The sequence below is a fragment of the Engraulis encrasicolus genome, chromosome 13, assembly GCF_034702125.1.
Source record: "Engraulis encrasicolus isolate BLACKSEA-1 chromosome 13, IST_EnEncr_1.0, whole genome shotgun sequence".
NCBI classification, from domain to species: Eukaryota; Metazoa; Chordata; class Actinopteri; order Clupeiformes; family Engraulidae; genus Engraulis; species Engraulis encrasicolus.
Genome location: NC_085869.1, coordinates 13,479,144 through 13,623,322, shown reverse-complemented (window position 1 = coordinate 13,623,322; position 144,179 = coordinate 13,479,144). Strand labels below are relative to the sequence as shown.

General features: G+C 41.7%; 5 protein-coding genes and 1 non-coding gene across 20 annotated transcripts in view; 3 read left to right on the top strand and 3 right to left on the bottom strand.

Annotated features, from left to right (window-relative positions):
• Positions 1-5,960, top strand: part of armc8 (armadillo repeat containing 8) — a 25,480-nt gene extending 19,520 nt beyond the window's left edge. The window contains exons 17-22 of the mRNA XM_063213103.1: positions 2,213-2,362; positions 2,982-3,077; positions 3,891-3,986; positions 4,237-4,309; positions 4,781-4,874; positions 5,359-5,960. Coding sequence (XP_063069173.1) covers positions 2,213-2,362; positions 2,982-3,077; positions 3,891-3,986; positions 4,237-4,309; positions 4,781-4,874; positions 5,359-5,392 — 543 coding nt within the window. The 3' untranslated portion in view covers positions 5,393-5,960. The remainder of the gene's footprint in view (positions 1-2,212; positions 2,363-2,981; positions 3,078-3,890; positions 3,987-4,236; positions 4,310-4,780; positions 4,875-5,358) is intronic.
• A 614-nt stretch (positions 5,961-6,574) lies between these two features.
• On the top strand, positions 6,575-6,646 carry trnam-cau (transfer RNA methionine (anticodon CAU)). The gene has a single exon. It is a non-coding gene; the product is annotated as a tRNA-Met (tRNA).
• Positions 6,647-7,190: 544 nt separating this feature from the next.
• Positions 7,191-23,782, bottom strand: idh1 (isocitrate dehydrogenase (NADP(+)) 1). Its single transcript, XM_063213100.1, has 9 exons — positions 23,579-23,782; positions 23,035-23,164; positions 20,836-21,127; positions 20,047-20,149; positions 12,098-12,275; positions 9,374-9,525; positions 8,783-8,923; positions 8,247-8,409; positions 7,191-8,109 (listed from the first exon to the last, which is right to left on the bottom strand). Exons 2-9 carry the CDS (start codon positions 23,154-23,156, stop codon positions 8,016-8,018), a joined length of 1,245 nt encoding a protein of 414 aa, XP_063069170.1. The 5' UTR covers positions 23,157-23,164; positions 23,579-23,782; the 3' UTR covers positions 7,191-8,015.
• Positions 23,783-28,559: 4,777 nt separating this feature from the next.
• On the top strand, positions 28,560-31,463 carry wu:fc50b12 (uncharacterized protein LOC103911624 homolog). 2 transcript variants are annotated; one of them, XM_063214463.1, is made up of 3 exons: positions 28,560-28,586; positions 29,651-29,814; positions 30,808-31,463. In XM_063214463.1, exons 1-3 carry the CDS (start codon positions 28,566-28,568, stop codon positions 31,040-31,042), a joined length of 420 nt encoding a protein of 139 aa, XP_063070533.1. In that variant the 5' UTR covers positions 28,560-28,565; the 3' UTR covers positions 31,043-31,463. The 2 variants fall into 2 exon arrangements, with proteins under 2 accessions (XP_063070533.1, XP_063070534.1); XM_063214464.1 differs by lacking the exon at positions 28,560-28,586 and adding an exon at positions 29,121-29,184.
• Positions 31,464-31,710: 247 nt separating this feature from the next.
• mycbp2 (MYC binding protein 2) lies at positions 31,711-129,619 on the bottom strand. 14 transcript variants are annotated; one of them, XM_063213084.1, is made up of 84 exons: positions 128,931-129,619; positions 124,555-124,627; positions 123,774-123,989; positions 123,130-123,283; positions 121,147-121,343; positions 120,051-120,293; positions 119,080-119,151; positions 118,602-118,701; positions 117,763-117,836; positions 117,338-117,476; positions 116,505-116,581; positions 115,673-115,877; positions 115,307-115,471; positions 114,756-114,914; positions 114,094-114,298; positions 113,012-113,157; positions 112,159-112,245; positions 111,245-111,364; positions 110,771-110,852; positions 109,917-110,034; positions 109,046-109,250; positions 107,767-107,920; positions 107,155-107,327; positions 106,557-106,682; positions 105,817-105,944; positions 105,337-105,428; positions 104,827-104,961; positions 104,291-104,374; positions 101,958-102,054; positions 101,333-101,525; positions 100,453-100,727; positions 99,473-99,694; positions 98,624-98,815; positions 97,686-97,892; positions 97,034-97,171; positions 96,453-96,631; positions 95,571-95,713; positions 94,781-94,881; positions 93,182-93,400; positions 92,565-92,787; positions 92,124-92,242; positions 91,343-91,430; positions 91,166-91,215; positions 90,179-90,351; positions 89,767-89,911; positions 89,044-89,304; positions 88,577-88,632; positions 88,343-88,458; positions 87,091-87,188; positions 85,695-85,811; positions 83,906-84,046; positions 77,739-77,972; positions 76,608-76,740; positions 75,628-75,753; positions 68,741-68,917; positions 64,194-64,295; positions 58,603-60,216; positions 57,913-58,082; positions 57,218-57,462; positions 56,686-56,853; positions 56,276-56,430; positions 55,585-55,784; positions 55,331-55,480; positions 54,331-54,494; positions 52,854-53,010; positions 52,192-52,416; positions 51,614-51,679; positions 51,090-51,329; positions 49,118-49,207; positions 47,663-47,743; positions 46,620-46,886; positions 46,030-46,313; positions 43,703-43,802; positions 43,309-43,428; positions 42,719-42,820; positions 40,353-40,481; positions 39,350-39,482; positions 38,917-39,017; positions 38,262-38,450; positions 37,166-37,273; positions 35,694-35,903; positions 35,021-35,128; positions 34,121-34,286; positions 31,711-32,980 (listed from the first exon to the last, which is right to left on the bottom strand). In XM_063213084.1, exons 1-84 carry the CDS (start codon positions 129,188-129,190, stop codon positions 32,865-32,867), a joined length of 14,172 nt encoding a protein of 4,723 aa, XP_063069154.1. In that variant the 5' UTR covers positions 129,191-129,619; the 3' UTR covers positions 31,711-32,864. The 14 variants fall into 14 exon arrangements, with proteins under 14 accessions (XP_063069154.1, XP_063069155.1, XP_063069156.1 ...); XM_063213085.1 differs by having other exon boundaries at positions 54,331-54,491; XM_063213086.1 differs by having other exon boundaries at positions 55,585-55,781.
• Positions 129,620-131,156: 1,537 nt separating this feature from the next.
• Positions 131,157-137,863, bottom strand: rfc2 (replication factor C (activator 1) 2). Its single transcript, XM_063213083.1, has 11 exons — positions 137,700-137,863; positions 136,944-137,013; positions 135,474-135,515; positions 134,873-134,979; positions 134,669-134,770; positions 134,279-134,379; positions 134,021-134,178; positions 132,917-132,982; positions 132,342-132,422; positions 131,903-132,016; positions 131,157-131,374 (listed from the first exon to the last, which is right to left on the bottom strand). The coding sequence occupies exons 1-11, from the start codon at positions 137,798-137,800 to the stop codon at positions 131,273-131,275; spliced, it is 1,044 nt and encodes a 347-aa protein (XP_063069153.1). The 5' UTR covers positions 137,801-137,863; the 3' UTR covers positions 131,157-131,272.
• Positions 137,864-144,179: the final 6,316 nt, after the last annotated feature.

The following is a 144,179-nucleotide window of genomic DNA, read 5'->3' as shown; positions in this document are numbered from 1 at the left end:
TTAGGGTCATTGTCTTGCTGAAAGACCCAGTGACGACCCATCTTCAGCTTTTTGGCAGAGGGCAACAGATTTTGATTTAAAATGTCCTGGTATTTCAAAGCATTCATGATGCCATGCACCCTAACAAGCTTCCCAGGGCCTTTGGAAGCGAAACAGCCCCACAGCATCACTGACCCACCCCCATACTTCACAGTGGGTATGAGGTGCTTTTCAGCATGCGCATCTTTCGTGGCACGCCAGACCCACTTAGAGTGTTTGTTGCCAAAAAGCTCAATCTTGGTCTCATCTGACCAAAGCACACGGTCCCAGTTGAAGCCCCAATACCGCTGGGCGAACTCCAGACGTTTACGTTTATGATTGTGGGTGAGGAAAGGTTTTCTCCGTGCATGCCTCCCAAACAGCTTGTTGGCGTGTAGACAGCGCCTGATGGTTGATTTGGAGACTTTGTGACCCCAGGATGCTACCATTTGTTGTAATTCTGTAACAGTGAGCTTTGGAGAGCTTTGGAGCTTTTTGATTTCTCTTACCATCCTCCTCACTGTGCGTGGTGGCAAAATAAACTTGGGTCCTCGTCCAGGCTTGTTTACCACTGTTCCAGTTGTTTTGAACTTCTTAATTATTCCTCTCACAGTAGATATGGGCAGCTGCAGTTGAGTGGCAATCTTCTTGTAGCCTCTGCCTGACCTGTGAAGGTCGACGCACATCTGCCTCACTTGTATGCTGTGTTCCTTTGTCTTTCCCATGTTTAAGAGTGGATAAGAGAAATGGCCTCGGTGTCACGTCATATTTATACCCCAGGGAAACAGGAAGTGATGAATTACTAATTAAATGTTCCTACATACTCTGGTAAACTTTGTAAACTACTGTAGAAATGACAGAAATGCTTCAATTATATTTATTTCCTGGGAATTGTTAAGGGTGCCAATAATTGTGGAACAGGTGATTTAATGAAAAATAATTGTTTTTTAGTCAGGGATTTTTTTTATTTTCCTACAATTCATTTGAGTTGAAGGCTACATTTTCCTAACATTTTCAGTGTGACAGTATTCTTCTGCAATAAACACTGAATTTATTTTAAGGCTTTTAACACATCTCAACCAGGGGTGCCAATAATTATGGAGGGCACTGTATATTTATATTATAAAGTTTAAAATTAATTCATTATGTCGGTTTTTGTCATGATGGGTCTTCTGTTTTTTTTGTTTTTTTTTAGTTTGTGTGTTCATACATAGCCATAAGTACAGTTTTCATGTACATGTCAAATACATTTTGGGTAACACTTGACACCAGCGTCATGCGTATGACATAATGGTGTCGTAACACAGTCATCCAGATGTCATAAACATTGTCAATATACATTTTATGACTGTCATTAAGTGACCTTCGGTTATGGTGAAGAGAGCCCTAACGTTTTATGACATTGACACAATGTTTATGTCCCCCATATGACTGTGTCATGACACTGTTATGACGCTGTTTTGTCAAACGTATGACGCCGGCGTCAAGTAAAGTTTAACCAAATATTGCATAGGAATGCCTAAAATGGGAGACGTGTATGCTGTCCTGTAAAAAATGTGTCTTTCTTTTTCTCCTGTATGCAGCCTATTCTGGAATCTGGAGTCATTGACCTACTGTGTAGTCTGACACACAGTGAAAGTCCAGCTCTAAGGGTTAACGGCATTTGGGCACTCATGGTAGGTACCTCTTCTTACTTTAGTAGGAAAAAGTATTTTGGCACTCATGGTAGGTGCCTTTTCTTACTGTGGTAGCTAAAAGTATTTGGGCACTCATGGTCGGTTCCTTTTCTTACTTTGGTAGCAAAAAGTATTTCCTCCATTGCTGATTTTGTTGGTTTGCCCACAATCAAAGGAACAATCACCCTATACTTTTAATGGTATGTATATTCTGACATGGAGAGAAAGAGTATCAAAAGACCTGATAATTACTTAAAATAATATCATGTATTATTGATTTGTATTGCCCTGGGGGGAAACATATGATCCCCTGACAACCATAAGTAGTTCTGGTTCCAAAGACCAGATAGGCACTTCCAATCAACTTTTCATCTGAATTAAAGACTGCTGTACATTGTCACCTGCATTAAAAAGATACGTGTACGGTAGTAACAGTATTTAACAGGATTTATTTAGCCCCAAAATAGTGGCATACCCCTTAAAATAAAACCTCCCTTTGTATGTTTTCACTCCTGTAGAACATGGCGTTTCAAGGCGATCAGAAAGTGAAGATGGAGATTCTGCAGTCGTTAGGAACGGAGCAGCTGTTCTTCCTCCTTTCTGACACAGATTCAAACGTACTCATGAAGACACTTGGCCTCCTCCGTAACCTGCTGTCAACGCGCCCGGTTAGTCATTACATGTGTATCACAGGCGGTTACATGCTGCTGGAAAAAATAGTCCTTCCTTCAAAATCCTTGATGAAGGATGCCATAACATAGCATAACATGTAGGTTATGTTATGGTATGGTAATACTATTCTATTCTATGCTATGCTATGTACAGTATAATGAGATTGAAAGGTGAACCACAATATAATGGGTGTCATTATAAGCCATTCATTAATTTATTCCCTTCAGTAGTAAAACTTTCCTCATACCTACTCTACAGTCAATTTAAGTGTTAAGTGAAGCTCCGAAAGGTACATGAGGCGTTAAGTTTAAAATATAGAGATACTGCAACAAAAGAATACAAATGTATTGTCTGACTCATCTTGATTGGGCAAACGAGGCCCTGCCGTGGCCGTCCGGTGGGGCACTCAGCTGACCCGGGTTCGATTCCCAGCCCGGGTCCTTTGCCGGCCCCTCCCCGTCTCTCTCCCCATTCGCTTCCTGTCTACCTCTCATACTGTCCTGTCCATAATAAAGTCTAAAAGACCAAAAAATATATTTAAATTTGAAGAAAAAAAAATTTGGGCAAACCAGCATGCACATTCACTAAAATTGTTTTCTTTTCTTTTTCTTTTAGCATATTGATCATATTATGAGCACACATGGAAAACAAATAATGCAGGCTGTGACTCTTATTCTGGAAGGCGATCATAGTATGGAGATCAAGGAACAGGTTGGTCAATCTCATTTTTAAATACCAAGCATTACCAAGGAAGGACCATAATAAATGATGATAAATGTGCTAGGTAAATACACAACTTGGTGAAATTCATTACCATGTTAGTAAGCATATATTTTTGTGAACTAAAAGCAGTATAATTTTCAACCGTACTACATTCCAGCAGGAAATTCTAATGCTTGTGTATGTCATGGTTTGTGGCATATGATGAGCAGAAATTCATTTCTTAGTATCCAGAGTCTCCGCTATTAGTGATCAAGTAATGTTGTCAACGGCGAAAACCCTCAGAAGATAATGCTCATGCACAAATGCCTGAAATGGTGCAGGGTTTGCATTTTCCTTTAGCCTCCTTAGTTGTTTAACCCATTGACGCCTAAGGCACCTGCAAAAAAGGGTGCTGAATGCCTGAGCCCTTTTTAAGAAAAGCTGCCCTCAGCCTATAAAAACTCAAATATCTCAGCTTCTGAAGCACATAAAAATATGAACTAAATTTGCATTTAAATGTCAATACCCTCATCTTTCATTAGAATGTGGTCATTCATCTCAAACAAACATAATTTTAATGAAGCTGTCTCAAATCTCATGAGCCTGAATGTTGCGTAATGCAGCTCCAGGCGCCAGTGGCAATGTTGCGCAACGCAACATCAGGCATCAATGGGTTAATGTTGTTTTAGGCAAATTGCCAAGGTACTCAACTCCTTGCAGTTGAACTGTGGCAATCTCTGCCATAGGCCATACATAAGTGCGTTAAGAGTTTTTGCACACTTTTATGACAGATGTATTTTAACAATAATGTCTCTTTTTTAGACCATATGCATTCTTGCCAACATCGCAGATGGCAATACAGCGAAGGATCTCATCATGACAAATGATGACATGCTACAGAAGATGAAGTACTATATGGTGAGTACATGAGGATGAAATAATCAATGAATCGACTTCAGCCGATTAAAACATTAATCAAAACATTAATTGCAACTAATCACAAACTTTATATAATATACAAATAGAAGGAATACAAAGTAAGGCCTAAACATTGACTGAAATCTGAAAGAATATGACCATTATTCATATTCCTTCTGCAGACAGTCACTGTGAATAAGATCTTTTCTTTCCTCCAAATACATCTTTTTTTCCCCCCTCTCTTTCGCAGGGTCACTCGAATGTGAAGTTGCAGCTGGCTGCTACATACTGCATCTCCAACCTTATTTGGAATGAGGAGGATGGTAAATAAATACTGATGCATCTCAAACTGCAATAGGCACTGACCATGTACAATCCACAATGCTGACATCTTGCTGACATTTTGAGGCTTTCGTTTTTGTGGCCATTCTGTGCATCAAAGTTGTACTGTAGGCTGCACGTCTGCAAATTGGGCAGTATCTTTTTTTTATTGAATCCCTGCCTGTCACTGATCATGATGGTTACTACATCCAAGAGGTTGTGTGTTTTTTTTTCTTCCAAAAGGGTATGTTGGTTGTTTTGTTTAGTTTGTGAGTGTTTAAAGTAATTGGTGTGAATATCATTCTGACATTTTCACAGCATGCTAGAATGCACAATGTCTCAAGCTGATTCTTTTTTTTTTAAGTGTCCCTGGCAGAGGTATAGGCACATATGGGTGCTGCTTTTCTAATTGATGAATTGGCTTTAATGTCCTAAGTGCCCTGTCTTTATTTCAACTGGTGTCAATCCCACAGGTTCCCAAGCCCGGCAGGACAAGCTGAGAGAGATGGGATTTGTGGATGTGCTGCACAAGCTTACGCAGGCAGGAGACCCCAACCTTTGTGACAGGTATGTGCAGCTACCTTTGTGACCGGTATAGTCATATGCAGCTAGGCCCAGAAATATTTGGGCATCAGCACCTTTTTCCTTTTATTTTGGCTCTACACCCCACCAAAATAGACTTGAAATGAACGTGCTGCGTTGAAGGATATGTCCACCCTTTAACCCCTTCTGAGCTGTCTGCAATGCAATACCGTGGTCCTCAACAATTTTTGATATTTGAATGTCAACTTTTCATGAGCATATAACGTTCATGACATTGACAATGTTGACACAGTCATGGCGAGTTATAAACATTGGCAATTTGACATAACGTTTATGACTTGTCCATGACTGTCATGACACTGTTTTGACACTATTATGACACAGTAATGTCATGCGTATCACACCGGCGTCAAGTAACGTGTATCCATTAGTTCTTTACCTCACTCCATCTGTCTCTCTCTCTCTCTCTCTCTCTCTCTCTATCTCTCTCTCTCTCTCTCTCCTCCAGAGCGAAGACAGCGATGCAGCAGTATTTGGCATGACCCCAACCCAGCACTTATGAGAAGCCCATTACTCGGAAGTTTACTGTTTTTGGTCCCTTGAGACGTGTTTTATTTTGAGCCAAGGCTAACTGATGGTTAAAAATACAAGAAGTTTGGGCCCATGAGCATGGTGACCCAAAGCTTTGTGTAGTGTTCATAAATGTACCTTATGAATGTGAAGACGGTTAAGATAAAGATTTTTGTTTTGGCGCATCATGCACCGCAAAGGAATCTGAGGATGTTGAGAGAGAAGCTAAATTATCTTTTTTTTTTTTTTTTTTTTCCCTTTTTTGAGTGATGGTAAATATTGTTAATGTAATAATGTTATTTTAAAAAGCTTTCCCCGGGGGGAATATAAACACATTTTTTTCCTTGTGGATAAATACCTCAAATGTACAAATATATATTTTTTTGATTTTTAATACATCCCCATCCGATAACAGTTCCGTGTACCTTTTTTCAAAGATGAATTAAATGTTATTGGGGTTCGGAAAAAATATATATGTTCAAACTGTAAATACTGGTACTACCACATTGGAAAAAAATAAATAAAGTGGTGGTAAATGGCTTTGTGTTTCCTTACTTTTGGTACTGTTCACATTTGCTTATGTTCAGAGGAGTAGATGTGTGCACATCCCACCCGGTAGGCCAGGCGGAGGACAATAAAAGCAATAATCCAAGTGAAAAGGAATAAAGCCCGTAACACTGCTTGTCTTCTGTGAAAATTTAATAGCAAGTGCGCAACGTTTCGACCTTCAGGTCTTCATCAGGCAAAGGACTTTATTCTTTCTCATTTGCTTAAGGCCACAACCAAAATGTGCAGAAAAAAGTGTGTTCTCAAAGTATTTGAATGAATTCTCAAATAGATAATGGGACTTCTGAACAATCATTTCTACTAATAAAATTTATAAGCAATAAGTTAAAAAAAAAATGGAGCTCACAACTTTTTGCAACGAAACTTCAAGTAGAGTTACTTTTTATTGATCCCAAAGTAAATGTAAAGGTGCACTGTGTAGAATGGTGGCCAGAATAGGTACTGCAACTATGCTGTTCAGTGAAACTACTGCCTGCCCCCCTCCCCCGTTTCACATTGCAAACACGTGCTGGACTGACATGCGCCCCCTCTTGGCTCAAACCACAAATGTCACTTTATTTTCTTCCATTTTCTCCTGTAACCTGAAGAGCAGAGTGGCGCAGCGGAAGCGTGCTGGGCCCATAACCCAGAGGTCGATGGATCGAAACCATCCTCTGCTAGGCTTTGTCTTTATCAGATGGAATTCCGGGCTGCCTACTGCCAAATTTGATTCAAATAGGGATGTTTGTCATAATGGGCATGCAGATGATGACTATAAGACAATTTTGTAAAAACAGTCACTATTCCACAAGAAACTCAAATACTGTGTCCTTCATAAATTTTGCCATGAATTTGTTCATGTCAACTCATTATACTCTGATATTAAGTATTTTACCACCCTCTTTGTAGTGTGTGTGTGTGCACGTGTGCATGCATGCTTCAAAAACACAACAAATCACAGATGGAGTTGTGTGGAATGTTTTTTTTAATATTATATTATGCCCAAAGAAGACTTCTGACTGGATGTACAAAGTGTAAACAGTGACCTTTTGATGATAAACTACATAGAGCAGGAACTCATTACGGTGTAGTATGTCTGTGACTTACTCAGAAATTAATGTCTTTGTTTTGAGTTAGTAACGATATCGCTCATAGTGCAACAAAAACAAATTTCCAGTTACTATGATCTTAAAACAAGTACAGAATGTTAAAACATCCCGAATCTACAGATTAAAACATTTATTTTCCAATATGGTGTATTAAAAGGCACTCAAGTCCATCCACTGGAATGCACGGACCCTCATATGGGCAGTCAATTCTGCCCTACAAAGCAAGAAGGCAGTAACTGTGCAGAGCTGCAAACGGAGTAAAATGGTCCACTTGTCCAGTCTGACCAGGACCCCATGTCTCGAAAGCATTGTTGCTAACCAGTGAATTTGGGAAATTGTATGGCAAGGTTGCAACCAAGCAAGTTGCTACCTTAGTTAGCAACAACGCGGTCGGGGGAAAACACTCTTGTTTTAGGTAGATTGATATGTGGATGTTTTGTTACTTTATATTACTGCATTCTTAGCAACTCAATCATTTCATTTGACTTCATATTTTGATATATAAATCATTAAAATCATAACTTATTTTCTACAACAATGAAGTTACTGCTTTTTTGCCCTCTAGGGCAGAATTGTACACGGACAGTTACAAACATACAGTTCTAAGACTCATAATGCAATAAAAAGGCTAACAAGTGCCTAAGCTGTGGGTCGTCATGTTTCTGTATGCATGTGCGATGTGCATACATATGTTTTCCTTATACTGCTTACAGATAGGGTTGCCAAATGTGAATGGGAAAAATACGGGACACTTCATTGAGGCAGGGGGTGGTCCTCCCCCACAAAATGTTGCATTTCTTGGATCTAATTCCCGGCATTATAACACATTTTAACGCCCCATGTCCCGTTTCAGCTGAATATGGAACCCGTATTTTCATCTCTAAATATAGGCCGATTCCATATTTCAAGGGACGGATGGCAACCCAACTTACAGACGGCTTCATAACTTGGGCTGATTGGCCATCTTGGTCTTGAGGTTCTCGGCCAGTTTGTCGAGGAACTCAAAAGTGTTCAGATAATCTGCGCGTTGGACACTGTAGGGAGAACAGTAAAAAAAAAAGTCATTTGAGACGCTTTTCAACAACAAAACAAAAAATGAAGTGATAAAAACAATGAATGTAATTATAATAATTAGTAATGAAATCATCATGGTGTATTTGTGCTTGCTCACTTGGGTAGGCCCTTGATACAGGCCGCCAGGTCCTTGGTCATGTGTCCAGCCTCAATGGTCTCGATGCAAACAGCTTCCAGGGCCTCTGCAAACACGCGCAGCTCCGCATTCCCGTCCAACTCGGCACGGTGGAGTAGACCTCGACTCCACGCAAAAATGGATGCTGAATGGAGAGCAGGACAGTGTAAACCATGAAAATCTTTACATCTAAAAAACATGTTCAATAGTATAGTAGATATAACAAGCCACTTCACGCTTTACACTTTAATCACATAGGCCATAATATTGTTACTGTTGACTGTGTTTGGCTGCATCCAAAAAATGAAATGAAAGCAATATCACTTTTTGTGCCAATTCTAAATACAGTACCTCTGGATTACACACTAAAAGCTGCACTGAAGATGTCAGAGCAAAGATTGAAATGCACAGAGGCTACTTCATACCATATACTCGATGCAACCATTGTGTGTGTGTGTGTGTGTGTGTGTGTGTGTGTGTGTGTGTGTGTGTGTGTGTTATATTACACCACTGCTCACCAATGGGGTTTGTGGAGGTCTCCTTGCCCTGCTGATGTTGGCGGTAGTGGCGCGTCACGGTTCCATGAGCAGCTTCGGCCTCAACAGTTTTCCCATCCGGACAAATCAGAACACTCGTCATCATGCCCAAGGAGCCGTATCCTACAGTCCGGAACAAATAAGTCAAATGTACATATCAATGATTACACCACATCAGAGGTATATCTCAAATAACTTAAACGTGCACTGTGTAGGATGGTGGTCAGACAAGGCATTGCAACTATGCTGGTCATTTAAACGGTGCTGCCTTTTGTCAAATGTGATCTTTTCATGAATATATAAAAAGGTAATGTTTACTAGAATGACCAAAGCACAGGAAGTTTTTCACTTAAAAATGTCTGTTTCAGGAAATTCAAAATCGTGGACATGGGGAAGGACCGATCCACCTTCTCATGTATGAAAAGTGCAATTGTCCCAGTCATAACGAATATCTAGAATTTGGTGTGGTATTCGTGAAAAGGGTAACATTTGTGAATGGGCAGCATTAATTGTGGAAATAAACTACTAAAAATATTACCCAGTGCACCTTTAAGAAAAGCAATGCCGTCCTACCTTGGGCCACTGAGTCTGACTGGACGTCCCCGTCATAGTTCTTACAGGCCCAGATGAAGCCGCCGTCGGACTTCATGGCTTGGGCCACCATATCATCGATCAGCCGGTGTTCATACCAGATGCCCTTGGCCTCATACTGGCTTTTGTACTCTCTGCAGATACCCAACAAAACAAAACACAAACCAGTTATTAACCCATAATAGGCTCATGAGTTTTGAGATTTTTTAAATTAAATACACACATCCTAATGCAAGATTCTTAGCTTTTCAGTGCATCTTATTTCGTGTCTTTTATGTGCTTCGGAGACTGAGGTGTAGGTTTTTATAGGCTGAGGGCACCTTTCTGGCTTAGGCATTTAGCAGGCATTTTTTGCAGGTGCTTTACGCATAAATGGGTTAAATCAGTTGACAGCTGTTATCTTGACAACTACCAGCAGACATTGCTGATATGCAGGCAATTCAACTGCTGAAATAACAGTTTTCTAATTATTGTTGCTTCACATCTCACCATTCCACTTCCTACTGCACTACATGGCTGAAGTGCCCGTAGGCAAGACACCAAACCCCTTAATGCTCCAGGGACTGTAACCAATACCCTGCAAACAACTGTAAATCGTTTTAGATAACAGCGCCAGCTACGTAAGTGTAATGTAAAATGAGGGTTTAATTCGTTCACCCAAGTGTACCTTCTATATTCCTATTAGCCTACTGGAATACTGTACTGGTTACTGGAATATTTACTTGTTTGTGGTCATATCAAATTCACCTTTTATTTAGAGGGTGGGATAGTAAACAAAAACAGTAATAAGTCACAGCACAAAGATAACTTTCACATATTCAGAGCTATCCAGGGGCACTTTCACACTGAAAGATGATTTCAGATGGCACTCATACGAGTCACTGAATCAACAACAGAAATGCCAAAGGAGTTCAGTCTGAGTGATATGGCTTAGTTCCTGCTTCCTTTTGTCAGCCAGTACATACCGAACAAACATCTAGTAGAGTGAGATCAATCAGACCCCGCCTACCCAATGCAAAGGAATGTGCTCAAGTTAAGTCTCCTAAGGCAGTGTTTCCCAACCAGGGGTACGTGTACCACTAGGGGTACGCGAGCACACTGCAGGGGGTACTTGGAAAAATGAAAAAAATGTATGGAGCATAGTCACATTGGGATATAGAGCATGAGTGAGGGGGTACTCATGGTATGACAAAAAGGCTTAGGGGGTACGCAAGACAAAAAAGGTTGAGAAACACTGTCCTAAGGGGGTGTTGTCCCCTCCTCCTCCTTCTTCTCTTTCTGTGGTGTTTGGTGGCGGCTTGCATGAGATGGGGGTGGGCAATTATTTCGGCCCGAGGGCCTCATCGGGTTTAGAATATTGACCGAAGGGCCGGATGCCACACACAATTTGCCCGTGTCAATAATAAAACAGTGTACCCTGACGTAACTTGGCAGCAATGACATTACTGCACATTGTAATTAAATATATTTAGATGAAGCCTATATCCTTGGTTAATCTTAAATTCATAAGACTCTTGTTTTAGGTAGCAATTTGAGAAAGTTGAGTAACCGTTTGAATTTGGATCTAAAAGTTGTCTTTCTTGTAAAGGCTCTGGGGGCCACATGAAATGGCTCAGGGGGCCGCATGTGGCCCCGGGGACTGAGTTTGCCCACGTTCCATTTGTTCTCAACCTTAAGTATTATAAAGGTGTCCTGACTCCTAAGGTCATCTAAAGAGGCATTCACCTTTCGTCACATGGATTTCGGAAAAGTACTGGCTTGATTTATCTTACTTTACTACAGTGGTTCTCAACCTTTTTTGAATAAACGCCCCCTTGACCTCATCATAAGCCTCCCAACGTCCCCTTGACATCATCATAAACCTGTAGAGCTGTAAAGCCTCCGTTGAGAAACACTACTCTACTAGAGCATGTTTGTACTGGGCATGCCTCAGCCAAAGGTGTGTGGTCTAAGGACACTTGAAATAAAACAGCCCATGTTGCACAGTGTGCAAGGATTGGAACAGGTAGCAGGACTTTGCAAAGACATTCGTAGGATTTTTTTCCAGTGTGAAAGTGCCTTATAACTAACATAGAATATCTGAAATTTGGGAGACTAACATGGAGTACATAACATGTTTCAGAGTTTTTCAAAGCACATTTCTTTTACTATCTACAATCAACAGTATGAACACCCACATATCTACTGATGAACGACTACTGTTAACTACTGACTCACCATGCCACACCGATGAGACTTCAGGACCCTCTGGAGCCGTTATTTACGTATATTGTTATTGTGTGATCACGATAAAGACAACACATACATAGAATTTCGTCTAACTATGTAACTATCTAGCTGCCACAGACTATCTTGTTATTTGAAACATTTCAAGGTAGAAGTGTGTAATATTTTATACATTGCCAACATGTTTGTTGTCCCTTGTACCTTTTCCGGGAATATTTACCACCATCAACATAATGTTTTAACTCCTACTGACTTTAAACGTTCCATTTTGAATTTTACATGAGTAGGGGGTCCAACATCCACATTCATGCTCCATCTTTAACAATCGCACCATACCAAGGGCATGTGCAGTTTGGACATTTTCTATGGGTATAATTTTGTCACTACTCTACCTGAGTCAGTATGTGAAAAGAAATGCTACACCACTGGGCCTTTAATGTAAACACCAATAATGAAAAAAAAAAAAAACAGTTATCTCACTTGTCATAGATTTCCTGGAAAATATCCTTAAATCTTCCATCATACTTCTTGAGAATTGTATTCTTTGTACTGAGATACATCGGCATGTTTTTGGTTAAGCCCATCTTGAAAGAGCTGTGGGCAAAATCCCGTATGGAATTGTCTGTGTTGTACATTCCCATTGCCACTCCACCAGTACCTGTAGAAGCAGAGCAGACAGACAGACAGACAAAAGTATGAAGTCCACACACCACAACAGTTCAAAATATGGGCCATTCTACGAAATCGGTGCCTTTTCTGTCAGTGTATGTCCCCGTGATATTATGCCTTTAAACGCAATGGAAAATAGCTGTAAAATCTCTGTTAAGTACATATTATAATAAATTGAAGCCTTGTGAATACGTATTGAACTAAAAAACCTCAATAAATATTTAAAAACATTTTTAAAATCTGTCAAGTATACCGGAAAACATGCATTTTATGCATGTCCCCACGTTAACACACTACACTTAACATTGAAAAAAAGTGAATAAAATCCATATTAATATGATTTTTTTACCATTTCTGTCTGAGTCCATACCCCACATTTACTTTACATACATTTTAAACATTGGATATATATATTATTTTATTTAAAAATGCATTTTAGTCATGTCCCCTGGTTTTCACTCAGTACTGTTACCTAAACACAAAGCCCCCCTGAAAATATTGGGACCACCCACATTTCATTTTTTCAAGAGGAAGTTACATCATTTCTGGCAATCTGAAGGACATGGGAAGACCAAAAGTAAGTTCTCTGATGCTCTAGTCAATATTCTTGACAAAACTGTAACTAAAGCCATGACTGGTCAATCTAAGCATTCAGTCATGTTACCTTAATTATACCTCTAATGTTTTTGTTATTTTTTCTAAACAATACGTGTGGTAAATCCTTACAATGTGTAGAGTGACCTTGTGCTACTAGCATGACCTACACATTGCTATGTTTTGTGTTTTTGCTAACTTAATGCTAAAACTCATTACAGTTACTTTAATTCCTGTTACTTTAATGAAGACTGAGTGACGGTAACAGTACTGAGTAATAGTAACAGTAATGAGTATGATTCTCTGGTTTATTGTAAAATTGTTTGTTTATCTATCAATCTAATACTATAGACAGGGCTGGACTGAGATAGCCTGGGGCCCCTAGCCTACATGTTGCTGTGGGGGCCCCTGGAAGGCAATTTTTCAATGCCATTTCGAGGCAAGAATTAAGGGTAAAATGTCTACCAACAGTGCTCAACATGAGAGATGAATTTTATAATTTTTATAATGTTCACTTTCAGGGGCCCATGTGTAGGTGGGGGCCCCTGGACTGCAGCCATATCTAGCCACCTTGTTAATGCAGCCCTGACTATAGTTTGTTTTATTATTTGTCTGAATTACAAGTCTGAATGATGCATGTCATCCACACAAGATCATGTACATTATATGAATGCATGTTTTCAGGGAGCCAATCCACCTTTGACTGCTGCTGAAAAGCAGCGGCGCTATCGTGCACGGCGCGATGCTGACCCAGAACGGAGGGCAAAATACTTAAAGCAGGAAAATGAGAGGTATAGGGAGGACCTAGAGTCAGGCAGGAAGAAAACCCATCAAAGACGTCAGTGCCAGAGAGAGACGGAGTCGACGCAAGAAGTGGAGGGAGACGTATCATAGACTCAAAGACAGGAAAGCCCTGAGCGCAGAGCTAGCAGATCCTGAGCTAGCAGATCCTGTGCCAAGTATTTCCAGGTCTAGTTGCAGTTCTGATGTGCTTATAATGTAGCAAAACTCAGACTTTATATACACTACATTAACAAAAATGTTTGCTCACCTGCCTGAACTCACATATGAACTTAAAGGTGCAGTGTGTGTAATATTAGTAGTTTATATCCAGAATCCATATTTTGTGCTGCATCTTATAAAACCCTCTGGGTTATGAATGTAATGAACCTTAATAAGTGAGTCAAGGCAGGTGAGCAAACACTTTTTATATAGGCTATGGCTGAGAAAGGTAGGCGATTCCATTATAATTCAATGCACAATTCAGCAGGATATGCCGCCACCCCCCGCCCCCCAACCACCACCCACACACAAACTGCTCCCTGGCCGCCAACTGGCTGACTGATACACCCCCCCCCCCCCCAAAAAGTACATTACTTCATAGCTCACATTTATAAATGTATTTATTTGCATGTTATGGCTATATGATTGTTAACTTTAAGTTGTTTTGTGTTGCAGGCAACGAGTCCATGGAAAGAAGAGAACGAAGAAAACGATGACCAATCTACGCAAAGAAAACAAAGAATTAAGAGCCAAACTAGCAAAAGAAACCAAAAAGAAAGAATCGTACAAAAAACGACTTCAACGCCTGAAACACCAAGGGGCATCTCCCCAAACAACAGCACGTGAAACATTGGATCAGCACTCAAGTACAGGCACCAAGAAAACCCTTTTGTTTCACAAGGCCCTTGTCGATTCCATCAACAACAACAACAAATATAGCTGCAAGCAGCAATGCGGGGCCAAGCAGTAAACTTGCCAGAGCCGCCACGGCAACAGAAGGAACTGCAGCGCCCCCTTTGGTCCAAATCTCGCCAATGTTGGTGTGCATTCCTTGGACGAGAGTGTGATCACGTAAACCAAGTTTAGTTTGAATCCGTTGAAGAGCTGCCGAGATATGAGCTCACTTCCTGTTACCTACCTGTTGGTGGCGCTAGAGAGCTTGGGGTCTGGATTTTTTTGTGGGAGGTCATGGGATGGACTAGAATGTGTGCAAAAAATCCTAACAGAAATTGACTAACGGTTGCTGAGATATGACCTCACTTCCTGTTTTGCCACCTTTATGACAATTTTGATTGGCTGTCACCGGCAAACGACAAGAGGTGTTCAAAATTCTTTCCTCTCCCCCCTCCCTCTCCCTCCCTCCCTCCATTCTTCCCTCTCTCTCCCTCTCCCTCTCCCCCCTCCCTCTCCCTCTCCCTCTCCCTCTGTCTGTCTGTGTGTGTGTGAGGAGGGGGTGGTGTGCAGGGGCTGGGGCAGTGGGGCTTGACCCCCTGCCGAGAATGGTGTCAGTGAACGTGCGCAAAGGGAGCAGAGGAGACAGAGAGATGAGAAAAAATCCCTCCATTCTTTCCACAATTTTGAATGGCTGCTGTGAGCTGATAGTTTTTTCAATCGTTACGAAAATCCATACCTGGGTGCAACATGGTGTGAAGATAACCTGTGTACCAATATTTTGAAAATTGGGAGTAGGGTTCAAAAGATACAGGCAAAAATGTAGCTAAAATTTTGACCTGCTGGTGGCGCTACAGAGCTTGAGCTGGGGATTCGATTTTTTTTTGTGGTAGGTCATGGGATGGACTACTATGTGTGTACAAAATCCCAGCCTAATTCAACAAACGGTTGCTGAGATATGACTTCACTTCCTGTTTCACCACTTTTACGACAATTTTGATTTGCTCTCACGACTAAACGATAAAAGATATCCAATATTCCTGAAGACCCCATGTGTAGCTCAGTCCAGAGAGATACTATATACCGAGTTTTGGGCGAATTGGTCAAAAATTGCGGGAAAATTAACATTTTTATTGAATTTTACAAAATTCAAAATGGCGGGAAAACTATCCTGGCGGAAAATGACGTCATATGGTGCGTTGGATTCGTCTTGACTCAAGGATTCCAGGGATACCAAGTTTATGAAAATTGGCCCAGCGGTTCAAAAGTTACAAGCAGAAATGTACCTGCAACTTTGACCTGCTGGTGGCGCTAGAGCGTTGGGGCTGGGGTCCTATAAATTGCTGTGGGTAATGCTGAGACTGCCCCGAATGTGTGTGCCAATTTACAGCATTTTCCTGCCTACGGTTCTATGGGCTGCCATAGACTTGCAGAGGGATAGGAATGGTGACTAGAGAATAATAATAATAATAATAATAATGAAGAAAACCTACTAACTCTATAGGGGCCTTCGCCAGCTTCGCTGCTTGGCCCCTAAAAAGGCTAAGGGGGAGAAAGAAAAGCAACTCATTGCAAGAGTAGTAACCGGGAATAGTCTGCTGAAACAGTACAGGGTGCAACACCTGGCACAAGACGCATTGGGCTTTTCAAAAAAAAGGTGGAAAGCTCCCAACCCATCTGGCTTAGCTTATCAAAGGAAGAGGAACAGAAGGATCTCACCTGACCTCGTCAATAGAGTCAGATCATTCTTCAAAAGAGATGATGTCAGTCGTATGACCACTGGAAAAAGGCAGACCATAACGAAGAACAAAAATAAAATGCAGAAACGATTTCTACAGGACAGCATGAAGAATTTGCACTTGAAGTTTTTATCGGAAGAAGAGCATGTCATTTCATACTCATTATTCTGTAGGCTCCGCCCCTTCTGGATTGTTCATCCCACCCTAAGTGATAGGGACACATGCATGTGTAAAACCCATGAAAATCTGGATTTCATGCTGCAAAAACTTCAGCATCTCAAAGTGGTCAACAGTGGCAATGCAGAGGCCCTCGTGAGGGAAATCGCATGCGACACTAACAAAATTGAGTGCATGTATGGAGACTGTACCGTCTGCAAGGACCTCTCCTGTCCAGTTTCAGAAGAGTACAGTGCTGAGAGCAAGGTCACCTTTCTCCAATGGGCAGTGGTGGAGAAGGAGCACAAAAACGACCCACTGTCAAAGTCTAAAGTCACACTGAAGCAAGAGAGCGAAACCACACAGAATGAGCTCCTGGAAAAATTCAATGACCACTTGCAGCGATTCAAACGGCACTTATTTAATATAAGGCATCAGTTCTCTCACTATAGGGCTCTAAAGAGCCAAATGAAAGCACATGAGTGCTTGATTCACATTGATTTTTCGGAGAACTACCTGTGCAAGTACAGTGCAGAGATACAGGCTGTCCATTTTGGAGCATCACATCAACAAGCATGTCTACACACTGGTGTGCTGTACCTGAGCACAACTCCCCAACCCATCTCCTTTTGCACCATCTCTCCATCGAGGCAGAAGGGCCCAGCTGCCATATGGCAGTACATGGCTCCAGTGTTCGACTACATTCAAAAACATCACCCTGACATCACAACTGTGCACTTTTACAGTGACGGTCCATGCACCCAGTACAAACAGCGAGGCAACTTCTTTTTGTTCACAACTGAGCTGTTCAGAAGGGGCTTTTGTGCTGGGACGTGGAATTTTTTTGAGGCAAGTCACGGGAAGGGAGCCCCAGACGGGGTTGGTGGAGCCTTGAAGCGAACCGCTGACAGCTTAGTCAGCAAAGGAGTGGATATACCTGATGCAGCTGTGCTCTTTTCTGAGTTGCAGAAGACAGGATCAAAAGTGCAGTGCTTTTTTGTTGATGAGCAGACAGTAGACCAAGCAATAGCAAAAATGCCACAAGATCTTCCTGCAGTTCCGTCGACCATGAGGCTGCACCAGGTCGTCACCGTGGCCCCCGGCGAGATGATGTACAGGAATGTCAGCTGCATCTGCACGACAATGCAAAACCTGACCTGTGAGTGCTTCAATCCCAAGCCATTCACCTTTAAGAAGCAGAACATGACATCCACCGAACCCTCACTGCTCCCGCAACCTCAGTGGCAAGATCCAGAAGTTGTAGGAAAATGGTGTGTTGTGAGGTATGAGGGAGACCTGTACCCTGGAATTGTCACAGATACCAGTGAGACACATGTTGAGGTCCGGTGCATGCAAAAGATTGGCCAGAACAGATATTTCTGGCCAGCTCGAGAAGACATCCTCTGGTATCTTTTTGAGGATATTGTTTGCTATATACCCCCTCCGAACCAGTGACAGGCCAGTGACAGGCCGTCACATGGAACTATATCCTAAAAACCAAACTAGACAGCCACTAAAACTAGAGCAATAGGCACTGAATTTAAAAAGATGAGAGGACAGACACACTAAAGCTACAAGGCACTCTGAATTTAAAAAGAGTGGTGGCCCACTCCAAGGCACTCTGAATTTAAAGTTTAAAGTTTATAAGTCCTTTTATTTAAATGGGACATCTCTCTCTCTCTCTCTCTCTCTCTCTCTCTCTCTCTCTCTCTCTCTCTCTCTCTCTCTCTCTCTCTCTCTCTCTCTCTCTCTCTCTCTCTCTCTCTCTCTCTCTCCATGTTTGTTTCATGGTGCATACCCAATTATCCTATTCTCTATACGCAATTATCTACTCATTCTCAAATTTGTATTATGTTATGTTTTGTTATGTAATATGAAATGTTCAAAACAATGTCCAATTCTCATTCCAGTTACCGAAAACTCATTCCTGTTACTCATAACTCTTTCCTGTTACTTAATGATTTCTAACAAAAAATAAAGAAAAAAAACACTTTTCCTCTAACTATGTTTGGTCCATGATTAATGTTATTGTTAAATAATATGCATTATATAAACCATATTGTAAATTACAGTTTGGATAATCTGTAATTGTAAAAAAACGTTTTCCGTTTATAGAAAAAAATCCATTTGCTCACATATAATGTTAATTTTGGAGACATATATGCATTTTAGGGACAAAACAACAGTCAATACTTAAAATAACATGTGTTTTCAAGAGGAAAACAAAAGAAATGGTTTATTTTCCATTAAAAAGTCTTTTTAAAATATCATATGTATTTTGGTAACAGGACTGAGAATTACATATTCAGATTAATTCTTTAAGTCTTGTAAAAAAAACATTTAAAAGGCTATAAGATGGCCCACTAACATTTTTAAGTAAGTTAATGTATGTACAAGTACATTTAGTGTTTAAAAATTGAAAAAAGGTAACTTGAATTTTGAAAACTTTTGACATGCAAATGGCACCCATTTCGTAGAATGGCCCATATACACTCTAAACTAGGGATGCACCGCATCCAAGATTCGGTTTTCAGATTTGGTCGGATTCAGCCTTGTTGATGGGGTACGGTTTCGATCTTCAAATCTTAAGGAGTGGATTCAGTATTCGGCAGTACCTTAGTAAAAAATCAGGATTCGGTACATCCCAACTCTAAACAGTTAATTTAATAAAAAAAACAAAAAAAACAATGATTGACGTTTTTTAGAACCATCACATTATGAATCTGTTCCATTTCAATTTAACCAGTTGTTTCACTGTACATTACCACAGTATTTAAACAGGGTCAAGAGACCTACGTTGTGTGCAAACAATCAAAAAAAGCTAAACTTTCCAACCACCGGACCAATGGGCCAACCATAGTGTGCATGCGGCTAAAAACAGAGGGACGATATGCAGAACAGGATCACACCTTACAGGCCACTCTCCTGTCCCACCTTTGAGCCAGGAGCTTGGTCAATGTCGCAGTCATAACGGAGGATGGGGGAGAGCACTGGTTAATTACAGCGCCCATCAACCTAGCAGGTCGAGAGTCAAAACAGCCCTCTGACACCCTCACTGCTTGCCCATGACTGCCCATGACATGTTTCGGGTCATCATATATATCTTCACCGAGTAAAGACTCATCTTCAGCTTTCAGGCAGAGGCCACCACAGTTTGGTGAAAAACTTTTTTGTAATGTGAAACCTGCAAAACGTGTTTTTTGCCCCATTCAAAGTGGACTGAGACGACAACAGATATCAGCAGCTTCATCCAAGTTACACATGGTCACACCCGGTAAAGTAAACAATGCATTTAGTAATGCAGGTCTTTCAATGGTGAGCACTATTGGCTCGCAGTGCAACTGGTGTGGGAGCTGGCACTGACATCATTCTTTTGAGGAGACAAAACCGCAAACACAAAGAATTTTACTCTGTTATACACCTATAATGAGATGTAATAAATGAAATCTTGAATCTCAAATCTTGAAAACAGGGCAGGGACAAAAGGCTCCAATGGTCCAATGGTAGGTACACGTAAGTCCAGTTGTTTACAACTAAACTCTTTCAACAAAGCAGTTTAATACTCAGTGCTGGATGGTTCCTTGTATATTTACCTACCTTTAAACTCATGTACAACGAATGTCACAGGTTCTCCATTTGCAGGTGTGTATGTCATTTCCACTTTTCCAGGCCCAGAAACCACAAAGTCTGTGGCTTTGTACTGTGGAAAATAGAGAACATATTTATAGTCAAGCCACACAGAAATACCAAAAAGATACAACATACGTCACATACAACCGTGTGCACATACTTGCTTCAGGACAAGTGGAGCACTTGGCACAATACAGGAGGTATCATCTAGGGGCAGATAGCCAATCCGGCCATTTCCCACCATTTTTTGACTCTACGGTAAACTCAACATTTCAACTCAACAATTTTGGAAAATCGCCCACACGGTTTTGTCAATATTGCACCATAAGTACACACGCATCTGCGTACCTTGTGTGGGGTGTTCTCCCATGCACAAAATTGACATAAAACTCGCATGGCAACGCGTTTGTGCATGAAATGTGCCCGTACACGTATGTCTTGCAGCAAGCATGTCCCTGGCCTAAGAGATACACAGATATACAGACAGACAGACAGACAAGGACATTGCAATACCTGGCCCAAGGGGCAAGTTATCAGCGTGGGTGTGTGTATGTGAACTGATGTGGGATTTTGTTATACTCATATTTTTGCTATATGTTCACTGTAATGTGCAATAATGTGTATTAGGTCTTTGTGTATGTCTTATATTGTAAGCAGTCAGACACCTTAATTTCCCTCGGTATTAATAAAAGTACTCTACTCTACTGTACTCTACTCTACTCTACTTTGGACGAGACTGGAGTGAATTGCGAGTACCTGATCACCATGGGCGTGTCTGCCGATGATTATTGGTTTGATCCAACCGGGGACTAGTCTTGGAATGTTTTTGCAGATGATGGCCTCGCGGAAGACTGTGCCCCCCAGGATGTTTCGAATCGTACCATTTGGCGATCGCCACATCTGCTTGAGCTTAAACTCCTCCACACGTTTCTCGTCTGGGGTGATGGTAGCGCATTTGATGCCCACGTTGTACTTGCGAACAGCCTCTGCAGCGTCCACCGTCACTTGGTCATTTGTGGCATCACGATGCTCGATGCCCAAATCATAGCTGAAAAAAAAAGAACAGTTTACATACAGTTTGGTAATGGAAGAAAATGGGGGAGAGCACTGGTTAATTATGGTAATCCCCCCTACCAACCTGGCGGTTCGGGAGTTGAACTAACAACCATATACAAGCCCACTGCTTACCCATGGACACCCCCAAACGCCTACCCATGGAGATAAAAAGCCAAGAAAGAAATGAAACAAGTTTGGCCTGTTGGTCCTGTTATGGAAGGAGAGGGCTGAATGTGACAGGTAGGTTGTCTTGTGTAATGATAACCAGCCAGAGGTGTCAGAGGTAAAAGTACATTTATGGTGTAAGTACACTAGCACATGATATTGCATAGCTGTCATACCAGTTAGTCCACTGTGTTGTTACTGAAAAACACTTAAAAAACCTTACAAGAGCCCAGAGTTAGGTGACAAGTCTGGTGCGGGCGCACATGCTTCTGTATCTGTGGTCATGGTAGTAGGGTGAAGTGTGTGTAGCTGGGGTGGTGTGGATCAGATATTATGCGTCGGGCCTTCCTTAAACATGGTTGGTTATTAAGACTATGGATGTTTGGTAGTTCAGTTTTTATTACACGTTGAGCAGATTTGGTTATGTATTAGGCTATGTAATGCCCTGCCACCTGAGATGCGTTCACAGGACTCAAAATGACCCACCTGTTCAAAGTAGCATTTGGACTAATTCATTTTTCTCTCTCTATCTCCCCATGTAACTAAATGCAAAATGTGTTATTATTGTGACAATGAATGACAGCAGCCATTGACATTCATGCATGTTCATGACCAGTGTTATGTCATAGTTATGACGATGTTATGTCAGTCTTGTGAAGTGAGGCGTCAAGTGATACTAAATGGTCTAAATGGCAAAAACTATTAAAAAAATAATGTGACTTGACTTGATTGAAGTACCCAATGACTTGTGAAGGATACATTAGCTTAGAAATGTTGTCGTCTACAGTAGGCTATGTCCCTTTAGTTTGTCCTACTGAAGCAGAACAAACTAATTTAATAGCACTACCACAACCTGACCAAAACTGGTATGAATGAATTAAGTTAAGTTTTGGATCGTGAATAATACTGTTCAAAAGCATTTACTATGATGTAAAATGCCACACAATCCCATAGAATGACATGGCAGTTTGTGGTTAGCTGAACTGTTGAGACTTACCACCACATGACCATTCATCTCTCTCTCTCTCTCTCTCTCTCTCTCTCTCTCTCTCTCTCTCTCTCTCTCTCTCTCTCTCTCTCTCTCTCTCTCTCTCTCTCTCTCTCTCTCTCTCTCTCTCTCTCTCGTATTGAGAGTGTGGAGGAGAGGGCTCCTTCCTTCTCATGCCGAGGGTTGATGTTGTAGGGAAAATATTGTATGTTATGAACTGGTGGTGAAGTCCAAAAAAATGATTTTTTAAAAATCTCTCTCTCGGTAGGCCTACTTCCGCCTTCAGAATTCAAAAGGCCTTTTCAACACTCTCTGGTTCTATTACACATCTATCAGCTGGGTGGCAGCAGGGGACCAGTTACATTGCAGGGGGTGGCCACTGGCTACATTTCCACCCTGTCCATTGTTTAGGCTCCACCCACGGAAGACGACTTGGAGAAAATGTAACAAATGCACATAATAATACTATGATAGCGACAAAACAGGCCTTTAAAAAACAAATACAACACATCGGCATAATCGGCCATTTGAGGAATATGTTCTTGCCATAGGCTATAATCGGACCGTACAACCATGGCAATAACGAAGTGAAGAATGGCATCCTATTATGCAATTTGACCAGTGTTTCCAAGTTTCTGTGCAAAAGGTCACAGACGTACGTGAGTGAACGTCAAGTCCACATAATTCCCAGCAAGCTGTTTAAACCAGAATGTAATAGCCTACCATTTGACAAAGGAATAACTCACCTGTGCAAGTCCATCTCAATGTAGGGAAAGATCAACTTATCCTTTATCAACTCCCAAATTATTCTCGTCATTTCGTCTCCTTGCATTTCTACCACGGAACCGGCCTTGATTTTCTTCGACATCTTCGAACCTGGACAGTGTTTACACAAAGACACACGCTTAACGTCTTAAATTGCAATCAGTGCGATATTTTTTTCAATGAAAGAGTATGCAAAAAACTCTGATCACTGGCTGCAAAAACACGACCAGAGACGTTCTTAATGCATTTAGAATAGAGAATCTTTGACACGACCTAAAAACACAGCGCAGGTTGCTCAGAGTAGGCTAATATTTCTTATGTTGGCAGCTGCAATTAAATAAATGGGGTCTTGTGGTCTCCCTAGATTGATAAAACCAGTATTGGCTTTTTCAAAACCATAACGTATAGCGCTATTGTCCATCTTTTGGATAGGTAGGCTACTGCTTGGCTGAAGTCGGCCTAGTCATTTCAGCAGTTATCCCTGCATTTAAAAACCAACTGAGATATTACAGATTCGGCAAATACCTTGATCAGGATGTGCACATACACAACTGTGTTGTAACGCAGTAATAGAAGGTCTCCTCCACGTCTTTCGGTAAAATACTCCAGCAGCTTTGCCACGACTAGAACTAATCAATGACCGGGCCCACTTCGACGAGTTTCTGTATGCAGGCTGTTCTTCTGACAGCAAAGCAGTGTCACAGAGTTTCTTTGTAGACCCCGGCTGTGAGCGTTCTCCGTGATATGCAAATGAGAGAAGTGTGAAGTCAGCGACAGTACACACAATACATTTCTTAAACGCCACCGCAAACATACTTTCAAAATAAAAGTATTTTTAAATGTAGGTCACATCCATGTTTCATTTGGTGTGCAACATTAAATAATTTCCAAAAGTAGAGAAAAAAGTCAGTTGGCCCAGGTATAACACTGTATTCAATGTTTCCTGTTCTGTCACTCCTGGTAGCCTAATAATCACCCAGTGTTTTAAAAAGTAGAAATAGGCTACCTTTATAGGCTATGTAATTACAACGCTTATGATAGGTTAGTAGGCTATAGCCTAAAGTTGAAACCATGTTAATTACAGTGCTCAGCAATAATGAGTAAACATTTTGAAAAGTAACACAACACAAAAGTTACTTCCAAATGTGCATAGAGTTTTACCACAGCTTACCACAGAAAAGTAGTACAAGTTTAATTACAACTTAAATGACATATTTTTCCCATTTTTTAAATTATGGTGCCGTAAAAGTGAGTCCTACACCCCAGACTGATGTCAAGTTTGTCTCTTGAAAACTCCACGTTTATGTTCAAATAATTTAATCAGGGTCATACTTTATCGCTGAAACACTCTCACCTCTTCAGAAATATGCATTGGCCCTAGGTAGATGTGAAGAAAACACAACCATGAAGCATGGCCAACAACGAAGGTCAATGAGTAATGGTAACATATTCACTATTTGTAGAGCAAAACACATGTAGTCATGATTCCATCAATGAAAACCAGCAGTACACATGCAGCCCCACATAAGAGCTGTATCACTGTTTCACTTTAGGCACCATGTATTGTTCTTTGAATTCTTCATGTCCACCACCAATGTTGATGCTATATCAGATCTGAAATTATTGATATCATGGCTTCAGAGTATAGAGTCCCATTAGCTTAGGGTGACCAGACGTCCCGGTTTGACCGGGACAGTCCCGGTTTGGAGTTGTGTGTCCCAGGTCCCGAGCGAACCCTCTCGGGACACAAATATGTCCCGGTTTTGGCCACCCACTACATTGCGCCATGTCTATCAGGGTAAATATATGGAAAAAATGACATGTTTATCTGCCACAATTAATGGCACCCAGCGCTTGTATGGAAAGTCTGAAGGAGTCAGTTGCGATTTGTCATTCCTCCCTCTAAAATTGATTAGAATGCAGGAAATTGCATCTAAAAAATACAAATTTTCCTGGGGGAGGACCCCCAGACCCGCCCGCTAAATATTGTCCTTCAGTCATGCACGAAGTGTCCCGGTTTCAGACTACAAAAATCTGGTCACCCTACATTAGCTTTCGTTTTTTAATCAGAATTAGGCCTGTCAAACTCTTGGTGACAGGGCTGTAGGTAGGGCAGCCAACAGGGGGAGGACAAAGGGGTCAGTTGTCCTGGGCCCAGCGCCAGAGGGGGGCCATCATTGGGTTCCTATTGCATTGTCTGTATTGCATAGGGGGGCCTTTTATATGACTTTGTCCCAGGCCCGGCCAAAGCTCTCAGCAGCCCTGGCTGTAGGAGAGGCTTCTTTGGTGGATGACACCCAACTTACGCTACTTCTTGCCATGTGCGGCATATTGCGTCATAATCACCCCAGTTTAGACTTCTACTCCTTAGATAACTGTGGGGAACTTGCATAACAACTTTCTATAACCATTCTCATCCAAATATGCTCCTGGTGAGGTCCTTAAGTCTGTGGCTCACCTGGACGTCTCTGTAAGGCGTTTTGGAGTAGATACAGTTTTTGACTGATAAGTAAAGCTTTGATGATCTTCTAACTATTCTTTCATAATGGGGGTTGTAAGCAAGGGGTAATACTATTGCAATAATAAGGAAATAAGGAAAAATACCAGTATTTTTTGTCATATTTAAGCCACATTCCTGGGGTGCGATTCTCAAAGTGCGAAGTAGCTAGTTTGTTAGCAATGTTGCATAGTAAATACTATAAAAGTTGCTAACTCTTGTGTCTCGAACGTTAGCACACAAAGTAACTACTGCTTGGAGTAATGTGCACTCTGAAGTAGTGGTGACTTTGAAAGTGAGGTGCCTCCTATCCGTATCTGGACAGTGAAGTTGAAGTACAGCTGGAGTAGATCCATTGAGTCCAGACATCACCTCAGCCACCCCAAGTAACACACAGCGCTAGTCTACTTCAGAGCGTGACTCCACCCATTAGCTAAACTTGTAGTACATATTTGACCACAAATGTGTCAATATCTTTTAATCCTGTGGTGCAAAAGCGATGAAAATCAATCGACATGCACACAAAGTGATGATACAGCTGTGAGAGTGTTCAGAACACAAATTCACGTCATGTCATTTGTTCGTGAAAAAAAAACGTCATATCCTTGGAATCTGATGAATCCCACACTAATAATATACTTTTAGCTGTATGCCGATTGAATTGCGTCTCATTTCGATGTGTAGTTTGTGAAATATTTAGATAAGAAAGTATTGGTTTCTCCCGGAAATGCGCTGGATTACGTGTCAAGTATTTAAAAAAATTTTGGCGCGAATTTCATTTCATAGCCTAGGGGTATTTACGCTTGCCTATCAATGGTAAGACGCGAGCCACGCGGGTTCGAAACCAGCGTGCAGGATGTTGACAACAACTCGTGAAATCGTGTTTCGGACCACACAGTGTAACTCATTGTCCCTTGGCTGCACGTGTGTGTTGGTAATGCACAACATAAATTATCTATTTCTGCCAGATATTTCCAAAATTGTGGCACTGTAACCATGTGGATTCGAACCGGTGTGGCTTCTGTTTTCCCATTGGGATGCAAGCGTGAATACCACTAGGCTATGGAATGAAATCTGCGCGAAAATTTCTCAGGGATATGACACTTTAACAGACGATTTTCTGGGAGTAACCACAACTTTATTGTCCAAATATTTTACAAATTACACCTCGGAATGAAACGAAATCCAATCGGCATGCAGATAATACTGCATTATTGGTGCGGATGGTGTCAGATTGTAATGCCACGGCCGTGTTTTTTCACAAAGAAATTACAAGGTGTGTTGTGGAGGAAACAGCGGAGTCACGGTGTCGTGACATCCAATCAAATGTGCTGGTGGTGGTTGTACACTATTGCTTTCTACTTCACGCACTGAATTTAGGAGGAAACAGCTGATTCATGACTCAGCAATCATGCCTATCTCTTGTTGCTTCTTTGGTCACGCACTGCAATGCCAAGAAAGTAAGTAGCGGTGTGGACTCAGGAAAGCAGCCGCACTACTTTTGGCTTACTGTGGGAATAGTAAGGTTTCGAGAAATGCACGGATTTCGCCTTGAAGTAAGTAGATAACTACAAAGTACGTCTGTAGTTCAAAGCTAACATTGCGGGAACGCACCCCTGGTTTGTGACGAGACATCCGGGACCTTTGCCATTTCTAGGTGATAACCCTACCCTACCTTGTCCTCCTGCACTTCACACCCTACTCTCCTCCCCTCCATCCCTCCTTCCCTGCATCCAGGGCCGGCCCAAGCTTTTATGGGGCCCTAAGCAACACTTCGTCCGGGGCCTCCATACCACCACCTACTCAGCCTCGAGTGAGTGGTAGATAAGAGCTAAGGACATCAGGCTGCCTGTAGACCGTGCACCCATCATGCACTTCTTAGAACAAAATATCTAAAAAAAATTAAATAAATAAAAAAAGCCATTTATCACAAATAATATTTTAGTTTCATTTCAAAACTTTGCTCTTCTTTATATTCTGCATTTCTTGAAGGCATTTTATAACTAAGTGTTATATGAAAATTGACGCTGTACCCACAGTCACTGTTGAAGTGAATTTTATTACCTGTACTGGCCATGAAATAGCCACAGTTGCATATTTGGCCATAAATGTAAACAAACAAACAACAAACAAACCCACAGTCACTGAGGTGTCCCCTGATATATGGGCCCCTGTTCCCATTGCGGCAGTAAGTGGTACAAGAGAATGGTGGAAAGTGCATAATCTTCCTGGAGCTTTGCTGCTCACGGGTCTGTGGTGGAGTGGGGTCCCTTGGCCATCTCAGAGTTTGTCTATGCCTTGGCCCGGCCCTGCCTACATCATTCTGAAACCATTGTCAGCACGAGTGTTTTGTTATTTGTGAACAAATGAACACTTTTGAACTGCTCCTAGACTTGAACGGTGGGAATCAAACCACAGCTCGTTCGTTTTGAGCATGTGACCTTCACACTTTAAAAAGACACAAGTGTCCGTCAGAGAGTGGCCAAAACAGTCTTAGAAGGAGGACCACACCACACCACAACACTACAACCAAACCAACCCACAAAGCAAACCTACCCAACCCCCACCCCCTGTAGGCCTAATTAGTTTCAACCACTCTCCAAAAACATTCCCCATAGGCCTACACAAAGGATTAATATTTAACAAGACTGTGTTTTGTTAGAAACATCTCTGTGGTAACATTCAACTGTGGGATTGGATTTGTGTCACAAAAAAGTGAGTAGCCTGATTGTCTTTTTGTTGTGGTAGTTATGTATACAAATATGCACGTTTCATTTGCTTATATTCATGAGTGGGAAAATGCCAAAATAAGGCTGAGCTTTATTTTCCAATAACTTGCTTGTTGAGGAGATTTCACTGTGGTAAATGTTCTCAACATACATAAGGAACTAGGAACTGATTAATGTCTGCTATTAGTTATAGGCAGTTTGTGCTTCATCGTTCCAGAGATTAAATCAAATTAATATCTAATTTTTCATATGAATATTGGTTTGATTCCCCGCAGATACAGTGAAAATGCCACAAAAAGCACAAGAGGTAAGACAAAATAGTACAAAATGATCAAGAATGGTTAATAATGACCATATGTTTCTTTATTATTCTCTGAATGTTAGTTGGTTGGATAGTTGATTTCATGTTAAGGTCTTATTTGAAAATAATATCCCAATTTACAAGGACTATGTGATGTGACAAATAGCCAACAAATCCTTGTAATTGACATTATTATTTAAAAAGGTGGGGAATGGGACCTTACATGAAATGCCATAAGACAACTTTTCTTTCTAGAATTTATAACTTGTTCATCATCAGGCAGATAATCCCTCTACTGCACTAGTTCCCAGACTGTATCTGCTGCGACATCATTTTGTGGAGATTACGATTTAAAATAATTTTCACCACTTTCTAGTACACATTCAAAATATTGTCCATCACATTGATATTTGGATACCACAATATTAGGGTCTATATGGAAAAAGCAGCAGTTATTCTTTCCCCATAAAGCTGTGCATGACATCATGTTGGGGACTGGAGTCCCCAATGTGACATCATCGCCACATTCTGTTTAAAAAAGTTAATACATGCACTCTAACACCATGTCAGAGAATTTGTCAATGGTATACATGTCTTGAGTGCCGTAAGTAGAACCTAATCATCAGTGGTGGTTAACCTGCACCACCAAAAGTAGTTAACCTGCAGCACCACCCGTGCAACTGGGTAGCAAAACTTTAACTGCATGGGACCAATGTCACCCACCTTGCCTAACATGAACTTTCTAAATCAGGGATGTCAAACTCAGGCCTGGTAGCCAAATCTGGCCCGTGGAGTCATTTTATTCGGCCCTCAAGATAATTTCAAATGTGTATTACAGTTGGGCCACATACACCATTAAGGTGTAGTGAAACAGGACTTGAACATGACATTTAGTGTGTCACAGGACAACCACCACATATGATGGGAAAGAGTGTGTGTGAAATTTAACTAGGAGTATGAAATGCAAGGTTGAAATTTTAGTGAGTTCGATCCACGACTTCGTTCCAGATTTTGAATTTGGCCCTGAGACAATTTGAGTTTGACACCCCTGTTCTAAATGATCCTTGTAGGATGCTGTTATTAACATGAAGACGATACAGGAGGTCTCCAAGCAGCTGGGGTTTGAATGGATTGCTGTTGCCTATGAGCTGGGCTTTACACGAGAGGAGATCGGGGAGTTTCGTGTCAAGGGGCAGCAGAATGAACACAATGCAGAAACCATGCTGAAGTGTTGGTATGATTACCCCTTTACCAAACATGTTACTTACACACAGAGGTGTCAAAAGTAAAAGTACATTTACGGTGTAAGAACTACAACAGAAGCACACAATATTACATAGCTATTACACCATTTACTCCATTGTAGCCTACCTAATGAGGTAGACTGTGTTGTTACTAAAAAACACTAAAAACCCAACAAGGACCCACCGACTTGATTCAACCAGGGCAGAATCAGCTGTGACAAGTACACACGCCTTCTGGTTACTAAGATGCATTGCCTGTGTTAGAGGCAAATTTTGTTTCTTTTTTTCTTACTTTTACTTTTTACATCTCTGCTTATACAACCCAAATAACACAATGTGTTAATATATCCCTCCTTCAAAGGTGAACCAGGGAAATATCTGATAATATCCCCCTTGTGAGCCTTCCCACCAAATTTCAAGCCAATGTATTATTGTGCGCCATGTTGATGACAGCAAAGTGATTGAAAATAGTCTGTGCCAGTAGAGTATGTGTCTACATTTTGTCGGAGATGGAGAAGTATTAATTCAGCTTAAAGGTGCACAGTGTAATATTTTTAGTATTTTATTTCCAAAATTCATGCTGCCCAAATGTTACCTTTCTCATGAATACTCATCACTACAATCAAATTCTAAAGCATTCATTATTCAAAATTGCACTTTTCATACATGAAAAGGTGGATCTTCTCCATGCCGGCCATTTTGCATTTCCAGAAATAGACATTTTTAGCTGCAAAGCTTATTGTACTTTGGACATCCTAAACATCAATTTGTCATTTAGTAAATATTCATGAAATATCAAATTTGGCAATAGGCTGCACAGTTCCAATGAGCTGCAGTTGCAATATCTACTCTGGCAACTATCCTACATACTGCAACTTCAAGAGTATAATCTGCTTCAAAATATCCATCAATGTGCAAGTAGACTAAATTTCTTTATGTCTAATGTACATCTTCATCTCAATCTGTTGACGTAAACCATGGAGGTACGAGAGATGCTGGGACAAGAGCAACAAGACAAAGCTACTCCAAGACGGACTGGAGCGGGCCGGCCGCCGGGACCTTGCTGAGCATCTGCGCTGCCTTCATTGGGGACACCAAAAACTCAGTCGAAAAGTGGAGCTTCCCTCTGCATTTCCATACATCATCACAGTGCACAAGACCAGGAAGGACAAACGAGCTCTGGGCCGAATTAACGACCTGAAGGGAAATTGCAATTAACTCGAAATGTCAAAATATGCAAGATTTCACATCTTCACTTCTTTCCCCTCTTCAAACATACCAGGGACCAATAAGTGACAATACAATACCTATAGCCAGCAGGACAATGATTGCATTGCACTGATCAAAATTCCAAAAGGAGTGCATGCAAAAGAGCAAGTACAATGTTTTGATGCCTTGAATTGGAGGTGTTTTGGATAGGATGATTTGGATAGAATAGTTCTGGATAGAAGAATTGGCAATAATTCAGTAGTACCACACTGTTGGGACTTGTCTTCTTCTATGGCAAGTATCCATAGGCCATTAGATCAGCAAAAGGTGAGCTCTACCTTCTTTGGGATGCCCTTATTATACACATGCCTATTTTTTATTGTATTTTAATCTACATAAAATTGTTTCTGTTGCACCTATTAAAATGAATTCACAACTTAAACGTTTGTCTTTCCCTTTGGCTTAACATTATGTTGAAAGGAAGTTGCTGCTTTTCAAAATTTACCATGTGTCCCACCTTCAACAAATTTGGCGTTTATACATGCAGAAATAAGCACATGACAGAATACTTTTTCGATACTTAAATAAATTAAAATAAAAAAACAATTTTCCACCCAAACATTTGAACAAAAGTGTGCAGATATACAGCATAAAAAGAAAGGAGAACCACAACAGGATACATGTTGAAACAGAAACCCTCATTTATTATCGTTCAAGCTCATCATCCACCACAGATCAGATTCTACAGAGAGCATATTCAAAATCTTTTTAGTTGAAGAGCAGCAGTTTCATTACGTACACCTTAACCAGATCATCCTGCATTATATCCTGGGCCCCTCTCCAGAAAAAAAAAGGTATACGGTCGTAATTCCTTCAAACACCCCATCGCATTACAGCAATTACACCTTGCTATTAACAGCATATCTGTAGTCATACAGGTTAAAACACAGAAAAGACAACATCATCAAAAACGATCATCAGAATATTTCATTTTTTTTCTCCACATTAACCTGAAAAGGTGTCAAATATCGGGATCATTTTCTTGGTACAGAAGTTCTTGAAGGAGGAGGAGGATGGGCTTTTACTCTTTTGATTACCATATGAAAAAATGACTTCACGGATCATTTTAACTTCACAGACACATGTTACATATGTCTACATATGCTGTGAGAGGGGGGACACCCAGTATTGCACATCATCTTTTAAAAGATCTGGTTTGAAATCATCTCAATGAAACCAAACTTAACAGAAATACATAAGTATACAGAGGAGAGCAACTTTGTAATACACCCATTTTTTTTTTTATAATATTATGTACACGGTATTAACAACAAAACTGAACATTCTCTTTTTTTTATCTGATTACAAGAATGTACCATTTATTTGTTCCTGTCAAACCATGATGCACTAAACAGGTAATAATATTATTATACAGGATTATGAAAAAAAATGTTTACATACAATAATTTGAAGTCATAATACGTTTTCCATATCCCTTTCCCTTAGTCCTTTTTCCTGAAGAAACACATCGACAATCAGTTTCTCAGGGAATGTGCAACGTTTTCTCAGAGCTGTGTCTTGTCAACAGCTTGCATGCACACACACACACATCGAAGGTCATTTCCTAAATCCCATCCATACTACCTCCGGTCTGTCTGCATGGTTGACTATTTGATCCTATAAACAAGCCTACGCCGTTTCCATTTCTTTGCGACGGGCCATTTTTTGAACTGTTTGGTCTCTTCTTACGGTATGCCCGCTTTACAATGTCCAAGCAGTCAGCCGGTCACATCCACCACATCACACCTCATCAGATCAGACATTTTAGACTTTAGAAGGTGTGTGCATTCCTGCATACTCCACAGCCGAGGGCAAACTCCTCCCCAGTGGGCGGGTGGACCACGTGCAGGGGGCACTCACTCCCCTCCAGCTGCTTGCCTTTAGGCCCTGTCATGACAGATTCAAATTGTTTAAAAGAGAAAAACTCGCACATCCGTCTCAAAACGAGAAGATCCACAAGAAAACTGAAAGTAAACAACAAGTGTCGCGGACTTTACTTTCAGATTGAAATTGTTAACCATTATTTTACACCTGTTACACTAAACGGCTTTCAACACACAAATTGTCCAGCATTCGTCAGGCATCATCAAGTGAAATCTCGAGTACATGAACACTAAAACGGTGTAGATATAACATATTTAAATAAGTGGCGTTGGGTGTTAACAACCGCTGCCCCAGCAGTCCATTTCAATCACCACAGCAATGGATAAATTAAAAACAAAGAAGGTTTAAACACTTTAGATCAATTTGCATGTTTGTGTGTCAGATTTGTCTATAATACAGTCTGTTTTTCTTATGTTGTAAATGTGAAAAAACCCCAACTTCATTTGATTGCAGTAATGGTTGAAATTAAAATGAAATAACAATAATAATTTAAAAAAAAACACGGGTAAACCTGGCCAATTGTCACTTAAGATAGATAACTGTAGGATGTACACACCAGCAGATATTACAGATATTCTTATATTACTAGCAAACGGTGCACAACATACAGTCTATTTGCCAAAAACATTGAATCCTAACCTGCTAGCTAAATGGACTATAAAGCACTGAAATGCAGAACTGACAGAATGGGAAACTCATTTGTCCCAAGAGCCATCCAGCTCTAATATTGCGATTTGTTAGTTTCGACTAAGGACAAAGACAAACACTTTGAATTTTCTGCGTAGCTGTCACTCTTATTTCTTTTTTATTCATTTTTATTTCTTTTTTTTTATCCATCTGTATTTACTTTCTTAGTTTTTTTGTAAACACACACTGTGTGAGGAGTGTACGGTGGACAAAAGTAGCCTAAACTTGATGAAAAAAATCGTCGTCGCACACTCAGAACGTCATGCAATTACATTACAAATTTTAATAGACCAACGTTTCGGTTTACGCCTTCATCAGGATCAGTACCCTGATGAAGGCGTAAGCCGAAACAATGGTCTATTAAATCTATCTGTATGTATACAGAGCAAACTGGAACATGAATTTTCCTTGGGGATAGTTTAATCTATCTAGAGTAAATAATGGAGAGATACCAACCAGCAGGGCAGTGAGGCAGCTCCTCTTTGGGGACGCTGGTCATCCTCTGGAAGTCGTCGTGGCAGGCGTTGCAGAAGTGTGTGGTCCCAAAGCAGAAGAACACTGCCACGGAACAGCAGTACCGACACTTGTACTCCAGGAAGTCGGTCCCATGTTTAGAGCACATCTACAACAATAAAATACAATATGAGGATTTCAACCGTATGAAACACAAACTAAAGCAATTAGCATCCTCAGCAAAACCAGCTCTATTTTTTTTTTATTGAACAATGAATAACAAACAAAAAACAAACACAAAGGAAAAAAAACCCAATAAACAAGAGCATACCACACATAATTCGCCCCAAATCATCCTCGACCCTCCCACTCCGCCCACAGCTGTCCAAACCTCCCCATTCGCAATCTACATGCAAAAGTGATCTTTTCCATCAAATAAATGAAAGCCCATTGGGAAACTCCAACTCCCATTGTCATTGTGACACAGCACTCCACAGCACACAAGTGAACACTGCACACTGCACACAACGAAATTGCATTTATGCCTCACCCGTGCAAGGGGGCAGCCCTCAGTGGCGCCCCATGGGGAGCAGTGCGGTGGGACGGTACCATGCTCAGGGTACCTCAGTCATGGAGGAGGATGGGGGAGAGCACTGGTTGATTACTCCCCCCACCAACCTGGCGGGTCGGGAGTCGAACCAGCAACCTCTGGGATGCAAGTCTGACGCCCTAACCGCTCACCCATGACTGTATTGTATCAGTCCCAGCTCTATTTTTTTTACTTGCATAGCGGGGTTCATGATGAAAGTAGAAGGTGGCCAATACACAACATTAAAAAAGAAAGGTAAATTGCAGAGAAGTTTTTGGTTTTAATCGGCTGAATTTTCACTGATGTCCACTGACCTGTGCCCTGGACACGTCTGAGCACGCTCCACAGATGAGTTCGCTGGGGTCGTAATCGTCTCCCTGCCCAGCCTCCGCATCACAACGGGCCTCTCCACCAAAGTAGGCCTGCAAACGGCAACAAGAAGTTAAAGTTGCCCTGTGTAGGCCTGCGGAGGCAACAATACATGGGTTTTCTTTTTTGTTTTCCCCTGGCTGCGCGACCCTGGGTGCGCACAACTCAACCTCTGATTGTTGGAAACCGCTGTCCGCCAAAAAATTCACACACCTCACAACACGATGTTTATAAACAAAAAAAAAAACATGTAAAGGACATTAGGCTTCAAGTTGAAGGTGCACTGTGCAGGCATGCAAAGGCAACAATAAGACATTGAGCTTCAAATTAAAAGTGCACTGTGTAGGCCTGCACACATGGTCCACCTATCTGGAACAAGGGGGCAAAATTTCTGCCATGTTTGCAGGGATGCTTGTAGAATGCTGTCGAAATGGTTTGGCCCAATTTATGAATAGAAAACGTATAGAATTTACTTCTCACTATATTCGTGATAAATGATAGGTAGATTTTGAATGTAATAAAATCGAAATAAATTCTCAATCAAAATCATACAATCAATTTCAAAATTCCTTCATCTAGTCCATCCTCACTGTACACCAGTGTCAACGTAAGCTTTACCTTTTTGCACTTGTAACAGACATAGTAGGCATATCTGTTCATGGCGAAGCTGGCGGGGTCGTCGTAGAAGCGTGCTCCTGGCGTGGTGATGGCCTCACTCTTGTGGAGGCCCTCGTACTCCAACCGCATCAGGGCCTTGCGCCGCACGTCCTCATACAGCTCTTTAATCGGGTCCAGCAGGTCTTTGATCACTAAATGGTTAATTTTGTTCTGAAAATACACAAATGGTAAATAGTAAATTGACTGCGTTTATGTAGCGCTTGCCCACACCTTCGAGCACTCCAAGAGCTTCACATTCTATGCCTCACATTCAGAGATTAGTGGCCGTGGCTTCCACGCAGGGTACCACCCTGCCACCAGGAGCGATTTTGGGGTTATGTATCTTGCTCAAGGACTCATCGAATGGGGGTCAGACAGAGCCGACACAAATTTCTGGTTGCTGAACAGGTGTCTCTACCAACTGAGCCACCACCACCCCACACAAGCATAAATGACTGAATTGAATAGCAAAGTAGAAAGCATCCCATGAACTTGCTTATGCATTTTATATATATATATATATATATATTTATAAAAATATACCGTATATATATTTTTAGGGGCTTTTTTATGCCTTTATTTTATAGGACAGTCCGAGATGGTGACAGGAAGTGAGTGGGACAGAGAGACGGGGTGGGATCGGGAAATGATCCCGGTCGGACTCGAACCGGAGTCCCTGTGGGCATGCAAGCCCAAATGTGGGGGGCTTAGCGCGCTGCGCCACAGCTCCCCCCATATATATATTTTTTTTGTAAACCCATTTAATGCATCATTGTTAATGACTTGACTTGATGTTGATTTTTCTGTTAACCCCTCAACACATGGCCCCAGTTATAAATTAGATGTTATCAGAATGGCAATGGCCAACTCCTAATGTATTACTAAAGGCCCTGTGCACTGTCATAGTGGTGTAGTATTACCTATGGTAGTTACGTTTTTTTTTGTGGTGACTATTACATTCCAGTGGTGGAACAGTGCGTGTTAAGGAGCTATAGGAGATGCCAGTGTTACGTAATGAACATGTCTAGATGCTTAATAGCTTCATACAGAATTAAATGCTGAAATAAAACAGCGTACTTGAGGAGTGATTCAAAATCAGAGAAAAAGAAGGTGCTACCACGTGATTGTGGTAAATATGCCTTTCTAATGGACCTAAATAATAATACAAAAAAATCCAGATCTGTGAAGTTTTTTGTTCGACAATTGTTTTTCTTTTTAATGTACACACACTACATAGAACTAAACGAAGGATATCAAAAAGCATAATAATAATAATAATAATAATAATAATAATAATAATAATAATGTAATGCAATAAAATGTCTTGGTGCATGCTCCGCTGCGAGGGCACACCCCTGTATGGTGGTGAGAATGAATTTCACTTTGGGGACACAATTTTTCCAACATGTGCCGACAGCGTTTGATGACCGTACCTTGCAAATAGGGCAGGACATGAATCCAAAGGTGATCCTAGGGCCCAGCCACCTGTTATCCAACACTCTGCGGGTGCACTGAAGATGGAACACGTGACTGCAGTCCAACTACAGTCAACAAAAAACACACACACACACACACACACACACACACACACACACACACACACACACACACACACACACACACACACACACACACACACACACACACACACACACACACACACACACACACACACACACACACACACACACACAAATGAGGAAGGAAGAACAGGAATGATCACTTATTTTTGACATGTGTAATATTTGTTTCCAACCACTGTCCACTGAGGGGTGAACATATAGTTGAAGTTTGGAATAGGTGCATATGCTTGGATGTTTCACAGCGAACATGAATGATGAGCTTTTTGAACATTTTTATGTTTTATAAATGTTGTTCCATATGGGTTGTGGATATTCCCAAACAATACATTCTGGATAGTAACTAGAGAACCACAGCGTACAGTGTATATAACCTTTGGACACACACATGTCCATAATGACGCAACAAATCCAAAGTTCATTTTTACACTTGGTTTCTCCATTGAAAAAACATTAACAACTTTTTATGTTTGTCCCTAAATGGCATTGTCAAAGGAGTGTGCTCAAGTTCAGTCTGCTAAGGGGGGCGTTGTCCCCTCCTTCTTCTTCTCTCTGGTGGCGGCTTGCAAAAGATGTGCCCTACCGCCATCTACAGTGCTAAGGGAACTCAATTTATTCTCAACCTTAAGTTTCCTAATCTAAGGTCTCAAGGGGCAGTCACCTTACATCACATGGATGCTGGAAAAGTACAGGCTTGATTTATCTTACTCTACTATAGTGTTTCTCAACGGGGGCACTGGGCCCCCCTGGGGGGGGCATTGAGAAGGATACAGCTGAGAGGGGGCTTAGTTGCCATTGGGGGGCATTAGTCCATTTTATTCTTGAATAATAAGGGAGCGTTGGAAGCTCATGATGAGGTCCAGGGGCCTTTGTTCAAAAAGGTTGAGGACCACTACTCAACTAGAAGATGTTTGGTGTTAAAAAGTCCTTCTTGATGGTGAATGATTACCTGAACGGCCGGGGCGGCAGACAAGGCCTCGGTGAAGCAGATCATGCACATGTCGTCTGCATCCTGCTTCAGGCAGCCGGTGCCCTTGTCACAGCCGTGCAGGCAGGGCAGGCACAACTCCTCGTTCTTCACCCCGCCACACAGGTGGCCACAGGGATGCGTCTTGCTGCAGGCCAGCTTAGCATACTCCTAACACATTGAGGATCGCACACAGGACACAGGTGCAGATTAATTAATTTCAGTCATTTCCTTAATTCCCCGTGGATCAATAAAATTACTCTACTACTATTACTACAGATTTAGTTGAGTGATTAATTGAGCCTATGATTTTTCCAATAACAATTTATTATTTTTAGCCAATGTTTGGTAACACTTTACTTGACGCCGGAATCATATGGATGACATGACCGATTCATAACAGTGTCATAACCCATCCATGGACGTGTTATAAACATTATGTCCATGCCACAGACATGTTTTCATTAAGTGACATTCGGTTATGCCAATTTTTCTCAACTTTTCATGACCACAAAACGTTTATGACATTGACAATGTGTATGACTCGTCCATGATTATGTCATAACATGGCTTTGACACTTTTATGACTCATGGCGTCAAGTTAAGTGTAACCCAATGTTTCAAATGGGCCTTGTACCTGGCAGTCAGCATCCGAGCACACGCTGCCGACTGAAGAAAGCTCTGTACCATTCCTCGTCCCACAGAAGCGGCAGGCATCAGAACTAGACGTAGGTTTTCCTACAAAAAACAACAACAAGGGGTTACAGGCACAACCAACCTCAGTAGCCCCATTATACACTTCTGCAATGGATGGGATTATATCTTATGAATTAAAAAGTATTATTTTGGCAGTTGATTTGAAGTAGGACCATTCTGAAGAATAAGGTCCCATTTGAAAATGGTATACAAAAGACTTAAAAAGGTCTAACTTTCTACAAAGGTGGTTTTTAAACGCGTTTTGACTTGAATACATCGTGTTGACTTGAATACATCCTTTCAGAATGAATATTAATCTGTTTAAAGTATTAAAATGTGTTCTATTATGTGTAAAAGGTAGGAAGAGGAATAACCTGTATGTTCTCGGAATTCCACCATGGCCTTCATGGTCTTTGAGTCCGCTAGGGCCATCAGCCAGAAGAGTTTAGTCCTCCCACAGCCTTCATGAAGATCCACTTTAATGGCCTCTTCCTCCTCTTTAAACACCTTTATTACGCAGAAGAGTAGAGTAGAGTAGAGTATCATTTATTGATCCCGAGGGAAATTAGGGTGTCAAGTAGCATACACACATACATAAATACAGAAGAGGACAAGGACATTACACACAGCATTGCACATATATTCATTAATATTCACCATACATATATTCACAGGGTCAGATCTCGCAGGAAGAAATGACAAACACTGGTCTATGAAGGAGACCCTTTACCTGAGATATATATCTAGTATTAAAAACCGTCAAATCTGTCAAGTCTTTGGTTACAATATTATCACGGTTCCATCACATTAATTAGATCATTGAGGACAACATCATCAACACAGCAGTCAAATGTTTCTCCATCTTCCGGTCACTGTTAAAATAACCCATTGATGCCTGATGGTGCGTTGCGCGACATTGGCCCTGGCGCCTGGAGCTGCATTACGCAACATTCAGGCTCATGAGATTTGAGACAACTTAATTAAAAATCTCTGTTTGTTTGAGATGAATGAACACATTCTAATGACAGATGAGGATCTTAGCGTTTTAAATGCAACTTAGTGCATATTTTTATGTGCTTCAGAAGCTGATATATTTAGGTTTTTATAGGCTGAGGGCAGCTTTTCTTAAAAAGGGCTCAGGCATTCAGCACCCTTTTTTGCAGGTGCCTTAGGCGTCAATGGGATAAGAGTCCTGTTTCTGGGGGGGGGCGTCGTGTCACGCTGCATTAATATGGTGTTGCTCAGGGAGCACGCAGGTTAAATTCCAGCCCAGCTAATTTACTAATACTACCCCCGTTTCTCTCTACCAACCATTTTGTGTCTTCTCACTCTACAGTCCTCTGAAATGTTAAAGGCACACAAAAGCCTATTACTCACTTGTCTCTGGTGAGATCTTGTTCGCCGGTGCAGGTGGAGGAAGCGGTCACAGTCAGTGCACAAGTTTCCGCAGACGTTACACAGGATGATGGCCGCCGTCTCACCGTCGTCATGGTTATCACACATGGGCTGAAAGAGAATTGAGGAAATACTTTCAAAATGTTTTATTGTTCTGCTTAGTGTTTGGGAAGAGGAATAGAAGAGAATACAACACAATATGTATTTACATAGCACAATGTCACAACTATGAAAGTTGGCTCAAACGGTTTTCAAACACGCGCGCACGCACGCACGGAAGCACACACACACTCAAAAGCTCTGAAGGCTGCTGTACGGCGCCAATTGTCCAACATTCATGAGATTAAGTGCACACACACACACACACACACACACACACACACACACACACACACACACACACACACACACACACACACACACACACACACACACACACACACACACACACACACACACACACACACACACACATAATAGTCCTTGAAAAAGATTAGTCTGAATGTGATGGTAATATATACAGGCATGAAAACGGGTCAGGGGTGAAAAAGGTGAGAAAGGTGCGGCGTGGCGCAGTGGCACGGGGCACGGGGGTGTGCTGCAGTGGTGCGCGCGCATGTGTGGTGTGCAGTTGCGTTTTTGGGGGATAGTGTTGTATAAGAGTCATACTAGGGGGGTCTGGGGGTCTTTAAATGATGAATTTTGAGCATATTGTAGCGACCCAGGGACAGTGAACATAAGAACTGCCAACCATCTTCGTTACTTCATGATTGTCATGCTGTCATGTCTGATGAGGGGGGCAGATAGATAGATAGATAGATAGATAGATAGATAGATAGATAGATAGATAGATAGATAGATAGATAGATAGATAGATAGATAGATAGATAGATAGATAGATAGATAGATAGATAGATAGATAGATAGATAGATAGATAGATAGATAGATAGATAGATAGAATGGGTTTTGGTTCTCAGCCTTTAAAAAAAATAAATTCCCCCTTGACCTCATCATAAGCTTCCCATCACCCCATTGACCTCATCAAAACCCTGCCAATGCCCCCCTTAAAAATAAAATAGACTAATGTCCCCCAATGGCAACTAAGCACCCCCTCCTCTCAACACTATCCAATGTCCCCTCAACGCTTGCCTGGTTGTGATCTCGTTTGAACAGTTAATCATCATATTTCAGACAACTTGTAGGCCTAATACAAAAAATCTTTGTCACAGTTTGGATAAACTACTGAAATTTTATCCAAACTACTCAAATTTTAGTCCATTCACCTAGTATATCTGTTTCCCTATGAAAAAAATAATAGGAAAGCTCCAACTTTGACCGTGAAAAAAAAACAGTTTGACCGTGTTCCACTAAATATAAATCGGTAGATTTTTAATGTCATTTAGATGTAGGCTACCAAGGGATTACAAAAAAACGTGGCATGATTCCAATAACAATTTGTCCCGTGTCAAACGATTGACTAAGTTAGGCTTTGCTCTTTCTCCCTCTCCCTCTCTCGTGCGAGCTTTATGAAGCCGCAGCATATGATTCAAAGCATGATGTTGGATGCCTCGCGTAGCCTACGCGCTTCTTCTCCGTAGTGCCTACTAGATACTTTCGCCATTTCGTAGCGCACAGATCCGTTAAAATAGCCGTCAGGAAAACGTGCCGTAGGCCTACCCAAGCTTTCATTAACGGAGCTCTATTGAGAATAAATACTTTTTCACGTGGGCAGGGCAAATGCGTTTTCAAATTATTAGGAAAAACAGCTTACCCACTGTGGCTAACTACATCCACTCACTTCTCATCGAAATGCTTGCGTCTTGATCTCATAAAAAGTATCATGATCTCAAATAGAAACGTGTATACTAAACGTGTATACTATCTGTGACAGATCGTTTGGACATTTGCTTATAATCAGAGATGTTCTAGAACTATAAAGAAAGATATTTGATACAAGCCAGCCCCGCAGACCAGCACCTGTTTAAAACTGGGCTTTCAAAGAGAAGTATGAAGGGCGGGACTTAGATTGTGCTCGTTCACGTTATTGGCTGTGCCGACAGCAACAAATGCTGTGATTGGTCAAACGTCATTGTCAGTTGTGGAATCTCTTCTGAAACTGTATGAAGTTTTCTGCGGTAGAGCGCTACTTAATGATACAGTAAGTTGGCGCTACAGTTTTCTCCTCGCTTGACCCCCCCCCCCCCCCTATTTTTTTTCTCCTCGGATCTACACGATTCACAGAAATGACCCATTTTGATTTCAAAACGGCGAATTTCGCCGAAAGGTGAGGGATTTTCATGCCTGTATATAGAATTCAACACTGATGTGCATTAAGTTTAACAGTTACCATCTGCTTCTGCTGTCCATCCTTGCCCATCCAGCGGCCGGAGGACAAGCGATCCACATGGTCCTGATCCAGCACACACAAGGAGGCCAGAGCCAGCCACAGCTTGGGGACACAGAGAGATGAATAAATATATTATTATCAGAGGCCAGAACCAGCCACAGCTTGGGGACACAGACAGAGGAATATATCATTATAAGAGGCCAGATCCAGCCACAGTTTGGGGACACACAGAGAGAAATCAATATATCATTATGACACGTGCCAATTTTAGTCATACAGTAGGGGACTAATGGCTCGTTCTTTTGAAACTTTTGAAACTCGAGTTAGTTCTCCCAACATCCACCGTAAATGCATTCTATTGCAACGGTTGGGGACAATACAAATGTCTGTGAGCACTAATGTTTAAAGAACTCGGACCACACCAAACTGCTCCGAGTTTGTGTTTCGGAACCCCGATTTGATGATCCGTTCCATTGCACTTTCCGGAGGCGGAGGTCAGGATTTGCTGAGTACCAACCACAAAAGAACGAGCCAATGTAATTGCATCATGATTTACTAGAAGAGTTAATGTATTATGCTTCAGTCCGTACTCGGGTTGTGGCGATACAGCGCACTGGGGAGCGATGATCCTCCTCCATCTTAGTCAGCGCGATGATGGCCTCAGCAATGGCATTCTTAGTCACCCTCGACCAGGCATCAGAGACATGACCCTGTACAAAAAACATACAAGTGAAACACACAATATAATATAACATAACCTGACTGCATTTAAGTAAGGAAAAAAATAAAAACACAATCATGTTCACAATCCTTTTTTATCTTCCCATGTGAATTTTCAACAAACAGTTGAAACCAGAAGGTTACATAACACTATAATGTATGTAAGGACACACAAGAAGTACTGAAATATTTGAGCAGTGCAGCTCACACACAAGATTGTTGACAATAGCAATAGTATACAAAAAATACTCAGTTTATACTGACAGCAGCCATATCCTTCACAAGCTTGATGATGATCTCCGCGATCTGGGGAGGCGTGGAGCCCTTCATCCACCAGTGACTCTCTCCTTTGCGATACGTATAGCTGTGGAATTAGAAAGGGACATACATAGAGATACATTTTTTTCATTTGGATTACAGTGCCCTCCATAATTATTGGCACCCCTGGTTGAGATGTGTTAAAAGCCTTAAAATAAATTCAGTGTTTATTGCAGAAGAATGCTGTCACACTGAAAATTTTAGGAAAATGTAGCCTTCAACTCAAATGAATTGTAGGAAAATAAAAAAAATCCCTGACTAAAAAATAATTATTTTTCATTAAATCACCTGTTCCACAATTATTGGCACCCTTAACAATTCCCAGGAAATAAATATAATTGAAGCATTTCTGTCATTTCTACAGTAGTTTACAAAGTTTACCAGAGTATGTAGGAACATTTAATTAGTAATTCATCACTTCCTGTTTCCCTGGGGTATAAATATGACGTGACACCGAGGCCATTTCTCTTATCCACTCTTAAACATGGGAAAGACAAAGGAACACAGCATACAAGTGAGGCAGATGTGCGTCGACCTTCACAGGTCAGGCAGAGGCTACAAGAAGATTACCACTCAACTGCAGCTGCCCATATCCACTGTGAGAGGAATAATTAAGAAGTTCAAAACAACTGGAACAGTGGTAAACAAGCCTGGACGAGGACCCAAGTTTATTTTGCCACCACGCACAGTGAGGAGGATGGTAAGAGAAATCAAAATATCTCCAAAGCTCACTGTTACAGAATTACAACAAATGGTAGCATCCTGGGGTCACAAAGTCTCCAAATCAACCATCAGGCGCTGTCTACACGCCAACAAGCTGTTTGGGAGGCATGCACGGAGAAAACCTTTCCTCACTCACAATCATAAACGCAAGTGTCTGGAGTTCGCCAAGCGGTATTGGGGCTTCAACTGGGACCGTGTGCTTTGGTCAGATGAGACCAAGATTGAGCTTTTTGGCAACAAACACTCTAAGTGGGTCTGGCGTACCACGAAAGATGCGCATGCTGAAAAGCACCTCATACCCACTGTGAAGTATGGGGGTGGGTCAGTGATGCTGTGGGGCTGTTTCGCTTCCAAAGGCCCTGGGAACCTTGTTAGGGTGCATGGCATCATGAATGCTTTCAAATACCAGGACATTTTAAATCAAAATCTGTTGCCCTCTGCCCGAAAGCTGAAGCTGGGTCGTCACTGGGTCTTTCAGCAAGACAATGACCCTAAACATATGGCCAAATCTACACAGAAATGGTTCACCAGACACAAAATCAAGCTCCTCCCATGGCCATCTCAGTCCCCTGACCTCAACCCCATTGAGAACCTGTGGGGTGAGCTGAAGAGGAGAGTACAGAGGAGAGGACCCAGGTCTCTGGATGATTTAGAGAGATTCTGCAAAGAGGAATGGCTGAAGATCCCTCTTTCTGTCTTTTCCCATCTTGTGAAACATTATAGGAGAAGATTAGGTGCTGTTTTGTTGGCAAAAGGGGGTTGTACAAAATATTAACACCAGGGGTGCTAATAATTGTGACACACATTATTTGATGTCAAATAATTATTTCTTTATGTGGGATTTTTTCCCCACTGAATAAATGCACTTGTATTGAAGGTTAGATTTTTCTCTTTTTTTCCATTAGGGTCCCATATTATTTAGAAAGAAAATAAAATAATTGGAAGCTAAAAAACACATCTCAACCAGGGGTGCCAATAATTATGGAGGGCACTGTATATCATATACTGTACTGCATGATGCACAATACTGCATATTGCTTCCAATGCATTAGGTAAACACAAGCTACTGTGCAGAATTAGCACATTGATGCCTAAGGCACCTGCAAAAACACCTGCTAAATGCCTGAGCTCTTTTTGGGAAAAGGTGCGCTCAGCCTATAAAAACTGGAAGCCCTCATCTTGCATTTGAATGCGTTCATTCGGCTCTCACATACTAACATTTAATTGAAAAATTGCTGCATCCATGAATTCAATGTTGAGCTACTCAGCATCCAACATCAATGGGTTAAATTAGTGTTTCCCAACAGGGGCTCTGCAGTCCTCAGGGGGACCTTGAGGAGGACAAAGCTGAGATGGGCGGGACTTAGTTGGAAATGGGGCGCAATAGTCAATGTAATTTTTATGATAGTAAGGGGGGCATTGGTAGGCTTATGATGCGATCAAAGGGGTGTTGGGGGGGCTTATGATGTGGTCAAGGGGGCATTTATGTTCAAAAAAACCTGGCGAGAAACAGTGGTAAAACAGTGAAACAGTGCATTGGCTATTCAAACCTGGAGTTGAAGATCATGGGTAGGGTGACAGTGGTGATGCCCTTTCCTGCAGTAGTTCCGGCCATAGCCACAACGGCGCTGCCCTTGGCTTTCAGCTGTACGGTGAGCGCTTTGGCAATGCACCCAAGAAACATGTCCAGGATGCCAAACTTGTTCCAGTCGCCCTTCTCCGTGGAGTGGATGATGTCGCTAATGTCGGCTGGGGGCAGGGCCTTGACTCCGATGATGCTCGCCAGGCGAATAGGCGTCACTTCTGGCAGAACGCGCCTAAGTAGTGACGTCACCTTCGGAGACGCATGAGAAAGGAGAAAGTATTATTTGAAGAGGTAAATAGAATGATTGGACTGATTTTTTAACTACTAAAATTACTAAACATGCTCATTTGACAAAGCCACCACACATAGGCACACAAACAGAGTTGTATAAAGTAGAATTACTCTTACATATGTAATTATAACACTAGTGATATATTACATGCTTTCAACTTTGTAATATCATACCACTAGTGTTGTAATTACATCTGTAAGAGTGCTTCTACTTCTACAACTCTGCACACCAACACAAACGCAAACAAGCACCCACATACGTACCTGTCTCTGCACGCGAGGTGAGGCGGTGTGCAGAAGAGAGAACAGGTCCTGCAGCAGAGTCAGCTGCTGGGCGAGGTACTGACGCCCGACATTCGAACCGCTCAACGCCAAGACCATGGACAACAGCTCAAAGCAATAGGCGTCGGAGGACACGTCGTCGTCGCTCGGCTGAGAGTTGGCGTTTTCTTTGCTGGAGATGGCGTGCTCCCACTCCTCTCGCACTCGCGTGGCCTCCATTCGTATCGCCTGCACAATGTGTGCGCAAACCTGAGGGACATTGAAACAGTTCATTAAAGGGACACTGTGCAGGAAATGGTCAAAAAAGGTACTATGCTGCTCATTGAAATTGGGCTGCCTATTGCCAAATTTGATATTTACATGAAAGTTTACTAAGTAATACATATACATATATTTTCTAGTATGGTCCAAGTAGAGTCATTTTTGCAGCTAAAAATGGCTATTTTTGGAAATTCAAAATGGCGGACCATGGAGAAGAGTATGAAAAGTGCAATTTTTTCAGTCATAATGAATACTTAGAATTTGATGGTGGTGGTAAGTATTCATGAAAAAGGTAACATTAGTGAATGGGCAGCATGAATTCTGGAAATAAACAACTGAAAATATCACACAGTGTCCCTTTAACACATTGACTCCCATGAGACGTACCAAGTACCTGTATGTATTTACTCCTCCCCATGTGTTGACTCCCAACTTATAAAAATATGTTTTTACACATCCCCCCCATTTTGAATCTAGACACTTTAATGCAAGCCCTGCAATGTGTCTGTACCAGTAGGTCAAACACAAAAAAGTCTGTGGCTGTTCAATAAATGTCGAAAATTCATGAAATTGGCTGGCATTCAACCAATAAAATTCCAAACAAAGGCAGACACTCAATGTGTTGAACTTACTGGACAATACAAAAATCACAAAAAGTGATCTTTTGGATAATATGGTCCCTTTGCTGCTAGGCTGACATGGCGGAAATACAGGTAAGTTGTTGCTATGGTATTTTGTTTGCTAAGGAATCGCAATCTCCATACCTGTTTCTGTAGGTTGGTCAGCTTACTCCGACTGAAAATAATTCCCACCATGTGTTCCTTCAAATCTGCATCTGACGGGGCCTGTAAAAAAGCATTAAACATTTCAGGTTTTTTTTAATCTTCTATCTGATGTTGACAACACCATGTTCAATACCGACAGCTCAGTGAAATAATGTAACTGATGGGAAGTCAAACTCAAATTCACAGGGGTCCAAAATTAAAATGTGGAATGAAGTCTCGGGCTCAATGCAATATGTTTTTATGCATTATGCATGCACAGACTTAATGCCAATTTCACAAATATACAGATATGGCTGCTAAATGGGCCTGAACATATTCTGTTGTAAGAGCAGATGTTGTTATGCTGGCCTCTACCCACTTATATTCCTATACATTACACTTAGAGGGGTGATAGTGAAANAAAATCCTGAGCCTGAACTTTTTCCCCTGCTCTAATGACGGCGACGAGATACTGCACAGTGACGTAACGTAGGCCTATTTTGACACATTATTCAAACATTTAATAGCCTGTGTATGACCATTATTCAAGTCTGATAGTAGAAGAAAAACCTGAACCTGTAACACTTTCTGAGATAAGAACAACCTAATGGCTAATTATCAATGTTTTTATTTTTGCAAACTCTGTCAAGCCTGAAATCAGGCATGGAGCCTGAATACTATCAGCCCTGCACTTAGCAGACACTTTTTTTTAAATCCAAAGTGACATAGTTATTTAGATACAGGGTATTGGTTACAGTCCCTGGAGCAATGTGGAGTAATGTGCCTTGCTCAAAGGCACTTCAGCCATGGATGGAGGTGTAGGGAGTAAGGGTGGGGTAAGGGTGAACCTACAACTCTCTGATTTTAAGTTCACCTCCCTAACCACTATGCCACGGCTGCTCCTATGATGCATGAAAAGAAAGAAGGTCCGCACACTGTTGCTGCTCCCGGTTTATTAACACAACGTTTCGACCAGTCTGGTGTCACCTGACGAAGACCAGACTGGTCGAAACGTTGTGTTAATAAACCGGGAGCAGCAACAGTGTGCGGACCTTCCTTCTTTTCATGTTTAATCGTGTTTAAGTCCGGCACCTGTTTAATCTGGATGTGCGCGCTCTCCAAAACGCTAGTCATGTTACTATTAATGGTGTGTGTGGGCCAACTTTAAAACACATTTGAAATAATCTCGGCCAAATTAAATGACCCTGCGGCCGTGGGCCAGATTTTGACAGTCTGAAGTTTAACTTTACTATTATTGGTCCATCACTGTTACTTGTCCCGTCTTACACTTTGATGCCAGTCTGTAAATGTAAGTCCTGTGTATGTCTATGTCCTTTCATGGTATATAGAGAGAAAGGCAATTTCAATTTCCTTGTATGACCTGTGCATGTGAAGAAACTGACAATAAAAGCTGACTTGACTTGACTTGACATCCCTGATGTAAGTGCTACTGACCTTATCCTCTCCCTCGGGTGATGACAGGAGGTTCTTCTCCTCCTGCTCCGGAGTGGGCTCCGACTCGCCACATATTAGCTTTCCAAACACCTGGAAAACACATTAATTGCAAAGTAAGTGGTGAACACACATTTTATTTACACTAACAACAGCTGTATGATGCGTTCATGAGAAAAAACGAAGCAGCATTTTGTATTGGGCTGCCAGCTCAAACCTGCATCCTCCTTTCAAGGGTGAGGCATAAAATCCGATTTAGTTTTTTTGTGTGCAGTGAGCACTGTGCGCTGTGAAGTGCTGTGTCACAATGACAATGGGAGTTTCCAAGGTGGGCTTTCATTTCAGTTTAACGAAGTTTATCAAAGACTACCCCAGCACCTGATCAGAAGTCATATCTCTGCAGTTGTCTCTGACAGATTAATCAAATGTTGGACCATGAGACCATTGAAAGGTGCACTGTGTAGGCTGGTGGTCAGAGTAGGTATTGCAACTACAGCTCCAGGCCACTTTATTAGAATAGCATGAAAAAGTTGATTTATTTCCATAATTCCATCAATAATGTTAAACTGTCATGGATTGTAGATGCATGGCCCAGTTGTTTAACTATTCCAATCATTCAAGTTTTTCTTTTTACATAATTTGGCCTTCCAGCTCAAAAAACCCATGAATTGGGAAATTCGCATTATTAGAATATTGTAATAAAATCACAATTTTCTTCATCAAAATTCGTTTCACATCAGTGCACATCAAATCAGTTGAAATTTGGTACTTTCTACATAACATGCAATGTTCAATACTTGGTTAGGACTCTCTCTGTCTTAATAACGGCCATGATGCGTTTAACATTGAAGTCAATGGCAGAAACAGTGCATGGGAGTAATGAAGGCCAGATATCCTTGATGCTTTGCCGTCAGCTGTTCTTGTTTGTTGACCTGGTGCCCCACACTTCACTCTTCAATATACCCGTTGATACCCATGCTACGTTTTGGTGTTAACTCACCAGTTTAATTCTAACTCACCAGAAATCAAACCCCATTCATTTTCAATGGGGTTTCATTTCTGGTGATTTAGAATTAAACTGGTGAGTTAGCGACAAAACGTGGCATGGAAATCTACAGGGTATATTGAAGAGTGAAGTGTGGGACACCAGGTCAGCTATACAAAAACAGCTGACGGCAAAGCATCAAGGATATCTGGCCTTCCATTACTCCCATGCACTGTTTCTGCCATTGACTTCAATGTTAAACGCATCATGGCCGTTATTATTAATAATATTAAGACAGAGAGAGTCCTAACCAAGTATTGAACATTGCATGTTGTGTAGAAAGTACCACATTTCAACTGATTTGATGTGCACTGATGTGAAACAAATTTTGATGAAGAAAATTGTGATTTTATTACAATATTCTAATGATGCGAATTCCCCAATTCATGGGTTTTTTGAGCTGGAAGACCAAAATTTGTAAAAATAAACAATTTAATGATTGGAATAGTTAAAAAACTGGGCCATGAATCTATAATCCATGACAGTTTAACATTATTGATGGAATTATGGAAATAAATCAACTTTTTCATGCTATTCTAATAAAGTGGCCTGGAGCTGTATGCTGCTCATTGAGCCTGTGCTGATTATTGACAAATTCAATCCTTTAATGAATATTTGCTACGTGTTAAACTAATATTGACGAGTATGACCAAAGTGTAGTAAGTTTTGCAGCTAAAAATGTCAATTTCTGGACATTCAAAATGGCGGACTATGGAGAAGATCCCTCTTTTCATGTATGACAAGTTAATTTTCCCTGTCAAAATGAACACTTAACATTTAATTGTGGTGGTAAATGTTTGTGAAAAACGTAACATTTGTAAATGGTGGCCAGCATGAATTCTGGAAATAAACTATTAATAATATGACTCAGCGCACCTTTAACAATAACACGCCAAGTGTGAATTGAAATCTGAGCTGAGCTGACCCCACCTGTGAGGTGATGAGACGGAACACCCGGAGAGTTTCGGCTTCGCAGTTTTTCTGCTGCGCGATGCTGGCGGAGATCTGCCCGGCGATCTTGATGCTGTCCACATCCTTCCATCCCAGCACCTTCACCTGCCGCACGCGGAGCGTGTTCTCGGGACCCTTCAGCTCCACCCGTATGACATGGTGGTCTCCCCCCGGCAGCTCACTGCTCACCCAGCCTATGTGCCGCAAGTCCAAGTCCGTCTGTACAAGAGGAAACAAATGTGTTAAATGTGACACAAAGTCTGGTGGTCCTTAGCTACTCAAAGCTTTTCATTTTTTGTTTCGATTTTATTTTATTTATTTATTTTCATTATTACTATTTTTTAAATATTGTTGATGCTAATCTGTTAAGCACATTGACCTGCATGGCTTGTATAAATTGTGCCAAACAATTACAGTTATTGTTATTTTTCTGATTATTATCTGACCCATTGAAGTTGTTGAAAAGGCACAGTCAAGGCATTTTTGCCAGAGTAGTTTAATACCTGTTTGATTCGGCAGAGGTCCTCAACAGTCTTTCCACACAAGAAGGCCATAGATGTGACCTTGTTCTAAACAATGGAAAAGAAAATGTCTAATCAGGACCGTATCTGGACAAACAGACCAGGACCATTACATACCTCAGAGATTAGACACACAAAGCACAATACATACAGCATGGGACTAGCACATGTGTGGCACATGACATGGGTGCTTGTGTGTACGTGTGTGCGCGCGTGTGTGTGAGTGAGTGAGTGCTCTAACATGGATTTTTTTTGGTTTAAAAGGCTTTATATGCATATTATCTCATCATAGAAGGCATCTGTAAAAAAAGACTCTTAACTGAGCCATTTCCACTAAATTTAAAACAAACTCATTTTTGTAAGTGTCAGACAAGAAAAAGGAAGCAATAGCTAGTAAATCAACCTGAAATTTTATCTACTCAGAGAACTTGCATGTTCTTGGCACCGATGTTTGTGCCAGAGTGTGAACAATACAAGACAGATAAGTATAACACAAAGAAAAACTTGAATCCTCATTTGTCTTCACTATCGAATAGAATGTGGAGGTGCGTTTCGCTTACTCCGATGTCACGAGAGTTGTCTATGTGGACACACACGTAGGCTGCGTTGATGCCCTTCACACAGCTGATGGTGATGCTCTTCGTCTTGTTCTTGTCTTCGTCTCCCGACTCCCAGAAAGTCTCTGTGGAGCCATCCGTCAGGCTGCCAATCATGGCGGGCCGTGAAGACGTCTTCATGTCCACAATGTTGGTCAGATCCTTCAGGCTGGTCACCACACAGATTTCCTGCAAGTAACCGATAGCAATAAGCAATTAGCGTTAAGGTCACCAACCAAACACCAAGGCAAATTGTAAGAGCACTTACCAGGGGCGCCACCAGAAATTTTGGGCCCTATGAAAGATTCAATTTTTGGGCCCCTTAAGGGCCCCTGTTAGTGCTTTTGGGCCCTTAGAATTTGTAACATTTGCCCCCTAGTGGCACCCATGGCTCTTACTGAGGAGCAGCTATTTTTACAGTACAATGGGAGAAATCAAGGGGGAGGCACTTTTTTTTCCCAGATTCATGTTCCTCACAGAAAATGAGCCAAGGCCAGTGAAAGAATGTGAATGTGAAAGAATTTCAATGTGCAAGAACCATTTTTGGCAAGCAAAAAAACTGAAAATGGGTGCAATAGTCTCAAACACCTTACAAGGGTTAAATAGTACAATGAAGATGCTCCCACCTGACTGATGGCTTCGTATCCCGACTGGACACTGATGCTGAAGCTCTCTTCACTGTCTCCATCATCAGACTTTGACAAGATGTTGTTGATGTGGTGAAACACATTACTCTGGTGCAGGAACTGGTGATCCGACTGCTTAAACTTTAGACTCCAGCAACTGAAAGAGAAAGACATTTAGATCAGTCTGTATTCTAGCTGTTAATCACAAATTTTAATGCACAGACATGCAGTATAAAGACAAACGGATATCAAGAAAATGTGAAACGCTTTCTTCGAACCCAAAGTTTCTCCTTGGCGAATGAGGTCCTTATCTCATGTTATAATATGGTGTGACGTCATCGGTCGTATGCTCCATTCACTTCAATGGGGCTCCCCAACGTTCGCACGTCTGATATTTGAGATAACGGACGGGTTGGTCTATATCAGACCGCTGTCAATGGCAAAAAGACTTTTCACTGCTAAAGCGAATGTTTCATATTAGGGATGTTAACCGGTAACCGGTTAACCGATAGTCGACCGGATCAACGATAACCGGTTACATTTTCTGCCACCGGTTAACCGGTAATAATAATTACAATAATAATTTCCTCCCAAAAAGTCCCCAAAAACTATACATTTTGATGTTTTGGTACGATAATTCAGCATTTTCCATCTGGCGACACTGGCTGGACATGACAGATCCTGTCTGAGCAGCAAAAAGAAAGGCTTATGTGAAAAAAAAAAATCAGTGCTGTGCCTATCAGGCACAGACGGTATATCATTTAAGATTGCCGGTTAACCGGTTAACCACCGGTTAATGAGTCTCAGTAACCGGTTAAGATATTTTTAAATTTTCGCCATCCCTATTTCATATCACTCCGCAGGGGGTCCGGTCTTTTGTCACTCTAATCAGCTGCTGTGATAGACAACACCTGTTGTCTAGGCTACCTGTTGCCTAGCGGTGTTCCACAACGGCACTGTTTTGTTTTGCGCAGCAACAATCTTTTGACATGAAAAATTATAATAAACTTAACATTAAATAAAGAAATGTCCCCGCCATGTGTGAATCATTTAAGTATATCCATATAATAAGCGGGTTAACGTTCGGCGAGTCGGTCGATTTGTGGAATAGCAGCACTTCAGAGAGAACAAGACCCCTCCGCTCCGCGTCGGTAGCGACGGTCTATTCCACGGTAGCGACCTTCTCGCCGAACGTTAACCCTTACATAACAGCTGTCCTGTTATGGTCTCCCTTCTCACTGTTTTCACAACAATACTCAACATACACCAAGAGCATTCAATTAAAAGTCAGTCAGGGCCAGTTTTTCAAATAAAATTTTTCCGAGGATGTTCCTCGCAGCAAGCACCCTACCGATGGCAATATGAGAAGAGCGCACACTATTTCGGGTAACTAGTGTTTTTTTCCAGTGACTATTACAGCGTCCCAGTGACAGGACGTTGTCTGGTACATTTTGCAAGTGAACTCTTTGTGTCTTACCGCAGGGCCATCTGTTGCAGTGAGCTGCCGCTGGGGAGAGACATCATGAGGTCAGAGATGGTCTGGAGCAGGCGGTGGAAGGTGTGAGGTAGAGGATGAGCTGCCTCTCCAGCAATCACGATGTCCGAGAGCGGATGTTCACACACTCCCAGGTCCTTTTCCTGCTGAAGAGATGAACCCAGCATGCAGACAAATCACGTGGAGAAACATCATGCAAACAAACAATCATGAGGTCACTTTTTTTCTAGCATTAATGCCAAACTTTCTTTGTGCAAAGCAATAGTACAAAAAAAGACGTTTAAATCATACAGAAAGCCATGTCTACCATTAATACAAATATGGTTACACTAGTGCAGTGTTTCTCAAAGTGGGGCGGAAGCCCCCCTTGGGGGGCGCGGAGGTATTGGAGGGGGGGGCGCGTGAAGTCAGAAGGTTTTTCTTTTTTTTAATACTTTTCTGCTTTGCCATTAAGTCAACACATTCACTTTACAATCACAATATATTCATTAATTTATTCACTAAAATTTAGAGAACATCATAGGCCATATACGTGTATATTAGGCTCTAATGTACTTTACGAAGGCCTATTTATTGTAAACATTTTGCTCGAGGGGGGCGCAGACAGACACCCTTCCTCTGAAGGGGGGAATGACACGAAAAGTTTGAGAAACACTGCACTAGTGTAATGCCAAGACTTTTGAATTCGGATGCTACCTAGCGCAGCACCGATCCTAGCGGTGGAAGCTGCAGCTTTAGGCTCATGAGATTTTGAGATTTTTTTCCATTCCAAATGTTGGTATGTTAGAGCTGAAATATCTCAAGATTAGCTTCTTATTATTTCATATTTCATGTGCTTCAGAGGCTGAGATATTTAAATTATAGGCAGAAGGGCACCTTTTCCCAAAAAGGCTTGGGCATTTAGCAAGCATATTTTGCAGGTGCTTCAGGCATCAATGGGTTAAACTAAGCGAATAAGGCATAAGCAAGAAGTCCACTTTACCTGATCCACAATGTCTTTGTTGACTTTGCTCTCCTCTTCCTCCTCCTCTTCTGGCTCAAAGGGCGAAGGGGTCAGTGATGCCACAAAATGCCACAGGATGTCGTGCAGGCAGGTCGTTTGTATTACATTACACAACAACCAATTGAATGCCTGTAACAACATATACAGAATTAATAGTCAACTCAGCACACTCAAATGGCATAGAAAATAATTAAGATTGATTGATGTTCTGAAAGTAAAGAAAGCCTCGTCACCTCCATGGCAAAGACTCGGCAGGCAGACTTGCGCAGTGCGTGTTTCATCGCCAGCTCCAGGCCCTCCAAGTCGTGGTGCTGGATGACGAAGGCCAGAACGGGCCACTGGAAATTCCTCTCGCCCTTGCTGAGGGAGCCGTGGGCAGAGATCAGCCGAGAGAGCTCCGGAGACGGATGACGCAGCAAAGAGGAACCCACTTCTTCAGGGAAGGCAACAAAGAATTACGAGTTATGCCTTACAGCACAGAGCTGTGTCTAACAATGAAATACTTTTACAACGAAACTTTTAAACCACACTTCATGGATCATTGGTCACAAAGCAGGGTTTACCTAAACACAAAATGCTTTCTTACTGTTTGTTTAGACCAAAAGCGACCAATGCGACCAGGTAGCCGAAGCTAATGAAGTTTCGCCATGAATTAGCTTTATAGTGGTATTTGACATGTTTGATTACGCTAATCAGAGAATGGCTCTCACTTGTCAATTTGGGACATCCGCCAATTTGGCACATCCGCCAACATTCCAATCGCGCCATAGATCATTATCATACAGGCAGCTGATTTTCAGCTTAGCTTATGGTTACAAAATTAAGCACTCATGCGGACAAATTCGACTTTAAGTATTACATTTATAAAATTGCAGACACTGTTCAATCTACTCAATAAAATCCTGTAGCAGGTACGAAGTTTACCTGCATCTCCACTGTGAACCCTGCGTCTTGGTATAGCTTTCACTCTGGCCGGAGAGGAGTGCTGCTTATCGTACTCCGATGCCACAACAGAGTAGGAGCGTTGAAACACAGTCCTCTTGGCTGTGTCACTGTCAGTGATGGGACTCGTCTCTAAGCTGTAAACATAAATGACACTATTATAAAATCTTTTGAAGTCATCGAACAAGAATCTTCGACAAGGAAAAATGCCGATGAAAGAGTCATAAGCCAAATCAAGACTTCAAGTTCAATTTTATTCTTAAGAGATAACTGTATATAAATAAATAAATAAATAAACAACAACAACAACAACCACAACAAGAACAATTATTATTTATAATATTATCATTATTCTAAAGAGGAACAAAGCAAAAGCTGAGGATGCCCCATACCTGGGAGGCATTGACTTCATGTTGGACTCCGGCTCTTCAAAAACATTAGGGCATGCATCAGGGGTGACCGAGATGTAAGGTGCAGGGACAGAGGTGGACCTCAGGTACCGCAACTCATCCTGAAACAAGCTGTCGTCTTGGTACGACCCAAAGTTTTCAGTATGTTGCCTGTGGAGCAGTCAAAAAACAAGGCAGGGTTGATATATGCATGTATAGCCATATGTTAATATCAAACACAGAGTTATTAACCCATTGATGCCTGATGACATTCAAGCTCATGAGATTTGAGACAACTTTATTAAAAATCTCTGTTTGTTTGAGATGAATTAACACATTCTAATGAAAGATGAGGGTCTTATCATTTATTTGCAACTTAGTGCATATTTTGATGTGCTTCAGAAGCTGAGATATTCAGGTGCTTATAGGCCGAGAGCAGCTTTTCTTAAAAAGGGCTCAGGCATTCAGCACCCTTTTTTGCAGGTGCCTTAGGCGTCAATGGGTTAAATTGGCACACATAATTCCAGACATGTACCGTGCCAAAGTCTGCAAGTAGAGGCATCCGATTTTGTTGTTCATGTCCTCAGAGATGCCTTCTTTAAGGCTGGGTAGGTGGCCGTGGAAGGGCTTAAGAGGATGATGACACAGCAGACTGGGCTCTGCCGCACTGCTCAGGGAGAGCAGGAAGAGGGCATTGGCTCGGATCACTTGATGAGCCTCCATGGTCGGCAGCGATCGGGGGGTCTTCACCTGCAATGGCTTCTTTCTGGACTGCTTTACCTTGGATGGAGTGATACAAAAACACTGTTTTTGAAACTAGGATGTTGCTTTAGGAATGTCAATATTACAGAGACATTGGACTAGTCGATCATTTGCTAAACTATTATTTAAACAATGTATTTATTTATAGAGCAGTACTTAATCAGATATGCATATTTAGCAAAATATGCTGGGAGAAGGCTTTTAACAGCATTCAGACTCATCATCACTGCAAGATATTAGTGCAAACGTAATAACACTGCAGGGAAATAAATCCAGTTGGGTTCAGCTAGTTGCTAACTGCAACTTTGTTTTTAGCCACGATGTATACATTACAGGGTTTCATAAGCTCAAGTTTCTAAGTTGAAGACCTTTATTGTCATTGCCATTGAAGGCAACAAAATTGTGTAATCTTTTTTTATTCAAGAGAAAAAGGCTTTTATTGATATACAGTATAGGACAAATGCGTACCTTCTCCCTGGCAGCTGTCTGCTTTTCCCTGAGGTACTTTTCTCTGCATCGATCGCACACAAGATACCAGGTGCTCCCACCGATGCCTCCATCTCCACAATTACCAGCCCAGCCTCCGCAGAAATGACCAATGCTGTTGTACCCCTGGCCTCCAGCATACCGCCCGCAACCTAAGAAAAGACAGATGGTAAGTAATCATTTTAATTTTCCCGTCATATGAAAGGAAATGTAAGACTGCTTAATGGTTAGTAAGTTAAAAGATGACTCCAGCCAATTTCAGCATGCAGTTGTAATGCTCACATTACCCTTGACTTGTCAGTAGTACCCGGTGATGCTGCATTTTTCTGTTCAGCCCTTTCTGAGATCTGAGCTATTCTAATGGGGGCAGATTTTGTTTACATTTAAAAAATTCTTAACATAGGCCTACTCCAAATATTTTCCGGAAAGATATTGCTGTTTGCTAGTTGTCTACTGATGTTGCATAACCTTTTGAATGTTCTTGGGAATAAATCAAGATGTATTTTTGAAATGTAAACAAACACCTGCCCCTATTACAATGACAGGATCTCAGAAAAGGCTGGAGAAAAAACAAAAAAATCTCAGGTACTGACAAGTCCAGGGTAGGAACGTTACAACTGCATGTGGAAATTGGTTGGAGTTATCCTTTAACATTGAATCCTAAGTTCTTACCTGGGTGAGCTTGCCTCATGTGGTATGTGACAGGATAGGGATGCGACTCGCCACACAATTCACAAATTGTGTCCTTCTCCGGGCCTCCCATAGCGAGTTGAGCCATCTCTCCAAACAGATTCCCCCTCGGACGCATGTCCACCTTCTCTTTCTTCTTCTTTTCTTTTTTCGACCTCCTGTTGTCCTTCTCGTTCTCCTTCTTCTTCAAGATGGCGCTGGAGCCCGGGCTGGGGAAAATCATGTTTTGGGTGGCAGCTTTAATGGTAGCCATGGAAATGTCTTCCCAGAAGGCCACGAGATGCTGCAGCGTGAGAGGTAAGATGGACTTGGTTCTCATGGAGGAGTGTCGCGTCATCTCGTAGGGCACGCTCTCCCCTTTCCCTCCATTTTCACACCGCTCAGGCAGGGTCGGTTCTTTGAGCATGGACAGCACCTTGTTCTTATTAATGCTACCCATCTTGGATATGTCGGGACCGTGAGGGGCAATGTTGAACATGTTGAGGGCAGACGAAATCTCTAGAGAGTGCCTATTCTTGAGTTTGGTTTCCTTCACGTCTATGCCTTTCTGGCAAGAGAGGGAACTACGAATGGGTGCATGTTCCTTGTTCAAGTCTGGATTGAACTTGAGAAAGGAAGAACAAGCCATGGCATCATGGACAATGCCCTCGTGCCACAAGAAAGCTGCAAATACAGCTCGGGCACACTCTGCCACAGACGGCGACATGGCCTGCTTGGCCGGTTCATGCCGCATGCTCTCTCCCTTAAAAAGTGGTCCGGATTTGTCTTTTTTGGGGCGCAAGTGTCTGCTCGAAGTCTTGCGGCTGGCTTTGGGCGAAGAGCGACTCTCCTGCTCTTCCTTCACGGGAGCTTTTCCAATGCTAAAATGCACCTTGCTGGAAGTCTCCTCTGAAGTCAGTTGTTCGCCATTTTCGTCATTCATTTCGTCGTTAGACAGCAATGTTCCCGATGTACAAACCTCAACTACTTCACTATGTAGGTTCTCCTGGACAACATGGGGCGAGGGAGTGCGGTTCTCAATATTGCCCCTAGCCTTGGCACCATCTTTAGCAACAATCTTTGGCTTGGGCGAGGTGGATCTACCTCTCAGTGGCTCTGTGAGTGGTACTTTCTTTTTTCTAAGAGTGTCAGGATCCAAAGTGTAGGAGTCAGACTTGGACCTCTCTCGAGGCGGGTCCAGACGAGCTTTTGAGCACGGACCTTTAAGGGGAACATTCTTGTCCTGTGGGGACACGGAACGAGGTGAGTTGGAACATGACGGGCTGGCTCTACCTGAGCTAAGTCCTTTCTGTTTTGGAGAGGAGGACCGGGAACTGGGATTGGACGAATCGACCCGGAGACCAGACGTCCTTTCCTCGGCTTTAAGGGCCTGGAGAGTGTTGTGGTTGGGTGAGTGTGAACGGCTGTGGCAGTCTGATTTCAGCTTAGCTGCGTCCGACTTCAAGATTAAGGTCTCACTGGCTGACAGAGCGTCATTCTTCATTTTTGTGTGACTTGAAAAATTCTTTCCAGAGTGGCTGTCGGATTTAATGCCGCATGGGTCTTGTCGCTTCCCAGATGACATATTTGGGCAGATGGCTAGGTTACCCCGGTCACCTGCACATCAGAAAAGAAAGAAAGAAAGAAAGAAAGAAAGAAAGAAAGAAAGAAAGAAAGAAAGAAAGAAAGAAAGAAAGAAAGAAAGAAAGAAAGAAAGAAAGAAAGAAAGAAAGAAAGAAAGAAAGAAAGAAAGAAAGAAAGAAAGAAAGAAAGAAATGATGACACAATAATTAACATCTTTATCCATATTAGGAACTTAACTGCCCATTCACAGACAAATAAAATAAACACTGAAGTTGTATGTAATGTATCCAATTAAATTAAGAATGAAATGAAAACAGGTGGAATTCCATGCCAAAGGGTTTCATGGCGTCTGCCATCTGGCATCACCAGGCATCTGTCTTTACATTCTGTCATCTTGTAATGATTGGCCTCCAAAATTGAATCAGCTAATTGACCTATCAATTGGGGGCAGCTCTGTCCTCCCACTGTCCTTTGTTCCTCTCAATATTTTTCTTATTTCAAAGACTTTTCTCAAAAATATTTATTTACTGACAGGCTAGGGATGGTTTGGTCTATCTGGTGGGCCTAATCCTATCTCTAACCCTAACCCATAATTGAAGGCCGATAAAGCAGTGTAAGTTTCATGAACATACAACATAGAAACATTTCCTTGGTTTTGGAAAAGTGTCTTTAATTCTTTTGTTTGTCAAATCACATAAATGTCCAATTACTTAAAGGGACACTGTGTGAGATTTTTATTTGTTTATTTCCAGAATTCATGCTGCCCATTCACTAATGTTAGCTTTTTCATGAATACTTACCACCAGCATGAAATTTTAAGTATTCATTATGACTGGAAAAATTGCACTTTTCATACATGAAAAGTGGGATCTTCTCCATGGTCCGCCATTTTGATTTTCAAAAAATAGACATTTTTAGCTGCAAAAATAACTGTACTTGGACCATACTAGAAAATATTTGTTTAATACTTAATAAACTTTCATGTAAAGATCAAATTTGACAATAGGCAGCCCAATTTCAATAAGTAGCATAGTTGCAGTACCTTTTTTGACCATTTCCTGCACAGTGTCCCTTTAACTTCCTGTTCGGTGTGACTACGGCAGCTTATTAGCCTTTTTAGCTGCATGCAAACCACACTACCCACCTTATTACACACCACCCATTTAATTTAATCTCGTACTCTCTCAGAATTTCTGATCTGCTAGTTATGATTAATGGTCAGCATAGAAGTCTATGGACTGCACAAGTGAAAATCAAATGGGAGCTCCAATGCTAACAAGGCGGAGCTCGTATAACTTGTGGATAATAAGGTGGATAAGCCACTATGTTCATCGGTTATCTATGGAACCATATGGTGAGACGTTGTGAAATTCGGCATACTCATTCAAGATGTTCTCATGACACTTCTAAACAAGATTCATGTCAAACCCTATAGTGCCACAAACTGGTCAAATTTGAAGGCATAGTCCTGCCCAATTGGGCTTTTGAACTGTACATACAATTATAGCAACTTCATGATATCATAAATTGGTCTCTTGGGAACTGTTTTGCTTCTCCGAATTTGATTGCGTGCAACTTAGGTTTCTTGTCATCTTTATTGTTGTAAGCACCGATATTCAACAGTATTCAACTTAAATCAGACAGAAACAATTGTATTGCATGCAAATGTGCACAATTCCACTGCTGAAGCAAGAGTTAACATGTCTTCAAAGCAGATGGTAGATTGCGTGAGTTTTTTTGCAAGGTTTTGCTGATGTCCAGTCAAAGGAATGATCTCCACATTTGGTGCATCCCATTGTGGACAAAACATGGGACAAAGATAATGTATTTTAATAATAAGTAATGTATGTATTGTAAGTAGTGTATTGCAGTACTCTGCAAGATATTCATCATCAAAGTCATAGTCACAGTTGCGGTTAACATCAGCATCAGCTGAGGCAAAGGAGAGCAATGAGTGGATACGCAGAACAAGAAAGGCTGGGACCAATCATGTAGGCTAATGCCGTGTACAGACCAAGAGCGAACGGAGCGAACGAAGTCATTATTTCTCTATGGAGGGCACGCGACCTGCGCTACCAAAGCGAATTCGCCAGGAGCGAAGCTTCTTGCGCGACCAGAGCGAATTTTGAAGATTAAACTACATCTAATCGCAGGCGAATTCGCTCTGACGCTGTTCGGCGGAAACCAATAGCAACGTTCATATCTCTGAATGTCCCAGGCTGTCAAGCCAGAGCCGTTATGTGATTAGCTGAATCAAACATGTCAATGCTGTGTCTGGCTGGAGCGAATACAGCGAATTCAAGGCGAAACTTCTTCTGCTACCCACGCTACCAGGCAGCGTAGTTCGCTCTTGGTCTGGACACGGCATAAGGGTGTCAACCAGTAACATTATTGCGAAATATCAACAATTTCTGTTTCATATCGTCATCGCATTGCTAGTCAATCATCTCAAGGTGGATGTCAGTGGGTTTATCAGGACTGTAATGGCGAGAAAAAAAGAACATTAGTTGAAAACCAGAAATCTCAGGGACCTGCAGCACCTTTGTAATGGGCTAGATATAAACAGTACTTCTTTTTTGACATTCTTCTTATTTTTTTTTTTTCTACAAGCCTGGGGCCATATTAAACCATCTGGCGGGCCGCATCCGGACCCTGGCCTTATGCTTGACATCCCTGATGTAGGCTAATTGATTTAAATTAACAGATAAGCCCACAAAAAATGAGAGAGCAGCAAAATTGAACAGTCCATGTGACAAAGAAGTACAAGAAATGGAAAATTCCAACTGGGGAAAGTCCCTTTCACATTGTGACATACAGCCCACCACAACACACAGTGCACACAAGGGAATTGCATTTATGCCTCATTGGCATGTATTGATGCAAAACTATTTTTTTATTTAACCTGGCTGTCAACAGATGAATGGATTCCAACTTGCTCTACGGACATTTATCTGGAACTATGCATATGCTTAGGTCTGCAAATGCATGGTTTCATTTAAAAATGGTTTGTTAAAAAGCATTTATATGCGTCACAGATATTGGCAAAATATTCTGTAGACCAAAGCTGACATCAAAGTTGAATTGTTTGGGGGAAAGACACATGGTCGACTTGATACATTCAACCTGAATTCCTTCCACACTGAACTCTTATCACAAAACCAAATCCAAATATCCTATTAAAAAGGATAAAAAGCAGGTTGTCCTAAAAAGACAATGAAGTTGTAAACTTCCTCCAATACAACTTTCCTCCCAAATTTTCCTTGAAGAAAAAGGAACATTACTTTAAGCAACAGCAAAGGGGTAATTCCAAGCGCTTCTGTTTTATCATCTGGAGCATCGAAGGGAGACAGACAGGAGATCTTAACTGGAGAGAAGACAACAGAGCAGCACAGTTGCAATTCTTTTCTTCTTTTAATCAAGTGCATAACATACGGACAAACGTTTTGATGGATCAATGTACTACCAGAATCCATGAAAAATTGAATCTGTGCTGCTCCGGTGTCTCCTCACCAGTTATTACTTAAAGTAACTTTAAAAGAGCACTTCTGCCAATTTCAATATGCTGTTGTATTGCTCACGCTACCCTTGACTCGTCAGTACCTGGTGATGCTGCATTTTTCGGCTCAGCCCTTTCTGAGATCTGAGCTATTCTAATGGGGGCAGACTTTGTTTACATTAAAAACCTTCTTGACATAGGCCTACTCCAAATATTATATCGCTGTTGTATCGCTGTTTGCTAGTTGTCTGCTGATGTTGCATAACCTTTTGGATGTTATTGGAAATAAATCAAGATGAGTTTTTGAAATGTAAACGAACTCTGCCTCCATTACAATGACCAGGATCTCAGAAAAGGCTGAAGAAGAAGAAGAAGACGGAGAAGAAGAAAAATCTCAAGTACTGTCAAGTCCAGGATAGTGTGAGCATTACAACTGCATGTCCAAATTGGCAGAAGATATCCTTGAAGTGTTTTTGGAAGCCATGCACTCCTTTGGAAACCATGCATTACCCACCCTTTTGTTTGAGGGCAAGAGACGACAGAGCAGTGCCACGGGAACTGGCTATACTGGTTTTGTGTACACGGTCATGTGAAGTAACGTTGTTACAAGTGGCATCTACGGTGAAAAAGATGTGGCAAAAACAAGCAGAGAAACAATGATGTGATGGCAGAGAAAGAGAAAGGACGAAGAAAGTGTAGAAAAACGAATAATAAATAAATAAATAATATAAATATATAAAATATTAAAAAAATGAATAAATAATAAAATGAAATAAAATACGGCTACAACAGTCATCTACAGTATCAAATAACTTATAATGTAGAGACTCTGTATAAAAATCACCTCTATAATTTTATAATTTCACATAAAAACACTATCACTATCATTTTAAAGTTTTGAGCAAAGAGTACATACTAATAAGCTTAATTAAAAAATATATAAAAATAAATAAATATGTGCAATACTATATTTATTAATGTACTGTGCACCCCCAAAAAACTCAACACAATCTATTTAAAAATAAAGTAGGTACTTCCTAAAATGTATGTAATTTTCAAAGTGTAATAGAATGTACACCCATCCCTGAACTTTCTTGAAGAGCAGAAGAGCAGTAAGCAGTGACTGGCAGAATGTGAGAACATCAAAAGGAGTATAAATAACAGGAAATGAGACACCATGAAGGACGATGAAAATCCAATAAAATATTTTCCCGGGGATGAAGGGTTATACTTAAGTTAACAGTCACCCCTAATGAATCTACATACGTAATGGGTGCGTTTTCAGCTTTTCCGATTGTCATACAATACATTCTGTCATGACATAACTGTCATTTATGGCAGTGGTTCCCAACCTTTTTCTTCAGGGACCCATGTTTTTACCATTGTAAGCTTTGGTGACCCAACCACGCGAGCGCCTGCACAAGAGGGAGTCACATGATAGCCTCTGTTTCCTGCGAAAACTCATTTTAGTAGCCTAATTTTATTCCTCAATTCGTCTTCAGTCAAATATTGAATAAATGTTTAATAGCACTAACATTTTGTTGCTTCTATGCATGTATTAGTTAAAAATGCTTAGGCATTTATTCAACATGGGTTATATATGGTATTTAAAATTAAACCCCTTAAAATCAAGGGGGCTTCGCGACCCCCTGTGGATCTTTGGCGACCCATAGGTTGGGTCCCGACTCATAGGTTGGGAACCACTGATTTATGGTACCATATCCTGTCATCATTGTTCTGTTGTGCTCATGACACCATCAAGAGGGCAGGAGACGAGGACTGAGATAAAAGTGTAAGGACCTGGACTGTGGTCGGAGTCTATCTATGTTCCAAAGGGCAGTGACGTCACTGTCATTGTCCTGGCATGTGCAGCTACAATCTTCTCACGTTTTGCAAATTTCTTCCGTTTATTGGACCCATATCTCCACCCTGAAATTCATTGCTAATGGTTGATGGTCAGTTTATCCATAATCTGACATTTAAAGGTGCACTGTGTAATATTTTTGACAGTTCCTTCCCAGAATTAATGCGGCCCGTTCACAAATGTTAATGCATAAACAAATGTTAAATGCATAAACTACTCAAAAATGGCTACTTTTGAGTTCCTTTGTCCTAAAATACAGTATTTCACCTTCATGAAACTAAACATAGTGCTCATGAGGATGCTGTACATTCAATATTCACTAAAACACACACACACAGGAGTAGGGATGCAACAACCACTGACAAAGCGCAACAAACCCATTCATGTGTGAATGCAACCAGCCAGAAACAACCAAATGCAAAGATTTAGACCACATTAAGTAAAATCCTGTACAATCTTTGTACGCACATCAACCACATCCATGCCGCAACAGGCTAGATGAACTCATGGTCCTAGCCTGAAACATGATTTGCGGTCACTTTAATGTCACTGCGATCTAGGGCTGGGTACCGAATTTCGATTTGGTTCCGGCACCGACCAAAATGCTTCAATGCTATTGCGTATCGAAACATGAACACTTTTCCGGTGCCGTATTTCGATACAAAAGGAAGAAAAAAATAAAGCCTGACAGCCAATAGAAGTATTGTTTTCAACTGTCTGGGTAAATGTACAAATTTCTGGGTCTTTGAACCAATAAACAGAGTGCTGAGAGGTGGTGGGTGGCCGCGTTTTATTTTGGCAAGGGAGAGGAGGGGATGAAATTCCCTACAGGCAGTCAGTCATCGTTTCATTCTGATGCTGCATACATGGATGATGAATTCAAGATTTTCAGGATTTTTTGGAACAATGCATTTTAATAGTAACTATTTGCGAATATGATGAGCCAAATATTTGTTAGAATACTGTTTCTTCTACTGGAATTTGAAGAAAATTAGCTTTATTTCTGGTCAGAGAGAAAACTGTTCATTAGCATGTCAACACTAGCAAGTGAATTATGCAAAACAACGTTTTAATCTCTACCAGAGCCAGAACAGTTCCTACTTTACCAACACCCACCCAACCATAACTACTGACATTGGCTGAAGTGGACAAAAGTAATGTAAGACGGCGGGTACATTTCAATGCCTGATCTCCAGAATTCCGTGCTCCTGGACACGGATGTTTGGGACACGAAATCCGTGCTCCTGGACACGGATTTTGCCAAAATTCCGTGCTCCTGGACACAGATTTTTTTTTCTCTTGATGGATACACGGAAGTGCTTTCTATATTCCCACAGCACTGTGTTAACTGTATCATTAGAAAATACATACCAAATGCTAATCCTAAACAAAATAATGCTATACCAATTTATGTTGTGCCATGACCAAAACGTTCCCTAACCTTAAACGGTCATTAAAGACATATTTTTGAGAAATACCTTTTCCAGTTGGTTGATAGGCTATTAGTTTAGTTTAGTTTATTTAGTTTAGTTCAACAGGGACCATGCACAATACACATTGATTACAGAAGTAAAAAGATGGCTTGTGCCAGATTATAGCTATATAGCTAATTTCCATCTGCAGTCCCTGGACAGGTAAAACAAATATTAAAATACAATAACATAGACAAGATATAAACAAGTAAGCACATCCATAGGCCATAGGTCAAACACACACACACACACACACACACACACACACACACACACACACACACACACACACACACACACACACACACACACACACACACACACACACACACACACACACACACACACACACACACACACACTATTTTTCAAATTCACATAATGAAAAAAAGAATAGTACCTGTGCCCAGACCAAAACAATCCCTAACCCTAACCTGTCAGTAAGAAATGTTTTTTTGGGAAAAAATATTTGAAATTAGAAAAATCCTGAGAAAACACAAGACATTGGAAACAGAGCTGTGGGAGTATAGAGAGAGCACTTCCGTGTGTCCATCATGGAAAACAATTCCGTGTCCAGGAGCACAGAATTTTGGCAAAATCCGTGTCCAGGAGCACGGATTTCGTGTCCCAAACATCCGTGTCCAGGAGCACGGAATTCTGAGAGATCATGTTGAAATGTTTTGCCATCATAGTTAGTTGCTACTTCTATCCACTTGTTTGGGTTACTAAATTTATTAAATAAAAAATGGTTGCTTTCATGCTGTGTGTGTGATGTATGCCCTTTCATAACTGCGTGCAGTTACATGCACGTGACTTTATGCCAATCAGTACGAAGCTGGTTTACTTTTTAAAGCATTCAAAAAAGGCAGAAACAGCAGCTGTCTAAAGGTTGCTTTACTCTTTGTGTAGTTTTCATTTGCTACTATTTTGCACCTGTTGTCACGGGTAGAGTTAGGGAAAGTTTGATACAACATTGGGTAAAATTGATATTGTAAAAAGGTATCGAAAAAGTACCAGTATCGAAAAACAGGTATGGAAATAAGCACCATATCAAGAGAAAAAAATGAACGATACCAAGACCCACTGCAATCCATACCATATTGATAGAGCCAGTGCAGTTATGAAATTCATGGAAATGTACTTGCATAGTTGCAACTAGCTTTAGATTGCCCAAACTTGCCATAGCTACTGTATGCTTCAAAAGCAGGCGGGATATTGTCAGTTTAGCCAATTAAAAAAGTTGTCAGTTTATGCTTTTGCTTTAAAATGATTTACAACAAATTTAATTAATGGATTTAAGTGATATAGACCTATTGGCATGTGCTTTTTCGATGTAGTGATGTATTATTCCTTACTACTTATGTGTTATATGAAACAATGATTCAAACTTTTCCATATAGTCAAGTAAAACAATATTCTCAAGTGGAAAACATTTAAATGGAAAGGATAATTAATTTGGGCTATTCCAGTTTTCATTACTTCCTTAAATATAAAATAATACTTTTTGAGAACATTTGTAAGATTTCAAAATGTGTATAAAACTGATATTAATTCAGAATGTAAGGGCCAACCACTTGCTTTCAATTTGGATAAACAGTGATAAGGAAAATGTTTACCGAGCGACAAGGATATTTGATGAATCACCGGAGGTAATCATACGTACGCATATGCAAAAATGAAAGTCTGGATCAAAACAAGCACGCCATATTTAAGGTGTGCACTTACTTAGAAGCTGTGGCTGTTGCAGCTGGGTAACAGACTGTCCAAACACAAATGGACTGGAGGCAAGGGAGGAAGAGGAGGAGGAGGAGGAGGAAGGTTTGGCAGCATGTTCAAGTGTAGCGGGAGCTGGGTGGGAAGGTCCAGACTGAACAGAGTTCAATATGGTACTCAAGCGGTGACCTGCAATGTGGAAGACAATGGGAATACTGGAGCTGTTTTCCGGTGCCATCTTCCTGGGCAAAAGCACAACACACAAGACACCCGGTCCATTCCGCTCCTTTCTGCGCAAAAACGTCTTGACAATTGCACAGAAAGAAGTGGAAGATGCTAGGTGTTTGTGTGACACAGTGGGTACATAACAGTGTGTGCGAGGTTCAGAGAGAGGGGAAAGACCCAAAGTTTGCACTCTAGCACTCTACCTTGTGTAGGTGCAGAGAAGAGGGTGCCAAGATCATAAACAATGGTAATGACGGACATGAGAATGGTGATAAAAAAGGCAGAAATCATGCGTTTTAAAATAAAATGGGGTAATGACCATGTCATTAACACTGTTGAAGCTTCAGAGGGAAGAATTAATAATCCACACTGAAGCCTCACATTACAACAATGCAAGCCCACATATCACATGCATGTAGAATACTGTCCCACCCGGCTTAATAAATAAGTTCGGCGGTAGAACATTAGTAAACCTCCCTCCCAAAGCCTCACACATCGGTATCGGTAGCGCTGCACTATTGGTCTGCACCTTTAGCTCAGCGGTATTGTGCTGTGCCTCCCATGCCTGAACTGGAGCGTTGACTGGTAGATCACGGGTTCGAGTCCTGAGTGGCTAACTAGCGCAGGATCGCTAACCCTGGAGGAGGAGGTTGGGCCAGGTATTGCAATGACCCTGAGTGCGTTTTAATATGTGACCTTGCCTCCTCCACTTGCCTCCTCCACTTGCTTCTCGTCATGATGACATCACAGACAACAGCATTATATTTCAATATCTTGCAAAAGCTCAATTAGTCTTTTTCTCATTTGCAATTGGGATGGTGAATGAAAAACAGTCCCTCAAAAGTTGTTGTGGCGAGGCTGACAGCTGGGAAACTTTATTGTTTTCTCCACGGAGGAGGGGCCAGGAGGCGGGGCGAGGAGACAAGCACAAGTGGAGGAGGCAAGGTCACATATTGGGATGCACCCCCTGTCAGCCACCCTGGACCCCGTTTCTCAAAAGCATTTAGCAATTTAGTAGGTCACCTATTGGAATTTGAATTGCAACGAAGCATAGAAGTTATACAATGGCAACCAAGCAAGCTACTAACTTAGTTAGCAACAATGCTATGGGAATTTGCATTGCAACCAAGTAAGTTGCTAACCAAGTCAGCTATGACGCTGTTGAGAAACGCACCCCTCGGTCTGTCTGCAGTGTTTTGGGTTGCCCGAGAGTGGCGCCAAAAACACATTATCACATGCCATCAGCCATTGGCAGTGCTGGGGGGCTATACAAACATGCAGCATGGTTGGAGGGCATTTTTTTAAAAACAAAAACAGGCATTTTGTCTACAAAACGTATTTGAATATATAATTTGATTTGAATATAGTTTGTACCTCTATATCTATCTGATTTCTCCACTTTGGCAGATTTTCTGCGATCTTCTACTCGATTTCACGATTCGCGATTTATTATAGTCATATCGCACACCCCTACATGGGACCTTTCCATTTTAAAACCATTTCAAAAACTATGTTTGTCAAGTAGTTCTGGTGGTTTGTCAGACACTTGACTAGTGTGAACAACCACTTCAAATGTCATTAACGATGCACAATGAGAATCCATGGAAATCATCTGAGCGCGCACGGCTCTCTAGCTTCGCAGCACGGTCAGCATTTAAAAAAATACACTAGGATGACCAACCGACCAGGATTCACCAGACTGTTCCGGATTTTTACGACCTGTTACGACATCCGTGCGTTCGTCTATTGTCTAACCCCCCGCCCTTGTCTTGTGCCCCTGGCCTTAAAGGAACATTTAGGTCGTTTACAACATCCAGCTTTATTGCCCAAGCTACCCATGACTTAGCAATAGCGAAGACACAAATCAATAGCCTTGGTCTCATTAGCCGCGCTTCAGCGGCCCGGGGCCGCCCGGGGCTCAGGAGAGTGGCCGGCTCGGAGCTGCCGGCCCGGGCCATTTTTTGCCTGATCGGACTCATAGCCGACCCCAGGCACATTCAGGTACACGCCTTGTTTGTGAAACGTCAGTCGGGCACAGCCCACTTTCGCCCCAAATCACAGAAGGACAACAACAGAACAACGACAAAGAAGGAGAATAAAATGGAGCAAACTCTGCTGGAGCAGGTCGCCGTTTGGCTCGTAGCCTACGGACAAAGACGACAAGAACTGCAAAGAAAATGGCTTGCCTTTCAAGAACAGTTTTATTACATGGCAAAGTTGTCGATTCAGAAGCTGTATATGGGACGCAGCGCATGTTAAGAAGACAAAGACGCATGAAAATACGAGCAGCTCGACAACTGAGAGTGAACAGAAGGAGACGTGCGAACATGCCCAGTTAATCCCCCCAATCGCGCACAGAAGCATGAGCCCCGGACATAGCGAGACATGAATGTGCAGGTAATTGAATAAGTTACCATGTGAAAGGAGACCAAATCCCTGAGACATAGCACCTTCATCAGTTGCTATAGAAAATTATGAGCCCCGGACATAGCGACACACCCCCTCGTTGCGGCATGCCACCTGTCTATTCATTCATGTTATTTCCATCCATTTGACATTAAAGCCCTTGTGTTAATTTCAAACTGTGTTTGGCGATCAGTCTGAAACGTGCGATATAGCCTACCAGACCTTCGGCGATAATAGCGCAAAAGCTAAATAAGCCGACATAAATGTCATGTGTGAGTATTTGTGAGACACTTTATTGGTGTCCAGTGGAAAGCATGCCAAATCACGATAATGGCACAAGAGTTGGCGGCTAAAAGCAGAAAAAAGCCGACATGACTTAGCTATGACATCCCAAGTTTAAGTGTAGTGGTGCCCATGATCCGATAACAACAAAAAAGTTATGTTGACTAAATAACTTTAAAAACACAAACAGAAGTGCCAAGGTTGCATCTTATGAAATTATGCCATAAGAAAGCCAAACACCCCAAACTAATGCTTAACCATAATTTGCCCAGAATTTAGCGATAAGTCCCCCATGCAGCCACATTTTTACACAGAGGTTGACCCCGCCTCCGAGCCTCGGCGGTGCTTGCTGGCCCATCGAATTCGACGGGCCAGGGAAATCGGCCCTTAGCCCCACAACCTGGCCCGGCGGCCATCTTTAGCACCTAGCCCCCTTTTGATGAGATCACCGTCAGCCCCCTTTTGTCCGGGCCAGCCCGGGGCTGGCCCTGCAATGAGACCAAGGCTAGTCAAGGGTTTGCTCTAAGGCTATTGTGAATGTTATTTTTGCATTCATGGTTACATTGTCGCATGCATTGACTGTCTTTTTTTTTCCAAAGAAGGACCATCTATGTATTCAGTCGGTCTCAGCGTGCTGCATACTCCTCTTGTCCACTGTGCTGTAGGTACGTCCAGGCCGACAGAGAACCCTGCAGGTACCTGTTCAACTATAAACTAAGCACTGCAGTACCAACTATGCAGCTATTGTGCAAGGCATTGGCCCCACTGATAAGAGAGATAAGAGGAAAGAGTGGTCTGACTAATTGTAGCTTCAGAGATAATTTCATAGACGTGAGTTGCTTGGTGGGATGCTTTGTTTGACACCAGTTTATGCATACATTTCAGGCCCGTCTTTTTGTTGTGAAGGGCCAACTTTGGGTTTAGCCTTCTGATAATGTTATAGTCTTGGCGAACCACTACCATTTACAGGCATGGCGACACGGCTACTGAGAATTTTTCCGACGCGACATTGGGAGATGACCGGAAAGAAACGAGATGGGAGAGAGAGAGAGACGGGGAAGGATCGGGAAATGACCTGGGTCGGGAATCGAACCCAGGTCGACCGCGTAGCAGGTCCAGTGCCCAGCCGTTAGAGCCAAGGCTGGACCCACAGAAAGTAATGCTGCCCAACTTTTTGATCTTTTGTCTTTATTCCAACATCACAGGGGATTTTAGTGGGTGTGCTTCCTGTAGTTGTTGATATTGTACGTTTGGCTAATCTGGATGATTCCCTAAAGGCTATGCATTACGTTTGCGTAGGGAGCACACAGCCTCTAACTTCGTCAGACTCAAAAAAAAAAAATCTGCAGAGATGTGAGGGATGTACTCACTTCTGTGACATACTGTACATGTGTGTGTGTGTGTGTGTGTGGCAATCTTATCTTATCTTCTCATGTTGCATAATTGCAGGGGCAACATATTGAACGTGCTGAACCGATAAAAAAAGCGGTTTATTGCCCTCCCTCCCCACATCACAACTCTCTCGTTCGAGCTTATGAAACAGAAATTGCCATTCAAGTCTGAGAAAATAAACAACCATAACCACTTCCACCAGCTACTACAAGTGACCTTTAGCCCCATCTCGGCTCACATGATCTGAAGTTCAATTACAACACGTGTGTGCGGCACCCTGAACTTATGTAATTCAATGTAATTCGAGGGGTGCGATCAATAGCACACGAAACATGACGATTAATATGAATTTCAACACGTAACCCTTTATAACACAGCATTATAAATTTGTTGTTACCAGAACGGCAGTGAACGAGTCTTAGTGCATTTCTAAACGCCCTGTGTTATGTCATAGAATAGTAGTACTAAGGTCATGGGACACAAACATCCATACATGTCTCCACTGAATACTTTTCACAACTCAAAGTGAATGTAGACTAATATCAATATTGTGGGACAAGAAATAAATGATACAATTTTTTTTCTTGATAGCAATGTCATTTTAGTCACTCCATGTTGTGAATGCTGTATGCTTGCTCGCAGACGCCCCCTAGGCAAAATCTAGGTGCAGTGCCACCCCAAAGACTTTTCAGCATGTCAACTTTCATCATAAACCTTCTCTGCTGGTTATTACAGATGATTACCCCCATGCCTACATGACTAGCAGCAGCTATCTCTCTGCCAGCCCCAGCATCCATTTTTTAAGTATTTTGGGGGACTTTTCAAGCCTTTATTAGTTTTTACGAGATATTGACAGTAAGCGAGTTGGGAGAGAGAGACGGGGAAGACTTGGCAAAGGACCCGGGCCGGAATCAAACCCGGGTCAGCTGCTTAGCAGACAAGCGCCCTACCATTAGCGCCACGATCGGGGCCGCATCCAAATTTTTAACTAGACCCAAAAAAGCAAAACTAAAGGGGGGGGGGGGGATTTCCTCCACAGCCCTGTTGCTTCCAAGGGACGTTGACTGAATCATTTTCCAGGTCTCACTATTCTATTGCGAAATCCGACAACTGTTATGAACATTGCCAACCCTCGTCTTCCTGTCAAACCGTTAAAGCACATTGATCTGGCCCTGCAGTGGCTCTTACGGTAGGGCATAAGACTGCTATGCCGGCGACCGGGGTTTGAATCCAGCCCCGGTCATTTGCCAATCCCCCCAGTCTCTCTCCACACTCATTCACTGTCTGTCCTTCACTGTCCTGTCAAGAATAAAGGCAAAAGCCAACCAAAATAAAATCTAACAAAAAGCATACAACTCTTCTCATCCCTGCTGAAATCAATTGTGATTCTTCTTTCTTTCAGTCTTATTTCTACCACATTCAATCTGTGGCTGTACAGTACATACTTGTACAGCAATACAATATACTACAAACACAAACTGTCAAACACTTACAGTAGTAACTTAGTTATCTTAATGACAGTAGCATGAAGTTACCTTTTCCTGACAAACTGCAACTAATTTGTTAGTGAGATTGCCATCACACTCCAAAAATGTCATTGTAATCCTCTCAACTGTATACAAGGCAGCAAGATGAGCTTTAGGGCAATCAATTACATCCTACCTAAAACACTGTGGTCCATTGAGGTCTCATTCGCCAGGTAAGTCTACTTTCTTGATGGTCCCAACTAACCCACTTTACAGTCAATAGTGATACCATATGATAAGTTGCACTGAAGCATTAAAAAAAAAAAAAGGTTTCTTGTCATTCAAATGACAGTTGACCCTTCCGCAGTCCCGTCTTAAAACTATCAACTGACCACAAATTACTAATCTTTGAAATACTAACAATGCCATGTCGGTCACGGTGAAATAACTTCTCCATAGAGATGAAAGGGACTTGGATTGGAAATTGGATAGCAAATCTCCAACAAGTTTGGAGGTATGGGAGTGAGATTCCAAAGCCCACATTGAAAAGTGCAGGGCTTGGATTCAAACAATGATGGGAAATGTCAGGTATATGCCAGGAAGAACAAGGTAAGGTAAATGTCAGGAAGTAAAACAGCCTGTTTGTTCTGAGCTGGCCATGGCACCTAGAGACAATAACCAGCTTTCCACAATGGACTAGCCACTAGTGACTGGAATTTGATGCAACATTAAAAATAGCCTGCACGTAATGTGTTATTACACACACTTGGTAAAATGATGCATATGATGAAAAGCAACTTACCCTGCTGTCATGAAGATGCTGACCCAAATATCAGCTTGGCTACAAACATTTCTACATAACTGGTACATTTGTTCACGCTCCCAAAGAACACAAGCACAAGTTCCCCGCGGTTTCACAATTTACCACACTACAAGTTATGCCGTGTATGTGGCTTGCAAATGCATACTACAGTCCTTTGTGCCCACTACATATCAGGGGGTGGGTGTGGGGGGTGTTAGCGGAAGGGAAGGGTCAATTGCCCACATGCATGCATTACATTACATTATGATGTCTATATAGAGAAAAAAAATGCTTCCAGTCAAGCAAGAGGAACTTAATGTTCTCACCTTTGTTGGAGGAAAGACCATAGTCGAAACCCTGAGCCCCATTGCCTGCAGAGAGCCTGTTAAAAGCCTGGACCGAAAACGGACTAGGTGGAGGTGTGTGTGTTGCATGTTCAAGCATTGCTTGCTCTGTGGGGGCAAACAAAAATCATTTTACAAATTAAGGTACGGAAAAGGGTTGTGTGTTTTATCCCTGATGATGTTATTGTTGAGGTGCACCAATTTCATACACAGAAAGGCAACCCAATGTGCAACAAAAAATAAAGAAATAAAACCATGCAAATATGCCAATATAAGAGAAGCTATAAAAGCCCTGCAAGCATGGTGTTGCTTTTTTTTGGGTCAAAACTAAAACAAAATTAGCCTTAAATAAACTTTACGATGAGAAAACAGTGCACGCATGGTACTGGTGACGGCAGATGCAATCAAAAGAATAAGACAATCATAAAAGTATGAATCACAAGAACACATCCGCAAAGAGCTTGGTCTTAAGTCTGGAATTAAACATAGGTAGGATGGGGGCATCGTACCTTTTACAAATTAAGACACAGGAATGGGATATGTGTTTTGTCCCTGATGAGATATTTCTTTGTTTAATTGTTGAGGTTGCACTCATACTGTAGGTGATCTTACCTTCTATCGCTACAAAATAATGCAATGCAACTTTTCATTTGCTTCAGAATCTGATAGACAAGGGGCTATAGGTGATCTTGTGGGAGCGGGAAAGGATCTGCACACTGCTTGCAAAAGACTAAATTTATTAGGAGCAACGTTTCGATCATAGATCTTCTTCAGGCATCAAGATCAAGATGCCTGAAAAAGATCTATGATCGAAACGTTGCTCCTAATAAATTAAGTCTTTTGCATGCAGTGTGTAGATCCTTTCCCGCTCCTACATGTGACAGTTTTTTTTGATTTGGCACCTGCTGATGCTTTTTTGCTGGATGTGCGCACTTTCCACTACACGCTATAGGTGATCTTACCTTCTTCGTGGCGGAGGTATTGGTTGCCTCCTTTGTCGTGGGCCAGTGACCATGCCTCGCCTTCATCATTCTCACAGAACTCCACCACACTGTTCTTATCCAGCTGAACCCATGTGCCTTCAGCGTTTACCACCTGTCACACAGACGACACTTGTTATTATCAAACTTCCTCAACCTTCTCACACCCAAGTGAAAAAAAATCCCACACAGCATTAACCAATACAGTGACCCAAAAAAACCCCTCTTCCTAATCAATATTATAAAGCTAGTTCAAATGAAGGAAATTATGACGTTTCTGGCATAATCAACAGATAAGGGTTAAAACAACCATCAACATGACTAACAAACCCTGGGTCCTTCTGTGTCAAATGAGACACTTTTGGACACAAAACTAAAATCTGCATCAATTCTTGCATCAATGGTGGGATCACATTGTAGGGTGGAATTAACTAGTTTCAGGTCATTATGATATGAATGCATTCACAATAAATGTAATGTGACGCATTCATTAATGTGCCAGTGCCATTTAAGATTTTTCCCATCATCAAATTAAGTCTGATTGTTGGAACGCTGGCTTTTTTCACAATGGCTGTAATTAATGACATACAACTGGTTTAATTACAGAAAGGAAAAGTTGTTTCCAGAATTAATGCTGCCAATTCACAACTTTCATCATTTTCAACATTTCTAAGTATACATTATGACTTTACACACATAGGTGGATCCTTTCCGTGTAAATTTGCCACTTGGATAATCGGTCATAGATCTTTGGCTGCACAATCGCCTCTGATCAGATATATTCATGAAAATGATTACATTTGTGAATAGGCAGCATACATTTTGGAAATAAATTACTTAAAGCACACACTTGATTTAAAAAAACAAAAACTGACAGAAAAAAGCTGACAGCATCTGCCACTGGATGCTGAAAAGTGAAGCAATATAGTGAAATTGTCACAAAGAAAAGTCAAAAACATTTACTCATCGTCCTGTAGGGAAAATAGACATTGAGATGCCACAAAGAAGGGCAAAGAGACAGCAATTATATATATCAAGTGAGGTTTACAGTCCTTATTTTGCAGCCATAATAATAATAACTTTTGAGTGTTTCTGTTGAAGTTTTGTTCATACCTCGCCTACTGCCTTCACATTGTTCCCCAGAACTAACATTCCAATGGGGATACCCCTAAGGTTTGGGGAGCTCCTGATGTTGTGACCAGATGGTCCCGTCTTCACTACCTTATAAAAGCCAGGTCCACCACCCAGACCCAGGCCCACCACCCCATTCTGCTCTTGAACAGTGCCGTCCAGGCAGGGATGGCCACTGGCCTCCTTTACAAATTCATCAGTGTGCATTCTGGTCTCCTGAAAATGCCAAAATTGCACAATGTTAGTTTTCTTTTAATTAAATGGAAGAATCAATGTCTGAATGAACAGTTTCAAACTGCTGCAATCTTGTAAAAGTTTGCAAGAGCGGAATAGGTTCCGCTCCGAGATCAGAATAGAACACACCAGGCCCTGAAAATCAATTTAGCCAGTAGGCGTAATGTATACTGAATATATACCCAAGGTTTGTCTCTTGGTAGAAGTTGTGGCAGCAGGACTACCACAAGTACCACAAACAGAAAAATGAACAACTGATCAATATTTTTTATAATTTCAACAGGACCTTTGATCAATGTTTTTTTTTTTCTCATGCTGAATAAGGACTGTAATACAAGGCAATATACCATATCTCTCCATCACAGCAAGAGTGACAAAGTGTTTCCAATGAGTACAGTTTGACAACATGATCTCTCAGAATTCCGTAGAATGGACACAGATCTGGTTACGAACACAGAATTGTTTTCCGTGATGGACACACGGAAGTGCTCTCTCTCTCTCTCTCTCTCTCTCTCTCTCTCTCTCTCTCTCTCTCTCTCTCTCTCTCTCTCTCTCTCTCTCTCTCTCTCTCTCTCTCTCTCTCTCTCTCTCTCTCTCTCTCTCCCAAAGATCCGTGTCCATTCCACAGAATGCCGAGAGATCAGGCTGGTTTGTTTATCGAGATGTAATTTATAGATATGTTTCTGCTGTCATTAGTTTACATTACATTACATTTCACAGACAATAAGTAATCGAATAAGGAAGTTAAAATGATTTTATATCAGGCCTAAAGGCATATATGTACACACAGCTGCTGTTACAGAGGGGAGGGGTTGATTCATTGAACAGGAAAAAAAGTGTTGACGCACAACGGTCTTGGTAACTCCTGAGAAAATCCGCCATTTTTGTGGACAACAGAGTCTTTCGTAGTTTTAATTAGAGATGGGATTTATGGCTCTTTTTCGGGATCCGGATCTTAGTGGCTCGTCCCTTTCAAAGAGCCGTTCAAAAAACTGGCTCTTTTGGCTCTTTTTTAAATAATTTATTCAGTGTTAAGAATGTAATATTTTGACTCCACCTCAAGGTAATTTTGTACAAACAACAACTGATTATTCTCCTGCTTCTAAAGACCGTTTTTGCCTCTCTTTGAGGCAAACAATTGTGTTTTTTCCCAAATGTAATTACTCTGGTCGAGGTCACGTGCTTAAAATGAGTGAAAAATGAACGAAATAACGGTCGAGTGGCTCCCCCAGCTGTGATCCGGTTCCCTTCGTTCACTTCAGGGAGCCGTTCAAAAGAACCGGCTCGGTCATGAACGACACACCTCTAGTTTTAATTCTCACTGGGCATTTGATCCGCCCTAATGTGCATTTTGTTAGTGTCCCAACGGTAGGAACATCACAAGAGGGTGTTCATTGCATACTCAAGTAGTGCTGCTTGCCTTAAATACGTTTTTTCTTTCTTTTTTTTTTCTCTGAGAAAAACATGCTTGAGAGTGATTCTACAAATCGGTTTTTGCCAATTTCACTAACTATTAACTGCATCCAATGATGTTTTGGACATTAGCACACATTTATCTTTCATAAACTGTAATACAGAAAGTGTAGACATGGCATTATTTCCCTCAGCAAGAATGAATATTTAATACTGGTTTTGGGCGTTTTCATGCCGTCCCATTTTCCAAATGTCAGATTCAGCCTTCATATTAGCATGTAAAGAAACTTGCTTTGCCAAAGACGATTGCAAATGTTGATTCACAGTAATCATCACAATATGACAAAACTGTCAGAAAGACCACTGTCCTTTCCATTATACATGAAATTTGCCATATTGTGTGTGTCCACGAAAAATGTGGTAACCGTGTCACTGTCTGAAACCCCCTCCATAAATCAGTAATGGTTTGGTCTTAGGCCATACAAATAACATCACGTGATGTCATAACCTCTTTAGCAGGATATGGGAAGACTTTTTGGTAAGTTTTGAGCTCCATCACTCCATAATTTAATACATTCTTTTTCATGTTCTCATAGCGGGAAAATTGCCTGTCAACTGTGTTATCAACATATTCATAAGAATCTGAATTAGAAATCACATGTAGAAAAACACAGATAAAGCATACAAATACATTAATTGATTAAGGTGTTCAAAAAATGTTCAAAACCCGCCTAGAAGCACAAAATTCCGCCCAATTCTATTGATTTTTATGGCAAAAAGTGGGCGGGTTTTTTCTGATAAATGCCATTTTTACCCGCACACGGCCATCCTAAGCAGCCCAATTGGGCGGGAACCAGCCCAATCTGGCAACGCTGATGACAGTGGAGGAGGAGTATGTTTTTGCCAATTTATCTCCATATTGACAGATAGACAAACAAAATAATTTGTGTTCTAGGGAGATGGGTTCTTCTGCTCTGTTTTTTCTCCTAAAAAAGTGCCGACTTGTTCCCCTGCACTGTTGACCGTAACACAGTTGAGTAACACGGTTGATTGTTTTGAAAGTGTTTTTGAGCTATTGATCCCTTATGTGTTGGAAAAATCCTATGAACAGACACTAGGGATTATCTCTGGAGAAGGAAGTCTTGTGTGAGGGGGGTGACTAAATTCAAATCAGACGTTACAGGGATTTATAATGAAAAATGTGTCACATTGAATCACAGTGAATCATAAAATCCTACTTATGAAGCTCTACTATCACATTTTCTATATCAGTTGCACAGATTAATGACAACATTATTGCTAAGGGACATAAGCACTTTCAAACACTGTTGACAAAATAATCAAGCAAATGTTCGCTTTCATTAGAGTATTTATCAAATGATTTAAGATTAAGCTTGGCAATTTGTTTGTTTGGAAACTTAAATATATACACTATGTAAACATCTAGGTAATTTAGTTGAAAAAAATACTGATAATTGTCATTTTGCTTTTGCCAAAAGCGCAGGCGAATCATAGAATCACTCTTATGGCGATGTTGAAAAAGACAATTTTTAGCCTGTATCTTCCCTTAATCTAAAACTAGAGGTATCCAAACCTGATAGTAAATTCTATATGCTATTCACAGGTTTGAAAAGTGGGTGTGACATCCAAACTTTGGAGGCCCTCATCTCCACAACCATTAGACGTAGGATGCTAACACTTGGCATTCTTTCAGCTGACATCAAAAGGCACCTGTATGGCCCTACCGTGGCGTTAAAGGACCAGTTCAGTCAATTTCAATATGCTGTTGTATTGCTCATGCTACCCTTGACTTGTCAGTACCCGATGATGCCACATTTTTCCGCTCAGCCCTTTCTGAGATATGAGCTATTCTAATAGGGGCAGCGTTTGTTTACATTTAAAACAAAATTAACATAGGCCTACTCCAAATATTTTCCAAAAAGTACTGCTGTTTGCTAGTTGTCTGCTGATGTTGTATAATCGTTTGGATGTTAGGAATAAATAAAAATGTTGGTTTTTTTTAATGTAAACAAAGCACTGCCCCCATTACAGTGACCAAGATCTCGGAAAAGGCTGAAGAAGAAGAAGAAAAAAATCTCGGGTACTGACAAGTCCAGGGTAGTGTGAGCATTACAACTGCATGTTGAAATTCACTGAACTGGTCCTTTAACGGTAGGGCACTCGTCTGCTATGCAGCTAACCTGGGTTCGATTCCCAGCCTGGGGTCCTTTGCCACCCCTTCCCTGTCTCTCTGTCCCCACTCACTTCCTGTCATGTCTTCACCGTCTCGTCTCAAAATAAAAGGCATGCACCTCCCGTATGTACCCTGTTTTTGATTTGCCTGTATGTGCATCTGGAAATTGAAGGGGGTCGTCTGGGGAGACCGTGTTAATTGACATGGGATGACCCCGTACATAATACATTTCTTCCCACCCAAAAATAGGGCCATTACACAAATCTCCATGCACTTGTGTCTCAAAAAAAAAACCGAGCAAATGCACAAAAAACGAGAGCAAGCAGAAATGACAACTTGCTAAATGCATGTAACGTGCGTTTGCCGCCACCTGCAGGTGACTGAAAACACTACAGGTGGACAAACAAAGACCGACAGACAGACGAACAAACAACGCAATTGCAATACCACAACGCACAACCCCCCCACCCCCACCCCCAGAGGATGGGCGTGACTTGAAACAATAACTTAATATAGAAAAATATTTGGTCTATATTTAACCAAAATAAATGTGTGCGTGGGCAACTGAACACAAACTGAAAGATACTCAACACAATTACAAAAATCCAAAAGATAACTTAAGTATTACACGACACACTGCTCTCACCATTATTCAGCCGTTGTCTTAACAAAGACAGCCACAAAACTAGCTGCTTTCAGCCGTCCTCAAGTGCTACCCCATTCCCAGGTTTACATACACACCTCACACCTCAATTATCCAATGACTGATAGCTTACTAATTACCGACAGGTGCCCAACATGATTAAATCTATTCAACTCAAAGATAAAAACAATTCAAACTCAAAACAATTAACGTACAATATGTTTGCTACCTCATACAAAGAACAAAACTACAAAGGTTTGCCCAAGCAATACACCCCCTGCTTTCAAGCAGCTGCCTTAAGACTCATTGCCAGTTCAAAATCAAGGTGATAAGGAGGAAATTCTTCTCACGTGGTGCGCCGCTTTTCAAAAAACAGTCCAACCGAGAGATGGAAATGTGAAGCGAACTTGCTGAAAACAATGATGTTCACACCCTCTGTCCTTGTGTGTGCTGGTGTGCCAGTGTGCGTGAGTAAACATGCGTGCGTGAGGGGACGCTGTGGCGCAGCGCGCTAAGCCCCCAACATTTGGGCTTGCATGCCCATGAGGACCCCGGTTTGAGTCCGGCTGGGGTCATTTCGCAGCCCTACCTCAAAGTCTCTCTCCAGCTCATTTCCTGTCTCCTCGCACAATATCCTGTCATAATAAAGGCCCAAAAAGCCCCAAAAACATACTTTAAAAAAAAGTGTGTGCGTGTGTGCTTCTCAATGTCTCCTGTGTGCTCCTTGTCTCGTGGTCATCGCGGAGCATATATCAAATCTTCTTGATCACGTCATATCAAGTAACTTAAGAGTACCGGTACTTATGAGTAGGGGTAGACACAGCTGCAAAGACAGCTGGGATCACATTGGGGAACCAGTAGCCAAAGCCGCGTTTGAGTTCTGCGGTTGCTTTTATGTTTCCAACAACCTTCTGACGGCTTAACTCCAGCCGGACATTTGCCCTTCTTCCAAATAAGAGTTTCTCCAGACTTTTTCAAAGGGACTACCTAATCAGTATCATCTGGCCAGATCTAATCAGATCTCATTGGTTGAGATTCTAGATGTTAGAAAAGTTTTGTACAGGAAGTAATAAGAGTAAGGATATATTAGGTATGATTTAATTGTTTTTTGTTGTTGTTTTTTTTGTTTTTTTTAAACCTTCATCATAACATGTAACTAGATAGCAAATTCAAATAAATTTGAACATTCCCTAATGCGCTAGCAAATTTTGAAGACTATGTTCTTTTGAACATACTAATTTCACTGATTGATTTTCTGTCATGCTTTAAGAATTAAGTCAAGAACGTGGTCGGAAAATAATGCATTTTAAACCCAAACTATTCAGGACTTTCAAAACTTCAAAACCAAACGCCCTGTCTATTAAAATGAAACACAATACAAGAGCTCTCGACTCTGCCCAGTTAAGCCTGGTTCAGACTCCTCCTTCAGTTGCAGGACACGTACTGTTAGCGGGTGGCAGCAGATCATGTACACAAACAACCACCAAGCCCCCCTTTTTAGAGCTGAAGCGATAGATGAAGCCCTGAACATATATTTCTCCTAGGCTGAGTTGTCCGTAATCTGACGCTACGAAGTACGGGTCTTGCACATAAAGGGGGACTCTAAAGAGACCTTAAAGCAACACAAAGAGATTGAAATATTCTATAACCGAGACATTTACTTACATTCACAGACATCAGAAGACTCCGAGCCAAATGGTGGTTATAGGACAAGCACCAGGCTTCAGTGTACCCGTTCATGTTGGGTACATACTTCTTCACAGTCTCATCATTCAACCTCAACCAAACACCGTCATCATTGTGGATCTAAAGGAAACAAACAACAGAACAGTGTCACATCCATCTATAGTTCAATAAAGGTGCACTGTGTAAGATGGTGGACAGAGTAGGTATTGCAACTATGCTGCTCTTTGAAACTATGCTGTATACCGCCAAATTGGATATTTCCTTGAATATATACTAAATAATGAACTAAAATGTACTAGTATGATCAACGTACAGTAGGTTTTGCAGCTAAAAATGCCCATTTAAATGGCGAGCCATAGAGAGGATCCCCTTTTACATGTATGAAAAATGCCATTTTCCCAGTCATAATGAATACTTAGAATTTGATGGCGGTGGTAAGTATTCATGAAAAAGTTAACATTTGTGAATGGGCAGCATGAATTTTGGAAATAAACTGGAAAAAATATTACACAGTGCACCCTTAAAAAGACTAAAAGACCATTGCAAAGGAAACTCGACAAAACCCTTTCAGGAGAAAATGGTTTTTTTGCCTGGCAGGTTGCCTTGCACCATAAGGGATATTTATAACTGGGCCATGGATATGGCCTGGCTCTGTCCTCCAATTACATGGCTCTGTCCCGTTCTGTTATTGGCTTGGGCTTAAAGTGATACTGTCCCATTTTTAGAATTAAGCTTATTTTACACGTCCCCTTGAGTTAAATAATAGGGTTTTACCATTCTCCTGTACTTTCAACCGTTCTCTGAGTATAGTGCAAATTTTACCTCCATGCTAGCAGGGTTACGTTGACTAGGGAGCGAGCCCAGACTATAACACGAAATGTATAGCCATGCCAGGTTAAAAAAAAAACGTCCTCTTTAAAAGGGACACTGTAGAGGAAATGGTCAAAAAAGGTACTGCAACTATGCTGCTCATTGAAATTGTATTAAACACTTATTTTCTAGTATGGCCTAAGTACAGTCATTTTTGCAGCTAAAAATGGCTATTTTTGGAAATTCAAAATGGCAGACCATGGAGAAGATCCCCCTTTCCATGTATTCCAGCTGCCGCCGTACCTGGCTATAGAGGCTATATATTATACAGGGTCATTATTGTCACATGCGTTAAATCGCCGAGCATTTCTAGATGATAATGCCAACATGGACCACAGTACATGAAAACCAAAAAAACTTTCAAAAAGGGCATTTTATCCAGTAGGGCAAAGGGATAGGTGCTTTTGTACCACCTCGTCCCCCTCTGTGCACGCCTATGCTAACATTACTTCCATTACTGGAAGTTGGTTCGTCACTGTGGTTAAAATAAAAATGAATACATTCAGGGATTAACATACATGAATTACATACATGAGTACAGAATACACAAGACATTACACATATATTAACCACATGTAGCTCACTCTTACATACAGTACATTAAATCAAAGGTAGCTCTCTCTCTCTGTCACACAGAACACACAACACACACCCACACACACCTGCTGTTGATGAGAAGTATAACAGTGATTCATCACATGCCATAACTAGTAAGTGGCACAGAGCAGCTAAAAACTCAAAAGTGAAAAAGTGAAAAACTAATCAGTAAAAAAATGTAGTGCTAAGTCAACACTTAGAGAGTTGATTTGACTTCTTCTGGAGTGCACTTGGTCCCAGATTACTCACTAAGTGTTGAATTAGCACTGCGTTTTTCAATGTGTAATTGAGCATTGCTCACCTCGTCAGTGAAGGTGATGGTTCCGTTGAGGTGGACTAGTCCTATCTGCTCGCTCTGCAGGGACGGGTGGCTACGCACGCGCAGCCCAGAACTGTCCTTGGCCACAAACTTGCGCACCTGCGAAAAAAACAGAAAAGAGCAGAACAGACAGAAATGGATAGAGTGTCACACACAAAGCATTATTAAAAAATGCACACAAAAAATACAGCAGAATGCGAGATGTGCGTTTATGATCGGTCTACACCAGATTTAAATGAATTTGTTGTCAGGTGGTCCTATGTACATCTGTCAGTGAATATTTGCAATGCTGTCAGAGATAACGGGGTAATTGATTTATTTATACGACTATTTTAAAGCCACATTAAGATTTTTTCCCTCACTCATTCACAGCATGGAGGTACAATTATGCATGCCCAATTTCATGAATATGCAGAAAACAATGTGTCATCATTTTTTTATTCAGAACAATTCAAATGTGGAGCAATGATGCCTGGTTTTAATGTCCAACTCAACCCGGTTAAGTCCACTGGTTTGTTAGCAATGTTCCCTGTTTTTCTGCTGACCCCACAGCAACTGTCACACAGACGCACTTACGTAAACTATGCAGTCATAGACCATTACATTGAATTATTATACCTGAATCAAACATTTGGATAGTTCAGTAATTTCAAATGTTATTAAGGATAGCCCCTTTAGATGAATCATCTCGTTCTCAGGGGTGTCCAAAATTAGCAGATTAAAAAAACACCAAAGAGACGCCATTTAAAATAGCAAAGAGTAATATCCTCCACGCTCCTGCACTTCACAATCTGGTGCGTCACAGGACAGGACTAGTAGCTGCACAAAGAAGAAAGTCACCAGAGCATCCTCAGCTGTGGATATTTAACTAAACTCTAAACTCAAACTGAGGTACGCGTACCACTGGTGGTACTTGAGACATCTCTGGTGGTACTTGGAAGAATTCATTTTTTGCAGTCGAAAATGTATTTTTGGTCTCACATTTTGTAATATTGAACTGTATGAATCTGAAAACATAGGGCCTAATGCAGAATAATACCAGACAAGCAAGACATTTTAAAACAAACTTGCACTGAATGTGACCGTAGCTGTTGATGCTGTTATGAACCTCTCCTGTATTGACTGGCAAAAGTGAATATGGAAGGCCTTTGCTGCGATATTCTAATGTTGGTTGTCAAGGTGGTACTTGGAGAGCTCAATATTTTATCGGGTGGTACTTCACTCAAAAAGTTTGAGAACCACTGCTCTAACTAGTTAAATATTCACATCTGAAGATGCTCCGGTGACTTTCTTCTTTGTCCAGACCCCATTTAACATTACAAAGTGCTCAGCTTCGACTACTTGAAGCATCATATTTCATCTGACTTGGTGTGGTCACCTTGCTTGGCTGCGGCTCCGTCTTTGTTTTGACCATATGTATGCCTGGGGGAATCATGCCTTTAGGTGGCTCCTTCACTTCCACCTCCAGTCCTGCATCTAGAATTAAACAACAACAACAAAAAACAATCGAATCACTACACATAAAGTCCACAAGTTAAAGTAAACTTAATTATCCCAAAAGGGAAATTCAAGTGGTCAAGGTGCGTCTACACAGACACGACTTAAGACAAGGTAGACAAAACTTAAAACAGAATCATAAATAAAAGACAGATAAATACACCCACTCCTGCCTCTCTGGTTCCTCTCCACACAACTAGGCTGCTGCATATCACACGCAAACTGACTTTTTGCTCATATTCCGACATTATATCTGATATTTTACTGTGTACTGGTCAGCCAACCCTAGTATGCCAACCAGGAGGCGAATATTGCAGTAAGCACACAATTAGGGATGCAAATTATCGATTAATTCATTAATCATTAGTTTATGGCCTTATCGATCGACTTACGATTAATTGATAAGCAGCGTTTTCCCCCCGAAATCTCAATGTTTCTCAAAAATTAAAAATTGAGATAAAACACCACATTTAAATTGTAATGTATTTCAATTCCTTAATCCAAAGGTGATTTAAATATTCCCACTATTCACACCCCTCTTCACACACACTCTTCACATGCCCATTTCACCTGGGTCTCTTGTCAGTTGAATTGTCGATTAATTGCGATTAATGTTTTTTAATAGATTAACACATTGATCGATTAAAGTCCATTAATCGATTAATCGTTTGCATCCCTACACACAATGCTTACTTTGCTATCCCAGAAGTCCGCGGGAGGTCGACAACTGAATGGTTATTTGTAATTAGTGCCAACAGGAGGCGCGCCCCAACCCAGCAACCGTCCGGTTCAAAGTATAAGTAAATGATGGTGCTGTAGTACGCCCGATTTGCGTTTACTAGCGACAGGCTTTCTACATAGAAGCTACTAGTCAGGACGCCGGGTGATAGCTACTGGTAAGTAGTAGAGTAGAGTATCATTTATTAATACGGAGGGGAAATTAAGGTGTCATGTAGCATACATACATAAATACAGACAAGACATTACAAACCTCATTCCACATACAGTATATTAACCATTATATCAACCATACAATAGGCAGTGCCTACTACAGGATTCAGAATGCAGCCGGCTTTACATAGGAGGATCATTGAAGTAAAGGATGATGAGAATGATCATTATGGGATGGTTACCAGTCTCTATGCCATCGATGGTCACATGAATGGTGTAGAGGCCCACGGCTCCAGGAGTCCAGTTGGCGCTGTAGGTCCCATCAGTATTGGCCCTGATCAGCATGTTCTCACTTGGCCTTGGAAAAGCACACGAGAACTCATCAACAGGCAGCAGCAGCATGGTAAAAAAAAATGTATTATAATATTTATTTTTAAATATTATTTATAATATGTGATAGTTGTTTATTTTGGTACCTCTTGGGTGTAGGTGAGGCTAGGCGGAGCTCCTCAAAGGAGTAGTTTTCATAGGCCTGTGAAGACAAAATGGAAACAGTCGAAGAGTATTGAGCAGGTTTCACACCGACGTGCGTTGCTACTTTCAACCTTCAGAGTTCGTCACCCAAAATGTTACGTAAAAAATGAAAAAAGTGGAAGCAGAAAAATCCTGGTTGAAGCCGACTTATTTCACTTTTTATTTCCTGTAGTTGTTGCAAAATCCCACCTTCAGGGGGTGCTGTGGTGCAGTGCGCTAAGCCCCCCTCATTTGGGCTTGCAAGCCCACCCACGGGGACCCCGGTTCGAGTCCGGCCGGGGTCATTTCCCGATCCTCCCCTATCTCTCTGTCCCATTCGCTTCCTGTCACCATCTTTGACTGTCCTGTCAAATAAAGGCATAAAAGCCCCTAAAAAATATATTTAATTTTTTTTTTTTTAAAATCCCACCTTCATCATGGTGATGGCGATGTAGCGTGCCTCCTTGATGATCATGGGCTCGTAGGTGGCTTCCAGTTTGGGAAAAGGTAACCCTCCAAAGCTGAGGTCTGTCCCGGGTTTGGAGGAGGAGGACGAGGAGGACGAGGAGGGGGCCGAGGAGACGGAGGGGGAGGACACCGTGGAGGAGGAGCCGGGGAGGCGCTGGAATTTACACATACTCTCCTGCTGCAGAGACTTCTTCTGAGACATGGGGACCGCTTTCACTTCAACCTGCATGATAGATAGATAGATAGATAGATAGATAGATAGATAGATAGATAGATAGATAGATAGATAGATAGATAGATAGATAGATAGATAGATAGATAGATAGATAGATAGATAGATAGATAGATAGATAGATAGATAGATAGATGGATAAAACTTTATTTATCCCCAAGGGGAAATTCTTTTGCCGGGTTGCTCTGTAGATTAAAAAAAGTAAAACATTTTTTTAAAAAGATAAAAAATAAATAAGGTGATCATGCAGAAAAGTCCAGGAGTTTCTCTTTGTCCTTAACCCATTGGCGCCTAAGCCAGTTTTTAGAAAAGGCTCCCAATGCCTGAGGGTTTTTTGAGATAAGACCAATTGGTTGAAAAAGATATGTACATGAATGTGTAATATGTGATATCACTGTGATGATATCAGTATGTGAAATTGAAAAAGGGATTCTGTTTCTGAAAAAAGCAAACCTTCATGTTGGGCACGTGCACCACATCTCCATATTGGTCTTTGGTCTGCACGGCTACAGTGGTGGGCCACCCACACCGAATGTCATCTTTGTTCAGGATGAGAGAAGTCTTCTGAGGGTCGGCATGAGAATCTGGCTGAAGCCACCTACAGCAGGCGTGATAACACAAGATGAACAAAAGAACAAGAAATCATGATCCCCTATTCTAGTTCATGCAAATGAAAACGGGTAGCTCAATGCTAAAGGGTGTGGGCAGGCTTATACTGACAATACTTAATGATCTCTTAAGCAAAGTCTGCACTAGAATATTTTTTCAATCATTTTGATTAAATGCATTGACAGATATATTCATTATATATATTATCATAATAAAATAACTTGAAAATAAATGTGAAAAACATGGAAAATCCCACCTTGCCAGACGACCTCCGCTGGAGTTGGGCACACAGGTGATGAAGTCCTCCAGGAAAGAGTGCTCGTTGGTCTGCAGGTGAATGGGCAGGTTCCCCTCCAGCGCCTCCAGGATGGTGGGGGAGTGAGTGAGAGCCAGCCCCTTTCCCAGGATCCCACAATGGGTCTTGCAAACCTATCCCAATTAGGGATGACAATTATCATATATTAATGAATTCCTTAATTGTGTAGTTGATTGTCCGTATCGAGCGACTTGCGATTAATTGATGAGCTGTGTTTTTCTCCCCCTTAAATATACTGTAATGCTTACATCTAATACAACCATTCAACACATCTGTTACTAACAGTATTTGCTGGTTAATATCGCTAAATGCATTACTTGTTCGTGTGGATTTAAAATGAAAATTAAGCAAAACAAAGGGGCAATATATGTGGAATTTGGAATTTGGGGTGGTCACAAAAAATATTCTTAGGTTGCTGTAGGATACGTGACCGCGTGCACGATTCGTTCATGAACACCGTAACATGCGTATGTAATGTCAATTTCAGGTGCGATATCTTCAAACTCGCTGGGGGCGATCGTGAGAAAGACTACATAGTTCCACTCGTGTGCTTCTGATGAAAACGACAATGGCAACAACTTTTAAGAGCGTCTCATTGAGTTTGTCCGAAATTACAAACATTTGCCATCATACTTCCTTATTGCACTTTGAAAAAGGAGCGTGCAAATATAGGTATATTGTAGCAGTATTGTTTCCTTGCCCAGGGAGCCCCTCTTTTTGTTTTTTGTTTTCCTTGCCGTCTGTGTTCCCAGTTTCCGCATCGCAATGCTGCATGTTCTCTGCCCCCTGGATGATGCAGCCAGTATTTTGCGTCTTGGCCAACTGCTTTTAAAGCAAGCATGTGTAGTTGGTTGCTCGCGGTGACATGCGTAATTTACAGCTTGCAGCAAGCGTACCGCTAGCCTTAGAAGTGTGGAGATTATTCACCTGAAGAGAGGCCTCTTCAAGTATTTCCAGGTCGTCTTCAAGGTCATTCCCTAAAGGTTAACCATGACAACAAAAATTTAAGTTTAAGACCGTTTTTAAGCCTTTAAATACACAATAATTCAAAAAGAAGAACGTATATGAAAAAGAAATGAGAAGACGCAACACTGCATGACTTGCCTGTGGAGAGAGCAAGATCTTTCTTCATGAGAGCAGCTGCGCACATGCTCCCCAAGTAAGCCAATTCCTTCTCCAGCTGAACAATGCCCTGCAAATACAATGTTTTGGTTGCACAATCCATTCACAAATCCATTCCATTTTCAAAACGATTCTTAGACCGTTTTTTTAAATTATTATTATTATTATTATTACCTCTGCCAAGGAGGTAATGTTTTCGGTCGCGTTGGTTTGTCTGTTTGTTTGTCTGTCAGCAGCATAACTCAAAAACTTATCAACGGAATTCGACGAAACTTTGTGGGTTTGTTGATAATGACCCAAGGAACAAGTGATCCGGATCACGAACCGGAACCAGGACTTTTTTCAAGATTCTGTCAGCAGGATAACTCAAAAACTAATCAACTGATTTGGACAAAACTTTGTGGAGCTGTTAGTAATGACCCAAGGAACAAGTAATTAAATTCTGGTGGTGATCCGGATCACGAACCGGAACCAGGACTTTTCAAAAGATTCTTCACCATCTAGACGCCTCCTAGTGACCAGAAATTGAATTGCGGGAACACCACAAAAACAAGGCAGAAAGACTTAGGGTGTAACAAAGTCAAATGTATCAAGCAGCTTCCTTGGCGGAGGTCTGCACTCTCTGAGTGCTTCTAGTTATGAATTGGAAACAGTGTGCAAGTGTCTGAGCTCTCAATTAAGTATATACTGTAGATATTCTATCGCGAATGATTGTGACAGTCTGATATAATATAATACATTTAATACATATTTTTCCGTTTACCTCATCAGGCCCTGGGTTGTATTCATACCCCACTGCAGTGCACCTGAAGCCGTAGAAGCAGGACTTCTCATCTTTCACATAATCAGATGCCGTCTCCAGGGAAAACAGGACCTCATTTCCTTTTTACAAAAGAAAAAAACATATTTACACACACACATATATATATATATATATATATATATATATAGACAGGGCTATAAATTAACACATGCCAACCGGGCAAATGCTGGTGAAGATTTTATTTGGCGAGTAGAAAAGAAAACTTTACTATCCACTTCAACCCATTAAAGAGTGTGTGTTTGGCTTGTTTGGCTTGTAAGATTAGCATCTACTGGCCACTCTGGCTGGTGATGAAAATAGCTTCTTGAGAGTGCTGTATATATTAGTGGCATGACCATCACAACAGTATCTGAAATATCTGTACAAGTATGATGATGGTACCTGGTAGGACCAAAACAGAAGTTGGCCAGCCGTTGGAGCCCGAAAACTTCTTGAGCTCAGTCCAAGAGTTGATGACGTCGTGGCTAAGTAGTTTTGAGTGAAGGGTAGACATTTGAAGCGCTCTGCAAGGTATAAACAGTCGTAGTACATCTTCCGACTGTGCCGTACCACACTGACTGTCAAACTCAATTGTTGTCCACCGCACACAGTCTGGGAATGACACCTAAATGGAACAAAATATGCTTTGTCAAATTATGTACAACATATGGGAAAAAAATTAACAAAAACAGACCAACACAATATTTAAATAAAGGCAAAATGATCAAATCAGTTACACTACATAGAAAAGTACATTCCTTACACTGAGAATGTTTAAAATTTGGAAATTTCCCCATCACATACTGTATAGCCAAAGTCAAAGTGTACTGTATTGTCAAAAACCTATGTAATTGGTCAAACGCAATGTCAAACTTCTCTGCTAACCCAGTCTACTATTATAAACTATTATAGACAAGATATTGACAATAATCACACACACACACACTCACAAAATATAGACATCCAGCACAGAGTCCAGTACAAACATGAACACATGATGACGTTTAAATCAGGATTACCTTGTACTGCGTCACGCTGGCCTGCTTGTAGGGATGGTCGCTCTCCAGCACAGCGTAGTGGTTGGATGTAGTGCACGCTGACAAGCCCTGGTCAGCCTGGTTGCCAGTGGTGCTGTCTGTCGACTGGTTAGGGTTGAAGGCAGGTGGGGCGTACTTCTGATTCAAAGCAGACACCGCTGGAAGCAGTTCTTGGACTAGGCCGAACACCTCCACGGCAGCCTTCAGGGAATGTGAAGGTACAGAGTGTGTTAAGAGATTATCCATAACGTACATTGACGGTACATGGTTTGCAATTAGATGTGATTAAAATGATCAAGTCGTTTTGAGATACGTATAGCCCCAGGGCCACCCATACTTCCTGTGACACTGCCACAAATCCTGTGACCGCAACGCTGCTCTCTCTGCCCCCTGGATGATACCGCCAGCATTTTGCTGTTGGTCGACTGCTTTTTAAGCAAGCATGTGCAGTCGGTAGCTCATGGTGACACGCGTTATTTATGGCTCGCAGCAAGCGTACCGAGGGCCTTAAGGGCCGTACACACACGTCGCTGATAGTTACTCGCTCAGCGGATGAAGTCAATAGAATGTACACGTGTTCCAGCGAGTCTCGCTGGCGAGTAGGCGAGGAGAGTACAAGCGATGCGATGTGGGCGGGTTCCGAGATAAACTTATTTTATCTTCGAGCGACGCGAGTTAAGCGAGTAACCAATTGGAATGCAGAATACAGATTATTGACAGGTGACGTTGCCCCTGTGGTGTTCTGACCACCCAACTTCTGCACGCCATCACGCTTTGGTTAAAAGTGTTGAGGAAAGTACATACAGTGTACACCATCAAAGGCTCATATGCATGGTTGTGCACAGCACACGATCAACGTTAAACAGCGTAGGCCTACATTTTGTTTCGTACGGACGTTATTGGCGCGGACAGCGGGAACCATGACAACCAGTAAACAAAATCACCCAGAGCGAGTGGCAAGTAGGCGAGTGAGCAAGTAGCGAGTAAATAGCAGCGACGTGTGTGTACGGCCCTTTAGGCCGGCCGCACATAGGCTCACACAGCACTGCGGCGCACTTTCGCTTCCGACATAATTCGGTCCTCCAAACCCAATTTCACCCGAACATTGCATTGATAGTCAACGGGCGGCGCCGACAAAATAGAACTCGTCTCTAATTGCTATCCGACATCGGCGAATGTCCGCAGACATCGGCGCCAGTGTGCGTGGTTCTATTGAAAACAATGGAATCGAATTTTAGCTGAGCAGTGCTCAGCACTTTGTCGGAGCCGGTGTGCGGAAGCCCTTACAAGGCAACTTTTCCAGACCAACACTCAAAAAGCTTTGGAGTTGCAATAGCCAGGCTAGAATGTATTTCTATATTCCTACAGACCCTTGGGTTATTTTCCATGGAATTATATCACAGACTACACTTGGATTACTCTGCATCTTATCATTATCATCCCTGAAACGTGGAGCGTCAGGGATGTAATTGGTTTTGCGTCTGCATAGGTCTGTATCGGCCTGCATAGGCCTAGTTATTGTATAGTTTCCTGCTTGAATACAAATTGGGGCTAAGTTTCCAATTGCCATTCCATTGTTACCTTGGGAACAGAAGCAGCCACTGGACCGATGTAGGCCAGGATGAGGGGCAGCAGGGTGGAGAATAAGCTGGAGGAGCTCAGGAGGTCGGGGATGTCATCTGCTGCAAACAAACAGATACACAATATTACATTACATTACACTACATGACATTGCGTTTGGCAGACGCTTAATAACCAAAGCGACTTACAATCGAGGACATAATCATAGCCAACATCACTAGCAGATACAAAGTGCACAGGGAATATACAGAACAACAAGTGCAGATGCAAAGAGGGGTTAGTTAGGTTTTTTTTTTTTAATTTAAGAGTAGTACACACACATACACATCATGTCAAGAGTCTGGCCTGGGACTAGGGCAGCTCGAGCATTACCGCAGAAATACACCAGCGGCGATCTGAGCGAGTCGAGCGACGGAAGTAATTGACTTTGTATTGAGTCGAGAGACAAAAGCGATTCTGGAGACGACAGCGATTTGCGCGACGAGCGCAACAATTTGAAGTTGAAATCTTTTCAACTTTCTATGACGCGGTTCGGCGACAAGCCGCGACAGCCAATGACTGTATAGAGGTCAGTGACCACAGCCAATGGGAATGCTTGAATGCTTTGCCTTCTGCCTGTACGGACATACTCTTGTCTCCTCAATCGCTTGTATCGCTTGCTGCTACACTCTGTCGCTTGAATCGCATCGCCGCTGGTGTATTTCTGCGGTTAGAATATATCTTAGCATTTTCAGAGTGCCATTCAAATTAATCAAAACAGACTTGAGACTTGGAAAAAAAAACTAATTACCATCCACGGCAAATGCCCTGTGAAGAAGGTCTTTTGCAGCTCTGACCACAGCACTGACCACAGACAAAGATCTGCTGCAGTTTTTGTCCTCTTCATTGGCTTTACTCATCATTTGTGATTGTAGATCACCATCATATTCGCTTCTGTTAACACAAATCATTACAAAGATTAAACTTCTGTTGAGAATCTTTGGAATGTGCTAGAGAGAGACTTTGCACAGTGCTCAGACTCAACCATCATCAATACAAGATCTTGGTGAACAAGTCCGACAGGCGGACAAAGATGCGTCCGTCTATGCAGAGGGGTCCTAACTCTGCCACCTTGTGGACAGAGGAGGGAATTACAATTTGAAGAATGTGTTTCAATCAGACAGACAGACATACCCTCTTATAGAGATGCTAGGACGCATCTAAAAATGAATGCAACACTGAATGGAAATCAATCTTGTAACATTGCAGATGTTAATGAAAACAATGCCACAGAAAATGTGTGCCATCGTCAAAGCTAAAGGCGGTCCAACAACATATAGTGTGTGACATTTTTTTGTAAGTGACTTTTGTTTTGCAGTCCGTTTTCTTTTTAGGGCTTTGTTTTGCCTTTATTTGACTCAAGACTCAGACAGGGCCCAGTCTGTGTAATTTTTTTTATTATTATTTTTTTTTTTACTTTTTGCCTTTATTTATGATAGGACAGTGTGAGAGGTGGACAGGAAGCGAATTGGGAGAGAGACGGGTAGGGGTCCGCAAAAAACCCGGGCCGGGCAATCGAACCCGGGTCAGCCGCATGGTAGACGAGTGCCCTGCCGGTTGGCAACGGCAGGGCGCTGTCCGTGTATTTTTAAGAAGCTTGCTGGCCAAATGCAAATACAATTGTAACTCTGACCTGTAGTACAGGATCTGTGGGATCTGTCCTCGTGTCTGGTTGGTGCCATTGCTGCTTAGACTACAGGTACTGAAGGTGAAGGCCACCCCATCGGAACACTGCACCGTGGTCATGCCACCATCCCCGTTAGCAGTGCGGCTACCGTAGTTTCGAAGACGCACGGCATATTTTACACCCTCCTAAAAGATGGGGAAAGAGCATTATATAGTTCAACCATTGATGACATCCCCGTTGGCAATCTGCCCCCTAGGCAATACCTCCAGTATTGCGCAAAGTGCACAAAGTTCTACACTACAACACTTTTTACATTACATTGCAGTAAACTGACGCTTTTATCCAAAGCCACTTACAGTTATTTACAAGGTATTGGCTACAGACCCTGGAACAGTCATGGACTAAGGTAGGGAGAGGAAGGGTGGGATTCGAATCTGCAACACTTTGATCTAAAGCCCATCTCCTTAACCACTAGGCCACTTTGGTTGGCTGCTTTGATTCAATAAAGATGCTTCACAAGTATATAAAGTGTCTATTTTTGGGAAATCCTGTAGGTGTGGCCTACAAACAATAATGTCATGACTTACTTTGAGAGGAATGGCTTTATCGAGCCTGATCTCTGAGATATCACTGGGAGAATCGTCTGTGCTGTAGGTACCCTTGACCAGCTCCAGAGATGTCCACCTGTGTGAGTGGGCAGAGTCGCCAGGATGTTCCGCCTGGCCCTAATTCAACAGGGGAAGAAAAGGATGGCTTCATCAGAAATATCAAAAAATCAGATAATGCACGCACATTAGTAGCATAGCTGGTGGACCAAACTGAAGATAACTAAAAGAAAAGATAATGGTCCGCTACACTGTTCGATGCTCCCAAACAAAGGTTAATGCCATTAGACTTTGTTCGGGAGCATCGAACAGTATTGCGGACCATTATCTTTTCCCTTCATAAGGAATATCCCTATGAAAAGTCTGCCGTTGATTTCCTCACAAGCTATTCCATCATGATCCACACATTACTATAATGAATGTATTATATAACCACAGTATTCAGTGTCTGTGAGTTTTGGGGATGTAATGAGTTAAAAACTTTACATTTCAAGAAGTGCATTTAAACATTTCTTGCATTTAATTGCAAGTTAAATGAAAAAAACTACTTTGGTTAAATCACATCCAGCAATGAGCATAGTGGTTCATATGAATTTTAAATGGTTGAAACCACATAAAAGTTTTTTTTGTTTACCTCATCAGCGAGCACCTCTAATTCATACTCGTGAATCCCGCCTCCGCCGTAGACACAAAATCCCACCAATACGACACCTCCTTTGTCAACACTAAAGCAAATGGCGTCCGGAGAGCCATTGCCCGTGTTCCAGCTTCGACCCTGACTCATTTTGGTGAAGCGGCTGGGGGAGGACTTCACAGAGTGCAGAGAATTCAGCCCATCCATCTGGAAGTTTAAAAAAACCAGCAGTGAATCACCACCTCTCTCAGGGTTAAACAAGGTTCAACATGAGGTTAAATAATACACAAACAAGTCCGACAGGCGGACAAAGACCAAGCTCCAGGCCAAACACTCTGCCGCCTTGTGGACATAGGAGGGAATTACAATTTAAAGAATGCATTTCAGCAGACAGACGGACAGGCGGACAGGCAGACAGATGGACGGACGGACGGACGCATCTAAAACAAGATGATAATGCCATTTTATCGTCTCAATAAAATCTCTATAGGACTCTAAGACTAAACCATTTAAAAAGTTCGAGGTGGTTCCAACAATTAGCCCGGCTTCTCAAACTAGGAATACAAAAGTGCTGAAATACTGGATGAATGCACTCTTGAAACCTGGTTAAGACAGAGGAATGTGGCGTGTGTCCATAGAGGGTTCCCACATATTTCCACAAGCTTTTCCCTTGATATCGGGACACCTCGTTGGCCGCCATCCCTTACAAAGGACATTAAACAAAGTATACAGACATTTCCACATCACACACAACACAACTTTTTAGATGTGTCCTAGTAGCATTTCTATAAGAGGGTATGTCCGTCCATCAGTTGGTCTGTCTGTAACACATTCTTCAAATAGTCATTCCCTCCGGTGTCCACAAGGCGGCAGTGCATAGACGGCTGCATCTTTGTTCACCTGTCAGACTTGTTTTTTTAATGAAGACAATTCCTCACCTCTGAACCGAGAGCTGAAGCAGTTAGTTCCCGGACAATGCTGGCCAGAAGCCCGCAGGTGTTGGACACCAGGTGAGGGGAGAAGAGCTCCACCTCCTTTCGAAGGCTCTTTCTCACCGGCAGCACCACAATCACCAGCATCTTCTCAAGAACCTCTCGGAAACTCGTCATGCCCATCAAATTCTCCTCGCTCTATCGAAAGAGAGAGAACCGGTTTAAGCAGCCCTAAATATTTTAATTTCATACATTTAAATGTTGGGTTCAAACTGCAATCATTTTAAACTTGTACACTTAGGAGTTTATTTTGCCTTAAGACATGTTGCCTTAAGACATGCACATGTCTTAAGGCAAAAGAAACCCCCAAGTGTTTAAGTTAAACAGTTAGACATAATGAACTTAATACATATTTTAAACTTGTATCTGATTTTGACATTGGGATGGGTAGAACACCTTAAGAGAGAAACCTCCATAAAGTAGTCTTCAATCACACACACACACACACACACACACATCAGGCCATAAATATATAGTGAGCACTAGATATCTGGTTAAAAACCCTATACAGTAGTTTGAGCCCAGCCAGTAGTATCAAACATCTTCTAGTAGAGCAAGACAAATCTGTAGATGGCGGTAGCCCACATTTTATACAAACCGCCACCAAGAGCCACAGAGAGAGAACAAGGAGGAGGGGACAACGCCCCTTAGGAAACCAAACTTAAGCAGACTCCTTTGCATTGGGTAAGCAGGGTTTAGAATTATGTTACTCTACTAGAAGATGTATTGGTAGTATCTATTTCCCTCTTCATGTCTATTATACATTACTCTACTCTACTCTAAGACGGTACTTACATGGCTGAGCTTCTCCATGTGCGAGACCAGCAGGGGGAAGCGGTGAGCGAGGGCCGAGTCATTCTCAGTGCTCACCTGCTTGACCAGTGAGCGTAACAACACCTCGCCATCGTAGGCGATGGGAAGGATCGAGGTCAGCTTCACAGAGGAGTTGCACAGCGCTGACATCACCGCTGCGAGCAGACGACTGCTCGAGGTGCGGAAATTTGCTTCCTGGATGTCCTGGGGGAGAAGAGGGTGTTAGAATGTGCATTCCAATACGCAGACTTGCGTCCTCCACTTGTGCTTGTGGCCTCGGACCAGGAAGTAATACGTCGTGATGACAGCACTGACAACAGCATTATATTTCAATATCTTGCAAAAGCTCAATTGTAAAATCATTTTCTCATTTGCAAACTGGATGGTGAATGAATAATAGTCCCCCAAAAATTGTTATAGCTAGGCTGACAGTGGGGAAACTTATTTGTTTTCTCCACGGAGGCAGGGCGTCACCAAAACATGAGGCCACAAGCACAAGTGGAGGAAGGGAGTTCGCATATTGGAACGCACGTAGAGTTTTTACAATACAGTTTGGTGGTGACAATCGGGTGACAATCTTTTCAGCCGCACCTTAAAAGGTGCACTGTGTAGGATGGTGGACAGAGTAGGTATTGCAACTATGCTGCTCTTTAAAACTGTGCTGTCTTTTGCCAAATTTGATATTTTCATGAATATTTGAAGAATAAGCTAAAAATGTCCATTTCTGGAAATTCAAAATGGTGGACATGGAGAAGATCCACCGTTTCATGTATGAAAAGTGCAATTTTGCCAGTCATAATGAATGCTTCATGAATTTAATGGTGGTGGTAGGTATTCGTGAAAAAAGGTAGTCAATTTATAACTGTATTTGAAAATAAAAATAAACAAGTAACCAAAAACCAAAAATGTAGGCATTGTAGGGTTTTATTTAACAGCACTAACCATACATGGAAGCCACATACCTGATCCAGGCAGTTGAGCAAATCGCACAAGCAGGCCCACTGTAGAGCTGGGGTGGGGTAGAAGGAGTGGAAGCAGACGGTGAAGGTGTTGTGGCACTCCTGCAGCACCGCCTCCAGCAGTATGAGAGGCTGGCTGAGATAGCCCTCGGGGTCGTTGTCCAGCTTGGTCAAGCAGTTGTCTGTACCCTCAGAGAGGATTTTCTTCAATAAGCTGCGTGTTTTACCCACACATTCAGCCAGCTTGCTAGACTCCTCCACGGTTGCCTTTGAGGTGGCTACGTCAGGGAAATTAAAAACAGAAATTTAGTTTACATTCGTGGAAAGAAAAGAAAAAGTACAATTGACCTTTAGGTAGCTAAGGCCCACCCTAGGATGTTGACTGACCAATCACAGCATAAAAAGAGGTCAGACAAGAGGTCTAACAGTTTTTGATGACTGCTCTCCATTGAATTCTAACGGCCTAACAAGGTTCTCTCGTGTATTTGGTCTCAGCAAGATATTACTGTTATATTTTTATTAAAATATGGTTGGAAATTGTGTCTGAGGTATTTGTACCTCTGTATTTGTACAGATGTAAGTTTCCCGGAGTGAAATACTGCCGTGACTAAGTGACAGTCACCACATAAACCACCAGGATAGAACGTTTATCTGTATGACCTAGCAACTGTAACCCAAACAGGCAGGACTTAGCCAAAGGTCAATTACAGTCAGATGCTTACATGCACTCATCATGAGACTAAATGTCATGTTCATAGTTTGGGAGCCGCTGATCAAAGGTGACAATGAACCAGAAGTAATACACAACAAGCAGTCAAACACACAAAATGTAATACCGTAATTTGTTGTTTTTTTCAGTTCTACCTCCCCACAAAACATGTACCTGATATTGGGAATATTTCACAGATGTAAACGCGCAGCAGGCGTAGGCAACAGGTTCCCACAAAGCGCAGGCGCTCCAGATCCAGCAGCGTTGCGGTGTACTGGAAGCCCTTCAGGCCCCGCAGCTCCTCCACACCCAACACCAGGGTCGTCCAGCTCCAGTGCAAGATGCTCAGCAACGACTCAAAACAATCCTAGACGACAACAACACAACAATGTCGATTTATTTTTTTGGGATGTTTTTTAAATTATTTTTCAGACAGGACAGTATGAGAGACAAGATACTCAGCGAGGACGCAAAACAATCCTACACACAACAACACAACACAACAATGTTTATTTTTATTTATTTTTTTACTTTTTTAAAACTTTTTTTAAATTATTTTTCAGACAGGACAGTATGAGAGAGACAGGAAACGAGTTGGGAGAGAGAGACGGGAAAGGATCGGCAAATGACACCCGGGCCGGAATCGAACCCGGGTCGCCGGTGTAGCAGTGCAATGCCAGGCCGGCTCAAAGGGCTGGGCCCAACAATGCTTATTTTTGGTCATTTGCTTGATCAAAAGTGAATCTTGAACGAATGATTTTGCCCAAAAGTTAATGCGGTAAGAAGGACATTGACTTACCACTGAGACAGTCCTGGCAAAAGATCGTTTGAGGATGTGAACTGGCTCGCTGGTCTGCTGCTTCCCCTTTGTCGTGTTCCCATCATTAGATGGCAACCTGTAAATACAGTTGAAGGTGAAGATTGTGCACATCCCAGGAAAAGTGCAGGACAAAGACTGACTGTAGTTTCTGAGTGAGATGTCCGCACACTTAAAATCCTTTTTGTTTTCTTTTATTATTTCATGGCTGGATTACGTTTCGACTTCAACTGTCTTCATCAGATTCTCCTGAGAATCTGATGAAGACTGTTCAAGTCGAAACAAACAAGTCCGACAGGCGGACAACAGATGCGTCCGTCTATGCCCGTTCTGAACCTTTTTTGCCCAAACGCCCCCTTGGCCTCCTCATAACCTGTCAAGGCAATTTATCAATAAGCCTACCATACTGTATAAGCCTGGATTTGAAAAAGTACCATAGGATTTCAACAGTGTTGGGCAATTTACTGAAAAACTGTAATGCATTGCTGATTACATGTTACTGTCTTTTCAAAATAATCCCTTACACTACATTTAGCAATGTGGGGACCTAAGGCGAATTTAGCTTAGGGGGGCCATCGGTCCATCCCATATCACATTTTTTTTAACATAAAATCTCTATTTTTGTTAGGCTATTTTTTTTTTTTTAAATCACTTTTTTTTTTTTTTTTTTTTTTTTTAATTACAAACATAAAAAACAGGCAAACATTACAACCCTTTCTGGACAGATTTCAATGAATAGGCTATTTGCAATTTTGCATAGGCCTACATTAAATAAACTAAAATGTGAAATTCTCTTTTCACTTTAATATGAGAGCAGTGATGTCCCCCCCTCACTGAAGTGTTATTTCATGTGTGAGCATGATGCTGTCACCTATTTGAAGTGACGTTGATGTTGGATTTCATGGAATACTTTTAAATGCCGCTTTGGGAAGAAAACAGAGTAGGCGACAGGTGAACTGTATTTCTGTCAAGACAGTGGTTTGCAGGCGTTTGCGTTTTCACGTGGATATTGTCTTCGTGGACCGTAACAGACAAACCGTAAGTTCCATAAACTAATCAATGAGACATTGGCTACGTGTACATGATGTTTTTAAGTCCGATTTAATAAATGCGATTTAAATAGATCGGATTAAGAGTTATTTTGCGATGTGTATACATGGCACTTTCACTTAAATGCAATTAAACGTCTGGGGAAAATAAAGCATTGCGATTGGACTGAGGACGCACGTGCTGAGCGAGCCAAATAAGGCACGGGGGCGTGGTTCAATGCCACCGAGATGCAGGTCATCTTCCCCACGAAAATCGTTGCCTCAGGCGGACTGAAATCACAACATTTCCCCCTTTCTCCCTGGATCATTTACAATGCTACATTGGCTACCCTGTTAGCATAGAAAAACGAGTGGTCAAATGGTAATGTGGAGTAACTTTGTTGTGCTTCATTACTTCGTGGGGCACTTTTACATCAATATATGGAAGCCACAACATTTATAGTCGCTTAGGGACTTTAAATTAAGCAAAACTTTCATGTGAAAATCAACAGGAAGTGCCGCCATGTTTTTCTCACTGGCAAAGAGCACGGTTGGTTTGCACGCATGAGCTCCAGGCCAAAACTGAGCGACTGCCACCTTGTGGACACAAGAGGGAATCACAGGAGGGAATCACAATTCAGAAACGCATCACGGGAGGGAAACACATCACGGGAGGGCGGACGGACGGACGGACGGACGGACGGACGGACACCAAAGCCTCTTATAGAGATGCGTGGGACGCATCTAAAAAGTGTGTGGACCTCTCACTCCGAACCTGTAAATACAGTCAAGTAAGGCAGTGGCACGCACATCCAAGACACAGGTGTAGGATATAAGGATTACACGCGTGTAGCTCAAAGCAAACGCTCACTTGGTGAAAATAAAATAGAAAAAGGAAAACGAGATCAAGCGTGCGGACATACAAATTAATTGAATGAAATTAATTTTGCTTCCGCTCATTACAATATAGTGGACGGATAAATTAAGACTGTATTCACTTCAATATATGCATTGGCTGGTCATAGCTACTGAACCTTGTGGCAGGAAGCAAAGTGACACAAGCCATATAAATTAGCGGGCAAAAATATCAAATGTACAGATAAAAAGATACTGTAGGTAAAAAGGTAATTTTATTGAACATACTGTATGTGTTGAGACGACAGCTTGCCAGCTAACGTAATACCAAGATATTTGCACCAAACAACTTACATTGTGACGATCAATGCAATATTATTGAGAATCAATGCATCACTGGTAGAGACAAATAGGAAATTGGGATGTGCTTACCTGTACAACAACTGGGGTATCTGTCCTGCATTCACATCAGTACCATTGTTGGACTTCTTTGAACTCTTAAATTGAAACATCACGCTACAATAGAAAAGAAAAAAGGTGATGAACTTTTACACCTGTTTATGTGCTCTGCTACACGTATGACATTTGTTTTCTGTCATGATACAATAGAAAAAAAACACACGAAAACACACAACATTTCACGATTGTTTTAGGTGTACCTAATAAAAAGAAATATAATGTCACAGCCAAACAAAGTAGGCCTATCACTATTTGCTTAATATCAATGGAAATGTGCATGATTGACCCGTTCATTTTCTTTGGAATTGATTAATAAATTAATATTTCTATGGGATAATACTGTTTGTATTGCAGATTAAAAATGAAAAAAAGAATAAATTAAAGGACAAAGGTACATTCAATATTCATAATCAAATTTCAGCATTTAGAGAAAGGTGACCAATGCCAACATGAATGGGATCGAGACAGTCATACGCATGTCATCTCCAGAATCTAGAGGCCTGTCGTACCTGTCATCCGTGGTGATCGTCGCTTGGCCATGTGAGCCGCAGTCGCTGCTGGGACCAGACACTCGAGCCCAGGCCACATACCACCATCCTTGCTGCAACAACACCGGCTCATCAAACATCATGGCATACTTCTCCCTGTGGGAAAGGCATGGAGGAACATCCTGCTGAGTGACAAACCTAAACACGTGGGTAAACATGGGCAACGCTTGGGCCCTACGATGCACCTTACACTAAAGGCCTTGATCACTGTGACTCTGGTTGACATTTGGTATTCACTCAACCAAACAATGTACCACACACAATTTTAAAAAGTCCTTTGTGGACATTATAAAGACATTTTAACTATATTTTTGGAGTGCCTTGGTGAAGAAACTTTTTTTTTCCAACCATCTTCTTTGGGCAAAATATTAACTTGAACCAAAGAGCAGCCATCAGAACACCCACCAGAAGGGACTAAGCACACCTCTGACTTGAAACATGAGATTACGATGTTTTTAGTCATCTGTTTACCTGGCAGCACAGTCGTAGGCAAGGACGTCGGTTTCAGCCAGAAGTTCTCCATCCGTCTCATGGTCCCCGCCATCAGGACCAAGTTCAAATAGCTGCAGAATCGACACAATTGATTCATTTGACAGAGATTAATTTGAGTGGTTTAGCATCATAATGAAACTAGAGAATGATTGGAATATGAACATAAAATTACGCTTCATTCTGTATTTATTTTTTCAGTCATGGTTACAGTGCTACGAAAGCAGACAAGTGTCCCAAGTTTGACCATGAATTCACTTTATTCACTCTTGAGGTGATGGGCTCTCTTAACGTAATCCGGGTCATTATACTATAATCTTATAATACCCACTATACCCTTACATGGCCCAGGTCATTTGTATATATAAATATAAATATAAATGTGATCAAAATATTGCTTATAAAAAAAACACAATACAACACAACATAATGCTATTCTCTGGATGACTACACATAACTGACCTTGATTTTGGCAGTGTACTCTCCGCGACCCCCAAACAAACCGAGCCCACCGAGGAGGATATCGGCATCAGCACAGAAGCGGATGGCCTCAACCGAGTGAGCAGAGTAGCCCCAGCCGCCTCCATGACCTACGCAAAACGTTATCACATTGAGGTGAGTGCAACAAGACCAGAGGCCATTTCCATTGTAAACTAGAAGTGCAACGTTTCGACCCAACAGGGCCTTCATCAGGCATGTGCCTGATGAAGACCCTGTTGGGTCGAAACATTGTATGACCTGAATACATTTTCAAAGCGGAGCTACAGACTTCTACTCTTTCCACTATCAGATGCGCCTTTGCCCTGCACCTGGCCTCAGAGAGGTGGAATGTGCATACTCTTACTCTTATGAAGAAACTAGAAATGCACTCAGAGAGTGCAGACCTCCGCCATGGATTTTTTTCTGCAAGTCTCTATGCCTTGTTTTTGTGGAGTTAGAAATTGGAATGTCAATATTCAATCTCGCAATGGTGACGAATATTTTTAAGAATTCCTGGATCCGGATCGTGATCCGTATCACCACCAAATTTAATCACTTGTTCCTTTTGTAATTTCCAATTTCCTTTGGTAACTCCCCAAAGTTTCATCCATATCCGTGCATAACTTTTTGAGTTACCCCGCTGACAGACAAACAGAGCAACGCAACCGAAAACATACTCCTTGGCGTAGGTAATAAAAAGCAGTTCAGAACATGTTCCTCACTTTCAAAGCGGTTTACAACGCTGTAGTCCTCTTTGGAGTAGACTTTCATCACGGACTGGGTTTCCTCCTCCGAGCAGGCCACCCCAATCTTCAGCTCCTGCAGAGCAGCCAATGTGTCCAGGCACCCTGTAAAGACACGGCAAATCACTACAAGTATATAGGCCTGTAAAGACACCACAAATCACGTATTTATATATCACATCTTTATGCTCTTCCTTCAATTGCTATGTTTACATGAGACATTCAATTCAGAATTATCTCACTTAAATTCTGAATAAAGCTTAATTCCGCTTTGAAAATGTCATGTAAACACAATTAACGATTCGGAAATTACATGAAAGACCAAAGTAAACTCGACGGAACTATTCAATTCTGAGTTATTAATTTTAAAACCTCAAGTAAACGTAGCCACTGTCCAACCCCTGTATCTACAAGTGTAAATTGCTTTGGTATAAAAAGTGTCTGCCAAATGCAATGTAATGTAGGATGTCTGCACAGTCATTTCCAATAATAATACGCGAAGTAAAAAAAATGGTTCGAAACGAAACTCTTCATACTGTGTTTCACCGAAAAACTCTCATGTTCACTCTTTTCATACCTAGGATGTGCAGAGCCCCATGGGAACGCGTGGTGGTGGCATGTGGCCCTGAAGGCAACGCCAGCTCGGGGCTGAGGATGCTGCAACGCCCCTGGATGTCGGATGTTGTCGGCATACGAGCGTCAGCAATAACGGCATTGTAGCACCATATCTCCCGTGTGGCAGGCAATAACCTAAAACAGATGAGACAGGCATTACATTTCAGATACAAAAAGAGATTATTGGAGAATAAATCAATACTGCCGTTACAGTTTGTTTCCAGAATTCATGCTGCCCATTCACAAATGTTAGATTTTCATGAATAAATAACCACCACAAATCAAATTCTAAGTATTCGTTATGACTGAGAAAATTGCATTTTTCATACATGAAAAGGGGGACCTTCTCCATGGTTCGCCATTTTAAATTTCCAGAAATAGACATTTTTAGCTGCAAAACTTACAGTAATTTGGCTATGCTAGCAAATATTGGTTTATTATTTAGTAAATAATAGTCATGAAAAGATCGAATTTGGTAATAGGCAGCACAGTTTCAATGAGCAGCATAGTTGCAGTACCCATTCTGGCCACATTCTACACAGTGCACCCCTTAAAAAAAATGAATCAGGCAAACCTCCAGATGACGTCATAAACTGGATCTAGGCAGAGTCCAAATCCTTGCAGGTCTTCTTGCTCTGAATCGCTGAAGGTTCGGCAGCTGCCATCCACTTTGTTAATCAGCAGGCATTTAAAAGGAGGCGGCTCCGTGGCTGAGGTTGGCACCAAACCTGCAACAGAGGAAAATTTTTCAAAAGAAAGACCAGGACAATGTAAAAAAAACTTCCAAGCGTCAAATCATCCTCATTTTTATCATGAGTTGAGTGTATCATCACAGCCCTACAGCCCGCTTACAAATGCAGCGGCAAAACCAAGTGGCTTCATGATTCATCATATCGGGGAGCGGTGTGGTGCAGCCCCCTAAGTCCCCCGCATTTGTGCTTGCATGCCCTTGGGGACCCCGGTATGAGTCCGGACAGGGTCATTTCCCAGCCCTGCCCCATCTCTCTCTACAGCTCATTTCCTGTCTCCTCTCACACTATCCTGTCATAATAAAGGCCCAAAAAGCCCCCAAAACATACTAAGAAAAAAAAAAAAAAGATTCATCATCTCAACAGTTACCGGTATGAATAACTGTTCATCTAGCTCAGGGCTGGGCAACTGGAGGCCTGGGGGGCCACATGCGACCCGTCTCCTCACGCAATGTGGCCCGTAGATAAAACATAACTTAAAAAATAGTTTTAAGATTTTTTTCAAGCACTAGTGAAATTCATTGTAATTAATTTGTTGTAATTATACTGTTGGCTGATAGAGAACCCTCCTCTTCCTTCCAAACAGTAAGGGCAGTCAGTGACCATCTAACTGCACCTAGCACTCTGCGAGGTGCCGTCAGATCTGTGGTATGGTGGCCCTCCAATAGTGGTGATAGAAAAATGTGGCCCTGTGGATTTATAGCTTGTAATGCCTTATAAATCCACCGCTCTTATGAGTACTCGTGACTGGTCATAAAAAAACAGGCAGAGTAATGGCCCTTCTGAGCACGACAGCTTGTCTGCACGCAAGGAGCTCCAACAGCCAGAGAGAATCAATTTACCAGTGCCCCCGTACACACACTCACTTTCTCTTTCTCATCAAGACATAAGGTGAAGACCCTGCCGTGGCCTAACGGTAGGGCACTGGGTTACGACGCCAGCGACCCCGGTTCGATTCTGGCCCGGGTCATTTACAGATCCCTCCCCATCTCTCTCCGCACACACACTTCCTGTCATAATCTCCACTTTCCTATCAATAAAGGCACAAAAGCCCCGAAAAAAAAAATATATATATAAAAAGACATAAGGTGAAGAAAACATTACCAATGATGTGCTTGCTGGCAAAGACCTCTGAAGTGGCGAGGACGTGGGAATTGATGAGCGCCTCGTCAATCCTGAGGAAGGTCTGGTCCCCGCTGGCCCCTATCCACGTTGCTTTGCGGCCATACTTGGCACCGATGTTGGGCATGGGGGAAGGCTTGGCATTCCAGTATGGCATGTCCAAAATTGGGCGACCAAGTTGTCCTTTCTGTGGATAGCACGTAAAAAAGACACACACACATGTACACACAGTATTGGTTTTTAGCAACAGTTTTATTAGTTAATGCATGCACGTGTGATTGGCCATTGTAATGATGGGGCGTTAACCTCAGACTAATATACACTGGAAACATCAAAATGCTGAATGGGACATTGACATAATGTTAAGATGATTAAAACGGTAGCAGGTCTTGACATTAAGAAATTAGGCCATGGTAAAATCACATCCAGGCAATTCTGTTTTTTAGGACTACTATTACTCTGTGTGTGTGTGTGTGTGTGTGTGTGTGTGTGTGTGTGTGTGTGTGTGTGTGTGTGTGTGTGTGTGTGTGTGTGTGTGTGTGTGTGTGTGTGTGAGAGTGTGTGTGTGTGTGGGGGGCTGTACGGCAGCCTCCAGCCCTGGTATGTGAATGTGTGTGTGTGTGTGTGTGTGTGTGTGTGTGTGTGTGTGTGTGTGTGTGTGTGTGTGTGTGTGTGTGTGTGTGTGTGTGTGTGTGTGTGTGTGTGTGTGTGTGTGTGTGTGTGTGTGTGTGTGTGTGTGTGTGTGTGTGTGTGTGTGTGTGTGTGTGTGTGTGCAAAGCACTTTGAGTCATCGTTATAGTTCTGACATAGTGTTATATAAATACACATTTTATTCTATGTGAGACCAACGTACCGAGAAGCTCCCGAAAGTGAAGACTTGTCCGTCCGTAAGTAACACAGCGGTGTGGTTGCTTCCTGCCGTCACTTGAACACTCGTCCCAGGCAGAGCCTGCACTAAGGTGGGAGACCCTCTGAAACCATGAAAACCACAATGTTATAATGATGACTGTAATGGGGGAGTCACAAAATGTTAAGCTCACAGTTACTGGGTGCATTCCAATATGCAGACTCCCGTCTTCCACTTGTGCTTGTGGCCTCGCTCCGCCTACTGGGCCACCTCAGTGGAGGAAACAATTAAGTTTCCCGGCTGTCAGCCTAGCCACAACAACTTTTAGGGGACTGTTTTTCATTCACCATGCCAATTGCAAATGACATTAGAATTGTGCTTTTGCAAGATGTTGAATTAATTTTCTGTCGCCAGTGACATCATCATGAGGTCACAAGCAGGAGCAAGGGAGGACAGAAGTTTGCATATTGTTATAATAATGTGATACAGTTTACTGTATTATCGTGGTATTTTTTAAATAATTAATTAATTAAATAAAATGGCTGATGATTTTGGCCGATGATTTTGATTTTGGCATTCTTCATGGCTGGATGGACACAATCAATATTTGAAGCTAACAAACACTTTAGATCAGATGCTCGTGATCCTGTGTGGAACTACAGGTTTGGCAAGAGTCACTTCTCAAAGACATAGATTACTTTGACATTTAAAATCTGCCCAGATAGCTTTGATTCACAGCTTATTGGACAGTTTCGATTCTACTGTTCAAAAGGTTAAAATGTGCCGACTTGCTCTAGTCTATTTACAGTCAACTTCACTCCGTCTCTTTCTGGCTCTACATTTGAAAAATCCAACATTACCTGGAATTCACGTCGCCATGGCCAAGCTGCCCATGCTGACCATAGCCGAACGTGTAAACATCTCCGTTTTCCATCAGCACCACTGGAGAAAAAAAAGTAAAGGTCATAATATAGTATGGCACAATCTCTAATACTGCATGTACTGCAGTAGAACGTATTGACTTTATGGCATACCTAGACACAAAAAGTACTAAAACGGCTTTAATAAAAGTTTTAGGAGACATACGACTCAATACAGACAAGGGGGAAAACTGCTGTCTTCGTATCACCTGATCTAAGTGCTGCATTTAACACAGTTCATCACAACATTCTAATAAATAATAAATAGATTACAATCTATTGGACTCTCTGGAAAAGCTCTTCAATGGTTCAAAAGTGTGTGTCTGTGTGTGTGTGTGTGTGTGTGTGTGTGTGTGTGTGTGTGTGTGTGTGTGTGTGTTTGTGTCTCAGAACATTTCACTGTTATAAACTTACCGGAGTGGTGGAACCCGCAGCAGACCTGGACAGCACGCAGTTCACAGTCAAAGCGTACTGCCCCGGGAGGGTACGTTGTGATCTTACTGGCATCTTTGTCGGCCCGCTCACTACTTCCATCTGCTTAGCATTTACACAGACAAAACAGCCAAACACAGACAGACAGACAGACAGACAGACATATTGTTGATGATCAATTTCCTACCTACTGTATACACTGGCATCACAAAGTTTCCTGCCTAGCGTTGCGTAGAATGCCCGTAGAACGCGCCTCGCCCAATAAGATACCGCAAAATGTATTGACTGGACATCTATTGTATAGCCATTATAGGTGATTAACCCATTGTGTCCTGGAATGATATACGCTGCATACAGGCTCTTGAGAGTTGAGTGGTTTTATTAAAAAAACTGGGTATGTTAGAGCTGAATGAACTCATTCTAATGCATAATGAGGGTCCTAGCTTTTAAATGCAACTTATTCCATGTTTGTATGTGCTTCGGAGGCTGACATATTTAGGATTTAATTGGCAGAGGACACTCTTTCCCAAAAAAGGGCTTAGGACAAAATGGGTTAAACAGTACACGTCCTACTGGTACCCCATTGGTGGTGCAGGGTAGAAACACCCTGAGACCCTTACATGTGCTTTTTTGTCTAAATTATAATTTTCTTATTTTCTTTCATTTTGTACAATATGCTGTAATTTTGCTTTGAAATATTATATTTTATTTAAGATTATTATTACCTCTTAGATTATTTTTTTCCATTTCACACACAAGCTATTAACCAAACCAGTGTGGAAAACGAATCATACACTCTGTTGTGAAACATAAATAATATACAAGTAGGCCTACAGGTTTAATGAGCATATAATGCAGAACTGGGTGTATTAGTATGATGGACAGAAGTGCAGTACCTCGACTTTCCTCCAATCGATGGCGTCTGTTGATGCGTTGCCTCTTCTCTTCTTGCCTTATCTGGATGTGTTCCTCAATATTCACACCTGCGGAGAGAAGGGAAGGGGACAGATAAAATGAATGAAAGAGAAAATGTCACAAATGGCCGAAAAATCCATGACAAAATCTATTGCATTGCGATGCATGAGCAAACCATTGAAATAAAGGAAAATGGAACAGAGTGATTTTCAGGTACACTGACCAAAAGGCTGAAACAGAGTCTTATTTCAAATGTGTACTATGATCAAACAAAAAATGTTGTGACCAAATGCAACTATGGAGTGATAACAGATGGTAATTGTGGATGACCTTCAGTTTTGTAGAATTCTTGCACACCTCCTTAGGCTAGGTGTGTAGAAGTGGAACCCCTGGGTCACCAACGTTAGACAAGAAGGATTCCGCACACTGTTTACATTTGTAGCGTATACTTGCGTTGTATTGGCCTATCGACCTCCGTCAACCATTGTATGGCTTGAAGAAGATCAATAGACCAAAACGTTGCAAGTAAGCCTTTTATTTGGACTTGGTGCCTGATAGGTGAGTAGGTTCCAGTGGATTAACTACACCGTGCCACACTGATGATGGTCTGACAGTGAACGAAACGTCTGCACTGCACTTGGGTAGCACTTTCTTTTGTTTTTCCATAAAGCAATAAAAGTTTACTATTGCATTCGGCATTACGGTGTACGAGTTCCCCTTGCTTGCTGCAAATAATCTCTGCCAATGTGAGCAGTGTGCAGGAGCTTTCTTGTCTTTTATTGTGGATGACCTTAAATTTAAAAAAAAAAAAAAAAAAAAAAAAAAAACAATTACCTAAAAGCAGGTCCAATGGAATCATCTCCTTCACCGCATCGAAGATGCCTCTCTGTCTGGCCTCCTGTCCGTCCAGCTCCCGGGCACACGCTTTACAGCAACCGCAAGCTGAACAGCCCGACTCACCAGAACCACAGCCACAGATGCTGGAAGGTAGTCCACAAAAAAATATACATTACAATACATTACACTTAGCGGACCGCTTTTTATCCAATGCCACTTACAGATATTACAGGTTGTTGGTTACAGTCCCTGGAGCAGTGTGGGGTTAGGTGCCTTGCTCAAGGGCACTTAAGCCATGGAGGGAGGAAGGGATTGGTCATTGGTCAGGGTGGGGATTGGGCCTGCAACCCTGTGATCTAATAACTCCAAAACATTACACAAGAGAATCGTATATGAGAGGGAGATAAAGCAGGCGGGTTCTTTTCTGGTATCCACTTTACGTCGGGTGAACGCCCCATTATTAGACTTTCGATTAGGAGACCTTCAGAGTCTTGAGTTTGAGAATAAATGGAGTCCCCTTAGCGCTGTAGATGGCGGTAGCGCACGTCTTGTGCAAACACCATGAAAAGAGAAGAAGAAGGAGGGACAACGCCCCCTTAAGAGACCGAATTTTGAGCACACGCTTTTGCATTGAGTGGGCGTGTTTTGATTCCTCTTATTATATCCAACCTCTTTGATTACACTGCCACTGCATACACCATGTTCTGTCAACTCTGAGTGAAATTTAATTCCGCTTTGAAAACATCATGTAAACACTTCACAACACAGAATTAAATGAAAGTGCTATGTAAACTCGACTGAACTACTTAATTCTGAATTATCAATTCGGATATAAAAACGTCATATAAACATGTCCATGAGCACTAACATAAAATACTTGAATCAGCCCCAAATGCCATCTCCTTCTATCTACACCACTCTATTATCAAACTACCTAAAAAGCAGGGCTTAGTGTAAAATAAAACTATAACTTCTAACTTGTGATATTAGCATTGCAAAAGGTATCCCAACAACAGCTTGTTCTGCTCTTATTTATTAGGTACCCAAATATAAAAACGCCACCACAAAGTGCAACTCACCCTCCAGGAACGCGGTCGGGTCGGCCACTGCTGACGCAGCTGGCTCCATACCCGGTGCAGTCTCCGCACACCGTGCACACCATGCACTGGTCCAGCTTCCACTTGTGCATGCCCGGCTGGCACATGACCGACTTCTCCTCCTTCTCCTCCAGTTCATCCTCCAGGTCCTCGTCCATCGCCGTGGCCATGTTCTCCACGCCAAAGACTTCAAGCAGAGTAGAGTAGGGTAGAGTGTCATTTATTGATCCCGAGGGAAATTAAGGTGTCAAGTAGCATACATACATACGTAAATACAGAAGAAGACACAAAGGCATTACACACAACAAGAGTACTTCTTCCATGTTCTCTACTCCAAAGACTTCAATCACACATGGAAATAGTTCAAGTCAAGTAAAATCTCAGTCAGCACATTTTAAAGGTTACTGACTAAGGTGGGCTTTCACTTTCACTCAAGCAACTAGTCCCAAACTGGTACACAGCATACGTTCATATGCCATCTTGCTTAGTTTTGGCTGTTTTTTTTTCATGGTGTTATTACAAACGAGAATAATTAGCAACATTTAAACCAGTGTAATGCAAAACACCACTCTTCCAACAGCCAACATTATAATTCAGAGTAAAAACAAACTTCAAAAAAGGGACTTTCAAACAGGCTCTCTTACCTTTACCAGCCTGGGTTATGGCTCCTGTGTCTCTGCCACACTGACCCTTGTTGTTCACTCCAAATGTCCACACCTCTCCACTTTTGGTGAGAACACACGTGTTAGCCTTGCCCATAGCTACCTGAGTGAGCAAATGGCCTTTGAGGTCGGCTACCTGGCCTAAAAAAAGAAGAGGATATAATAGGATGAGCCTTTATTGTTTCTTCTGGAGAGAAATTTGTTTTGGGCACAGAGAGTCTGACAATTCACACAAATAAAACACAAGAGAACATATCAAGAAACACACAAGGCCTGACTCAAGTGGCATACAGTTCACCACCAACCCCACCATCCCACCACGCACAATTTAATAGACGGAGAATTTTACAAATAAAATAATACTAAAGTGGTGGCATAAAGCCTAATCCCCCTACACACACACACGCACGCACGCACACGCACAAGTCACTAACATCTGACTCAATACAAGGTAGTAGATCGATCACTTCTCAACTGAAGAAGCTGAAACAGACATTTTAAACCCTGCAACTACTCAGAGCTCTGTCACTTACAGGTACTGTCGCTGTAGATAGCATCCTTCCCAAACATGTAAAGTTCGCCTTCCTTGGTGATGATGCTGCTGCTGCCGTTGTTGCAGGCGGTGTAGACGGCCGTCTTGCTGTCCAGCTTCATCATCTTCTTGGGCTTGTACGGCTTTGGCTGCCTTCGACTCTTGGCTTTGAATTTCAAAACACAACCATGAATGAACCAAGATGAACCTCCAACGCTAATATTAATCAGCATGTCAAGAAAGATATATGTGTAACAATTTTCATGCTTTTACTACAAAGTGCACGGTTTGGCCCTTCAGTGTCTCATCCGCTTGGCATTACAAACAATTTCAACAGCCAGAATAACATTTCAGAAGAGCCCCATACTTGTTTCTCCATCCTCGCCCTTGCTGGCCAGTCCAGTGAAGAAAACACTACCATCTTCCGCTACCAAGAGAGCATGGGAACCATCATGGCCGACAGAGAACTGCACGATTTTAGGTGACTTGGTGATTGGCAACTCGACCCATTTGCCAGCTGACGGGCCTCCTTGTTTGATACCAAGGCTCTGGTATTTCCCCGTGTAGTAGACCTGTTCAAGACCCAAAAGTACAGTACATGGTATTGAAGAAGACAGACAGTTTTGCGAAAGATTGGGAAAAACAATATCATATTTTTTGTAGGCAACCTTTGTCTAATAACTAGATCAGGAGTAATCACGTTTGTTCCACAATTTGTCTGTCAGTTGCCAGCCCAAGACATGAGATGGAACTACCGAAAGGGCAGCTCTCAGAGTTAATAATAATAATAATAATAATAATAATAATAATAATAATAATAATAATAGCAATAATTTATCATTACACTTCTGTATTGACCTGAAACTTCTTGACTTAATTTCATCTTGTTGCCAAGTCAACTTTGACCCCCATTGGTTCTGTGCAGGAAATGGTCAAAAAAGGTACTGCAACTATGCTGCTGATTGAAATTGGACAGCCTATTGCGTAATTTGATCTTTTCATGAAGGTTTACTAAGAAATAAACTAATATTTTCTAGTATGGCCCAAGTAGTTATTTTTGCAGCTAAAAATGGCTATTTCTGGAAATTCAAAATGGCGGACCATGGAATAAACAACTAAAAATCCTACACAGTGCACCTTTAACTTTTTTCATAATATCTAAAAAAAAAGCTAAATGGTGCTTCAGTGTGTGAACGTACCTTTCCTGATGCAGTCTTCATCAATGCAAACTCTCTGCCTGCTCCCAGCAGGGCTGCCTCCTCATCAAACCCTGTGCCTGAAAGAACACAATGATCAAGAGAATAATCAGAATACACAGTACTACTCAAAGGTCACCACACTTTCCCCCCGCCATACGATTTTTCCTTATAATTCAGCTTATTCGGTTTCAGTTTCCATTGCAGTTTGTATAATTGTTCATGGAAAGTAATGCATCTAAGTGAAGTACGTTAATTACATAAGTAATTTGATGTTGCAAAAAGTATCTGTGGAATGATTAATGGACAATGTATTACAATAAATTACATTTAGCACAATTCAAAGTTATGGAAGGAATAATTCAAAATATATTCTTAACTTTTGACTAATCAAAGTGTGGACACCCAAGGCATTAATGACAGCCAGTTGCAGTTCTACATAAATGTGTACACTCCCTGGGCAAGATGCTTTCCAGAATCCACTGCTTTCACCCACTTATTTAAATCTAGGGACTATGGGGACTGTGTACCCTCAATTTGACCTAGGCATGCCATATCCCTTTACTGTAAGTGTCTGATTTCATATGGAATGACCCATTTGAAATGTCTTAGTCTGCGCTGAAATGTTTTATGTAATCAGGGCTCTAAATTAACACCAGCCAAATGCTGGTGAAATTTCAATTTGTCTGGTAGAAAAGACCAACTTACTAGCCACTTTCACCCATTGGCGAATGTGCGTTTTGCCAGTAAAATTAACACTTACCTGCCATTTTGTCTGGTGATGAAGAAAGTTAATTTAGAGCCCTGTATATAATACTTGCAGAGGTGGTACTTACTGATGATGTGAAGCTCCTTCTCGAGGTCGAAGAGGGAGATTCCGCAGGCATAGAGACACTTTCTTGCCAGCTTGAGCTGCAGTTCTTGTTGCAGAGCTACATCTGGACTTACAGCATAAATTCGCACCACAAAACCGTCCTGTTTTCCCATTAACACAAAATAAACAAACAGATTGGCAGATGGACAAATGCAAATCTCAACCATATTTCCAACCTGTCTGAAATTCAGGATTCAAAATGAATATACTGGTTCCAAAGGAATTTTGTCCTGACCATTAACAATGTTTGCATTGTTAATGGTCAGGACAAAATTCCTTTGGAACCAGTATTTTAATTAAACACATTGGACTTAACAAAATACACAATGCTAACAGTACAGCATGATAAACTGTTGAATAAAATAATTAATGAGAAGTGACACTCACATCTTTTGAGGCAGCAATCTGATTGATATGCTCTCCATCAGTGAAGACAAGGTTTTGTCCATCTGTCTGCACACCTAGGTTAAAAATAAATAAAAGCAAGAGCATAACTTGGTGATCTTAATGCAGGATTAGATGAAAAAAAAGTCACAAGGAAAAAATGTGTTTAATCAAAACTCATCAACTAAAGAACAATTGAAAATGTGCAAGCCTCAGAACACCATTCTAATAGCACGCAAGGTCGTCCTTGTGACATAGTTTGTATGGGCACACTTCCGCGTTTTCAACCGTTCACATGGCTACGATAGCCTGGAGCGTTTTCAAGCTGTCCACTCTGGAGGGTGTTTTGTTTTGTTTTGTTAGTTGTTTTCTGCATTTTCAACCCCCGAAAAACGCCATGACCATGTGCACAGTAAGCATACCTGTAGAAATGCTACATGTTTTCCTATCATTATCGTTGTCATGTGAACAGGCCCTTTAACTTTCGACAAGTGATACATAATAAAATGGACACCAAATTCGAATGAAATGCACCCTGGCTACAAAAACTCCAATTCAAATTCCAGGCATTGATGATGTGAAATAATTTGTCTGTCATTTTTGTCAAAACTTAAAAACAGTAAAGGTTAAATCTACTTTAATGTAAAGACTACAGTATAACCATATAGAGTACCTGGGCCCTGCCGGGGCCATCCGGTAGGGCACTCGCCTGCCATGCGGCTGACCCAGGTTCATTCTCCCCATCTCTCTCCCACTCATTTCCTGTCCTACTCTTCACTAAAGTTGNCCCCCCCGCCCCCAAAAAAATTATATTAAAAAAAACCAAAAAACATATAGAGTACCTGGCATGGTGACCGTTCCCTCTTGCTCCAGTGTCTCTGGGTTTATCCTGACGGCGGTCATGTTGTGGCTACTCGCATCGCAACAATATAGCAAGCAATCCTACCAAAACAGGAATCAACATCATGAGTACGGTTTAAACATTCGCATGATGCTCCATGTATCGTCTTAAAAGGTGCACTGTGTGGGGTGGGGTGGTGGCCACTGGTCAGAGTAGGTATTGCAACTACACTGCTCATTGAAACTGGGTTGCCTATTGCCAAATTTGGGTGAAAAGTGCAATTTTCCTAGTCATAATGAATACTCAGAAATTGATGGTGGTGTTAAGTATTTGTGAAAAGGTAACATGAATGGGCAGCATGAATTCCAGAAATAAAAGCTAGTCACATAGTACTACACATAAAACTGCAGTATCCAACCCTGCACTACTAAAATCATGTCTTCAAAAATAGCAATGACAATGTCAGTTCAGTACTTTACCTGAGCAAATCCCAGCCATGACTTTTTGTCCTTCCAGTTTCGTACACGTGATGTAGAATTATATACATGTCCCTGGAAACAATCATTGGTAAATAAACATTATTCTCAGATACACAATGGCCATAACAGACTGTCCAAACTGGAAGGCTGTCCCCAACCTGATTTCAGTCTAGCTATACGGTTTACACAGCCCACTCTTATATTCTCACATTAATGCCATGTCAATGTGATTTTCCATTGTAGTGGTTTCGCTACTGAAAAAACAAGGCTTAAAAGCTTCATCCGGCCAGTCTCACATACTGATTTGTCAAATGCCTTTGGATGAAACGAAAATGCCAAAGATAGGCGATCACTCACTGTCCCCCATTGCATGAAACCCAATGATTCATTCTAGCAGGGCTGGCCTGGGGGAGAAATAGGGCCCGGAAACTTTTGACTTAAAGGGGCCCCTCATAATTAGTTCACCGGTGGGCCTTTTTTTTAAAAAACATCTCTGAAAATAGGGGCCCACAACGGTGCAGGGCCCACCGTGACATGCCCGCTATTGCCGATGGCCAGTCCAGCCCAACTGATAATACAGAAAAGGCCTTGAGGGCCTGCCTTGCCAGACTGATTTGACCACCAGGAAGTATGGTTACTAGGTCCAGAGTTCAACTATTCTAGAGTTCAACAAAAAATAATGTGCTTACAACTTTCAAACTCACATTGCTTAAGCACTTCACAGGTATTGAATGATGTTAAATAGTTGCAAAATGAAAAATGTTTTTTTTACCATTGCATTTTATTATTGGAAATGACTGTTCAGACGTCCTTCCATCTATGTGTGAATTCTTGCCCTTTAAATATTTTGAGAACCTATATACAACCTATGAACCTATATAAAATGCATTTTGCAATGCCCAATTCAAAAAAATGTCAATTTCCCAAAATGGATACAAGTCATCTTGCAACGAAGCCCTTCAAATACCTACCCGTACTGTGCCGCTGTATCCTGACCCCAATTTGAAGAGGCCGTCCTTGCAGAGCAGATAGAGAAACGAGCCGTCGGTCTGCAGCAAGCAGTTCTCATCCTCTTCAATACTCAGCTCCCTTAGATGCCACTTGTTCATGAGTGCTGCGTGTTTAATCCCATTTCCGAACCAATCCTGGATCTGGATCTTGCCCACCAGCACGGCCTGTACACTCCTTTGCAATGCGTTAAGGATGGATGGTACCTGAAAGACATCAAGTCAAGTCAAAGCTTTTTTGTAATGCACCTTTAACGCAACAAAAGTAGCTAACCAAAGTGCTAACAGCCTAAGTAAAAAGAAACAACATGAAACAACACAGACAAATGACTTGGAGACACCCATAACACACAGAAAACAAAAAGCACCAGCAATAGTGGATACGGTACAAAGACTGCTCTTTAACTAGGCTGCCAAACTTAAGATCCATATTTAAGAATGGGAGTCAGTTTCTCGCTCTCTCCAACAAGTAGACACTACTGAAATGAATTCCAACCATACACAGATAAGTTTGTAAGTCAACATATCTTTTACGACCACACACAAGTTTCGGTTACACTTTACTTGACCAAATCAAAGACATTCCTAGTAACTGTATGTTATACTGTTGATTTGGCTATAATAAACTTGAACTTGAACTTGACGTCAGCGTCATACGGATGACATAACAATGTCATAAGAGTCATAAACATGATGTCAATGTCAAACATTTTATGGACATAAAAATTATTATCGTTTGGGCTGTCTTTACCATAACCGAATGTCAGTTATTGACAGTCATATAATGTTTGTCATTGACACTGACATAATGTTTCTGAAACATGCATGACTGTGTTACGACACTGTTATGTCACATATATGACGCCGACGGCAACTTAAGCGTTTCCAAGTTTCTTTTTCCCCGCTCGTCTCACCTTTATCGTCTGGCATGCGTGACATAATGTTTAAGAGACGTGCATGACTGCGTTACCACACTGTTATGTCACATGTATGAGGTATGTTTCCATATCACATGTGCTTCCAAGGTTCTTTTTCCCCTGCTCGTGTCGTCTCGTCTCACCTTTATCGTCTGGCATGCGTGGCTGCCGTTGTTGGTGAGTATTGTGGAGACGGCCTGCAGGGTCTTGCCTGTGTCCCCCCAGGCCACCACCAGGCTGAAGAGGCAGGCACAGGACAGGGCTGTGAGGGCCTGCCCCGCCGGGTCGTTCATCCCAGTGCTGCGCACCGTTATCTCCAGCAGGAGGTGGAAAAGAGATTCTGTTGGAAAAACAAAAAACATCAAACATGTTGTTTTTCATGTGTTACATAATCGTGATGTAAGTACATTTACGACTGGCATTTTCAAAACATTTCCAGTCCCCTTTCAAATCGCTTATTACTGATGAAAAGGGCTGTAAATATTGTTTTATATATATTTGTATTTTAGGGGGGTTTTTTGCCTTTATTTGATAGGACAGTTGGATATGGTGACAGGAAGCGAGTGGGAGAGAGAGACGGGGAGGATTGACAAAAATGACCCGGGCCAGAATCGAACTTGTGTCGTCGGCGTAGTAACCCAATGCCCTACCGTTAGGCCACAGCAGGGCCAGCCCTCTAAATTAACACCAGTCAATACATGGGTTCTAAATTTCTGTTTTCTCCTGACTGTGTGAAACTAGCTGCGCTCAACTCAACCTCTGATTGTTGGAAACCGCTGTCGGTCAAAAAATTCTCACGTGGTTGGCTGCCAGTGTCTTGCCCCTCCTCAGAACATCGTGTTTACAAACACGGCGAACCCATGTATTAGATTGGGAAGTTCTCCACAGAGTTGTATGAAGTAAAAATAGAAGTACTCTTACAAATGTAATTACAACACTAGTGGTATGTTTCAGCTTTGTAAAATCACTACTACTAGTACTACTGCATACTTTATACCACTCTGGATCTCCCGATACAACTGTTGTTTCAATAACAATGCCGGACAAATGAAGCCATGACTTTTAAAAAGACTGAATGCAATGTGTGCTTTCCCAGGCCTACATACTGTAGATGAGGGACATACAGGTCGGAACTACAAGTCTGGCGAGGGTCAGGCTTGCACTACTACACTGTCACACTGCCTGATGTAAAACAGGTATTTTATTCTTAAAACTCAAAAGGTGTGTGTGTGTGTGTGTGTGTGTGTGTGTGTGTGTCTGTGTGTGTCTGTGTGTGTCTGGGTGTGTCTGGGTGTGTCTGGGTGTGTCTGTGTGTGTGTGTGTCAAGTGGGAAAGGATCTCTCAGGAAACAACACAGACCAACACTGCCCTACAAAGCAAAAAGGCAGTAACTGCACAGAGCTCAGAATGGAGTCAGTTGACTTTAAAATGATACTGCAATCCAGTATAAGTATTTTTTAGGATATTATTGGCATGTGATCGTTTTGTTACTTTATATTACCACCTTTTTTGAAGATCAATCATTTTAGTTAACTTTAGACTTTGATATATATGGCATTAAAGTCATAGTAACTCATTTTAAACAGCAATGCAGTTACTGCCTTTTTGCTTTGTAGGGCAAAACACAGATCAGGTGCAGTGTTGGCTCAGGTGGTAGAGGAGCCTGTTCAGCAACCAGAAGGTTGCAGGTTTGAGCCCCGCTCTCCCTGATCCCATCGATGTGCCCTTGCGCAAGTTACTTCAACCCAAATAGTCCAAATCCTGGTGGCAGGGTGGTACCCTGCGCAGTAGCCACTGTCACCGGTGTGTGAATGTGAGTGTAAGATAAACCAGACTAAATGCGAGATTTAAAGTGTAATCTAGTCTGGACCCGAAGAATGACACATCGAGAGATTGTCGATGGAAACAACCCGTTGTTTTTCAAACTGTGTCTGTACCTATTGGCCAACGCTTTGTCGGCACTCCCTCAAAAACCTGTCCGCTATGTATCCAAAGATTTCCAAAAGCTAGTTTACTAGGCTATGTAAATGGGTGAATGTGAGGCATATCACGCAAAGCACTTTCAGTGCTCGAAGGAGTGGAAAAAGACGCTATTCTAAATGCAGCAGTCCATTTAGTCCATTTACCAAGGACATCTGGTGGTTCGGTCTGGAAGCCCTCCGGCTGTTGCCCCTGCAGCATGTCCAGCAGGGCCTGGAGACTCCGTAGGCACAGCGAGGGATGCGAAAAGCGCGTCTCTTTGATCAGCTCAAACACTCCACACAGACCAATGCCGATAATCTGTAGGGAATACATGAACAGAGTACATGGGTTCATAATAAGCATAATAATTGACAAATTAAGTATGTAGACTAGAGGTACAGGGCACAGGTACAGTGAGAGTAATAAGTATTTGATCCCATGCTGATGTTTTTTCAAGGGCTTTTTTGTCTTTATTTGTGACAGGACAGTGGAGCAGAGACAGGAAAGGAGTGGGGGGGAGGAAAGACGGGGAAGGATCAGCAAATTACCTGAGCCAGAACCGAACACGGGTCACCGGCACAGTAACCTAGTGCCCTACCGTTAGGCCACAGCAGGGCCCATTCGCCCATTCATTCATTCATTCATTCATTCATTCATTCATTTACTCATTCATTCATTCACTCATTCACTCATTCACTCATTCACTCATTTACTCATTCATTCATTCATTCATTCATTCATTCATTCATTCACTCATTCACCCATCCAAAAACAGTAGCAGCCTTGTGGTGTCCAGTCCTTTACTGACCTTGGGGAGTTTGATAGGGGGCTCATGGTGCTCCTCCTCTTCTTCGCTGTCCGAGTCTCCGCTCTGCACGGAGCCGTGCGACGCCAACGTCAGGGAGGTCTCCTTGAGCTGCCAGTCCAACACACACTGCCGCACGTTGCAGTACACGTTGAAAGCTGACGGGTTACTGTACACCTTGACATCAGGTACACAATGAGGCCCATCTAAGCCCTCAACCTGGCAATGAAGTAGGGGGGGGGGGGGGGGGGAAACAACTGCTGTTAATATAAAGCATACTTCAGGTTGATTAACGATCATTAATCACCGATAAACGATGGCATTACCAATCATTTGCCAAAAATCAAAGTCTTAATAAAAGATAAGAAGTCACAGTTCCTATAGCTTTAATCGACCACTTCCCTTTGCCGACTGACTGTTGGCAAACCCCGCCCTCAAATGGCTCTCATCCAATCCCAGATCAGCAACTGTAACTACTGGTAAGTAGACTGGCAAGTAGAATAGAATACAATAGAATAGAATAGAATAGAATAGAATGACCACTGACAAAATGTCTGCAAAGAAATGTCACTGTGGTATTTAGTATTTACCGACTCACATTCACGAGGCTCCATCTTGTGGTCATTCATGATACAATATTGCTAATAATATTTTTTTCATTACAACCTTGGTGTATTCATAAATTCAGCAATTTCATGCAGTAATTTCATACTGTTGTACATATGGAAAACGGCAAAATACCTGTATTGATAAATTTCAATACTAACTGATCGAGCACACTTACCTTTACTCTCGTTCTGGCTTTGGACTTAACTTTCTGACGCTTCTTTGATTTCTTCTTATTCAACGTTTTCTTTCTGAAATATCAAATAGTTCACATTTACTATACTTATCATTACACATTGTATTTCGACAGCGGTGTGAAATAAATGTGCTCAGTTTTTTAAACAATGTCGGGAAAATTCCATCCCATGATCCTTTTCACATTTTTTTTGTTTTTTTTTAAGATATTCTTTTGTCTTTTTACGACTTCATTTGACAGGACAGTGTAAGAGGTGGACAGGAAGCGAATTGGGAGAGAGACGGGGATGGGTCGGCAAAGGACCCGGGAATCAAACCCCCGGGTCAGCCGTATGGCAGGCGAGTGCCCTACAGGTTGGCCACGGCAGGGCCAACAAGCCCACATTTTTCATTTTCTGGTGGAATGCAGTCTAGTTCACACTATATTAAAAATATATATTTGTGGGCTTTAATGACTTTATTTTTTATGATAGGACAGTGAAGGAGTGACAGGAAGCGAATGTGGGAGTGGGAGAGAGAAACAGGAAACGGGAGAGATAGGGAAGGATCAGCACAGGACCCGGGCTGGAATCGAACCCGGGTCACCAATGTAGCAGTCCAATGCCCTACCATTAGAGCCACTGTAGGGCCTCATTCACACTTGATTGCTTTTGCGTGCTCTTTTGTGTATATTCTAGCGCCAGAGAGAAGAGCTTTCAAAACAATGTCAAAACAATTTCTGTGTGACCTTGATTGACTGTGATAATAGAGGGTGAATGCATGGTGTAGTGCCCATCCTTATTCAGACTTCCTAGTCTTTTTCACCCTTAATGTTGGTGCCAGGTTTGTGCAAATGCAGCTCTGGGGGTCTACCATTGCATACATAACATACAAAAGACGGAAGAGTTTCAATAAACCCTTTGATGGTCGGGAACGAAAGTGTCAGATTTCACACGGAATGACCCAGGAGCAGTAACACAAATACAAAAGGCAAGATGCAAAGCCCATCTCCTTAACCATTAGGCCACAGCTACCCAATCATACAGCAGAATAATGGGGCAAAACATGCTGTCAACAAAACGTAGGACTTAATCAGGGGGCAAAGTGAAAGGGTTAACTGGCCAAATCAATCACCTCACCTTAAAGGTGCACTGTGCAATATTTTTAGTAGTTTATTTCTCGAATCCATGCTGCCCATTCACACATGTTATGTTTTTCATGAATACTTACCAACACCATCAAATTCTAAGTATTCATTATGACTGGGAAAATGGCACTTTTCATGTCATGAAAAAGGGGATCTTCTCCATGTCCACCATTTTGAATTTCCAGAAGTAGACATTTTTAGCTGCCAAACTTACTGTAGTTTGGTCATACTAAAACATATTAGTTAATTACTTGTAAATATTCATGAAAAGATCAAATTTGACAATAGGCAGCAGAGTTTCAATAAGTAGCATTATAGTTGCAATACCTACTCTGGTCACCATCCTACTAGTGTTGCACCGATACCGATACCAGGAAAAAATCTGTGCTGTTCTATCACTAGCTGAATGTAAACAAATGCAGAAGCCTGCCACGACCAAAGCCGCACCCCCCACACAGACTGAGAAATTAGTGGCAAGAAAAACACTCGGCTATAATTCTAGATATCGTTATCAAGGTATTGCATGCTGTTAAGAGTATCTAATTTTTTTCTGATATCGTGCAGCCTTAGTCGAGTATGCATTGCACCTCCTAGAGAGGAGAGTGAAGGGAGAAACCCCATCAAAACAAACGAGACCTAAAAGAGGCTACAGTAAAAGCATCCAGTGGCATCACAAATGAAGAATACAACATTTGGTGATGTCCATGGGTAGCAAGCTTGAGGGGGATATTGCAAACAAAGGATGTGTAATACCACCAAATATTACATTGTATTACATTGTATTTCCACTAAAACGACCGCCTCGGCTTGGAGATGTGGAGGATCAAGGATCTAGGGATCTAGGATCTGAGGAGCCAGGTTCTGGTATCTAGGAATAATCTTCTGGGACTGGGAGACATGCGGACCACCCAGGGCCCAGGGGAGCCCATTGTCAAGGCTGGCACAATAACTTCTACAGAGTAATTTCTACAGTTGCTTTACAAAAAAACGTATAACCCACTTCTCTGACACACATCTAGCCTGCAATGTGATGAAAAACACCTGAAAATAAGGTGTTTGGTTCTTGAGTCATTTCTGAGATAATGTGACTTATGGGGTGAAGGGAGTTGTAGTAAAGTAGTAACTGAGTAGTGTAGTGTGTAATGCGCCTTTCATGTGCTCCGAGAAGTGGTTCTGGTTCTAGATGTTAGCCAGTACAGCTAGTATACGAGTTGTCCAGTGACAAATACTGCAGGTGTTTGGCATATACTGCCCAGAGCACATGAATGGACCATCAGAGGAGATTACCCCACCTGACATGAGTAGGTACTCCACCCGAGAGGCTGCCCACATTAGAATCAGCAGGGGTCAGCTCTACGTTCCCACGGCCCATTGGTCCCACAGCCCAAATGGTCCCAGCTTATTCCTGCTGCTCCATGTTCCCACATTTTAAAGAAATTATTAAAATATAGGCCCTATTTTTTCACAACTCCATGTTCCCACATTTCACTGTAAACTAAGAGAATTTGCCTTTCTGCTTGGCATGGAACATAGGGCATCAACTTTGAATACATTCGTAGAAACGTTGGAACATGGAGCAGCAGGAATATGCTGTGGGGCCAATGGGCCTAAAAATGAATGCTGAAAGTCTTAGTTATGTGGGACCAATGCGCTGTGGGAACATAGACACGCTCCTGCATCAGCATTTTGCATGGAGGTCAGGTGGGGTAGCTTACTCATGTCAGGTAAGGCTGGGCACTCTACTGTAATGCTACTTTGTTACAACTCGCTTCAACCTTTAAGTCACATCATCTCTGCCGTGACTCAAGAAGAACCAAATGCACTCAAAGGACATAGCCTAACTTTAGGGGGAGAAATTGCTTATAATTAAAATGTAAGGGCAGTCATGGGTAAGCGGTTAGGGCATCAGGCCCAAAGGTTGCCGGTTCGACTCTCGACCCGCCAGGTTGGTGGGGGTGTTATTACCCAGTGTTCTCCCCCATCCTCCTCCACGACTGAGGTGCCCTGAGCATGGAACCGTCCCACCACACTGCTCCCTTGGGGCGCCATTGGGGGTTGCCCCTTGCTCGGGTGAGGCATAAATGCAATTTCATTGTGTGTAGTGAACACTTGTGTGCTGTGGAGTGCTATGTCACAATGACAGTGGGAGTTGGAGTTTCCCAGTTGGGCTTGCATGTAAATATTTCCCTTATTTCAACATGGCCGCATCCCTACAACGCGAAGAGAGTTTGATATATTTAATGTCAACATGAAATGGCGATGTGAGCCTTATTTCTCGAAATGCAGTAACATCCGTGGTTGTGTTCGAAACCCTCCTCTAGTTGGACTTGATGTTGTTTTCGTCCCCAGTTAGCAAGCGCCCCCAGAGGATCCGCCGCACCGCCGTTGGCTGTTTTGCCACTGGATAGGCAAGGGAGGCAGTTTTTGATGGGACCAAACCACTGAGATTGGACCAGGCGATTACTGGTTACCAAATTGAACCTATAGAACTAGTTATTAGACTCATCACTACTCTTTAGCAGCAGCAAAAGTATACACCTGTGTATGCTGCTGCGCTTGGTGTGTTCTGACCAACCTGGATGGTTCGGACCCGGTAACATTTTGACATACATTGCGCAGGTGAATTAAATGGGCAGCATAGGGCCATGGTTAGGAATAGAGTGTCTCTGAGTTTTAAATGTCTTACACTAGAACTGAAAAGGCCATGTTTCAGCTCGCGTTTACTGTAAAACGCTTGAACAAGCTCTCATCAGGGCACGGCATGTCATTTGCTGGGAAGGGGCGGACATATTAGGCAAAACGCCTATATTCGCTACATAACAATTTCAGTCGCTGTGGTTCATGTTGTCAATGTTTGCGACACCGTAAACATCTGCTAAAAGACAGAATGTAGATCCAAACCAAATTGTGCGTTTTAATTCTACCGTGTTGATCTTCAATAGTAAACATGAAGGGTGGATCTGTGGTCACGCAGTACAGTTGTCTTGCGCACATAATAGCCACTGCGCTAACTTGCTAAGGAAGTTAGCAGGATGCTAAATACATGGAATTGGACGTGAACAAACTGTCACAATTAAATACAGAGGGCTAGCTGCTAATAATAGAGCAAGCTACTAGCCTCAAAGTAATACGGAGTACACTTCACAAATGACGATCCTCCCACCACCAAATAAATGCAATTGTTATATTACATCTCAGCACCCATAAAACACAATTTCAAGCCTACTACTTACCTCCCTGGATTTTGCCCTTGCTCTTTGTCACCGACAGCGATGGTATAAATTTTGCGGTAGCTGTCAGCCAAAGATCGACCTGAGAGAAGGTGATTACTGCCCTGGTAATCTGACAAGACTCCAGAAGTGGAATGAGCATCCATCACTGTAGTTGAGAAGCGGGTCCCCGCTTCTGAGACCAGCCTGACGCCCAGACCTACGGACGAGGACGACAAAATTCCTCCACCGGCTCCGGCTGCCGCTGCAGTAGCATACATCATCCTTAAAAGCAATGTATATATCCACTTAATAATGTTAAGGTCACATCAGACACAGTTGCCGTGAAACCCAAGTTGGTAGGACGCGTCCCAAAACATCGATCCGCTCGGTTGAACTCAGGTCGTCACATTGTTTTTCCCATCCAATTTTACTCCTGAAAACGACATGCGATGAGTGACTGCTGCAACCAGTTTACCTACAGCTAGGCACTAGCTACTGTTAGCTTGCAAGAAAAAATAGCCTACATCGGAGCTTTTGTCAGTGTCCAACAACATGCCACGCCATAATTTATAATGTTTATAATGAAAAATGAAATGGGTGACAAACGTATGGCCCCCACATTTTCACCGCGTTATGCTTAATATTAAATGTGTTTTTTCATGATCCCGCACAGTCGATATTCCCGTTCCGTGCTGCCATCTTTGCTTCATCGTCACGCTAAGCATGCTGGGATGTATTTTTTTCCACATTCTGTAAACTGTGGTGCCATGTACACACAGTAGGCCTACACTGCTGCTCCAAAAAATTAATAGCCTTCAGAAATCAAAGGAACACCAAAACAATGCATTGCAACTCCAGGTCAATAGTAGCCTACCAGCCTGTGCAGATAGAAAGCAACATGAGAGTCCATTAAGCCTACTTGTGCAAAAATAACTAGTAGGCCTAATGAGTAGAAATTAAAGGTAGGCCTGCCTAAACAAAATACAAAGAGTTTCTCTGCAGGTGGTAGCCACAACCCATTTTTCTTTTTCATTCTTTTTTTGGTCACATGTCACTTTGGTCACCATTGCTGACCTGAGGGCAGTCATGGGTAAGTGGTTTGGTTATGAAGTCAAACTTGTAGCCCGGCGGTTGCCAGTTCGTCTCCTGACCCGCCAGGTTGGTGGGAGGAGTAATTAACCAGTGCTCTCCCCCATCCTCCTCCACGACTCAGGTACCCTGAACAGAGATTTTGATAGGAAGGTGTTCTTTTCATTGAAGGCCTCATTTTTTCCTGCTAACTCAAATGAATAGAGGAAAAATAAATGAGGCCTTCAATGAAAAGAACACGGTCCCTAAAGTCAAATATGGCAGTTTCCCTGATGTTTTGAGGTTGCTTTGCTGCCTCTGGCACTGGACTACTTGACTGTGTGCATGGAATTATGACGTCTGTAGACTATCAACAAATTTTGCAGCATAATGTAGGAGTCCACCCCTGAATCCCATAGAAAACCTATGGTGAGATCTCAAAACGGCAGTGTGGAGAATGCACCCTTCAAATCACCTCAACGATGGTCTAAATTTCCAGCAGAGCATTGTAGGAAACTCATTGATGGTAATCAGGAGTGGTTTCTCGCAGTTATTTTGTCTAAAGGTTGTGCTACCAAGTATTAGGCTGAGGGTGTCAATACTTCTGTCCGGCCCATATTTTGAGTTTTGAGTAAAATGGTCATTAATTTGACTTTTTTTCATTCTCTTTTGTGTTTTGTCATTGTAAGACAAACAAATGAAGATATGTATAACAAAGCATTTGTGATTGTAATCATTTTCTGGAAGAAATTGAGCATTATCTGACAGAATTGAAGGGGTGCCAATACTTTTGGCCAGCACTGTATGCCTATGGCCAGATTTTGAGAACATTAAGATAACGTTAACATTTTTTCTCAGTTTCACAGTTACGCTCTTTTGCCTTAGTAGGGCAGTATAGGCCAAGTAACAGAACACACCGTAGCTCTACAAATAATGATAAACATTCCAGTGGGACAAAAATTCCACAAACGGTACAGAATTCAAAGTACAGGTTCTGCCAAACGCTGAGTACACTTGTGTTACGCAATACCCAAATGATACCTCTTTCCCCGCAAAGTTCCAGTTTCAGTTACCTTTCCATTTACATACTTTCATAGATATTCCTGATATTTGTCAATGTGATGAAATTTTACTTGAAGTCAAACAAAGAATAGATTTACAGAAAATCAACAAAAAAAGTAAGAACTCAATTTTACTTTATTTTTTCTATACAAGCAGAAAACACAAGCAATTATAAAAACAATTCAGAGCCCTCTGTTTAACTGTGAGTCTAAATAGGGTGAGCATGATTATGTTTAGGGGGCAGTGCTCTTGCTGCAGAGTCTCCCCAACAGTCCAGCCATTTGCAAGAGAGAATTGACTCCTTCTGCCACCTTCATGTGTGTGTATCCAATCTCCTAAAGTGAATAGAAGATATCCATTTTACGGTTACATCCATTTAACGCATTGACTTTCATGTTGACAGACCTTTTCAGTAACATGTTATATCACCATGCAGGCAATGGTTTGACCACAATGGCCATTGGCCAGTAAAGAAAAGATGTTGCAATAAGATAATTTCTCGTACCTCCATCACTGAAGAAAGGTAAAAGATCACAGAATGGAGTGACCAAGCAAAAAAGTTTCTATACATGTTGTAAACAAATCAAAATACTCTTTGCTTGTTGATGAGGGAAAGGCGGATACATGAACGAACAACTCTCCAAGTAGTTTTGAAAAGGTATCTGACCAATTCTCTTCAGAAAATGTCAGTCTATACTTGAAGTAGAAGCATGCACATTTTTCTGTGGCTCATCACATCCACATGGTTATAATGGAAACTACTGTGCCTACATGGTGACAGACAATGATATCCCTGAAATTAGTAAAATGAGCCTTCATTCCACTTTTCCTGGTCCGACAAACGAGAGTTTAAAATGAAGTACCTTGATGAACTCCAGCTTCAGATATTCCGTCATTGGAAACGTTTTGCACACTCTGAAGATGTTCCCGATGATGTCTTCAGGGGAGTAGCCAAGAGACCAAAGCTGTTCTATGATCTATAGAGCAGATGGAATATGGATTGCAAGTCAACATAAACAAAATAACACAACTGACACAAACAATAATAATAATAACAATAATAATAATAATAATCTCTTCGTATATGTTTATTTTGGATTTTTTGTATATTATATGGTCTGTAAAGGTCTTTAATTAAGTGTCCAGAAAAGTGCTATAACACCCCATGTATGTATTATTAATAGTTATACAACTGAAGCAAACAACAACACAAATAATAATACATTTTATTTGGAAGCGCCCTTCTAAATACTCAAGATAAGAGAATATGGCATTTTATCTGCTAAGAAGAAAAGAAAATACCTTGTAGGCACCGTCTATGTTGGCGTTTACACAGTGTTCCAACATACTTTTGACAAGAAGGGGGTGAGGCTCATCGCAGACCTGCGTATATACAAGCAGGACATTTACACTTCACATTTCGTCGCGGGACGTAAGCGAATTTTACCGGCGGTGACGAAAATACATGGAAACATACAGGGGTTGGACAAAATGACTGAGAGACCTCTCTTTTTAGTGTGGGAAGTTTCATGGATTAAGTGGACCAGCCTGCTGGCCAATCTTCATTAATTGTGCATTGCACCTGTAACGTGAAGGGTGAAGGTTCAATTACCAGGGTAAGAGCACAGTTTTGCTCAAAATTTTGCTATGCAACATTATGGGTGACATGTCAGAGTTCAAAAAGGAGAAATTCTTGGTGCGTGTGTAACTGTTGCACCAAGGATGATGAACCACATTCAACAGGATTAACTGTGGACGCAAGACGAACTAAATTACACTAAAATGACAGGTGTCTGTTATTTTGTCCAACCCCATGTAGCACTTGGCACTGCTAAATAGTTGAGGATCATGAATGAATACAAGAACGTGTCAGTTACCTTGAAAACATTTTCACTGTTGATGAAACCGAAACCGGAATTTGTTGACTGCAGATTGTTAAGTGCCTGTTTAAGATTAGTAGAAAAACACACAGTAAATACACACAACCACAACAACATTATGCACTCGCATAACATCCAAACCACAGCGAGTGAGATGAAGCCATTACATTTGCATAACAAATGACCCTAATGTTTCTTCTATTGGTAAGGCAAGCATCATTACATTGATCAGGAACCCGGGTTCGAGTAAACATCTTTTAGTAGAGTAAGAGGGTAGATTAAAGAAAGAGGATTCAAACTCCGCCCACCCAATGCAAAAGAGTGTGCTCAAGTTTGGTCTCCTAAGGGGGCGTTGTCCCCTCCTCCTTGTTCTCTTTTAGTGGCGTTTGGTGGTGGCTTGCACAAGATGTGCGCTACCGCCATCTACAGCGCTAAGGGGACTCCATTGATTCTCAACCATCCTCAACCTCAAGACTCCAAAGGTCCTCCTTTTCCTGTGGTGTTTGGTGGCGGCTTGCATAGTAGCAGATGTGCGCTAAAGCCATCTACAGCGCTAAGGGAACTCCCTTATTCTCAACCTAATGGCTGGATTCCAATATGCTGACTTCAGTCCTCCCTTGCTCACTTGCCTGCTTGTGACCTCATGATGATGTAACTGACGACAGAAAATGAATTCAATATCTTGCAAAAGCACAATTCTAATGTCATTTTCTCATTTGCAATAGGGATGGTGAATGAAAAATAGTCCCCCAAAAGATGTTGTGGCTAGACTGACGGCTGGGAAACTTTATTGTTTTCTCCACAGAGGCTGGGCCAGGAGGCGGGGCAAGGGCACAAGCACAAGTGGAGGATGGTAGTGTGCATATTGGAAAGCACCGAAAGTCTCCTAAAGGTTTCTTAACTTTAAGGGGCGTTCACCTGACATCATCACATGGATCCCTGAAAAGTACAGGCTTAATTTATCTCACTCTACTAGAACATGTTTGGTTCGTGTCCAACCCACATCATTTTGCTGATCCTTTCCCCATCTTTGACTAGACTGCATTCCCTACAGAAAATGGAAAAAGTGGACTTGAAACTTAAGCATGAATCCAAACAAACCTGTCTCATATCTCCCTGTGCTGTGAAGATGACTGCCTCCAGACCGTCGTTTGCGGCGTTCACTTGCTCCTTCTCCACCACTTCCAGCAGCCGCATCATGATCTGATCGTCTGTGAGTTTGGTGTAGCGAAGCACCGCGCATCGCGACTGAATTGGCTCTGGGTGCACAAGAAAATCACAAAATCAACTTACAAAAATGTGTCTAAAATATGTATTGAGCCAAACTGAGGCATAAAAACATGTGAAATGCTAACCTACCAATGATCTTGTCAGAGGCATTGCAGGCAAGAGCGAATCGTGTGGTTTTGGAGTAGATTTCCATGGTACGCCTTAAAGCCTGCTGAGCTCCATCTGTCATGCTTAAGAAAAACATGAAGGAGAGGATGTCAATTGCAGAGAAATCATTGACCTTTTTCTCAGCTAACTTGGGATAAAGGAGTTGGCATGCATGTTGTAAATGACATGGCCAAAAATGACATGAGGCAGGACCATTGAGAAGGAGCTCCAGCAGCATCATCAAAGCTGGGGGACCATCGAGAAGACAGACAGACAGATCGAATTGGAGAGACTTTGTTGCTGCCCTATGTGCCGAATGGCGTGATCGGGTTAAGTAAGTAAGTAATGTATGTTGCAGAAAACACATATTACCTGTCTGCCTCATCCAGGATAATGATCTTATGACGTCCTTTGGGCAGTGTCACTTTCTGCTGGGCAAACATCTTTATCTTGTTCCTTACGACATCTATACCTCTGCAGAGATTCATTGAGCAATGTTGAAATCACACTTGAAATCACAAAAGTTGTCCAATCAAAAAAATGCATCGTTTGAGTCCCTCAGATCCCTTTACCTACCTATCATTTGATGCATTCAGTTCAAGAACAGCATCTTTCATCGCGGGGCCAAGTAATGCTCTGGCTAAGCACAAAATGCTCGTCGTTTTCCCAGTTCCAGGAGGCCCCTGTTCAAATGAAGTGGAAATGGTAAAAAAAAAAAAAGTGAGTTTAGAAGCGTTTCCTGGACTGAAAAAGTTTTGTTGAGGTGCTCTTTGGATAGGGAAAAACTGAAGATGCAAAACTGAAGAAAATCCAAGGCACTCTCCTTTTGAAAAAGTTAAAAAGCCTTAATTTGGATGGCTTTGTCATATTAGACATTTAAAAGACCCCTACACGTTTCGGCAGTCATGCCTTCTTCAGGGAGTCTAACTGTGGTAATAGTGAAACATTTAAAATAATATAATTTACTTTGGGGTCTTTTAAATGTCTAATATGACAAAGCCATCACAAAAAGGCTTTTTAACTTTTTCAAAAGGAAAGTGCCTTGGATTTTCTTCAGTTTTGCGACTTGGAAATGGTGACTGAGTCCTCAAAAAAACAATAGGCTTGGTCTATAATAATAATTACAAGAAGTAGAAGAACAAGAAGAAGAACGACAACAACAGACTAGCAGACATACCGCAATAATAATGTTTGGAACATTGCCTTGCCGTGCGAAAACCTGAAAAAGAATTACAGCAAAAGTTAAAGTGGTTACAGTTTTAATGTGAGTAATCAAAAATAAACCATTGGTGGACTTGGCATTGATGAGTGGAGAGAGGTCAAGACAGAGGCCTGGCAAGCCATCCTAAATGTGAGATTAAATGTGAATATTTAGTCTGGCCTGATCAATGAGATCGGAAGATTGTTGATGGGAACAACCTGTTTTTTTTTCAAACTGTGTCTGTGCCTATTGGCCAATGCTTTGTCGTCACTCCCTCACAACCCTGTCCACTTTGCATCCAAAGATTCAAAACAAATAATAACAAATCTGCTGCGTTGTGATTGGCCAGCCAGTTTCAGGGCCTGGGGCATCGTCCGAGGCTAGACCCACTCTCACAGGCAAAAATGATTTTGGCCGCTGGGCTGGTGGGTGGGGCTAGTTTACTAGTCGATCAAGATAGAGCATTGTTCAGACACCTTGCTGTTGTGGTGGGTGGGTAGTGAGTTGGAAACACCCAGCAGCTTTCAATATCAATTACAATTGGTCTGTGTGAGGTCACAAAAAGAGTTTGTCCGGATTCTTATGGTGCGTTCCCCAGGGCTGGGAGATGGGATGTTTCTGACCTCCTACTTGCTGAAATGCATTGGAACGCCTGTTAAAGCGGAATGTTCAAGTCGCGAGCTGGGGCAAAAGCGAAGCAAACCGACTTCAACCGGCAGTGCACAGTGTTGGGAATTGTTCATGTTGCACATCACCATTCTATGGACAAATAAAGTTGATTTGGACAGGTTAACGGTTGCAAAACAGCCTGTTAACTTTTCTAAGGTGTAGTTATATTGACATTGCGTATTTCAAAGATGAAATGCGGCTAAATGAAAATAATGCATGATGTTGTTTACATTGCTGACATCTTTGAGAAGTGGATATGTAGTTTTTGTCCCTCCATGTTTGTAGTTTGTTTGACTTGCTGGTTGGAGCGCTTTCAAGTGGGTAGCTGTCTTCTTGTTGCCTACTAGGAAGCTCCTACCTCTGGGGAATGCACCATTAGAGACAACTCAAACAGCATAACCCAGGGGTGTCAAACTTAAGGCCTGGGGGACAGGGCGGCCCGTCTTATGGTTCAATCCGTCCCCAGACTAAGAATGTCAAAAATAACATCTCTAGCCCATTACAAAGTTTCTGCAGGTGTCGGATATTTCAGGTGCTAAATACTTGGGAGAATGTCAGTGCTCACATTTACACATAATGCTCCTGATATACCCGCTGTAATCCACCTAGAGATGATTGACAGCATTGTGATTCCGGTATGAACCAGAAATTTGCAATATTTTGAAAGTACATTAGGCCTATTGTTCCAGTCCACTTAATCAAATCAATTTGGCTGTATGTGGCCCCGAAATGAGTTTGACACCCCTGGCTTAACCACAACACCTGACATCCACTTACCTCTAGTCTGCTTATCGTTTCCTCATTGCCCACAATCTCTTCCAATTTTAAGGGACGGTATTTCTCTACCCTGCAAAATACCATACAACAGCATACATTTATATTGCACGTAGCTGACTTTTTTTTCCCAAAGAGACTTACGGTTTTTTTAAGTACAGGGCATTGGTTACACCTCTGGAGCAATGCGAGGTTAGGTGCCTTGCTCATGGGCACAACCTACACCTCCACTTGTGCCTTTGATGATGCCCCACCTCCGTGGAGTAAATTCAGCTTCCCCGCTGTCAGCCTAGCCACAACATTTTTCGGGGGACTATTCTTCATTCATCACCATCCGGTTTGCAAATGAGAAAATGAGTTTTTGCAAGATGCTGAAAAGCTGTTGTCAGGGATGTCACCACGACGAGGTATTACCGGTACTCTGGTATCACTTCCTGGCACAAGGTCACGGGCTCAAGTGGAGGACGCAAGTCCGCATCCATGCCTTTGATGGGCTGCACAAGAGGCTACCTTATTGTGCTAGTCGATTTGTTCGAGTTGATTTCTTTACAAGTGGGTTCACCAAGCAATTTATCACTAGATAATCTCTTTAACTATAGATGTCTACTTTATAACACTTTCTTTCATTTGGGGTAAATTATTATTCACGCTACGTATCCATCCATCATGTTTCACTACTACGCAAAACAACACTAGAAGTACTCCATGCCCAGCTGATACACAGGTCAGGTGAAAAGTTAGAGTAAGTGTTTATATTACCAAGGTAACTCGTACGCCTCTGACGAGCTCTTGCTTGCGACGTTGTCTTTTTTCTCATTGTGTTCTGATTTTGGAGTAATATCGCTTTCGTCCACTTCCATACTGAATTGTTTTCTTGGCAGACTAGTCTTTCGCGACGACAGCTATTCCCGCCACTGAGACGTAGCAGTGTGAACCTAGCGAAATTAGAACGTTCAAACCGGACATGGAAAGGTGCTATCGAAAACGGCTAAATGTTAGCATTTTCTTCAAAACAAAAGCACCGAGACGGACGCAGACCAACAGCGGTTTCTACGAACATTAATAAATATTAATATCACGACAGCGTGCAGAACGTCAAAACTCGTAATATTTATGCATAATACATATATCTGAACGTGAAACTCGTAACTCTTCTGCATACTAAGCATATATCTCTTGAAAATGGCAAATGTGTGTGTCTCACGTTACATTTATTGGGGTGCCAGTATGAAACATAGTCGATTAAGCTTACCACGGCAGTTTCGAAGAAAAAAACAGAATGCTACTTGCCTGAGTGTCAAATGCATTTCTGCAGCTTAAATATAATGCCAATAGCCCTAAGTGTCTTTTTGGCAGCACAGTCACAATAATTTAGGGCTATTTTTTAACAAAGGGCCCAACCATATGCATACTTTATTGAATATTTTAATTACAGCCTTAATAATTACAGAATTTAATACATAGGCCTATTACCAAAGCTGAATTTCTTGTAGATATAGACCCTATAAAACTGTGCCTTCTTTAGTCTTTACTGAGGACTTAATAGACAATAATAACAACATGTAACATGTTATGTCATGATGTAGGCATGGAATACATTTTGATTGTGAAAACACTGGTTTTGATATGATTTATGATTTAGAAACCATAGGTGCCCATATGTGACTTGGTCCATACCTTTAAAAGTGAGCATGTTTAGATGAAAACAAACTATGCAGGCCCTTCGTCTTACGCTTAAAATGAGAGCATGTGTGATGTTTAAATAGTCAAAATAAGGAAATTACTTCTTGTTCATCCTAATCAAAGCATGTATTGTACTCCCCACACCATAGGCTTTCAAAAAATGTATGATTTAGACAACTTTCTTCGCCTTTGGGGTCATGGGGGCCTGATCTGTGCAAACCGGGTTATTCTGCATACGCTTAAAATGACAGCACGTGTGATGTTTAAATAGTCAAAATAAGAAAATTAGCTCTTGTACATCCTAACCAAAGCATGCATTGTACTCCTCACACCATAAGCTTTCAAATAATGTATGATTTAGACAACTTTCTTCGCCTTTGGGGTCATGGGGGCCTGATCTGTGCAAACCGGCCCATTCCCCATACGCTTAAAATGACAGCACGAGTGATGTTTAAATAGTCAAATTAAGGAAATTACTTCTTGTACATCCTAATCAAAGCATGTATTGTACTCCCCACACCATAAGCTTTCAAATAATGTATGATTTAGACAACTTTCTTCGCCTTTGGGGTCATGGGGGCCTGATCTGTGCAAACCGGGTTATTCGGCATACGCTTAAAATGACAGCATGTGTGATGTTTAAATAGTCAAAATAAGAAAATTAGCTCTTGTACATCCTAACCAAAGCATGCATTGTACTCCTCACACCATAAGCTTTCAAATAATGTATGATTTAGACAACTTTCTTCGCCTTTGGGGTCATGGGGGCCTGATCTGTGCAAACTGGGTTATTCGGCATACGCTTAAAATGACAGCACGTGTGATGTTTAAATAGTCAAATTAAGGAAATTACTTCTTGTACATCCTAACCAAAGCATGCATTGTACTCCTCACACCATAAGCTTTCAAATAATGTATGATTTAGACAACTTTCTTCGCCTTTGGGGTCATGGGGGCCTGATCTGTGCAAACCGGCCCATTCCCCATACGCTTAAAATGACAGCACGAGTGATGTTTAAATAGTCAAATTAAGGAAATTACTTCTTGTACATCCTAACCAAAGCATGCATTGTACTCCCCACACCATAAGCTTTCAAATAATGTATGATTTAGACAACTTTCTTCGCCTTTGGGGTCATGGGGGCCTGATCTGTGCAAACCGGGTTATTCGGCATACGCTTAAAATGACAGCATGTGTGATGTTTAAATAGTCAAAATAAGAAAATTAGCTCTTGTACATCCTAACCAAAGCATGCATTATACTCCTCACACCATAAGCTTTCAAATAATGTATGATTTAGACAACTTTCTTCGCCTTTGGGGTCATGGGGGCCTGATCTGTGCAAACCGGCCCATTCCCCATACGCTTAAAATGACAGCACGTGTGATGTTTAAATAGTCAAAATAACAAAATTAGCTCTTGTACATCCTAACCAAAGCATGCATTGTACTCCTCACACCATAAGCTTTCAAATAATGTATGATTTAGACAACTTTCTTCGCCTTTGGGGTCATGGGGGCCTGATCTGTGCAAACCGGCCCATTCCCCATACGCTTAAAATGAGAGCACGAGTGATGTTTAAATAGTCAAATTAAGGAAATTACTTCTTGTACATCCTAATCAAAGCATGTATTGTACTCCCCACACCATAAGCTTTCAAATAATGTATGATTTAGACAACTTTCTTCGCCTTTGGGGTCATGGGGGCCTGATCTGTGCAAACCGGGTTATTCGGCATACGCTTAAAATGACAGCACGTGTGATGTTTAAATAGTCAAAATAAGAAAATTAGCTCTTGTACATCCTAACCAAAGCATGCATTGTACTCCTCACACCATAAGCTTTCAAATAATGTATGATTTAGACAACTTTCTTCGCCTTTGGGGTCATGGGGGCCTGATCTGTGCAAACCGGCCCATTCCCCATACGCTTAAAATGACAGCACGTGTGATGTTTAAATAGTCAAAATAAGAAAATTAGCTCTTGTACATCCTAACCAAAGCATGCATTGTAATCCTCACACCATAAGCTTTCAAATAATGTATGATTTAGACAACTTTCTTCGCCTTTTGGGGTCATGGGGGCCTGATCTGTGCAAACCGGGTTATTCGGCATACGCTTAAAATTACAGCACGTGTGATGTTTAAATAGTCAAAATAAGAAAATTAGCTCTTGTACATCCTAACCAAAGCATGCATTGTACTCCTCACACCATAAGCTTTCAAATAATGTATGATTTAGACAACTTTCTTCGCCTTTGGGGTCATGGGGGCCTGATCTGTGCAAACCGGCCCATTCCCCATACGCTTAAAATGACAGCACGAGTGATGTTTAAATAGTCAAATTAAGGAAATTACTTCTTGTACATCCTAATCAAAGCATGTATTGTACTCCCCACACCATAAGCTTTCAAATAATGTATGATTTAGACAACTTTCTTCGCCTTTGGGGTCATGGGGGCCTGATCTGTGCAAACCGGGTTATTCGGCATACGCTTAAAATGACAGCACGTGTGATGTTTAAATAGTCAAAATAAGAAAATGAGCTCTTGTACATCCTAACCAAAGCATGCATTGTACTCCTCACACCATAAGCTTTCAAATAATGTATGATTTAGACAACTTTCTTCGCCTTTGGGGTCATGGGGGCCTGATCTGTGCAAACCGGGTTATTCGGCATACGCTTAAAATGAGAGCACGAGTGATGTTTAAATAGTCAAAATAAGAAAATTAGCTCTTGTACATCCTAACCAAAGCATGCATTGTACTCCTCACACCATAAGCTTTCAAATAATGTATGATTTAGACAACTTTCTTCGCCTTTGGGGTCATGGGGGCCTGATCTGTGCAAACCGGCCCATTCCCCATACGCTTAAAATGACAGCACGTGTGATGTTTAAATAGTCAAAATAAGAAAATTAGCTCTTGTACATCCTAACCAAAGCATGCATTGTAATCCTCACACCATAAGCTTTCAAATAATGTATGATTTAGACAACTTTCTTCGCCTTTGGGGTCATGGGGGCCTGATCTGTGCAAACCGGGTTATTCGGCATACGCTTAAAATGAGAGCACGAGTGATGTTTAAATAGTCAAAATAAGAAAATGAGCTCTTGTACATCCTAACCAAAGCATGCATTGTACTCCTCACACCATAAGCTTTCAAATAATGTATGATTTAGACAACTTTCTTCGCCTTTGGGGTCATGGGGGCCTGATCTGTGCAAACCGGCCCATTCCCCATACGCTTAAAATGACAGCACGAGTGATGTTTAAATAGTCAAATTAAGAAAATTAGCTCTTGTACATCCTAACCAAAGCATGCATTGTAATCCTCACACCATAAGCTTTCAAATAATGTATGATTTAGACAACTTTCTTCGCCTTTGGGGTCATGGGGGCCTGATCTGTGCAAACCGGGTTATTCTGCATACGCTTAAAATGACAGCACGTGTGATGTTTAAATAGTCAAATTAAGAAAAAAAGCTCTTGTACATCCTAACCAAAGCATGCATTGTACTCCTCACACCATAAGCTTTCAAATAATGTATGATTTAGACAACTTTCTTCGCCTTTGGGGTCATGGGGGCCTGATCTGTGCAAACCGGCCCATTCCCCATACGCTTAAAATGACAGCACGTGTGATGTTTAAATAGTCAAAATAAGAAAATTAGCTCTTGTACATCCTAACCAAAGCATGCATTGTAATCCTCACACCATAAGCTTTCAAATAATGTATGATTTAGACAACTTTCTTCGCCTTTGGGGTCATGGGGGCCTGATCTGTGCAAACCGGGTTATTCGGCATACGCTTAAAATGACAGCACGTGTGATGTTTAAATAGTCAAAATAAGAAAATTAGCTCTTGTACATCCTAACCAAAGCATGCATTGTACTCCTCACACCATAAGCTTTCAAATAATGTATGATTTAGACAACTTTCTTCGCCTTTGGGGTCATGGGGGCCTGATCTGTGCAAACCGGTATATTCGGCATACGCTTAAAATGACAGCACGTGTGATGTTTAAATAGTCAAATTAAGGAAATTACTTCTTGTACATCCTAACCAAAGCATGCATTGTACTCCTCACACCATAAGCTTTCGAATAATGTATGATTTAGACAACTTTCTTCGCCTTTGGGGTCATGGGGGCCTGATCTGTGCAAACCGGCCCATTCCCCATACGCTTAAAATGACAGCACGAGTGATGTTTAAATAGTCAAATTAAGGAAATTACTTCTTGTACATCCTAACCAAAGCATGCATTGTACTCCCCACACCATAAGCTTTCAAATAATGTATGATTTAGACAACTTTCTTCGCCTTTGGGGTCATGGGGGCCTGATCTGTGCAAACCGGGTTATTCGGCATACGCTTAAAATGAGAGCACGAGTGATGTTTAAATAGTCAAAATAAGAAAATTAGCTCTTGTACATCCTAACCAAAGCATGCATTGTACTCCTCACACCATAAGCTTTCAAATAATGTATGATTTAGACAACTTTCTTCGCCTTTGGGGTCATGGGGGCCTGATCTGTGCAAACCGGCCCATTCCCCATACGCTTAAAATGACAGCACGTGTGATGTTTAAATAGTCAAAATAAGAAAATTAGCTCTTGTACATCCTAACCAAAGCATGCATTGTGATCCTCACACCATAAGCTTTCAAATAATGTATGATTTAGACAACTTTCTTCGCCTTTGGGGTGATGGGGGCCTGATCTGTGCAAACCGGGTTATTCGGCATACGCTTAAAATGACAGCACGTGTGATGTTTAAATAGTCAAAATAAGAAAATGAGCTCTTGTACACCCTAATCAAAGCATGCATTGTACTCCTCAAACCATAAGCTTTCAAATAATGTATGATTTACACAACTTTCTTCGCCTTTGGGGTCATGGGGGCCTGATCTGTGCAAACCGGGTTATTCGGCATGCGCTTAAAATGACAGCACGTGTGATGTTTAAATAGTCAAAATAAGAAAATGAGCTCTTGTACATCCTTATCAAAGCATGCACTGTACTCCCCACACCATAAGCTTTCAAATAATGTATGATTTAGACAACTTTCTTCGCCTTTGGGGTCATGGGGGCCTGATCTGTGCAAACCGGGTTATTCGGCATACGCTTAAAATGACAGCACGTGTGATGTTTAAATAGTCAAAATAAGAAAATGAGCTCTTGTACATCCTTATCAAAGCATGCATTGTACTCCTCACACCATAAGCTTTCAAATAATGTATGATTTAGACAACTTTCTTCGCCTTTGGGGTCATGGGGGCCTGATCTGTGCAAACCGGGTTATTCAGCATACGCTTAAAATGACAGCACGTGTAATGTTTAAATAGTCAAAATAAGAAAATGAGCTCTTGTACATCCTTATCAAAGCATGCATTTTAATCCTCACACCATCAGCTTTTCAATGATGTATGATTTACACAACATCATTCGCCTTTGGGGCAATGGGGGCCGGATCTGTGGAAACCGGGTTATTCGGCATGCGCTTAAAATGACAGCACGTGTGATGTTTAAATAGTCAAAATAAGAAAATTAGCT

Bases quoted from the DNA above. Each gene is read 5' to 3' on its own strand.
- idh1 (XM_063213100.1), bottom strand. From the start codon at position 23,156: ATGTCGAAGAAAATCAAGGCCGGTTCCGTGGTAGAAATGCAAGGAGAC. The intron at 21,128-23,034 runs GTGAGTTATTCC...TTTTTTTTTCAG, and splicing joins ATTGAGATGGACTTGCACAG to CTATGATTTGGGCATCGAGC. The intron at 8,924-9,373 runs GTAGGACGGCAT...TCCGGACTGTAG, and splicing joins GTCAGACTCAGTGGCCCAAG to GATACGGCTCCTTGGGCATG.
- wu:fc50b12 (XM_063214463.1), top strand. From the start codon at position 28,566: ATGCCACAAAAAGCACAAGAG. The intron at 28,587-29,650 runs GTAAGACAAAAT...TGATCCTTGTAG, and splicing joins TGCCACAAAAAGCACAAGAG to GATGCTGTTATTAACATGAA. The intron at 29,815-30,807 runs GTATGATTACCC...TAAACCATGGAG, and splicing joins GAAACCATGCTGAAGTGTTG to GTACGAGAGATGCTGGGACA.
- rfc2 (XM_063213083.1), bottom strand. From the start codon at position 137,800: ATGGAAGTGGACGAAAGCGATATTACTCCAAAATCAGAACACAATGAG. The intron at 137,014-137,699 runs GTAATATAAACA...GGTATTTTGCAG, and splicing joins GAGGCGTACGAGTTACCTTG to GGTAGAGAAATACCGTCCCT. The intron at 134,380-134,668 runs GTAATATGTGTT...GTTTTTCTTAAG, and splicing joins ATCCTGGATGAGGCAGACAG to CATGACAGATGGAGCTCAGC.
- mycbp2 (XM_063213084.1), bottom strand. From the start codon at position 129,190: ATGATGTATGCTACTGCAGCGGCAGCCGGAGCCGGTGGAGGAATTTTG. The intron at 114,299-114,755 runs GTAAGAGAGCCT...CTCTGCTTGAAG, and splicing joins CATAACCCAGGCTGGTAAAG to TCTTTGGCGTGGAGAACATG. The intron at 107,328-107,766 runs GTTTGCCTGATT...CATCTGTTTTAG, and splicing joins GTTTATGACGTCATCTGGAG to GTTATTGCCTGCCACACGGG.